The sequence below is a fragment of the Salminus brasiliensis genome, chromosome 15 (genome assembly GCF_030463535.1).
Source record: "Salminus brasiliensis chromosome 15, fSalBra1.hap2, whole genome shotgun sequence".
Lineage (NCBI taxonomy): Eukaryota > Metazoa > Chordata > Actinopteri > Characiformes > Bryconidae > Salminus > Salminus brasiliensis.
Genome location: NC_132892.1, coordinates 29,036,256 through 29,166,249, shown reverse-complemented (window position 1 = coordinate 29,166,249; position 129,994 = coordinate 29,036,256). Strand labels below are relative to the sequence as shown.

The window sequence follows — 129,994 nt, the reverse complement described above, 5'->3', positions numbered from 1 at the left end:
ACCTGAAAAACATTTTTCTTTTTTAATTTTGTCCATTTTTAAATACTCCTTTCTAGGAAATGGCAGAAGGGAACCAGGAGCAACCAGGAGGAGTTGCTCTATAACTAATAGCTAAGGACCAGCACTATCATACCAGAGCCTTCAAATCCACACACCTGAATCTAAGAAGCAGGGGACCAGGCAAACATACATTGTTGAGTGGGATTGTGAAAACATTGGTAGACCAACAGGATCAGGTCATGGTGGGAGGACCTGCATCTGGTCAAATCAATCAATCAATCAAGTGAGCAATACCTGACCAGATGCTTTTGGTAGCCATCAAACAAGCTTCTGTCAGAATACTGGTTGGATATTTAACCAGTCTACTTGGCAAAACTGGTGGAACTCAGTTAAATTTGGTGGTGTCCTGACACCCACATATTTTCAATAGGATTAAGGTCAAGACCTCAGGAAGTTCATTTCAACAACTTAATATTAACCTACTTTATTCATCCACTTTGTGCAATGTACTACCACCACCACCATGCTTAACAGCTGATACAGTGACCTTGGGGTTGAGTGCTTCATCTTTACTCCCCCAAACTTAGCTTTGGTCATGGTGGACAATCCAAACAGACATATGTGCATGAATTCAAAAAAGGGTTTTTGCTTTCATTTTTTTATGGCCATTCATGATGTGACCAGCCAGGCCTTAGTTAAACTGGTAAAGAATAACTCTAAACTTATCTAAGATGGGAGTGTTGGCTCTATATAAATAAACACAAATCAGTTTGACTTTGTGACCTTTTCATTTTATTGATGTATTTTTTACATGGGAATAAAAATAAAAAAACATGTAAAAATGATGAATTATGAAATCTTTTTTTGTTTTGCTTTTTACTGATTTTATTTCAAGACTCATAAGCTGGAATGAACGGAGAGGATTTAGCAATAGAGGCTATTTCTTAGTGTATGTAAATCAAAGCAAATGTTTATATATTTATAGCTGTATGATTTTAGAGATAATTAACATCTACAACACTGCCATGGTCCTACAACTTAGGCCTGGTGGAAGCCCCCCAGCCACAACATCCTAACCTATCCTAACGGGTGTCCCCAGTGTCCTCTTTTTTGAAAACTATAATAGTTACTGTGTAAATGAGACACCTCTGCTAGTTCAAACAGTGCATAAATAAACTACTCACAATCCAGAAAACATATTGTGAACATACAAAAGCATGTAAATAATTTAAAGCAACGGAACCCATCGACTCCATGGACTGTTATTTATCCCAATGTTCAGATCACAGCATCTATAGGAGACACAATAATGATTGTTAGCTGTGAAGCCATTTTGAACACATGGTGTACTTTCAAATACTGAATGTTATAATTCATAAGTACATTTTAAAGTAAAACATTATTCTTGGTGTTGTTTAGCCATTCTGTAAGTGCTTAAACCTAGTATTTAACATGTGATTTAATGGTTAACTTCTATGCAGCACAATATTGAAATGTGGCCAACTAAACCCTAAATTGAGCTGGTGTAGAATAAACCTGCTCATTAAAATATGGAACAATACAGATGTTTTACTGTGAAATACTGTTCACTAGGATGTCCTCTGAAATAAGCTTGGATTTGTAACAAATGTAATGATCAGAAATTGCATATATATATATATGCAATTATAAAATATATATGTATAAATCTCCACATCATTCTTTATAAGATTCTTCACAAGGTTCTTCTCAAACACAGGGATACAAATTTGGGTCTTTTATGCCCTTTTTTTTGTTGTTGTACTATAGTTGAGTTGCTTACCTCGAGTTCTGTACCACCACACTACAAGCCCAATTCCAGCAGCCAACAACCAAATACAGACAAGAGATATCCAGACAGCCATTCCTCCAGCTTTCCCTCCACCTGCAGAAGAAAGCAGGTCTGTTTTCACTGAGTTTTACACAAGTTTCACTGCTGTACAAAAAGTCTGTAGTCTGAAAACCTCTGTAGTGATGAACTGAATGAGGAACAGATCACATATTTAATGCTAGTTTTAGGCTGAAATGTCCTTTTACAGAACAATCAGTTTCAGGAGTTGGTGTGGCACAACAGATAAAACCACTAGCTGCCAGTGAGCCATACCATATTACACCATGTGGGAGACCAGGGTTCGATTCACAGTCTGGGTGACCGTATGCTGCGTCCCTGTATGTATGAGTCCCTGGGCAAGACTCCTAACACTACATTGGCCCACCTCTGTAATACGAGTTACCTTGTAAGTCGCTCTGGATAAGAGCGTCAGCTAAATGCTGTAAATTTAAATGTAGGAAGTTCAGGAGAAGAAGTGTTCAGTACTGATAGATTAAGAATTCATTAACTAAAACATTTAATGATGTGCAGAAGTCCTCATACCCCAGACTCTGGTGATGTTGTCCGGTACGCTGCTATGCAGCACTACACAGCTGTAGGTGTGTTCTCCTACATCCTCCTCTGGAACTATCACACTCTTTCTGGTCTGGTACGTGCCGTCCTCATTCGGCAGAACATCAGTGACCCCTTCATCCACAGGCTGAAGATCTGGGCCAAGCCAAACCATCTGAACCACCGGGGGGTAAAACCCAGTCACATGACACGTGACTGTAATGGAGCCGACCTTCTGCTGCTCAATGATCCTGACCTCTGGAACTGGGAAAAACGACAAGAGGAAAAATCCACCTTATAACCACCTAAATGACCTAGAAGTTCCTTGATATCTGTTCTAGATATTAGGAATACATGCTTGTAGTGTTAAGAACCGAAAATTGGTTCTAGAGTAAAATATGATGTTCTGTAACAAGTTTATCAAACAAAAGGTGAAATTAGTATGTAAAATTAACATTACTGCAAATATTTATGCAGTTGAACTTCATCATCGCTGCCTTACAAAAACATTCATATCTCCATAATTGCAACTTTACAAGAGAAGGAAAAACCCTTCTTAACTTTCAGTAGAAGTCAGTGTAAACAGATTGTATTTCAAGCATTTCTATTAGCCCATTCATCAAGAAAATTTTAAAAGTGGAAAATGCAAGGACATGGCCGTTTGTGTAAATGACTGTAATGTCATTTAAGGATGCAGTGAAGAAGGAAGAAGTCAAGAAGATATCTGACCTTTTCTGATGAGGACTCCTGGAGCTTGCTTTAATATATTCAGTCGATCCAGACATCTTGTCCTGTAATATGCTACTATCTCTTCTATAGTGGCTGAATCTCTCTCCCTCAGAGTCTTGTACAGGACAGCCTGAGGAACTGCAGCTACAAATGTCTTCCTTTTAAAGTCCAAACTTAAAAAGTCCTTTCCATTGAATGCGTGGGTCACAAATGCCCTGTAAGTCCCATCTGGATACAGAGAGCAGCATCCAGATGCTTGGTAAATGTTCTGGTCAGACAGTGAACCTGAATCAGAGACACAACAAATACTGTCTCATTCCAAACACTGTAAGACAGAGTGAATAAAATTACTGATAGGTAATTTGGTCCAAACTATCTGTAGTCAGGTCCATATTAACAGTGGTATATTTAAAGAGGAAGCTTTGCTAGTATTGGTGCATGATTTATCATTAAGTATATATGATGCAGGTTTTAATTCATTTATTTTTATTAACGGTTTACCTACCATTTTGCATTTTCAAAAGTTTTCAAAATCTCAGGCCATTTATTCAGTTACTTTCTACACTTTGAAAAGTAGAAACCTTTAATGCTGGTCGAGAAATGTGGTCAGAAACGCTGGTAATCAGGTGTTGAAAAGCAGATTACCTGTCAGGTTGAACTGTTTAGTTGCTGACTGAAACCCAAGGGCACTAACATATCTGCTGTGGACTGACCAGGCATGAATGCTACTCCACTCCTCTTTCCCTGCAGTGGTGTTGATCCAGTCAGGACAGGGCATTTTGGACCTTAAACTGCTGTCATGGTAGTAGACAGTGACATCATTCAGAACGATCCTTTCTGTAAATTCAGGCAGCCCAAATCCTTTAGAGTACGTCCAGTAACCACAGCTGTCATACTGAAGATCTGTAACAGTAAAGTTAGTGTTAAATGCAGTGGAAATGAGAATTGAGCCGACTTTTTCATTATTTCATTAAATAAAGTGAAGACTGACATGATACCATAAAAATGTTTAAAAATATCCTTGTTCCTTTTTTGAGCTTTTTTGATCTGTGAACAAATTCCATATATATTAAAAGTGAGGTCACCTCAAATAAGAACTGTCGGAGAACAGCCTCCAGAAAAGGCTGTGGAATTTTGTAAATGTTATGCTTAGGACCCAAAGTGAACTAAAAAGGAAATAAGGTCATGGAAGTCAGAACATGCTGCAATAAAACTTAACTGAACAATTAACATATATATAGACACACATATATATATATATATATATATATATATATATATATATATATATATATATATATATATATATATATATATATATGTATAGTTTAGTAATGTCTAAGATTAGAGGTATCTTTGAGCTATTAGTCTATTCTAACTAGCTGAGGTTTTCTTGAGTAAATAGCAATGCACTTTGCAAGTCGCTCTGGATAAGAGCGTCTGCTAAATGCCATAAATGTAAATGTATATATATATATATATATATACTGAACGATTCCTGAATCTGAAGAGATTTGAAACTGGTCTACAAAAGACCTAATGAAGATTACTCACCAGTCCTTACTTGCTGAAGATTTAAGAGCAGTAATAAAACACAAGCGATCTTCATGGCTGAAATGGTGAAAGTAAAAGCTGTGTTTGTCAGTAGACCACTTCCTAAAACTTGTTTCGTTCATCAGCATGATTTAACTAGTCAGCTGTCAGTGTGTCAGATGACCCATCAGAGAGTCCAAAATATGTTGTTTTTAATGTTTATTTATTATTTATTTATAAATACTCCTTTCTAGTAAATGTCAGAGGAGGAAAACCAGAACAAAATGTGAGGGGTTGCTCAATCTGGACCAAATCTAGACCAAAAGCATCTGGTCAACATCAATTAATCAAGTAAACTAAACTAAAAAGTAAACTTGTCTAGTCCCTGTACATAAGTACTGCCAATAGAATACGACTCTTTGGAGTAGATAAACATGAACCCATTAGCACCATGCTGCCTGAAGCTGCCAGTTGTGGGCTAGCGGGGTATAAGGCCCCCCAGCATTGGGCTGTGTAGCAATGGAACTATTGTGTTCTCTGGAATGATGGATAGTGCTCCATCCAATATGGGATACGTTGGGGAGTTGGGGATGAGATAAGATGGGGTGGTGATCATCCAACATCCTAACCTCACTATTTTGCAGAATGCAAGCAAATCCTCACAGCAATGCTTCTCCAAAATCTAGTAGAAAGCCTTCTTCCCTGGACAGTAGAGACAGTCACTCCAACAAAAGCAGGATCAGCTCTTTTTTATACCGTTGATTTCAGAAGAAACAATAAATGAGCAGGCGTCCCAATACTTTTGTCCATATAGTGAATCTTTATTCAAAACAGGAAAGCAATACATTCACTCATCAGTAGATGTCAGTATTAAATCACTCAGCAGTACTCACACATGAACAATAATCAGGTTGAGTCTGATTTCACTGGAAGAACACTGTCCCCTGACACTGCTGAAACCACCCATACCCAGAATGCACAGGGAATTACTGCAGCTGTAACACAGCTCTACTAAACACACCGACTGTGTCCAAACAGCACAGTGCAGAGGTTTAGACAGCTAGACACAGGGTTCAAGAGACTTTACCTCTGTAGTAGAAGAACAAGAAACTAGGAGATCCTGGCTGGTTTGATAAGAAATGCAGTATAAAAGTGGTTCATCAGTTCAACCTTAAAAGCTTTAAATGGTTCAGTTTCACTGGTTTGATTCAACTGAAATAAAAAAACACAGAAAACTTTAAAAACATGTTAAATTCATCTTCTGCCTTGTTCTACATTTTTACATTGTGGAAATGGTGGACCTCTTTAACAGCCTCGCTACCCAGCAAAATCAGTTTGCTGAAGGAAAGGACAGGGCTTCCTTTAAACCTTTCTATTGTTGATAGATTTAAACATATGAACATTTGATCTTCAGTTAAACAACATTGAGAGATGGAGGTAAAACAACTAAACACATAAAACTGAAGAAATGTCTTTTAAAATAGCTTTGACCTTCATGGACTTGGTCTAGTGCAGTTTGTTGTAGATAAGTATTAATAAAGCAGTATACTTAACAAATCCATAATAAATAAATACATACATATAAAGAGTGCATGACAGGCAGGTTTACTAAGTGCTGTGCAAATGTTTAGAATGAGCTTATTACTCTCTTACTGATTATTCTTTTATCTCTTATTTTATTTTGGTCTATATCGCTACATCTATTGTAATGTTAGTTTCTTGTTTTTGTATTCTCACTGCTGAGTAGAAAATAAACTCCAGGAAGTGGTGGGAAAAAAAGGAGACACACAAAACAGTGCACTCAAACAAAGGGAGGCAATAAACATCAAACAGGGTTCAACAAAAGACACCTTCAGTCTTGGGGCTGAAAATAAGGCTGTAACTGAAATGTTTTTCACAGAAATTAATACATTTAAAGGCACATCTAAGGCCCCTGGATCAGCTCACACTTTAAACACAGGATTTCTTTCCTAAATCAAGAATCCACTTGACTTGACTTGTCTTGTCTTGTTTTTTCTTTCCTTTTTCTTTTCTTCTTTTTGTTTCTCGCGATCTCTTTACCAGTTTACCGTCTGCCCCTCTACAAAGGTGCAGCACTGAGCCACTATTTGGAAGAGCTTTTATTCAGAGCCCATCAGGCGCATCTGATCAGCAACAATCAGTGCTGGGGCTTCTGGGAAATTGAGTTTTTAGAGCTGTTCCCAGCTGCTTCCTTACTACACCACCATGACCCCCTGCTGGTGACTGGTGGTGTGGACTGAGCCCTTACAGTCTCATTCTTTCTAGTGTTTAATTGTTTGGTTTTGTAGGTATGAAAACTATAAACACTAAAATGTATACACATATTTTTCACTAATGACTATAACTGTGCAATAGAACCACCTCTGCTAGTTATAACAGTGCATAAATAAAATTACTGACAACGCAAAAACTTAATGTGAAAATAAAATAGACTCTATATCTCCATATTAGCAGTAGACTATTATTTATAGTATTCACACAGCGGGTTCAAATGACAGCATCTAAAGGAGAACACAAATGATTGTTACATGTGAAGCCATTTTCAACACAGGGTGTATTTTCATGTAGAGCATACTGATTTCAAAAATTCATAGTTCTGAATTTAAGTATATGATCTTTTGGAAAAACAAAGACTTGCATTTTAAAGAAAATTCCAGTATAAAAAACTGTTAAATTTTAGTGTTTAGTTTTTCTGCGAGTACTTAAACACAATATTTAACATGTTATGTATAATAATATGAAAAAAATAAGCTAGACCTTAGTTGATGTAGGACGATACAAATCAAAAACTGTTTTACTTTAAATAATGTTCACTAAGATTTATCCAGAAATAAACAATTGGATTTTTGATGTATTTAATGACCATTAATAGTGCAGTAATTGAGTTGCTTACCTCGAGTTCTGCAGCGCCACCACACTCCAAGCCCAATTCCAGCAGCCAACAACCAAATACAGACAAGAGATATCCAGACAGCCATTCCTCCAGCTTTCTCTCCACCTGCAGAAGAAAGCAGGTCTGTTTTCACTGAGTTTTACACAAGTTTCACTGCTGTACAAAAAGTCTGTAGTCTGAAAACCTCTGTAGTGATGAACTGAATGAGGGACAGATCACATATTTAATGCTAGTTTTAGGCTGAAATGTCCTTTAACAGGACAATCAGTTTCAGGAAGTTCAGGAGAAGAAGTGTTCAGTACTGATAGATTAAGAATTCATTAACTAAAACATTTAATGATGTGCAGAAGTCCTCATACCCCAGACTCTGGTGATGTTGTCCGGTACGCTGCTATGCAGCACTACACAGCTGTAGGTGTGTTCTCCTACATCCTCCTCTGGAACTATCACACTCTTTCTGGTCTGGTACGTGCCATCCTCATTGGGCAGCACATCAGTGACCCCTTCATCCACAGGCTGAAGATCTGGACCGAGCCAAACCACCTGAACCACCCGGGGATAAAACCCAGTCACATGACATGTGACTGTAATGGATCCGGCCTTCTGCTGCTCAAAGATCCTGACTTCTGGAACTGGGAAAACAATAAGAGGGTAGTTGGACTTCTAAATAACCAAGAAGGTTCATGACATCTGTTCTACACTGAAATTCAATGTTTGTAATGTCAGACCTAATACTGTAGTATGTAGTAACAGCTGACGCTGTAGGACATCGTAATGTGGGTAGTTGATCATTTTGGGATCTTTACCTGGTTTGAGTATCAAAATAAAATAAAGTTCTAAGAGAATTCCAAAATGCTTATAAAATCGCAGTAAAGCCATAAAAGATAAACAATCTAAAGATACACATCAACTCTCTATCCAACTTTCAACTGACAATTTCACTTCACAAGTTTCATCAATTTGAGAAATCAAATCTGCAATACTGTCAAAAGCATATCCATCTGATTCTGAAAAGGACAATGAATACAGCTCCTTACAATATGAATACAATAATCTAGCAATTAATATCTGGTCGATCGTGTGACAGTGTGGTGTTCATAGTTCTGAATTTGCTACTTTATGTGTAATAACACAGAGCTTTAATGGATGAGGTGAAGAAGGAAGAAGTCAAGAAGATATCTGACCTTTTCTAATGTGGACTCCTGGAGCTTGCTTTAATATATTCAGTCGTTCCAGACATCTTGTCCTGTAATATGCTACTATGTCTTCTATAGTGGCTGAATCTCTCTCCCTCAGAGTCTTGTACAGGACAGCCTGAGGAACTGCAGCTACAAATGTCTTGGTGTTAATGTCAAAACTTGTGAAGTCCTTGCCATTGAATGCGTGGGTCACCAATACCCTGTAAGTCCCATTCGGGTACAGAGAGCAGCAAGCAGATGCTTGGTAAATGTTCTGGTCAGAGAGTGAACCTGAATCAGAGAAAAAAAAGACACTGTAAGACTCAAGAGTGAACAGTGAACAGTTCAATAGTGAACAGTGTTAAGTGTGTTAAGATTACTGATGGGTGATTTGGCCCAACACTATCTGTAGTTAACTGTGACAGTATAGGAAGAGCTATATTTGAAGAAGCTCAGTAAGGTGAGCAGGGGGAGACCGTAAAGGTTTGAAGTTCACAGGTTTACACTTGTTCTAAACTGTTTGTGTCAGAAAGAGATGTTCTGTGTCTAGTTAGTGTATCTAACTGTATCTAGTTAACGGCCAAATAAGCTCATTCCCCCATGTGCGCTCAGTGATTGGTGTCACACTCTGAAAATAGCTGGATATCAAATGTACCTAAAATCAGCTGAAAACACTTCCGAGATCATTCCCTGGACTCTGTGCTCTCAGATATGAGGTTTAATCCTCTAAACAAGCTTAGATTTGAGCTTAAGTTAGCTGGAACACGGGGTGTGGTGTTTACTGTGCTGGCTAACTTCTATAAATAAAGCTAGATAGTGCTCACTGACTAAAATACAGCAGAACCGCTCTCTCAGTTTGTCTTTCTGTTACTCCCAACACCACTCGCTCTCAGACACGAGATGATATTCTCAGCGCTTGTGTCAGTAGCTCAGCAGATCTAATCAGCTAATCTGAGCTGTCTGATACTCGATGGAGCTTAACAGGTGAGCTACTGATCAAAAACCATGGAACAAATCTTGAGAGCTTTCTGTTCTTTCAGCAGCAGTCACTAGATCAGAGTCATTCTGTGGATACCACCCAACCCTAGATTGCTGCAGTGATTCAGGTGTTGTCTATTTTAAGTGTAAAAAGCAGATTACCTGTCAGGTTGAACTGTTCAGTAGCCGACTGCAATCCAAGGGTACTAACATATCTGTTGTGGTCTGTCCAGAAATGAATACTACTCCACACATCTCTTCCTGCAGTGGTGTTGATCCAGTCAGGACAGGGCATTTTGGACCTCATAGTGCTGTCATGGTAGTAGACAGTGACATCATTCAGAACCTTCCTTTCAGTAAATTCAGGCAGCCCAAATCCTTTAGAGGAAGCCCAGTAACCACAGCTGTCATACTGAAGATCTGTAAATGTAAAGTTAGTGTTAAATGCAGTGGAAATGCAAAGTGCTCCATCCAATACTTTTGGGATAAGTTGGAGATGAGGTGGGGTGGTGATCATCCAACATTCTGACCTCACAAACCAGCTAACGTTTAGCCACAAGTCGTGACTGTAGAATATTGCTTTCTTCAATTTGACCACAAAACTGGAATTACGATCCTGAATCTTCACCACAGTCAGATTGTTCATTATTGACAAATGTGAATTAGATCTAAACCAGGAAAGGCTGTAGAATATTATAAATGCTGCGTAGGATCAGTAGTACATAAACAAGTAAGTAAGGACATACATGACAATGTCATGGAGCTGCATTGACCTTTCACTAAGTCAAATCCTGGATGTAAAGGAATTGTATCTACAAGTAAGCTTGTCTACAAAAGACCTAATGAAGATTACTCACCAGTCCTCACTTGCTGAAGATTTAAGAGCAGTGATAAAACACAAGCGATCTTCATGGCTGAAATGGTGAAAGTAAAAGCTGTGTTTGTAAGTAGACCACTTCCTAAAACTTGTTTCTGTCACGCCCGCGCCGCCACGCCCGCCCCAGAGGCCGCGGCTCACAGGAAAGAATGAACTATTTGTTAATGTACCATGTCATGTTTATTCATGGAAGGACTTTTATGTTGCAATGGACTTTCGGGTTGTCGCCCCTCGTCGCCATTTTGGTTTCTGGTTTTGTTTGTCAGGTGACTATTCTTTGTTTGGTTAATGTGTTACACCTGTGGGCTGGTGTATTTGAGTAGGGCTAGTGTCAGCTGCTGGTTGCCGAGGATTACCCTTAGTGCACCACATGCACCCAGGTTATTCAGTTAACGGTATAGACTCAGTATTCACCGGTCTGGTCTGTAGAGTGCCTGCTTGTACAAGAGGACTCTCTCTCTCTACCTAGCTAGCTTAGCAGGGGAAGCTAACTAGCTAAGCAGCTCTCATCTCAGGGTCCATTAGGGAGCTACTGCAGGTCTGCGGCGATCTGCAAGCTGGGGTCCTGGAGCTCCAGGAGTGAGCGACTCTCCAGCTTGCTTCAGCAGTTAGCTCTCCTCACCGTCGGACCGGAACAGTCGTCTAGGTCTGGTGGCTGACTCCTCACGCTCTCAAGTCTAGTAAGTTCAATGCGCCTGACTAGCGCTACTCTATATGTCCTAGTTCATAGCTTTCCCAGGCTCGGCTTGGAGGTTTATGTTTCTGAGTAATGGTATTGGCTCAGCCCCGGCAGCTAGCACTGCCCTAGTGCCTCACCAGCCCCAGGTGTGTTCCTTTTGTTTGCCCAGTATGGTTTGTCACAGTTTTTAGTTCTTCCTTATCCCTAGTAATTGGTGCTGCATTTCTGTTTTGTTTATGGTTTATTGTTATTAATTAACTCCTCGCTTCGGTCCATCCCTGCGAGTGTTCTCCCGTCATTGTCAGACCGAGTGGATCATGACAGAATCCTCGGCCGGCCGCCTTTGAACAGCGGGGATGGGGGCCTTGGGTCCGGCTGTTTGCGCCCAGGGTCGATTCCTGGGGCAGCAGCAACACACGTTACAGAGTGTGTCAGAGACGGTTGGTCGCCTTGTGCCTGTGGCTGGACTGGGCCACAGCCACCTGGGAGGACCTCAGTGAGAAGCCCTTCTCGGACTATTTGAAGCAGTTCAAGGCGGTGTTCCAACACCCCCGAGAGGGGCTCACTAAGGGCGATCTCCTGCTGCGGATGGAGCAGGGCTCCAAGCCGGCAGCCCAGTATGCGCTGGAGTTCCGAACGCTAGCCGCTGGTAGCGGATGGAACCAGCCGGCCTTGGTGGCACTGTTCCGCAATGGACTTAATCCGCATCTGCAGCGGGAGATGGCATGCCGGGGTGAGTCGCTTGAGCTTGACGAGCTTATCGCGCTCGCTATTAGGTTAGACCAGCTTCTTGGTCGTCCTACTAACCCCAGGTTCCCGAAAGCTGGGGGTTCAGCGGCCAGGCCGGGAAGGCAGACCGGTCCAGCTGTCCAAAGTGGAGACCTACTCGCTGGTTTAGAGGGGCGAACTGCCCCGACGTCGTCGGCAGGAACGACCTGCGAGCTCAGGGAAGTGGGTTCCCGGGGCCTTACACAGGAAGAACGCAGTAGACGGAGCCGAGAGGGACTCTGCTACTACTGTGGGGCACGGAAGGAAGGCCTGTCCTTGACGACTCCCATTGAAATCCTGCCTATTCACCGAGGAGCGCGAGGAAAGGACCCCTCGCGCCAATGCGGTGAGTCTGCCCGCCCAGGGACTCGTTTCCCGGTCGATCACGTTGCCAGTCAGGGTTTCCTACCAGAGCCAGTCTCTTGTCGTTTTAGCACTGATCGACTGTGGAGCAGAGGGCAGCTTCCTGCGAGCTGACATCGCGCAGCGTCTGAGGATCCCGACCGTGCCGCTCCCGAAGCCCCTCTGCGTCACCGCCCTGGACGGACAGCCCATGGGTCTTCGGCCCATCACTCACCGTACTGAGGGATTTCGTCTCGCCGTGAGCTTCCTCGACCAGGAAGTGGCGTCCCTGCTGGTTCTACCTGTCTCCGAGCATGAGATGATACTAGGTCTGCCCTGGTTGAGCCAGCATAACCCTCATATCTCCTGGCCTGAACGGGAGATTGTATCCTGGTTCCCCTTATTGCCGTGACAAGTGCCTTACCCTAGCCCCCCTTAGGGTCATGTCTACCTCCATAGAGAGCCCCGAGCCCGAAAACACGGTAGTCCTGCCACCGGAGTATAACGATATGCGAGATGTGTTCAGTAAGTCCAGTGCCGCTAAACTTCCCCCCCCATCGCCCTTACGATTGCACCATAGATCTGGTTGAAGGGGCCCCTAAAGCCAGGATCTACCCCCTTACGGGGGAGGAAGAGAGGGCAATGGAGGACTACATTTCAGAGGCTTTAGATCAGGGATACATCACTCCGTCCAAGTCTCCGGTGGCTTCTGGGTTTTTTTTCATCAGGAAGAAGGGGGGTGAGTTAAGGCCATGTATCGATTATCGGGCACTCAAAGCAATCACCAATAGGTACCCGTTTCCTATGCCGTTGGTGCCTTCCGCTCTTGAGCAGCTGCGGGGAGCCCGGATATTCACGAAATTGGATCTCCGCAGTGCGTACAACCTGCTGCGTATCAGGGAGGGGGACGAATGGAAGACGGCATTCATGACCACCAGGGGGCATTTCCAGTACTGGGTTATGCCATATGGGTTAGCTAACGCCCCCTCCGTCTTCCAGGCTTTCATAAATGACGTCCTGAAAGACTACCTCGGACGCTTTGTGGTGGTCTTTCTGGACGACATTCTAGTGTACTCCCCTGACCTGTATACGCACATCCGTCAAGTTCGTCTGGTCCTGGCGAGGCTTAGGGCCCACCTGCTATTCGCTAAATTAGAGAAGTGCGTGTTCCATGTCCATGAGATCCCTTTTCTGGGGTACATTATCAGCGAGCGGGGGGTTCAGATGGATCAGACCAAAGTCCAGGCAGTCTTGGACTGGCCATCACCTGGCTCCGTGAAGGAGGTCCAGCGGTTCCTAGGTTTCGCTAATTTTTATCGGCAGTTTATCCGGGATTTTAGCAGGTTGGCAGCCCCGATAACGTCGTTACTCAAAGGAGCTCCCCGGCGCATCATGTGGACGTCGGCCGCGGAGGACATGTTGGCCCCGCTGTTGCGCCACCCCGATCCCCGTAAGCCGTTAATGGTCGAGGTGGATGCCTCCAACACCGGGGTAGGAACGGTTCTCTCCCAACGTCACGGGGAGAACGATAGACTCCATCCGGTGGCGTTCTACTCAAAGAAGCTCACTGGGGCCGAACGGAATTATGGGGTAGGGGATAGGGAGCTCCTGGCAGTCAAAATGGCGCTCGGAGAGTGGCGTCATTGGTTAGAGGGTGCTGCCTACCCCTTCCTGGTATTAACAGATCACAAGAATCTAGAGTTTTTGAGAAATGCCAAGTGTCTGAACCCCCGACAAGCCAGGTGGTCCCTGTTCTTCGCCAGGTTCAGATTTACGATCTCGTATCGTCCGGGCTCCTGCAACACCAAAGCGGACGCTCTCTCTCGTATTCACCAGTCTGTGGATGAGGGAGAGACCGCTCCAGCACCCATCCTGCCATCGGGTGTCACCGTCGCGGCAATTCAGTGGGACCTGGATACAGAGATAGACGAGGCCCTCAAACGCACCACCGTGCCCCCATCATGCCCTGTGGACAAGGTCTACGTCCCAGGGGCTTTCTGGGAGAAGCTCATCAGTTGGGCTCACGCTTGGGTTCAGGCATCGGGTCATCCAGGTGAGGCCCGCACGTACTATCTGCTCTCTCCCAAATATTGGTGGGAGGGGATGAGGGCACTCCCGTCGGGGAAGCTCATGCCGCTACCCGTTCCTGAACGTCCGTGGTCTCACCTGGCTATCGACTTCATTACTGACCTGCCTAAGTCTGAGGGGCACACGGTGGTGATGACGGTAGTGGACCGTTTCTCAAGAGGGGTTAGGTTCATTCCATTCTCTGCATTGCCCTCAGCAATGCAGACCGCTCAAGCCCTGGTAGACCACGTCTTCTGGATTTTGGGATTCCGGAGGACATAGTATCTGACGGGGGGCCCAGTTTACGTCTAAGGTATGGGGTGCCTTCTGTGAACACCTGGAGGTGAGTGTAAGCCTGTCCTCGGGTTATCACCCTCGACCACTGGCCTGACCCCATACCAGTGTTACCTAGGCTACCAGCCTCCGCTGGCCCCCTGGACTGCCACGGAGACCCAAGTCCCAGCAGTGGATGCTTGGATGCGTCGCAGCGAAGCGGTCTGGACCGGAGCCCACCAGCACATCCAGACGTTACAAGGCCCAAGCGGACCGGAAGAGAGGGGAGACTCCGACATACCAACCAGGTGACCGGGTCTGGTTGGCCACGAAGGACCTCCGAACTAGTCTCCCCCCACACAAACTAAAAGTTAAGTACTCTGGTCCTTATGTCATAGAAAAAAGAATCAATGAAGTTGCTTATCGTATCCGACTACCCCCACAGTCACGTGTTCACCCGGTTTTTCATGTGTCTCGGCTCAAGCCCGTGGTACTTGGACCCCTGGACGAGGCCACCCCGGCGGACATGCCGCCGGAACCAGTGGAGATTGAGGGGACCCCCACCTACACGGTTCGACGAGTGCTGGACTCTCGAAGGCGTGGGGGTCGTTTGCAGTACCTGCTCGACTGGGAGGGGTTCGGTCCAGAGGAACGCTCCTGAGAACCGGCCGATCACGTCCTGGACCCTGCGTTGGTCCGGGAATTCCACGAAAGGTTCCCAAGTAAGCCGGCTCCCAGGCCTCGCGGACGTCCCAGGAAGTCGCAAGCCCCCGTCCGTGGGAGACCCTCGCGTCGGGAGAGGGGTCCGTCAGCCTCGTCGGACCGGCTGGGACCCTCCGCGGGAAGTTCGGAGACACTGGTTTCGGTTCGGCGCCCGCCTTGGGGAGGGTACTGTCACGCCCACGCTGCCACGCCCGCCCCAGAGGCCGCGGCTCACAGGAAAGAATGAACTATTTGTTAATGTACCGTGTCATGTTTATTCATGGAAGGACTTTTATGTTGCAATGGACTTTCGGGTTGTCGCCCCTCGTCGCCATTTTGGTTTCTGGTTTTGTTTGTCAGGTGACTATTCTTTGTTTGGTTAATGTGTTACACCTGTGGGCTGGTGTATTTGAGTAGGGCTAGTGTCAGCTGCTGGTTGCCGAGGATTACCCTTAGTGCACCACATGCACCCAGGTTATTCAGTTAACGGTATAGACTCAGTATTCACCGGTCTGGTCTGTAGAGTGCCTGCTTGTACAAGAGGACTCTCTCTCTCTACCTAGCTAGCTTAGCAGGGGAAGCTAACTAGCTAAGCAGCTCTCATCTCAGGGTCCATTAGGGAGCTACTGCAGGTCTGCGGCGATCTGCAAGCTGGGGTCCTGGAGCTCCAGGAGTGAGCGACTCTCCAGCTTGCTTCAGCAGTTAGCTCTCCTCACCGTCGGACCGGAACAGTCGTCTAGGTCTGGTGGCTGACTCCTCACGCTCTCAAGTCTAGTAAGTTCAATGCGCCTGACTAGCGCTACTCTATATGTCCTAGTTCATAGCTTTCCCAGGCTCGGCTTGGAGGTTTATGTTTCTGAGTAATGGTATTGGCTCAGCCCCGGCAGCTAGCACTGCCCTAGTGCCTCACCAGCCCCAGGTGTGTTCCTTTTGTTTGCCCAGTATGGTTTGTCACAGTTTTGTTTAGTTCTTCCTTATCCCTAGTAATTGGTGCTGCATTTCTGTTTTGTTTATGGTTTATTGTTATCAAACTCCTCGCTTCGGTCCATCCCCTGCGAGTGTTCTCCCGTCATTGTCAGACCGTGTGGATCATGACAGTTTCGTTCCTCAGCATGATTTAACTAGTCAGCTGTCAGTGTGTCAGATGACCCATCAAAGAGTCCAAAATATGTTGTTTTTAATGTTTATTTATTATTTATTTATAAATACTCCTTTCTAGTAAATGTCAGAGAACAAAATGTGAGGAGTTGCTCAGTCTGGACCAAATCTAGACTAAAAGCATCTGGTCAACATCAATTAATCAAGTAAACTAAACTAAAAAGTAAACTTGTCTAGTCCCTGTACATAAGTACTGCCAATAGAATACGACTCTTTGGAGTCGTATGAACCCATTGGCACCATGCTGCCTGAAGCTGCCAGGTGTGGGCTAGCGGGGTATAAAGCCCCCCAGCATTGGGCTGTGTAGCAGTGGAACTACTGTGTTCTCTGGAATGATGGATGGTGCTCCATCCAATATGGGATACGTTGGGGATGAGATAAGATGGGGTGGTGATCATCCAACATCCTAACCTCACTATTTTGCAGAATGCAAGCAAATCCTCACAGCAATGCTTCTCCAAAATCTAGTAGAAAGCCTTCTTCCCTGGACAGTAGAGACAGTCACTCCATCAAAAGCAGGACACACTCTTTTTTTATATCCTTGATTTCAGAAGAAACAATGAATGAGCAGGCGTCCCAATACTTTTGTCTATATAGTGAATCTTTATTCAAAACAGGAAAGCAATACATTTACTCATCAGTAGAGGTCAGTATTAAATCACTCAGCAGTACTCACACATGAACAATAATCAGGTTGAGTCTGATTTCACTGGAAGAACACTGTCCCCTGACACTGCTGAAACCACCCATGCCCAGAATACACAGGGAATTACTGCAGCTGTAACACAGCTCTACTAAACACACCGACTGTGTCCAAACAGCACAGTGCAGAGGTTTAGACAGCTAGACACAGGGTTCAAGAGACTTTACCTCTGTAGTAGAAGAACAAGAAACTAGAAGATCCTGGCTGGTTTGATAAGAAATGCAGTATAAAAGTGGTTCATCAGTTCAACCTTAAAAGCTTTAAATGGTTCAGTTTCATTGGTTTGATTCAACTGAAATAAAAAAACACAGAAAACTTTAAAAACATGTTAAATTCATCTTCTGCCTTGTTCTACATTTTTACATTATGGAAATGGTGGACCTCTTTAACAGCCTCGCTACCCACCAAAATCATGTTGCTGAAGGAAATGACAGGGCTTCCATTAAACCTTTATATTGTTGATAGATTTAAACATATGAACATTTGATCTTCAGTTAAACAATATTGAGAGATGGAGGTAAAACAACTAAACACATAAAACTGAAGAAATGTCTTTTAAAATAGCTTTGATCTTCATGGACTTGGTCTAGTGCAGTTTGTTGTAGATAATTATTAATAAAGCAGTATATTTCACAAATACATAATAAATAAATACATATAAAGAGTGCATGACAGGCAGGTTTACTAAGTGCTGTGCAAATGTTTAGAATGAGCTTATTACTCTCTTACTGATTATTCTTTTATCTCTTATTTTATTTTGGTCTATATCGCTGCATCTATTGCAATGTTTTTGTATTCTCACTGCTTCTGTGCTCTTGTAATGGAATTAGTGAAATCTCTGTACATCCATCCACTCACCCATCTCTGTAATGGGATGTGGGCTGGTGTACCCAAGAGCAGAGCACAGCTGGTTTATTTATTCATTTATTTATTTAAATAAACTGATATGGATAATCAGAAAGGTGAAGGGTGCTGATGATTGGGTGCATTTTGCTTAGACTGCGGGAGGCCGGGTTTGAACCAGCAACCCACTGCACCACAGGGGAGGGAGGTGTGAAAAGGAGTGGAAAATAAACTCAAGAAGTAGCGGGAAAAAAAGGAGACACACAAAACTGTGTTCTCAAACAAAGGGAGGCAATAAACATCAAACAGGGTTCAACAAAAGACACCTTCAGTCTTGGGGCTGAAAATAAGGCTGTAACTGAAATGTTTTTCACAGAAATTAATACATTTAAAGGCACATCTAAGGCCCCTGGATTAGCTCACACTTTAAACACAGGATTTCCTTCCTAAATTAAGAGTCGAGTCGTCTTGTCTTGACTTGACTTGTCTTGTCTTGTCTTTTGTTTTCTTTTCCTTTTGTTCTTTTTGTTTCTCGCGATCTCTTTACCAGTTTACCGTCCGCCCCTCTACAAAGGTGCAGCACTGAGCCACTATTTGGAAGAGCTTTTATTCAGAGCCCATCAGGTGCGTCTGATCAGCAACAATCAGTGCTGGGGCTTCTGGGAAATTGAGTTTTTAGAGCTGCTCCCAGCTGCTTCCTTACTACACCACCTTGACCTCCTGCTGGTGACTGGTGGTGTGGACTGAACCCTTACAGTCTCATTCTTTCTAGTGTTTAATTGTTTGTTTTTTTTTTAGGTATGAAAACTCTAAACACTAAAATGTATACACATATTTTTCACTAATGACTATAACTGTGCAATAGAACCACCTCTGCTAGCTATAACAGTGCATAAATAAAATTACTGACAACGCAAAAACTTAATGTGAAAATAAAATAGACTCTATATCTCCATATAAGCAGTAGACTATTATTTATAGTGTTCACACAGCGGGTTCAAATGACAGCATCTAAAGGAGAACACAAATGATTGTTAGATCTGAAGCCATTTTCAACACAGGGTGTATTTTCATGTAGAGCATACCGATTTCAAAAATTCATAGTTCTGAATTTAAGAATATGATATTTTGGAAAAACAAAGACTTGCATTTCAAAGCAAATTCCAGTATAAATCCAATACATTAGGATTTTTTAGAAATTGATAACAGAAGTATCTACATTTAAAGCAGTTTAATTTTCATGTCTAGTCTTTCTGCAAGTACTTAAACACAATATTTAACATGTTATGTATAATAATATGAAAAAATAAGCTAGACCTTAGTTGATGTAGGACAATACAAATCAAAAACTGTTTCACTTTAAATAATGTTCACTAAGATTTATCCAGAAATAAACAATTGGACTTTTGATGTATTTAATGACCATTAATAATGCAGTATTTGAGTTGCTTACCTCGAGTTCTGCAGCGCCACAACACTACAAGCCCAATTCCAGCAGCCAACAAGCAAATACAGGCGAGAGATATCCAGACAGCCATTCCACCAGCTTTCTCTCCACCTGCAGAAGAAAGCAGGTCTGTTTTACACAAGTTTCACTGCTGTACAAAAAGTCTGTAGCCTGAAAACCTCTGTAGTGATGAACTGAATGAGGGACAGATCACATATTTAATGCTAGTTTTAGGCTGAAATGTCCTTTAACAGGACAATCAGTTTCAGGAAGTTCAGGAGAAGAAGTGTTCAGTACTGATAGATTAGGAATTCATTAACTAAAACATTTAATGATGTGCAGAAGTCCTCATACCCCAGACTCTGGTGATGTTGTCCGGTACGCTGCAATGCAGCACTACACAGCTGTAGGTGTGTTCTCCTACATCCTCCTCTGGAACTATCACACTCTTTCTGGTCTGGTACGTGCCGTCCTCATTCGGCAGAACATCAGTGACCCCTTCATCCACAGGCTGAAGATCTGGACCGAGCCAAACCACCTGAACCACCCGGGGGTAAAACCCAGTCACATGACATGTGACTGTAATGGATCCGGCCTTCTGCTGCTCAATGATCCTGACTTCTGGAACTGGAAAACAATAAGAGGGTAGTTGGACTTCTAAATAACCAAGAAGGTTCATGACATCTGTTCTAGACACTGAAATTCAATGTTTGTAATGTCAGACCTAATACTGTAGTATGTAGTAACAGCTGACGCTGTAAGACATTGTAATGTGGGCAGTTGATCTTTTCATATTTCATATGGTTCTTGTGTCCATCGTAGCTCCACCTAGCCTTTAGTTTTCCCACCTGTGCCTTCTTTGTAGTCTTGCCATCTCCACATCCTACCAAATCACTGATCACCTTATAGTGAACTTCTAGTTTTTGGGGGTTGCCAGAAACATGAAAAGTAATTTAGTGACTTCAACTTTTGGGATTGTAAAAAAATGTTTGAGCATTTGCAGTGGATATAATTCATAGCAAAATCCAGCTCTTATTATTTTACTATGGAGATTTATAGTTTACTACGGTCCAAACAAACATGACCAATTAAAACTAGGGGAGGTAAGGAAACAGATACAGATGAACATTTTATTACATTACACACCAACTGAAATAAGAATGAGGGAATGTATTTTAGAAAAACAGCTAAAACAACATACTCAATACAAGTACCATTGATACAATGAAAATAAATGACACTGAGTCCACCATCTTTATAACTCTTAACCAATAATGCTGTTTTAACAGCAAGTGATCTGTTCTTCTAAATAAAATTAAAGTTTGTATGATTTATAGCTTTCATGCACTTTTTGGAATGACTAATGTAAAAGTGGGGTGATGCATTTTGCAAAGATGCCTTTTGCTAAGCTTTTTTTATTTTTCCAAATGAAACTTTCTAAACCACACAGAGTATCCAGACCAACAGCTTTGCTTCCTGATTTGAGGTGGTTTACATAAATATGAGCAAGCAATTTATAATCCATATTGAGTAGCATAACTGGGTGCAAATTGTCTATAATTTTGGGATCTTTACCTGTTTTGCGTATCAAAATAAAATAAAGTTCTAAGAGAATTCCAAAATGCCTATAAAATCGCCATAAAACCATAAAAGATAAACAATCTAAAGATACACATCAACTCTCTATCCAACTTTCAACTGACAATTTCACTTCACAAGTTTCATCAATTTGAGAAATCAAATCTGCAATACTGTCAAAAGCATATCCATCTGATTCTGAAAAGGACAATGAATACAGCTCCTTACAATATGAATACATTAATCTAGCAATTAATAGCTGGTCGATCATGTGACAGTGTGGTGTTCATAGTTCTGAATTTGCTACTTTATGCGTAAAAACAAAGAGCTTTAAAGGATGAGGTGAAGAAGGAAGAAGTCAAAATGATATCTGACCTTTTCTGATGAGAACTCCTGGAGCTTGCTTTAATATATTCAGTCGTTCCAGACATCTTGTCCTGTAATATACTACTATGTCTTCTATAGTGGCTGAATCGCTCTCCCTCTGAGTCTTGTACAGGACAGCCTGAGGAACTGCAGCTACAAATGTCTTGGTGTTCATGTCAAAACTTGTGAAGTCCTTGCCATTGAATGCGTGGGTCAGCAATGCCCTGTAAGTCCCATTTGGGTACAGAGAGCAGCATCCAGATACTTGGTAAATGTTCTGGCCAGACAGTGAACCTGAATCAGAGAAACAACAAATAATTTCCAAACACTGTAAGACACAAGAGTGAACAGTGAACAGTTCAATAGTGAACAGTGTTAAGTGTGTTAAGATTACTGATGGGTGATTTGGCCCAACACTATCTGTAGTTAACTGTGACAGTATAGGAAGAGCTACAGTGGGGAAAAAAGTATTTAGTCAGTCACCGATTGTGCAAGTTCTCCCACTTAAAAAGATGAGAGAGGCCTGTAATTGACATCATAGGTAGACCTCAACTATGAGAGACAAAATGAGAAAAAAAAATTCTGAAAATCACATTGTCTGTCTGAATTTTAAAGATTTTATTTGCAAATAATGGTGGAAATAAGTATTTGGTCACCTACAAACAAGCAAGATTTGGCTGGCTGTCACAGACCTGTAACTTCTTCTTTAAGAGGCTTCTCTGTCCTCCACTCATTACCTGTATTAATGGCACCTGTTTGAACTCGTTAACAGTATAAAAGACACCTGCCCACAACCTCAAACAGTCACACTCAAACCTCCACTATGATACCAGGCTGGGAAGACTGAATCTGCAATAGGCAAGCAGCTTGGTGTGAAGAAATCTACTGTGGGAGCAATTATCAGAAAATGGGAGACCTACGAGACCGCTGCTAATCTCCCTCGATCAGGGGCTCCATGCAAGATCTCAGCCCGTGGGGTCAAAATGATCACAAGAACGGTGAGCAAAAATCCCAGAACCACACGGGGGGACCTAGTGAATGACCTGCAGAAAGCTGGGACCAACGTTACAAAGGCTACCGTCAGTAACACACTACGCCGCCCGGAACTCAGATCTTGCAGTGCCAGACGTGTTCCCCTGCTTAAGCCAGTACATATCCGGCGCGTCTGAAGTTTGCTAGAGAGCATTTGGATGTTCCGGAAGAGTTTTGGGAGAATGTCTTATGTTTCAGATGAAACCAAAGTAGAACTGTTTGGTACAAACACAACTTTTTAACGTGTTTGGAGGAGAGTGAATGCTGAGTTGCATCCAAAGAACACCATACCAACTGTGAAGCATGGGGGTGGCAACATCATGCTTTGGGGCTGTTTCTCTGCAAAGGGACTAGGACGACTGGTCCGTGTACATGAAAGAATGAATGGGGCCATATATTGTGAGATTTTGAGTGCAAACCTCCTTCCATCAGCAAGGGCATTGAAGATGAAACGTGGCTGGGTCTTTCAGCATGACAATGATCCCAAGCACACTGCCAGGGCAACAAAGGAGTGGCTTCGTAAGAAGCATTTCAAGGTCCTGGAGTGGCCTAGAAAACCTTTGGAGGGAGTTGAAAGTCTGTGTTGCCGCCGACAGCCCCAAAACATCACTGCTCTAGAGGAGATCTGCATGGAGGAATGGGCCAACATACCAGCAACAGTGTGTGCCAACCTTGTGAAGACTTACAGAAAACGTTTGACCTCTGTCATTGCCAACAAAGAATTTATAACAAAGTACTGAGATGAACTTTTGTTATTGACCAAATACTTATTTTCCACCATTATTTGCAAATAAATTCTTTAAAAATCAGACAATGTGATTTTCAGATTTTTATTTTTCTCATTTTGTCTCTCATAGTTGAGGTCTACCTATGATGTCAATTACAGACCTCTCTCATCTTTTTAAGTGGGAGAACTTGCACAATTGGTGACTGACTAAATACTTTTTTCCCCCACTGTATATTTTAAGAAGCTCAGTAAGGTGAGCAGGGGGAGACCGTAAAGGTTTGAAGTTTTGTTTACGCTTGTTCTAAACTGTTTGTGTCAGAAAGAGATTGGTGTAGGGTCCGGTGGTATAACAGTAATACTGTGTACAGCTGTATTTTTAAATGTTGGCGGTATCTCAAAATTGGCATGTGCCTGATGTATGAAATTCCTGTTCTGTGTCTATCTAGTTAACGGCCAAATAAGCTCATTCCCCCATGTGCGCTCAGTGATTGGTGTCACACTCTGAAAATAGCTGGATATCAAATGTACCTAAAACCAGCTGAAAACACTTCCGAGATCATTCCCTCGACTATGAGTGTGATTTATGCACAAGTTAACTGGAACATGGGTTGTGCTGTGGTGTTTACCGTGCTGGCTAACTTGTGTAAATATAGCTGACTACAAGTCCAAATACTCTCAATTTGCCTTTCTGTTACTCCCAACACCACTCACTCTCAGACACAAGATTTTATTCTCATCGCTTGTGTCAGTAGCTCAGCAGATAGCCAACAGCAGCTAATCTGAGCTGTCTGATACTCGATGATCAAATGATGATCAAAAACCATGGAAAAAATCTTGAGAGCTTTCTGTTCTTTCAGCAGCAGTCACTAGATCAGAGTCATTTTGTGGATACCGCCCAACCCTAGATTGCTGCAGTGATTCAGGTGTTGTCTATTTTAAGTGTAATAAGGCAGATTACCTGTCAGGTTGAACTGTTCAGTAGCCGACTGCAATCCAAGGGAGAAAACCTTTATGTTGTGGTCTGCCCAGAAATGAATACTACTCCACACATCTCTTCCTGCAGTGGTGTTGATCCAGTCAGGACAGGGCATTTTGGACCTCATAGTGCTGTCATAGTAGTAGACAGTGACATCATTCAGAACGATCCTTTCTGTAAATTCAGGCAGGCTGAATCCTTTAGAGGAAGTCCAGTAACCACAGCTGTCATACTGAAGATCTGTAACAGTAAAGTTAGTGTTAAATGCAGTGGAAATGTGAATATATGATATAATCTGATACATTTCATTATTTCATTAAATAAAGTGAAGACACAGATGAAACCATAACAATATTTAAAAATGTCTTTTGTTCCCTGGATACGGTGCTGTTTCAATCTGTGGAGGAAATCCTTTCAAATATACAGTGAAATTTCATATTGTTTTCAAATTTAAAATTAAACAAATACACTGTGTCCAAATATTTGTGGACACCTTGCACCCATTGCTGACACAGATGTGCAAGTGCACACACAGCCTCTGTAGAGAAATACTGCCAATAGAAAAGGACATTCTGGAGCAAATATATATGAACCTATTGGCACCATGCTGCCTAATGCCAGGTGTGGTCTAGAGGGGTATAAAGCCCCCCAGCATTGAGCTGTGGAGCAGTGGAACTGTGTTCTCTGGAATGATGGATGGTGCTCCATTTTTGGAATAAGTTGGAGAGGAGGTGGGGTGGTGAAGTCAAGTCAAGTCAGATTTATTTGTATAGCTTTTTACAACTGTTGTTGTCACAAAGCAGCTTTACATAAATAGTGATTAATAAAAGACAGAGACAAAGAAGAAAATAATGTAAGACATGAGGGATCAAAGACCCCCAGTGATCAAGCCAACGGCGACAGTGGAAAGGAAAAACCCCCTTAAAGCTGGAGGAAGAAACCTTGGGAGGAACCAAGACTCACAAGGGGGACCTGACCCTAACTAAGTAAACATTAATGACAAAAATGACCAGATACAACAGATAGTTAATAATGTTGGTGTTTTTTTTTCCGAGTTAGTTCTGAGAAGATTTTATGGAGAGCAGAGAATGTTGAGCAGTATCAGAATGTGTCTGACGACTCCGGCAGGTGTGACTATAACAGCCTAATTAAAAGGAGAGAGCCAGAAGGTAACACAGACACGGGAGCTCCCTGAAACGCTAGCATCCATCTGCTCCACCATCCACAAACCTTAGTGAGACGACAGCTCCAGCATCTCAGTGTACTACAATTCCCTGTGTCCGCGAACCCCTGGACCAATAACCTTAATCTAAGTGGAAACATTAATTACCAAAAGCTAAACTAAACAGATGAGTTTTCAGCTTAGATTTAAAGATTGAAACTGTGTCTGAGTCTCGAACATTATCTTGAAGGTTATTCCAGAGTTGGGGGGCTTTATAAGAAAAGGCTCTTCCCCCTGCTGAGGTTTTCTGAATTTTGGGAACGAGTAAGAGTCCAGCACCCTGAGATCTAAGTAGTCTTCATGGTTCGTAATATGTAATAAGATCCCACGGGTACTCAGGAGCGAGGCCATGTAGGGCTTTATATGTTAATAGAAGAATTTTCTATTCAATACAGGATTTAACTGGGAGCCAATGAAGTGCTGATAGAACTGGACTGATATGGTCAAATTTTCTAGTTTTAGTAAGGACCCTGGCTGCAGCTGAAGTTTATTGAGGTTCCTGCTGGAACAACCTGACAGTAGTGCATTACAGTAATCTCGCCTTGAGGTAATAAAAGCATGTACTAGCTTTTCTGCGTCTTGTAGTGATAAGGAGTTTCTTAGTTTGGAAATGTTCCTAAGCTGCATAAAGGCTGTTCTACTAATATTGGCTATATGTTGCTCAAATGATAAATCTGAGTCGAATGTGACGCCAAGATTTTAAGCTGCTAAACCAGGAATGATGGAAGAATCAGCCAAGTCTAATATTAAGTTTATTTCTAGAGTCTTTTGGACCTAAAAGGAGAACTTCGGTTTTGTCACAGTCACATATGTGACATCCAGAGTTTTATATCCTTTACACAGGTTTGACTGATATATAGAGCTGTGTGTCATCTGCATAACAGTGGAAATTAACGCCATGTCTGCTTATAACTGAGCCCAGTGGTAACATGTATAATGTAAATAACAGCGGTCCTAAAATTGAGCCTTGCAGAACTCCATATCTAAAGGTAAAGGTGCACGTATTTGTCACTGTACAGTGAAATGTGTCCTCCGCATTTAACCCATCTGGTAGTGAACACACACTCACACACACACACATGTGTTAGGGGCAGTGAGTACACACACACACACACACCCAGAGCGCCCGGGGAGCAGAGAGGGTAAAGGGCCTTGCTCAAGGGCCCAACAGTGGCAGCTTGCCGAGCCCGGGAATCGAACCCACAACCTTGTTATCGATATCCCGGCGCTCTAACCGGTACTTCTGTGTAATTTGAAGATAAATCTTTTATCTTATCTAATCCAGGTTTCAGCGAGGCAGAAAACGTCTAGTTTCTGATCACATATCATTTCATTTACGGTCACTGCTTTCGAGGATAATGACCTAATATTAAGTAGACCGAGCTTTAGGTCTGAGGTGCTGCTGTTTTCTTTGAATCTGTGAATTTAACACTGATTAAATGATTAAAACGAGCTGATCTAGAGGTTCTCTGTTTGGCTTTAATTCAGGGCACAGACACAGTCTCAATACAGTGACACCTGGGTGACCCCTCAAAGCAGCTCTCAGACGGTGGGTTCAGCCGGTCTGTCTGCGGCCTGGTCCCGGCTACACTCCTCTGCAGACTAACCAGCAGACTATGGGCTATGCTGCACGAAAGTAAATCCTAAACCTACCTAAAAAAACCAGGCTTGCCCTCAAACTTGAACCAGTTATCTAGCTATGAAGCCCACATGATCGTCCGGACAGCACTTGGACATCCAGCGGTCCAGCGCTGTGAGCCGGCTGTGGGACTCGGCGCCGCGCCTCATTGGGACGGGTCCAGAGCAAATTACGGCATCGGACATCGTCTGGGCCAGTTTAACCACCTCTTTACTATTATCTTTAATAACTCCTGACTGCCGCAGACGAATATCACCGGCCCCTACATGAACCACCATCCTCGAATAGCTCCTGTTTGCTAGCCGCTTAAGGTTAAGGCGGCAAATGTCCGGCGCTCTGGCTCCTGGCTAAGGTTACAGCTGGAGCCCCTAAAGGACGAGCTATTTATGTCTCCTATGACCAGAGTACACCGTGAACAGGCCCCTCAGCGGGTGTTTCGCCGAGCGGGGCAAGCCTGGGGGTGGGCTAGCTTCAGCCTGAGCGCTAGCATTAGCCTTAGCTCTCCGGCTATGCCGCCGAGACGTCACCCGCTCTGACGCCGGAGTGTTTACACATCCGGGGCTGCTGCCAGGGAGTGCTGCTCTCGGTCCTGCAGTAAAGCCATGCTGTTCACCTCTGGCTGCTCCACTTTCTCCACCACAGAGCTCACTAACTAGCTCACATTCAGTACAAACACCATCACCAGCGGTGGGAAAAGGGTCTAGACTGAACACGCCACACTTCTCACACTGAAAAAGTCCAGAAACAGCCTTAATAAAGTAGAAACTTACCGCTTTCAGCTGATTTGGGCACGGAAATAAACGCTGTTGTAGGAGTACTCCGCTTTTGGGTTAGTCTTATTGTTAAACTGTGGACTGTGAACACAATCTAAAAGCAGTTACGACAAAGCAGGTGACTAAACAGATAAAAATAAGCGTTAGAAAGTGGTAGAAAGCAAAAAAAAAAAAACAAAAAAAAAAGCTAAACACGGAGACAGTGATTTCCTACAAGGGTTAGAGGCAAGACCTCATATAACATTCATATAACATCATATAACATACCCTGACCTCATATAACATTCATATAACATCATATAACATACCCTGACCTCATATAACATTCATATAACATCATATAACATACCCTGACCTCATATAACATTCATATAACATCATATAACATATCCTGAACTCATATAACATTCATATAACATTCATATAACATCATATAACATATCCTGACCTCATATAACATTCATATAACATCATATAACATCATATAACATATCCTGACCTCATATAACATTCATATAACATCATATAACATATCCTGACCTCATATAACATTCATATAACATCATATAACATATCCTGACCTCATATAACATCATATAACATATCCTGACCTCATATAACATTCATATCACATTCATATAACATCATATAACATATTCTGACCTCATGAACCTCTCCTCACTTTCTGACACTGATATCTGTCTTCTTCTATTATTTAAATACACAATGCCCTCTCCTTCTTAAGACCTACAATCTATTTTCATTAATCATGGCTTTGCCTGTTATGTACCTTTTTGCCTGTAATCTAAAGGCTTCCTATTTTAGCCACAGGTCATGACTGTAGTGACTGAATCTGAAAGGAAGTCCTCACCACAGTCAGGAAAGGCTGTAGAATATTATAAATGCTGCGTAGGATCAGTAGTACATAAACAAGTAAGTAAGGACATACAGGTCAATGTCAAGGAGCTGAAATGATCCTGGATGTAAAGGAATTGTGTCTACAAGTAAGCTTGTCTAGAAAAGACTTAGTGAAGATTACTCACCAGTCCTCACTTGCTGAAGATATATAAGGAGAAATAAAACACAAGCGATCTTCATGGCTGGTGGAGGAAGGGGCGTAGAGCCCATGCAGGGAAGGGTGGGGATCCCTGTAGTTGGGAGCCTTTGCATGTAATCCATGGCAGCTGGGATGTGCAAGGCTTGTGTTTCAAGTAAAGCAAGTGAGTGGATCCCTGCATGTAAAGGTGGAGATCCCTGTAACGGGCAGGGCTCTTCAGTTTGTGGAGGCAGCATGAGGAATGGAAGTTTGTTTTTGGGGTATGTGCCTCTTTTATTAAATACTATTTGGTTCTAATAAAAACAGTTGAATTGAAATGTAATCTTGGTGGTGTTGCTTCTTTTTAGTAGACCACACACAGGATTTAACATTTGAGCTTTTGTCTCTACATGCTGAGGTTTGTGTGTCAGCTGTCAATCAAAAGACTGCATATATATATATATATATATATATATATATATATATATATATATATATATATATATATATATATATGTGTGTGTGTGTGTGTGTGTGTGTGTGTGTGTGTGTGTAGGTCAAATAGGTCAAACTGCTAACCACCACAGCTGACTGACCTCAGCCCTAACACAAATGTAAATAAACACAAATTAGTTTGACTTTGTGACTTTATTTTATTGATGTATTTATTAATATTTTTTTACATGGTCATAAAAATAAAAACATGTAAAAGATTAAAAGGTAAAACTCAATATTTCTTTCTTTTGTTTTTTACTGATTTTATTTTAAGACTGATACATTCAAATAAAAGGAGGTGATTTAGCAATATAAGCTATTTATTAGTTTAGGTAAATCAGTAAATGTTTATGTATTAATGTTTATTAATTTAGCTGCATGATTTTAGAGATGATTAACTTCTATAACACTGCCACAATACTACAACTTAGGCCTACTTGATGCCCCCCAGACCACAATGGACGCCTGAGTATCCCCAGTGTCCTCTTTTTTTGAAAACCATAATAATTACTGTGCAAATGAGCCACTTCACTCCACTTCAAACTGTGGATAAATAAACTACTGACAAGCCACAAAACAATGTGACAATAAAACAGCATGCACTATCCACACCCAGATTTACTGCATATGACACTTAGCTTTTATGTCATTTCAGGGACTTCTATACATATACTTTATTCATACACTTTATAAAGTACATTGCTGCATCTGCCACTTTACTTCTGATGTCAATGCCAGGGACTTCTATCTATCTATTTATACCAACACTTAAACTCTTAAACTAAACTCATTCCTAAAACTAGTAGAATACTTATATTCTGGCTTTGTGTTATTTAATGTTTATGTAAATGTTTGATGTTTATTGCTGCACAGCGGGTCTGAGAGTAACGCAGTTTCAATCCTGTGTATGTCCGGTACATATTACAGTTTTGACAATAACATAACAATAAAGTCTTTGACTTGATTTTGAAATAATTTAAGGCAACAGACTCGTCGACTCCATGGACTGTTATTTATCCCAATGTTCAGATGACAGCATCTATAAGAGACACAATAATGATTGTTAGCTGGGAAGCCATTTTAAACACATGGAGAGATTCATAATTCATAAGTACATTTAAAAAATGTAATTATCTGATAAAAGAAAAGCATTATGCTTAGAGGTATTTAGCCATTTGGCACGTACTTAAACCCAGTATTTAAAACGTGATTTAAATAAGGCTGTTGAGGCCAATCTAATAAAAAAACTCTTTGGAGCACAATTCTGAAATATTGTGTGATTGGATGAATTCAATACATTAATACATTAAGCTAGTGTAGAATAATCCAGCCCATTAAAGATGTAAAACAATAAGACTGTTTTACTTTAAAATACTGTTCACTAGGATGTCTCCTGAAATAAGCTACTGGATTCCTAATATATGGAATGACCATTAATTGCATATATATATATATATTGGAAAATGGCATAATATAAATACTGATGATGCCAAAGATGGTTGTTTAGAGCACTTCTGTAAACAGGTAAATGTGAAAAACTAAACTAAACTAAAGAACCTCCACCTTCATTATTTAAAGATTGTAGGAATAGTTCATACATCAGTTTAGAGATCAGTAAGATTAAGTGAATGTTCTTTAATCCTTACTTTACAAGATTCTTCACAAGGTTCTTCTCAAACCAGAAACCAGAAGTGTTTTTTATACAACACTGCTTAAAGAATCCTCTGTAGCTCCTCTTTGTTGTACAGTAGTTGAGTTGCTTACCTTGAGTTCTGCAGCACCACCACACTACAAGCCCAATTTCAGCAGCCAACAAGCAAATACAGACAAGAGATATCCAGACAGCCATTCCTCCAGCTTTCTCTCCACCTGCAGAAGAAAGCAGGTCTGTTTTCACTGAGTTTTACACAAGTTTCACTGCTGTACAAAAAGTCTGTAGCCTGAAAACCTGTAGTGATGAACTGAATGAGGGACAGATCACATATTTAATGCTAGTTTTAGGCTGAAATGTCCTTTAACAGGACAATCAGTTTCAGGAAGTTCAGGAGAAGAAGTGTTCAGTACTGATAGATTAAGAATTCATTAACTAAAACATTTAATGATGTGCAGAAGTCCTCATACCCCAGACTCTGGTGATGTTGTCCGGTACGCTGCTATGCAGCACTACACAGCTGTAGGTGTGTTCTCCTACATCCTCCTCTGGAACTATCACACTCTTTCTGGTCTGGTACGTGCCGTCCTCATTCGGCAGAACATCAGTGACCCCTTCATCAACAGGCTGAAGATCTGGGCCGAGCCAAACCACCTGAACCACCCGGGGGTAAAACCCAGTCACATGACATGTGACTGTAATGGAGCCGACCTTCTGCTGCTGAAAGATCCTGACTTCTGGAACTGGAGAAACAACAAGAGGGTAGTTGGACTTCTAAATAACCAAGAAGGTTCATGACATCTGTTCTACACTGAAATTCAATGTTCAAATTCAACTAATACTGTAGTATGTAGTAACAGCTGATGCTGTAGGACATTGTAATGTGGGTAGTTGATCTTTTCATATTTCATATGGTTCTTGTGTACATCATAGCTCCGCCTAGCCTTTAGTGTTCCCATCTGTGCCTTCTTTGTAGTCCTGCCATCTCAACATCCTACCAAATCATTGATCACCTTATAGTGAACTTCTTTAGTTTTGGGGGTTGCCAGAAATGTAAAGTAACATGAAAGTAATTCAGCGACTTCAACTTTTAGAATTGTAAAAAAAGTATTTGCAGTGGATATCATTTATAGCAAAAGCTTCATTAGCTCTTATTAATTTACTATGGAGATGTATAGTTCCAACGAACTATTTATACCATCCAAACAAACATGACCAATTAAAGGTAGCGGATTTATAATCCATATTGAGTAGCATAACTGTCTAAAGTTCTGGGATCTTTACCTGGTTTGAGTATCAAAATAAAAAGTTCTAAGAGAATTCCAAAATGCTTATAAAATCGCCATAAAACCATAAAAGATAAACAATCTAAAGATACACATCAACTCTCTATCCAACCTTCAACTGACAATTTCACTTCACAAGTTTCATCAATTTGAGAAATCAAATCTGCAATACTGTCAAAAGCATATCCATCTGATTCTGAAAAGGACAATGAATACAGCTCCTTACAATATAAATACATTAATCTAGCAATTAATATCTGGTCGATCGTGTGACAGTGTGGTGTTCATAGTTCTGAATTTGCTACTTTATGTGTAATAACACAGAGCTTTAAAGGATGAGGTGAAGAAGGAAGAAGTCAAGAAGATATCTGACCTTTTCTGATGAGGACTCCTGGAGCTTGCTTTAATATATTCAGTCGTTCCAGACATATTATCTTGTAAAATACTGCTAACATATTAATACTGGCTGAATCTCTCTCCCTCAGAGTCTTGTACAGGACAGCCTGAGGAACTGCAGCTACAAATGTCTTGGTGTTCATGTCAAAACTTGTGAAGTCCTTTCCATTGAATGAGTGGGTCAGCAATACCCTGTACGTCCCATTTGGATACAGAGAACAGCATCCAGATCCTTGGTAAATGTTCTGGTCAGACAGTGAACCTGAATCAGAGAAACAACAAATCATTTCCAAACACTGTAAGACACAAGAGTGAACAGTGAACAGTTCAATAGTGAACAGTGTTAAGTGTGTTAAGATTACTGATGGGTGATTTAGCCCAACACTATCTGTAGTTAACTGTGACAGTATAGGAAGAGTTATATTTGAAGAAGCTCAGTAAGGTGAGCAGGGGGAGACCGTAAAGGTTTGAAGTTCACAGGTTTACGCTTGTTCTGTTTGTGTCAGAAAGAGATGTTCTGTGTCTAGTTAGTGTATCTAACTGTATCTAGTTAACGGCCAAATAAGCTCATTCCCCCATGTGTGCTCAGTGATTGGTGTCACACTCTGAAAATAGCTGGATATCAAATGTACCTAAAAACAGCTGAAAACACTTCCGAGATCATTCCCTCGACTCTGTGCTCAGAAGGGCAGCAAAGAAGAAGGAGCTCAGTGAGGTCAGCAGGGCAAGGCTATAAATGGTTAAAGTTAGCAGGAGAAGTTTGCCCTGGTTCTAAACTGTCTGTTACTGTATCTGATTGGTGCAGTGATTCAGGTGTTAGTTTTATAGCCGACTGAAGACCAAGGGTACTAACAAATCTGTTGTGGTCTGAAAATTCATGAATTATACTCCATTGTTTTCTTCCTGCAGTGGTGTTGATCCAGTCAGGACAGGGCATTTTGGACTTTGTTCTGCTGTCATGGTAGAAGACAGTGACATCATTCACCACTATCCTTTCTGTGTATTCAGGCAGCCCATATCCTTTAGAGGAAGTCCAGTAAACACAGCTTTCATACTGAAGATCTGTAAATGTAAAGTTGGTGTAAAATGCAGTGAAAATGTGAGTATATGACTTTCTTGGACTGTCAGGACTGTGATTTCACTTTTAAAGATCTTTCACCTTCCAATATTGAATGTTAATCCTGGTGCACGCTACAACATTTTAGCCTGATTTTAACCCCGATTTTGCCCTTCCAGCAAATGTTCCAATTGGAAACGATTTCTGGTCGGGAGCTGAATGGAAGCAATTGCCATACAGATAATCTGATAGTCAAAGAGTCAGTCCTAAACCAAGTATCTCAGCTGATTAGTGGCCATCCAATATTTTATGGAGCATGCTTGAATATGTTCATTTGCTCCAGACATGATATTATGTAGAAATTCCTTAAGACGTGCAGGTCGGCTTCATCTCGGTCTGTCACACGCTTGTAAACAAACCGCTGCCACAAAAGTCTTTCTGTCAAAGTCAAAACTTAAGAAAACCTTTGCATTACATAAATGAGCCAATTATAGTACATGTCATGAATAGCCAAAGAACCTAAAAGAAGAGCAGAAGAGGGAACATATATATATATATATATATTGGAGCAGATAAACATTGACCTATTGTCACCATGCCAAAAGTTTTTCATTTTTATTTCCTCTTTTTCATGCCCTTGATTTTGGAAGTGTCCCAATACATTTGTCCACACAGTGAATATTTTTATTATCCACATTTGAGCCACACTGTTGTTTAACCACTATTTGCAAACAAACCTAAAAAGAAAAGTCTGGAAAGTGGTCTACAAATGCAGACCTAGTTGGAGCAAATGGGGCCTTCAAAGACTTTTGTGCCACTGGAGTCCAAAAGAGAAGATATCAAATCACATTAATTCATCTATATCATAGTTTATTTGTCACATATAAAGTCACACACTAAACAACTACGAGTGAAATGCTTTGACAACTACCCGCTCACATTAAACAGTATGATATGATACCAAGATATAATATATAGAAATCAGGCAAAAGATGTAAAATATAGACAGAAATATTAAATAAGATATATGCATATATTAACATAACTAAAATATGTAAAGACTGGAAGAGCAATATACATACTAAATTTACAAAACAGAAATTAAGAATTTAACAGTGGTGTGCACTACAGAGATGACTGAAGCGTAAAGTACAAAATATGCAAAAGAGACTGTGCAGTATAATACTGTGCAGTAGAACAGAAGGTAATGCAATAATTAGAAAGAATAAATTTTTTTGTGAACATTAGTTACTTTTAATGATCAGTCCTATGTGTTTGTGGCATAGTCCTAGTTACAGTCCTGGTATAGAGCCCTAATAGCTTATGGGAAGAAGATCCTCCTCATCCCTTCTTCAGGGAGTGAAAGCTTTCCATTATGCATTGTTGGGATGGCTTTGCCTGGCCTTGGTCCAACACTGCTTGTTGTAGCTGGTCTGCTGGAAGCTCGGACAAAACCCGACATGACCATCGACTCCATGGTAGCAATAATATAGGCTGTTATTTATCACTGTGTTCAGACAGCAGGTTCAGATTGCACCATCTATAGGAGAAGTCAAAAAATTGTTAGCTATGACCATTTTTATATTTTGCTTACAGAACTCGGGATTTAAATGTATGATCTTTTAAAATTTACATTTTAAAGAAATTTCCTCTACAGATTCCAATAAATACTTGATTGTGGAAACTGATCATGAAAGTATCTGATTTGAAGCGTTTTAAAGTGAAACATTGTTCTTAGTGTTGTTAAGCCATTCTATAAGCACTTAAACCCAGTAGTGTTTAAGAGGTTAAACAGCTTATGCCCTCCTGGAGGGCCAAAAGTGTTACAAACATCTATTACCAAAGAATAACCTAAACACATAAGATCATTTTTACCTAAAGTAAAAGCCACCATTTTGGAGAGACATGTTTTTCACTGCAGTGACAATATACTCTTAATAAAGGTGCCAAAAGGGGTTCTTTGCACAATGCCTGGGATGAATGCAGTGTTGCCCAAGGATGGGTCTTTAGAGTATTTTTGTATACGAGAAGTATATGAGTACCATTTAAACCTTAAAGAACCTCCATATCATGTAAAGGTTCTAGGAACAGTGCTCACATCAGTTTAGAACCCACTGAGATAAGTGAAGTGGGTAAAGGGTAAAGTCTTTAAAAGTTCACAAATTCTTTCAAACACAGCGAATGAAAGATGGTTATTTCATGCCATTTCTTAAAGAATCCTCTGTAGCTCCTCTTTATTGTTCAGTAGTTGAGTTGCTTACCTCGAGTTCTGCAGCGCCACCACACTACAAGCCCAATTCCAGCAGCCAACAAGCAAATACAGACAAGAGATATCCAGACAGCCATTCCTCCAGCTTTCTCTCCACCTGCAGAAGAAAGCAGGTCTGTTTTCACTGAGTTTTACACAAGTTTCACTGCTGTACAAAAAGTCTGTAGCCTGAAAACCTCTGTAGTGATAAACTGAATGAGGGACAGATCACATATTTAATGCTAGTTTTAGGCTGAAATGTCCTTTAACAGGACAATCAGTTTCAGGAAGTTCAGGAGAAGAAGTGTTCAGTGCTGATAGATTAAGAATTCATTAACTAAAACATTTAATGATGTGCAGAAGTCCTCATACCCCAGACTCTGGTGATGTTGTCCGGTACGCTGCTATGCAGCACTACACAGCTGTAGGTGTGTTCTCCTACATCCTCCTCTGGAACTATCACACTCTTTCTGGTCTGGTACGTGCCGTCCTCATTCGGCAGAACATCAGTGACCCCTTCATCCACAGGCTGAAGATCTGGACCGAGCCAAACCACCTGAATCACCCGGGGAAAAAACCCTGTCACATGACATGTGACTGTGATGGAGCCGGCCTTCTGCTGCTGAAAGATCCTGACTTCTGGAACTGGAGAAACAATAAGAGGGTAGTTGGACTTCTAAATAACCAAGAAGGTCCATGACATCTGTTCTACACTGAAATTCAATGTTCAAATTCAACTAATACTGTAGTATGTAGTAACAGCTGATGCTGTAGGACATTGTAATGTGGGTAGTTGATCTTTTCATATTTCATATGGTTCTTGTGTACATCATAGCTCCGCCTAGCCTTTAGTGTTCCCATCTGTGCCTTCTTTGTAGTCCTGCCATCTCAACATCCTACCAAATCATTGATCACCTTATAGTGCATAGCAACTTCTTTAGTTTTGGGGGTTGCCAGAAATGTAAATTAACATGAAAGTAATTTAGCGACTTCAACTTTTAGAATTGTAAAAAAAGTATTTGCAGTGGATATAATTTATAGCAAAAGCTTCATTAGCTCTTATTAATTTACTATGGAGATGTATAGTTCCAACGAACTATTTATACCATCCAAACAAACATGACCAATTAAAGGTAGCGGATTTATAATCCATATTGAGTAGCATAACTGTCTAAAGTTCTGGGATCTTTACCTGGTTTGAGTATCAAAATAAAAAGTTCTAAGAGAATTCCAAAATGCTTATAAAATCGCAGTAAAGCCATAAAAGATAAACAATCTAAAGATACACATCAACTCTCTATCCAACTTTCAACTGACAATTTCACTTCACAAGTTTCATCAATTTGAGAAATCAAATCTGCAATACTGTCAAAAGCATATCCATCTGATTCTAAAAAAGGACAATGAATACAGCTCCTTACAATATGAATACATTAATCTAGCAATTAATATCTGGTCGATCATGTGACGGCGTGGTGTTCATAGTTCTGAATTTGCTACTTTATGTGTAATAACAAAGAGCTTTAAAGGATGAGGTGAAGAAGAAAGAAGTCAAGAAGATATCTGACCTTTTCTAATGTGGACTCCTGGAGCTTGCTTTAATATATTCAGTCGTTCCAGACATCTTGTCTTGTAATATACTACTAACATATTAATACTGGCTGAATCTCTCTCCCTCAGAGTCTTGTACAGGACAGCCTGAGGAACTGCAGCTACAAATGTCTTGGTGTTCATGTCAAAACTTGTGAAGTCCTTGCCATTGAATGCATGGGTCACAAATGCCCTGTACGTCCCATTTGGATACAGAGAGCAGCAAGCAGATGCTTGGTAAATGTTCTGGCCAGACAGTGAACCTGAATCAGAGAAACAACAAATCATTTTCAAACACTGTAAGACACAAAAGTGAACAGTGAACAGTTCAATAGTGAACAGTGTTAAGTGTGTTAAGATTACTGATGGGTGATTTAGCCCAACACTATCTGTAGTTAACTGCGACAGTATAGGACAGTAAGAGCTATATTTGAAGAAGCTCAGTAAGGTGAGCAGGGGGAGACCATAAAGGTTTGAAGTTCACAGGTTTACACTTGTTCTAAACTGTTTGTGTCAGAAAGAGATGTTCTGTGTCTAGTTAGTGTATCTAACTGTATCTAGTTAACGGCCAAATAAGCTCATTCCCCCATGTGCGCTCAGTGATTGGTGTCACACTCTGAAAATAGCTGGATATAAAATGTACCTAAAAACAGCAGAAAACACTTCCGAGATCATTCCCTCGACTCTGTGCTCTCAGATATGAGGCTTTATCCTCTAAACAAGCTTAGATTTGAGCTTAAGTTAGCTGGAACATGGGCTGTGGTGTTTACTGTGCTGGCTAACTTATATAAATAAAGCTAGATAGTGCTCACTGACTAAAATACAGCAGAACCGGTCTCTCAGTTTGTCTTTCTGTTACTCCCAACACCACTCGCTCTCAGACACGAGATTATGTTCTCAGCGCTTGTGTCAGTAGCTCAGCAGATCTAATCAGCTAATCTGAGCTGTCTGATACTCGATGGAGCTTAACAGGTGAGCTACTGATCAAAAACCATGGAAAAAATCTTGAGAGCTTTCTGTTCTTTCAGCAGCAGTCACTAGATCAGAGTCATTCTGTGGATACCACCCAACCCTAGATTGCTGCAGTGATTCAGGTGTTGTCTATTTTAAGTGTAAAAAGCAGATTACCTGTCAGGTTGAACTGTTGAGTAGCCGACTGCAATCCAAGGGAGAAAACATATATGTTGTGGTCTGTCCAGATATGAATGTTTCTCCATTCATCTCTTCCTGCAGTGGTTTTGATCCAGTCAGGACAGGGCATTTTGGACCTCATAGTGCTGTCATGGTAGTAGACAGTGACATCATTCAAAACCCTCCTTTCTGTAAATTCAGGCAGTCCGAATCCTTTAGAGGACGTCCAGTAAACACAGCTGTCATACTGAAGATCTGTAACAGTAAAGTTAGTGTTAAATGCAGTGGAAATGTGAATATATGATATAATCTGATACATTTCATTATTTCATTAAATAAAGTGAAGACACAGATGAAACCATAACAATTAAAAATGCCTTTTGTTCCCTGGATACGGTGCTGTTTCAATCTGTGGAGGAAATCCTTTCAAATATACAGTGAAATTTCATATTGCTTTCAAATTTAAATTAAACAAATACACTGTGTCCATATATTTGTGGACACCTTGCACCCATTGCTGACACAAATGTCCAAGGGCACACACAGCCTCTGTAGAGAAATACTGCCAATAGAAAAGGACATTCTGGAGCAAATAAATATGAACCTATTGGCACTATGCTGCCTAATGCCAGGTGTGGGCTAGAGGGGTATAAAGCCCCCCAGCATTGAGCTGTGGAGCAGTGGAAGAATTGTGTTCTCTGGAATGATGGATGGTGCCTAATCCAATACCTTTGGGATAAGTTGGAGATGAACCTCTCGTCACTTTCTGACACTGATATCTGTCTTCTTCTATTATTTAAATACACAATGCCCTCTCCTTCTTAAGACCTACAATCTATTTTCATTAATCGTGGCTTTGCCTATTATGTACCTTTTTGCCTGTAATCTAAAGGCTTCACATTTTAGCCACAGGTCGTGACTGTAGAATATTGCTTTCTTCAGTTTGAATCTTCACCACAGTCAGCTTGTTCATTATTGACAAACCTAAATTACATCTAAACCAGGAAAGGCTGTAGAATATTGCTTTCTTCAGTTTAACCACAAAACTGGAATTACGATGCTGAATCTGAAAGGCAGTCTTCACCACAATCAGCTTGGATCTAAACCAGGAAAGGCTGTAGAATATTATAAATGCTGCGTAGGATCAGTAGTACATAAACAAGTAAGTAAGGACATACATGACGATGTCAAGGAGCTGCATTTAACTTTCACTAAGTAAAATCCTGGATGTAAAGGAATTGTATCTACAAGTAATCCTGTCTACAAAAGACTTAGTGAAGATTACTCACCAGTCCTCACTTGCTGAAGATATATAAGGAGAAATAAAACACAAGCGATCTTCATGGCTGGTGGAAGAAGTTCAAAACAGTAACAGCAGTGAGGAGAGTGAAAGTGAAAGCTGGTTTAGATCATATGTGGCCAAATGAAATGGTGGCGTATGTGACTCTAGTGTGGGTGGAGCCTGCATAGAGCCCATGCAGGTAAGGGTGGGGATCCCTGTAGTTGGGAGCCTTTGCATGTAATCCATGGCAGCTGGGATGTGCAAGGCTTGTGTTTCAAGTAAAGCAAGTGAGTGGATCCCTGCATGTAAAGGTGGAGATCCCTGTAACGGGCAGGGCTCTTCAGTTTGTGGAGGCAGCATGAGGAATGGAAGTTTGTGTTTGGGGTATGTGCCTCTTTTATTAAATACTATTTGGTTCTAATAAAAACACTTGAATTGAAATGTAATCTTGGTGGTGTTGCTTCTTTTTATGGGCACATGAGGATACCTCTTTTAAGTAGACCACACACAGGATTTAACATTTGAGCTTTTGTCAATCAAAAGACTGCATATATATATATGTGTGTGTATATGTATGTGTGTGTGTGTGTGTGTGTGTGTGTGTGTGTGTGTAGGTCAAATAGGTCAAACTGCTAACCACCACAGCTGACTGACCTCAGCCCTAACACAAATGTAAATAAACACAAATTAGTTTGACTTTGTGACTTTATTTTATTGATGTATTTATTAATATTGTTTTACATGGTCATAAAAATAAAAACATGTAAAAGATTAAAACGTAAAACTCAATATTTCTTTCTTTTGTTTTTTACTGATTTTATTTTAAGACTGATACATTCAAATAAAAGGAGGTGATTTAGCAATATAAGCTATTTATACATTTAGGTAAATCAGTAAATGCTTATGTATTCATGTTTATTAATTTAGCTGCATGATTTTAGAGATGATTAACTTCTATAACACTGCCACAATACTACAACTTAGGCCTACTTGATGCCCCCCAGCCTAACCACAATGGACGCCTGAGTATCCCCAGTGTCCTCTTTTTTTTTTTTAAAAACCATAATATAATTACTGTGGAAATGAGCCACTTCACTCCACTTCAAACTGTGGATAAATAAACTACTGACAAGCCACAAAACAATGTGACAATAAAACAGCATGCACTATCCACACCCAGATTTACTGCATATGACACTTAGCTTTTATGTCATTTCAGGGACCTCTATACATATACTTTATTCATACACTTTATCAATACATTGCTGCATCTGCCACTTTACTTCTGATGTCAATGCCAGGGACTTCTATCTATCTATTTATACCAACACTTAAACTCTTAAACTTAAACTCATTCCTAAAACTAGTAGAATACTTATATTCTTGCTTTGTGTTATTTAATGTTTATGTAAATGTTTGATGTTTATTGCTGCACAGCGGATCTGAGAGTAACGCAATTTCAATCCTGTGTATGTCCGGTACATATTACAGTTTTGACAATAACATTACAATAAAGTCTTTGAATTGATTTTGAAATAATTTAAGGCAACAGACTCGTCGACTCCATGGACTGTTATTTATCCCAATGTTCAGATGACAGCATCTATAAGAGACACAATAATGATTGTTAGCTGTGAAGCCATTTTAAACACATGGAGAGATTCATAATTCATAAGTACATTTAAAAAATGTAATTATCTGATAAAAGAAAAGCATTATGCTTAGAGGTATTTAGCCATTTGGCACGTACTTAAACCCAGTATTTAACATGTGATTTAAATAAGGCTGTTGAGGCCAATCTAATAAAAAAACTCTTTGGAGCACAATTCTGAAATATTGTGTGATTGGATGAATTCAATACATTAATACATTAAGCTAGTGTAGAATAATCCAGCCCATTAAAGATGCAAAACAATAAGACTGTTTTACTTTAAAATACTGTTCACTAGGATGTCTCCTGAAATAAGCTACTGGATTCTATAATATATGGAATGACCATTAATTGCATATATATATATATATATATATATATATATATATTGGAAAATGGCATAATGTAAATACTGATGATGCCAAAGATGGTTGTTCAGAGCACTTCTGTAAACAGGTAAGTGTGAAAAACTAAACTAAACTAAAGAACCTCCACCTTCATTATTTAAAGATTGTAGGAATAGTTCATACATCAGTTTAGAGATCAGTAAGATTAAGTGAATGTTCTTTAATCCTTACTTTACAAGATTCTTCACAAGGTTCTTCTCAAACCAGAAACCAGAAGTGTTTTTTATGGCATTTCTTAAAGAATCCTCTGTAGCTCCTCTTTGTTGTACAGTAGTTGAGTTGCTTACCTCGAGTTCTGCAGCGCCACCACACTACAAGACCAATTCCAGCAGCCAACAAGCAAATACAGACAAGAGATATACAGACAGCCATTCCTCCAGCTTTCTCTCCACCTGCAGAAGAAAGCAGGTCTGTTTTCACTGAGTTTTACACAAGTTTCACTGCTGTACAAAAAGTCTGCAGCCTGAAAACCTCTGTAGTGATGAACTGAATGAGGGACAGATCACATATTTAATGCTAGTTTTAGGCTGAAATGTCCTTTAACAGGACAATCAGTTTCAGGAAGTTCAGGAGAAGAAGTGTTCAGTACTGATAGATTAAGAATTCATTAACTAAAACATTTAATGATGTGCAGAAGTCCTCATACCCCAGACTCTGGTGATGTTGTCCGGTACGCTGCTATGCAGCACTACACAGCTGTAGGTGTGTTCTCCTACATCCTCCTCTGGAACTATCACACTCTTTCTGGTCTGGTACGTGCCGTCCTCATTCGGCAGGACATCAGTGACCCCTTCATCAACAGGCTGAAGATCTGGGCCGAGCCAAACCACCTGAACCACCCGGGGGTAAAACCCAGTCACATGACATGTGACTGTAATGGAGCCGGCCTTCTGCTGCTCAATGATCCTGACTTCTGGAACTGGAGAAACAATAAGAGGGTAGTTGGACTTCTAAATAACCAAGAAGGTTCATGACATCTCTTCTACACTGAAATTCAATGTTCAAATTCAACTAATACTGTAGTATGTAGTAACAGCTGATGCTGTAGGACATTGTAATGTGGGTAGTTGATCTTTTCATATTTCATATGGTTCTTGTGTACATCATAGCTCCGCCTAGCCTTTAGTGTTCCCATCTGTGCCTTCTTTGTAGTCCTGCCATCTCAACATCCTACCAAATCACTGATCACCTTATAGTGAACTTCTTTAGTTTTGGGGGTTACCGGAAATGTAAAGTAACATGAAAGTAATTCAGCGACTTCAACTTTTAGAATTGTAAAAAAAGTATTTGCAGTGGATATAATTTATAGCAAAAGCTTCATTAGCTCGTATTAATTAACTATGGAGATGTATAGTTCCAACGAACTATTTATACCATCCAAACAAACATGACCAATTAAAGGTAGCGGATTTATAATCCATATTGAGTAGCATAACTGTCTAAAGTTCTGGGATCTTTACCTGGTTTGAGTATCAAAATAAAAAGTTCTAAGAGAATTCCAAAATGCTTATAAAATCGCCATAAAACCATAAAAGATAAACAATCTAAAGATACACATCAACTCTCTATCCAACTTTCAACTGACAATTTCACTTCACAAGTTTCATCAATTTGAGAAATCAAATCTGCAATACTGTCAAAAGCATATCCATCTGATTCTGAAAAGGACAATGAATACAGCTCCTTACAATATAAATACATTAATCTAGCAATTAATATCTGGTCGATCATGTGACAGTGTGGTGTTCATAGTTCTGAATTTGCTACTTTATGTGTAATAACAAAGAGCTATAAAGGATGAGGTGAAGAAGGAAGAAGTCAAGAAGATATCTGACCTTTTCTGATGTGGACTCCTGGAGCTTGCTTTAATATATTCAGTCGTTCCAGACATCTTGTCTTGTAATATACTACTAACATATTTATACTGGCTGAATCTCTCTCCCTCAGAGTCTTGTACAGGACAGCCTGAGGAACTGCAGCTACAAATGCCTTGGTGTTCATGTCAAAACTTGTGAAGTCCTTGCCATTGAATGAGTGGGTCAGCAATACCCTGTACATCCCATTTGGATACAGAGAACAGCATCCAGATCCTTGGTAAATGTTCTGGCCAGACAGTGAACCTGAATCAGAGAAACAACAAATAATTTCCAAACACTGTAAGACACAAGAGTGAACAGTGAACAGTTCAATAGTGAACAGTGTTAAGTGTGTTAAGATTACTGATGGGTGATTTAGCCCAACACTATCTGTAGTTAACTGTGACAGTATAGGAAGAGTTATATTTGAAGAAGCTCAGTAAGGTGAGCAGGGGGAGACCGTAAAGGTTTGAAGTTCACAGGTTTACACTTGTTCTAAACTGTTTGTGTCAGAAAGAGATGTTCTGTGTCTAGTTAGTGTATCTAACTGTATCTAGTTAACGGCCAAATAAGCTCATTCCCCCATGTGCGCTCAGTGATTGGTGTCACACTCTGAAAATAGCTGGATATAAAATGTACCTAAAAACAGCAGAAAACACTTCCGAGATCATTCCCTCGACTCTGTGCTCTCAGATATGAGGCTTTATCCTCTAAACAAGCTTAGATTTGAGCTTAAGTTAGCTGGAACATGGGCTGTGGTGTTTACTGTGCTGGCTAACTTATATAAATAAAGCTAGATAGTGCTCACTGACTAAAATACAGCAGAACCGGTCTCTCAGTTTGTCTTTCTGTTACTCCCAACACCACTCGCTCTCAGACACGAGATTATGTTCTCAGCGCTTGTGTCAGTAGCTCAGCAGATCTAATCAGCTAATCTGAGCTGTCTGATACTCGATGGAGCTTAACAGGTGAGCTACTGATCAAAAACCATGGAAAAAATCTTGAGAGCTTTCTGTTCTTTCAGCAGCAGTCACTAGATCAGAGTCATTCTGTGGATACCACCCAACCCTAGATTGCTGCAGTGATTCAGGTGTTGTCTATTTTAAGTGTAAAAAGCAGATTACCTGTCAGGTTGAACTGTTGAGTAGCCGACTGCAATCCAAGGGAGAAAACATATATGTTGTGGTCTGTCCAGATATGAATGTTTCTCCATTCATCTCTTCCTGCAGTGGTTTTGATCCAGTCAGGACAGGGCATTTTGGACCTCATAGTGCTGTCATGGTAGTAGACAGTGACATCATTCAAAACCCTCCTTTCTGTAAATTCAGGCAGTCCGAATCCTTTAGAGGACGTCCAGTAAACACAGCTGTCATACTGAAGATCTGTAACAGTAAAGTTAGTGTTAAATGCAGTGGAAATGTGAATATATGATATAATCTGATACATTTCATTATTTCATTAAATAAAGTGAAGACACAGATGAAACCATAACAATTAAAAATGCCTTTTGTTCCCTGGATACGGTGCTGTTTCAATCTGTGGAGGAAATCCTTTCAAATATACAGTGAAATTTCATATTGCTTTCAAATTTAAATTAAACAAATACACTGTGTCCATATATTTGTGGACACCTTGCACCCATTGCTGACACAAATGTCCAAGGGCACACACAGCCTCTGTAGAGAAATACTGCCAATAGAAAAGGACATTCTGGAGCAAATAAATATGAACCTATTGGCACTATGCTGCCTAATGCCAGGTGTGGGCTAGAGGGGTATAAAGCCCCCCAGCATTGAGCTGTGGAGCAGTGGAAGAATTGTGTTCTCTGGAATGATAGATGGTGCCTAATCCAATACCTTTGGGATAAGTTGGAGATGAACCTCTCGTCACTTTCTGACACTGATATCTGTCTTCTTCTATTATTTAAATACACAATGCCCTCTCCTTCTTAAGACCTACAATCTATTTTCATTAATCGTGGCTTTGCCTATTATGTACCTTTTTGCCTGTAATCTAAAGGCTTCACATTTTAGCCACAGGTCGTGACTGTAGAATATTGCTTTCTTCAGTTTGAATCTTCACCACAGTCAGCTTGTTCATTATTGACAAACCTAAATTACATCTAAACCAGGAAAGGCTGTAGAATATTGCTTTCTTCAGTTTAACCACAAAACTGGAATTACGATGCTGAATCTGAAAGGCAGTCTTCACCACAATCAGCTTGGATCTAAACCAGGAAAGGCTGTAGAATATTATAAATGCTGCGTAGGATCAGTAGTACATAAACAAGTAAGTAAGGACATACATGACGATGTCAAGGAGCTGCATTTAACTTTCACTAAGTAAAATCCTGGATGTAAAGGAATTGTATCTACAAGTAATCCTGTCTACAAAAGACTTAGTGAAGATTACTCACCAGTCCTCACTTGCTGAAGATATATAAGGAGAAATAAAACACAAGCGATCTTCATGGCTGGTGGAAGAAGTTCAAAACAGTAACAGCAGTGAGGAGAGTGAAAGTGAAAGCTGGTTTAGATCATATGTGGCCAAATGAAATGGTGGCGTATGTGACTCTAGTGTGGGTGGAGCCTGCATAGAGCCCATGCAGGTAAGGGTGGGGATCCCTGTAGTTGGGAGCCTTTGCATGTAATCCATGGCAGCTGGGATGTGCAAGGCTTGTGTTTCAAGTAAAGCAAGTGAGTGGATCCCTGCATGTAAAGGTGGAGATCCCTGTAACGGGCAGGGCTCTTCAGTTTGTGGAGGCAGCATGAGGAATGGAAGTTTGTGTTTGGGGTATGTGCCTCTTTTATTAAATACTATTTGGTTCTAATAAAAACACTTGAATTGAAATGTAATCTTGGTGGTGTTGCTTCTTTTTATGGGCACATGAGGATACCTCTTTTAAGTAGACCACACACAGGATTTAACATTTGAGCTTTTGTCAATCAAAAGACTGCATATATATATATGTGTGTGTATATGTATGTGTGTGTGTGTGTGTGTGTGTGTGTGTGTGTGTAGGTCAAATAGGTCAAACTGCTAACCACCACAGCTGACTGACCTCAGCCCTAACACAAATGTAAATAAACACAAATTAGTTTGACTTTGTGACTTTATTTTATTGATGTATTTATTAATATTGTTTTACATGGTCATAAAAATAAAAACATGTAAAAGATTAAAACGTAAAACTCAATATTTCTTTCTTTTGTTTTTTACTGATTTTATTTTAAGACTGATACATTCAAATAAAAGGAGGTGATTTAGCAATATAAGCTATTTATACATTTAGGTAAATCAGTAAATGCTTATGTATTCATGTTTATTAATTTAGCTGCATGATTTTAGAGATGATTAACTTCTATAACACTGCCACAATACTACAACTTAGGCCTACTTGATGCCCCCCAGCCTAACCACAATGGACGCCTGAGTATCCCCAGTGTCCTCTTTTTTTTTTTTAAAAACCATAATATAATTACTGTGGAAATGAGCCACTTCACTCCACTTCAAACTGTGGATAAATAAACTACTGACAAGCCACAAAACAATGTGACAATAAAACAGCATGCACTATCCACACCCAGATTTACTGCATATGACACTTAGCTTTTATGTCATTTCAGGGACCTCTATACATATACTTTATTCATACACTTTATCAATACATTGCTGCATCTGCCACTTTACTTCTGATGTCAATGCCAGGGACTTCTATCTATCTATTTATACCAACACTTAAACTCTTAAACTTAAACTCATTCCTAAAACTAGTAGAATACTTATATTCTTGCTTTGTGTTATTTAATGTTTATGTAAATGTTTGATGTTTATTGCTGCACAGCGGATCTGAGAGTAACGCAATTTCAATCCTGTGTATGTCCGGTACATATTACAGTTTTGACAATAACATTACAATAAAGTCTTTGAATTGATTTTGAAATAATTTAAGGCAACAGACTCGTCGACTCCATGGACTGTTATTTATCCCAATGTTCAGATGACAGCATCTATAAGAGACACAATAATGATTGTTAGCTGTGAAGCCATTTTAAACACATGGAGAGATTCATAATTCATAAGTACATTTAAAAAATGTAATTATCTGATAAAAGAAAAGCATTATGCTTAGAGGTATTTAGCCATTTGGCACGTACTTAAACCCAGTATTTAACATGTGATTTAAATAAGGCTGTTGAGGCCAATCTAATAAAAAAACTCTTTGGAGCACAATTCTGAAATATTGTGTGATTGGATGAATTCAATACATTAATACATTAAGCTAGTGTAGAATAATCCAGCCCATTAAAGATGCAAAACAATAAGACTGTTTTACTTTAAAATACTGTTCACTAGGATGTCTCCTGAAATAAGCTACTGGATTCTATAATATATGGAATGACCATTAATTGCATATATATATATATATATATATATATATATATATATTGGAAAATGGCATAATGTAAATACTGATGATGCCAAAGATGGTTGTTCAGAGCACTTCTGTAAACAGGTAAGTGTGAAAAACTAAACTAAACTAAAGAACCTCCACCTTCATTATTTAAAGATTGTAGGAATAGTTCATACATCAGTTTAGAGATCAGTAAGATTAAGTGAATGTTCTTTAATCCTTACTTTACAAGATTCTTCACAAGGTTCTTCTCAAACCAGAAACCAGAAGTGTTTTTTATGGCATTTCTTAAAGAATCCTCTGTAGCTCCTCTTTGTTGTACAGTAGTTGAGTTGCTTACCTCGAGTTCTGCAGCGCCACCACACTACAAGACCAATTCCAGCAGCCAACAAGCAAATACAGACAAGAGATATACAGACAGCCATTCCTCCAGCTTTCTCTCCACCTGCAGAAGAAAGCAGGTCTGTTTTCACTGAGTTTTACACAAGTTTCACTGCTGTACAAAAAGTCTGCAGCCTGAAAACCTCTGTAGTGATGAACTGAATGAGGGACAGATCACATATTTAATGCTAGTTTTAGGCTGAAATGTCCTTTAACAGGACAATCAGTTTCAGGAAGTTCAGGAGAAGAAGTGTTCAGTACTGATAGATTAAGAATTCATTAACTAAAACATTTAATGATGTGCAGAAGTCCTCATACCCCAGACTCTGGTGATGTTGTCCGGTACGCTGCTATGCAGCACTACACAGCTGTAGGTGTGTTCTCCTACATCCTCCTCTGGAACTATCACACTCTTTCTGGTCTGGTACGTGCCGTCCTCATTCGGCAGGACATCAGTGACCCCTTCATCAACAGGCTGAAGATCTGGGCCGAGCCAAACCACCTGAACCACCCGGGGGTAAAACCCAGTCACATGACATGTGACTGTAATGGAGCCGGCCTTCTGCTGCTCAATGATCCTGACTTCTGGAACTGGAGAAACAATAAGAGGGTAGTTGGACTTCTAAATAACCAAGAAGGTTCATGACATCTCTTCTACACTGAAATTCAATGTTCAAATTCAACTAATACTGTAGTATGTAGTAACAGCTGATGCTGTAGGACATTGTAATGTGGGTAGTTGATCTTTTCATATTTCATATGGTTCTTGTGTACATCATAGCTCCGCCTAGCCTTTAGTGTTCCCATCTGTGCCTTCTTTGTAGTCCTGCCATCTCAACATCCTACCAAATCACTGATCACCTTATAGTGAACTTCTTTAGTTTTGGGGGTTACCGGAAATGTAAAGTAACATGAAAGTAATTCAGCGACTTCAACTTTTAGAATTGTAAAAAAAGTATTTGCAGTGGATATAATTTATAGCAAAAGCTTCATTAGCTCGTATTAATTAACTATGGAGATGTATAGTTCCAACGAACTATTTATACCATCCAAACAAACATGACCAATTAAAGGTAGCGGATTTATAATCCATATTGAGTAGCATAACTGTCTAAAGTTCTGGGATCTTTACCTGGTTTGAGTATCAAAATAAAAAGTTCTAAGAGAATTCCAAAATGCTTATAAAATCGCCATAAAACCATAAAAGATAAACAATCTAAAGATACACATCAACTCTCTATCCAACTTTCAACTGACAATTTCACTTCACAAGTTTCATCAATTTGAGAAATCAAATCTGCAATACTGTCAAAAGCATATCCATCTGATTCTGAAAAGGACAATGAATACAGCTCCTTACAATATAAATACATTAATCTAGCAATTAATATCTGGTCGATCATGTGACAGTGTGGTGTTCATAGTTCTGAATTTGCTACTTTATGTGTAATAACAAAGAGCTATAAAGGATGAGGTGAAGAAGGAAGAAGTCAAGAAGATATCTGACCTTTTCTGATGTGGACTCCTGGAGCTTGCTTTAATATATTCAGTCGTTCCAGACATCTTGTCTTGTAATATACTACTAACATATTTATACTGGCTGAATCTCTCTCCCTCAGAGTCTTGTACAGGACAGCCTGAGGAACTGCAGCTACAAATGCCTTGGTGTTCATGTCAAAACTTGTGAAGTCCTTGCCATTGAATGAGTGGGTCAGCAATACCCTGTACATCCCATTTGGATACAGAGAACAGCATCCAGATCCTTGGTAAATGTTCTGGCCAGACAGTGAACCTGAATCAGAGAAACAACAAATAATTTCCAAACACTGTAAGACACAAGAGTGAACAGTGAACAGTTCAATAGTGAACAGTGTTAAGTGTGTTAAGATTACTGATGGGTGATTTAGCCCAACACTATCTGTAGTTAACTGTGACAGTATAGGAAGAGTTATATTTGAAGAAGCTCAGTAAGGTGAGCAGGGGGAGACCGTAAAGGTTTGAAGTTCACAGGTTTATACTTGTTCTAAACTGTTTGTGTCAGAAAGAGATGTTCTGTGTCTAGTTAGTGTATCTAACTGTATCTAGTTAACGGCCAAATAAGCTCATTCCCCCATGTGCGCTCAGTGATTGGTGTCACACTCTGAAAATAGCTGGATATAAAATGTACCTAAAAACAGCTGAAAACACTTCCGAGATCATTCCCTCGACTCTGTGCTCTCAGATATGAGGCTTTATCCTCTAAACAAGCTTAGATTTGAGCTTAAGTTAGCTGGAACACGGGCTGTGGTGTTTACTATGCTGGCTAACTTCTATAAATAAAGCTAGATAGTGCTCACTGACTAAAATACAGCAGAACCGGTCTCTCAGTTTGTCTTTCTGTTACTCCCAACACCACTCGCTCTCAGACACGAGATTATATTCTCAGCGCTTGTGTCAGTAGCTCAGCAGATCTAATCAGCTAATCTGAGCTGTCTGATACTCGATGGAGCTTAACAGGTGAGCTACTGATCAAAAACCATGGAAAAAATCTTGAAAGTTTTCTGTTCTTTCAGCAGCAGTCACTAGATCAGAGTCATTTTGTGGATACGGCCCAACCCTAGATTGCTGCAGTGATTCAGGTGTTGTCTATTTTAAGTGTAAAAAGCAGATTACCTGTCAGGTTGAACTGTTCAGTAGCCGACTGCAATCCAAGGGAGAAAACAAATGTGTTGTGGTCTGTCCAGAAATGAATAATACTCCACACATCTCTTCCTGCAGTGCTGTTGATCCAGTCAGGACAGGGCATTTTGGACCTCATAGTGCTGTCATGGTAGTAGACAGTGACATCATTCAGAACGATCCTTTCTGTAAATTCAGGCAGCCCAAATCCTTTAGAGGACGTCCAGTAAACACAGCTGTCATACTGAAGATCTGTAACAGTAAAGTTAGTGTTAAATGCAGTGGAAATGTGAATATGTGATATAATCTGATACATTTCATTATTTCATTAAATAAAGAGACGACACAGATGAAACCATAACAATATTTAAAAATGTCTTTTGTTCCCTGGATACGGTGCTGTTTCAACCTGTGGAGGAAATCCTTTCAAATATACAGTGAAATTTCATATTGCTTTCAAATTTAAAATACAAATACACTGTGTCCAAATATTTGTGGACACCTTGCACCCATTGCTGACACAAATGTCCAAGGGCACACACAGCCTCTGTAGAGAAATACTGCCAATAGAAAAGGACATTCTGGAGCAAATAAATATGAACCTATTGGCACTATGCTGCCTAATGCCAGGTGTGGGCTAGAGGGGTATAAAGCCCCCCAGCATTGAGCTGTGGAGCAGTGGAATTGTGTTCTCTGGAATGATGGATGGTGCTCCATCCAATATCCAATGATATCTGTCTTCTTCTATTATTTAAATACACAATGCCCTCTCCTTCTTAAGACCTACAATATATTTTCATTAATCGTGGCTTTGCCTGTTATATACCTTTTTGCCTGTAATCTAAAGGCTTCACATTTTAGCCACAGGTCGTGACTGTAGAATATTGCTTTCTTCAGTTTGAATCTTCACCACAGTCAGCTTGTTCATTATTGACAAACCTAAATCACATCTAAACCAGGAAAGGCTGTAGAATATTGCTTTCTTCAGTTTGACCACAAAACTGGAATTACGATGCTGAATCTGAAAGGCAGTCTTCACCACAATCAGCTTGGATCTAAACCAGGAAAGGCTGTAGAATATTATAAATGCTGCGTAGGATCAGTAGTACATAAACAAGTAAGTAAGGACATACATGACGATGTCAAGGAGCTGCATTTAACTTTCACTAAGTAAAATCCTGGATGTAAAGGAATTGTGTCTACAAGTAATCCTGTCTACAAAAGACTTAGTGAAGATTACTCACCAGTCCTCACTTGCTGAAGATATATAAGGAGAAATAAAACACAAGCGATCTTCATGGCTGGTGGAAGAAGTTCAAAACAGTAACAGCAGTGAGGAGAGTGAAAGTGAAAGCTGGTTTAGATCATATGTGGCCAAATGAAATGGAGGCGTATGTGACTCTAGTGTGGGTGGAGCCTGCGTAGAGCCCATGCAGGGAAGGGTGGGGATCCCTGTAGTTGGGAGCCTTTGCATGTAATCCATGGCAGCTGGGATGTGCAAGGCTTGTGTTTCATGTAAAGCAAGTGAGTGGATCCCTGCATGTAAAGGTGGAGATCCCTGTAACGGGCAGGGCTCTTCAGTTTGTGGAGGCAGCATGAGGAATGGAAGTTTGTGTTTGGGGTATGTGCCTCTTTTATTAAATACTATTTGGTTCTAATAAAAACAGTTGAATTGAAATGTAATCTTGGTGGTGTTGCTTCTTTTTATGGGCACATGAGGATACCTCTTTTAAGTAGACCACACACAGGATTTAACATTTGAGCTTTTGTCTATAAATTCTGAGGTTTGTGTGTCAGCTGTCCATCAAAAGACTGCATATATATATATATATATGTGTGTGTATGTATGAGTGTGTGTGTGTGTGTGTGTGTGTGTGTGTGTAGGTCAAATAGGTCAAATAGGTCAAACTGCTAACCACCACAGCTGACTGACCTCAGCCCTAACAGAAATGTAAATAAACACAAATTAGTTTGACTTTGTGACTTTATTTTATTGATGTATTTATTAATATTTTTTTACATGGTCATGAAAATAAAAACATGTACAAGATTAAAAGATAAAACTCAATATTTCTTTCTTTTGTTTTTTACTGATTTTATTTTAAGACTGATACATTCAAATAAAAGGAGGTGATTTAGCAATATAAGCTATTTATTAGTTTAGGTAAATCAGTAAATGCTCATGTATTCATGTTTATTAATTTAGCTGCATGATTTTAGAGATGATTAACTTCTATAACACTGCCACAATACTACAACTTAGGCCTACTTGATGCCCCCCAGCCTAACCACAATGGACGCCTGAGTATCCCCAGTGTCCTCTTTTTTTTTTGAAAACCATAATAATTACTGTGCAAATGAGCCACTTCACTCCACTTCAAACTGTGGATAAATAAACTTCTGACAAGCCACAAAACAATGTGACAATAAAACAGCATGCACTATCCACACCCAGATTTACTGCATATGACACTTAGCTTTTATGTCATTTCAGGGACCTCTATACATATACTTTATTCATACACTTTATAAAGTACATTGCTGCATCTGCCACTTTACTTCTGATGTCAATGCCAGGGACTTCTATCTATCTATTTATACCAACACTTAAACTCTTAAACTAAACTCATTCCTAAAACTAGTAGAATACTTATATTCTTGCTTTGTGTTATTTAATGTTTATGTAAATGTTTGATGTTTATTGCTGCACAGCGGGTCTGAGAGTAACGCAGTTTCAATCCTGTGTATGTCCGGTACAAATTACAGTTTTGACAATAACATTACAATAAAGTCTTTGACTCGATTTTGAAATAATTTAAGGCAACAGACTCGTCGACTCCATGGACTGTTATTTATCCCAATGTTCAAATGACAGCATCTATAAGAGACAAAATAATGATTGTTAGCTGTGAAGCCATTTTAAACACATGGAGAGATTCATAATTCATAAGTACATTTAAAAAATTTAATTATCTGATAAAAGAAAAGCATTATGCTTAGAGTTGTTTAGACATTTGGCATGTACTTAAACCCAGTATATTAAAACCAATGTGATTTAAATAAGGCTGTTGAGGCCAATCTAATAAAAAAAACTCTTTGGAGCACAATTCTGAAATATTGTGTGATTGGATGAATTCAATACATTAATACATTAAGCTAGTGTAGAATAATCCAGCCCATTAAAGATGCAAAACAATAAGACTGTTTAACTTTAAAATACTGTTCACTAGGATGTCTCCTGAAATAAGCTACTGGATTCTATAATATATGGAATGACCATTAATTGCATATATATATATATATATATATATATATTGGAAAATGGCATAATATAAATACTGATGATGCCAAAGATAGTTGTTCAGAGCACTTCTGTAAACAGGTAAATGTGAAAAACTAAACTAAACTAAAGAACCTCCACCTTCATTATTTAAAGATTGTAGGAATAGTTCATACATCAGTTTAGAGATCAGTAAGATTAAGTGAATGTTCTTTAATCCTTACTTTACAAGATTCTTCACAAGGTTCTTCTCAAACCAGAAACCAGAAGTGTTTTTTATACAACACTGCTTAAAGAATCCTCTGTAGCTCCTCTTTGTTGTACAGTAGCTGAGTTGCTTACCTCGAGTTCTGCAGCACCACCACACTACAAGCCCAATTCCAGCAGCCAACAAGCAAATACAGACAAGAGATATCCAGACAGCCATTCCTCCAGCTTTCTCTCCACCTGCAGAAGAAAGCAGGTCTGTTTTCACTGAGTTTGACACAAGTTTCACTGCTGTACAAAAAGTCTGTAGCCTGAAAACCTCTGTAGTGATGAACTGAATGAGGGACAGATCACATATTTAATGCTAGTTTTAGGCTGAAATGTCCTTTAACAGGACAATCAGTTTCAGGAAGTTCAGGAGAAGAAGTGTTCAGTACTGATAGATTAAGAATTCATTAACTAAAACATTTAATGATGTGCAGAAGTCCTCATACCCCAGACTCTGGTGATGTTGTCCGGTACGCTGCTATGCAGCACTACACAGCTGTAGGTGTGTTCTCCTACATCCTCCTCTGGAACTATCACACTCTTTCTGGTCTGGTACGTGCCGTCCTCATTCGGCAGCACATCAGTGACCCCTTCATCCACAGGCTGAAGATCTGGACCGAGCCAAACCACCTGAATCACCCGGGGGTAAAACCCAGTCACATGACATGTGACTGTAATGGAGTCGGCCTTCTGCTGCTCAAAGAGCCTGACATCCGGAACTGGGAAAACAATAAACACAGTTAAACAGGACTGGAATTATTGTTGATGGGTCAGTTTTTATTTTGCTGGTTTAAAATGACTTATAGAGTATATATAGAATTATGATACCAAAGAAATACTAAAACAATATGTGATTAAATTTGTTCAAATTAATGTGTAAGAAAAATATACAGAAACAGGCTATTAGTGTTAATCACCTGTTCAGGGAATCAAAGCTGATTAAAACTGCATTAGTTTTAGTTTTGCTGTGACAATAACAGATGAAAATGTTGTATATGACTTTGCAGATGATGCTGCAGTTCCATTATTTAAACTCTTTAGGAACCATCAGTGGCTCCTAGCTCTTTCTCCCACTGTTATAAATTAGGAACAACAGCTGAGCCAGATTGCATTGCCTTGCATGCAGTTACCAATTAGTATTCCTTAGGGTGTAACAGAAGTCATGGAGCATGAGGGGTTAAAAAAAAAAGAAATCACAAACATATCTGACCTTTTCTGATGAGGAGTCCCGGAGCCTGCTTTAATATATTCAGTCTTCCCAGACAGGTTTTCTGGTAGTATGCTGCTAGCTCATCCATGTCACGATGGTTTCTCTCCCTCAAATTCTTGAACAGGACAGCCTGAGAAACTGCAGCTACAAATGTCTTGGTGTTCAGGTCAAAACTTGTGAAGTCCTTGCCATTGAATGAGTGGGTCATAAATGCCCTGTAAGTCCCATTTGGATATAGAGAGCAGCATCCAGATCCTTGGTAAATGTTCTGGTCAGACAGTGAACCTGAATCAGAGAAACAACAAATGATCTTGAAGTGTGTGCTACAATTATTGATGGGTCATTTGGTCCAACACTGTATGTAGTTAAGTGCATATTAACTGTAGTATATTAAATAACTGTGGTATATTTACAGAAGCAGCTATGCTAGTACTGATTAAAGATTTATTGAGGTATATGATGAGGGTTTTAAATGTATTTCTTTTTATTAAAGCTATTTTATATAACTTTCTTTTCCCAGCAGTTTAGATGAATAAGAATATGAAGAAATCTCTGGATATTTATTCAGTTACTGTGTAACTTTTTAAAGAAGGAAACTCAGAATGTCAAGTTGACTGGGGCAGGAAAATAAAAGTAGTAAATAAAAGTAATAATAATAAATATATGTAGAGCTTTTCACATACCCAAGTACAATTTACAAAAGTACACTGGGAAGAGAAGGGGAGAGAAAAGAAAAACTCAACACAATAGAACTTGAAAAAGGAAGGTTAAAGTGCGGGAAAGAGATTTAGAGAAACTTAGGATGCTTCAGCACCACAGATCCATTAACTGCCAGAAGTTCAGTACCAGAGGATCAGAGGGCGCAAGAAAGACAGTAAAGATGAAGGAGCTCAATGAGGTAAGCAGGACAAGACCATAAGGGGTTAAAGTTAGCAGGAGTTTGCACTTGTTCTAAACTGTCTGTGCCAAAAACTGATTGGTGCAGTGATTCAGGTGTTGTAGTTTCATTAATTTTTCATTTCAAGTCTGGAAAGCAGATTACCTGTCAGGTTAAACTGTTTAGTAGCCGACTGAAACCCAAGGGAGAAAACATATATGTTGTGGTCCGACCAGAAATGAATGCTCCTCCACTCCTGTCTTCCTGCAGTGGTGTTGATCCAGTCAGGACAGGGCATTTTGGACCTTAAACTGCTGTCATGGTAGTAGACAGTGACATCATTCAGAACGATCCTTTCTGTAAATTCAGGCAGCCCATATCCTTTAGAGTAAGTCCAGTAACCACAGTTGTCAAACGGAAGATCTGTAAATGTAAAGTTAGTGTAAAGTTAGTGTTAGTGGAAATTTGAATATATGACTTTCATTATTTCATCAAATAAAGAGAAGACATAGATGAAACTATAACAATATTTTTTAAAAATGACATTTGTTCCTTGAAGCTATTTATGGACAATCCTTTTAAATATACAGTAGTTTTATATTGTTTTCAAGTGTTTAGCTTTTCTTTGAACAGTAAAAATATGATATGATAAACTCCAATAGAAACTTATGCCTGTGTCCAATTGAATACACAATATGTCCAAATGTTTGTGGATGCCCCTTCTATAGAATGCATTTGACTACTTTAAGTTGCACCCATTGCTCACACCGATGTGCACACACAGCTTGTCTAGTCCCTATAGACAAGTATTGCCAACAGAATAGGACTCAGAATAGGAGAAAAAAGTGTCCCAATACTTTTGTCCACATTGCATCTAAGACTATTTTGTTTTAATAACACTGCATGTGTGTTTTCCCAATGATATAAATACATAACATCATTCTTCTTCTCAAGATCTAGAATCTATTGTTCATTATTTTTTGTTTGCTCATTATTGACATTTCTGCCTGTTCACATTGACACATGTCCTCTAAACTGCCACATTTTAGGCAAATGTCGTGACTGGTAGCAGTATTCCTCAGTTTGACCACAAAACTGGAATTATGAGCCTTGGAAAGCATCAATTCTAAATCTGAAAGGCAGTCTTCTTCACAGTCAGCTTGTTTATTGATTTAGTTAGTCACTGACCAATGTAGACTGGATCTAAACCAGGGAAGACTGTTATAATAATATATTGTAACCAGTAGCAAAGTAAACAAGGAAGTAAGGACACACAGGACAGTGTCAAACAGCTGCAATGAACTTTAACGAGGGACAGTCCTGAACGTAAAGACATTGGAAACTGATTTACAAAAGACCTAGCCAGGATTACTCACCAGTCCTCACTTGCTGAAGATATAAGAGGAGAAATAAAATACAAACGATCTTCATGGCCGTTGGAGGAAGTTAAAATATTAACAGCACTGAGAAGAGTGGAAGTGAAAGCTGGTTTTGTCAGTACGCCACACTCTAAGTCTAAGTCTAAGAGAGTCTAAGACTCTGACTGTATTTGAAACTGTGTACTGTAAAATTTTATGGAAAATAATTCATATATTTTAAGTAGTGTTTTTTCATTGTATACCAATCCTTGTAAAACAAACATTATCTGTAAATTAACAATTCAACTGACTGTTATTTTAAGTATTATGGCAGTAACGACAAATTGTATTAATTTTATTTACAGACACTGTAACATTGATACTTTTTTATTTCTTAAATATCAGATTTATATAAGAAAAAACAATAATTATCTGTAATTGAATGAGCAGCTAATTATATGAAGGTTTATGTCCATACTAATCTTTAAAGTTTTCTTCTTTATAATTTTTGCAAATCAGTTTCATATGCATGTTTGTTTTTATATTCAAACTCTGTCATTTTGTCTCCACCTTCTTTCATGAAATCATACATAATACAAAAAAAATATATTTTAATATATAGTCTGTTAAGAGGAGCTTGCACGCTACAGTGCTGAAACAACAGTGTGTGGAAAAAGCAAAGGTCGGTTGTTTAAAGTGTTTTTAGCTGTTTATTTTTTTTTACTTTTAATGCCTTTATATTTAAGGCATTTAGCAGATGCTCTTCTCCAGAGCGACTTACAAAAGTGCTTTACTGTTTACTCAAGAATAACCTCAGCTAGTTTGAATAGACTAAAAATTCAAAGATCCTCTAAGTTTTGACTCTACTAAACACAAGTCAGTAAGGTGACCATAGTACTCTACTATTCACGCAAGTACTCTCAGAAGAGGAGGGTCTTCAGTCTGGGTTTGAAGACAGCGAGTGTTGGACTCTGCTGTTCGGACACCCAGGAGAAGTTCCTTCCACCACTTCGGTGCAGGACAGAAAAAAGTCTGAAGCTTGTCTTCTGTGGGTTTTGAGGGATGGCGGGTCAAGCCGAGCCGTACTTGAAGCTGGAAGGGCTCTTGGTTGCGGACCGGCCTTGATTCATTCAGTCTCTTTGTCTTTCCGAGAGACAGAGACCACCCATATAAACCAATCTATTCTATTTAGAGCATATTTACTCTGACACTGTGATGAAATTAATACTACCAAGTACAAAAAATGCTCTAAACATTTATACCTGAAAATACCATAGCGGTCATTTTGCCAGTATACATTATGAACTCTCCCCAAACCATCTCGTTTGACCGCTGTTCCAGCGCGTTGGTACTTTACAAGAATGCTTCTGTTTACCTCAGAAAAGAACCCAAAGACTTAGACTAAAATAGACATAGACTAAAAACAGCAACAGGATAAGACATCAGCAACAAACAGCATAGCAAAGATACGAAAAAATGACTGCCGCTGATTTTACCCTGATAATTCAGAGACTGGATGAAGGAACTCTGGCGGTGCAGTTGGAGCCCCAGATTCAGATAGAGATGCCTCCTGGCTTCATGTCAGCTCTTCACCTACTACTCAAATCAATCCCGATCACGTTTATTGTCACATCACATTACACATGGGTAAAGGTAAGTGAAAAACTAGATCTTTGCTCCCAGGACATAGCTAGGATTGTTGTAATATTGGCCAACTGACCACTTTGAACTTGAAGACCCTAGATTACCTCGGATCAGATGTAGTGATCCTTTTAGCCCCTAGACATCTGACTTTTACAACTCTTTAATAGCCCTCAACAAAGTCAGTGGGATCTACCTCTATCCTTGTGCGGTTTTCCCTTTTATATGTTGTGGTCTTCTATGGGGCGACAGTAAGATGATTTACACATGACTTACAGTAAAAAAATCTAATGTTTTAAATTCTAATGGTAAGTTGATTCAGTTGGCCAAATATGCAGGCAAATTAGGAACAACAATAACAGGAAATATGAAGAAGCATTAGACATAAAATGCTATGTGTAATAATTATATAGCTATATCATTTTTATATGTTTTAAAATCTGCACCATAATAAATAACAATAATCACTGGCTGTGTCGAGACACTTTCACTACTGCTCTTATCCTCTGACTGAGAGTCTTTTAGAAACCTTGCTAAAGACACAGAGATAAATATATCTTCTTTTCTGGGTACGTGTGAACAGTCTCATAAAGACTTCCTGGGTTGAATGCACTCCAGCACTTCGTTCTCCTGCTTCTGAGTTTTGGCACAATTGTACACGTTGGTGGGTGGGTCTTAGCACAAGGCGTTCATCTTGGTCAACTGTCATCTGTACTTGTGTTCCTCTGGACTTGTGAAACGTCACCAGTCACAGCCCAAGTACTGCTCCAATCAAAAGCTCACATCCAGTGGTTCCTAATATTTCTTCTTTCTTCTCAGTTCCTCTCAGTGGTTCTTCTTAATGCTCTAAAAGTTTTCTTCTTTGGAGCCTCAGTTCCTCTCAGTGGTTCTTCTTAATGCTCTTAGAGAGTTTGTGCTTTTACCCATGGCTTGTATATGAAAGCTTCACAGATTTATGTAAAGCCGCTGTGTTGTAATGTCTGTACAAATACAATTTTATTTATTGTTGTGATAAATAACAAAATCCTTGCATAATACATTACCTTTACATTTTTACATTACTGGAAAATGCATGTAAACAGAGGTTGATTAAAGCAGAGTCCAGCAGAATAAGTGCACTGCAGTGAATATTCAGTCATCTTCAGTAATATTCAGTAATGACGTTATATGTCTCAGCAGTAGATGGCAGTATTATATCAGCTGACAGTGCAGACATTACACACAGACCACATAAACACTGAAGCTGTTAAGTAAATCTCCTGAAAACGGCCTGTAGTAACAGGAACACCGCTGACAACAGTTACTCCAGTGTCCATCTTCTATTTTGCGGTTTCTTCTATGTGACCTCAGGCCGGACCATCAGGTCTACTTCACATGTGCCCATAATGCCCACAAATCACATCATACAGGAGAGTTGATACAGAATTCATATCACCACAGACATCATACATAACGCCTGCTGCATCACAGCACACATGATCACTAAACCTCCTCTGTTATTTATGTAAGACCAGATACAGCAGAAAGATGGCAGAGGAGGTTGTAGTGACGTGTTCCTAAAGATGATCGGTTCAGCTCACAGCATCTACAGAAAGAACACAGTAGAAAAGACCCAAGATACAAATAATAAAGCTGACTGAACATGGCATATTAAAATGCAGAACTCATCTGAAAACTACATCTGAAAGCTTTGTGGTTCTGGAAGATGTATTTAATATATGGGGTCTTCTCAAAGCAAAGTACTGAGTTTTTACATCAACACTTCAGAAGTCTGCTGATTTGCTTACCATCGGCTCTACAGCGGGTCCAGAAACCCAATCCAATCACCAACAAGCAAACACAGGTAAGAGACGTCCAAACAGCAATCCTGCTGCGTTTCTCCACAACTACACAAAACACAATCCTGAGATCAGTCCAGACTTTCCTCCTAACAGTAATTACACATCATCAATAGACCAACTCATTTCATTTCATCTTTAATAGATCAATCAGAAAAGCCTCAGTACTGATACTGATTAAGTAGAAGATCTAACAACGTGCAGAAGTCCTCATACCCCAGACTCTGGTGATGTTGTCCGGTACGCTGCTATGCAGCACTACACAGCTGTAGGTGTGTTCTCCTACATCCTCCTCTGGAACTATCACACTCTTTCTGGTCTGGTACGTGCCGTCCTCATTGGGCAGCACATCAGTGACCCCTTCATCCACAGGCTGAAGATCTGGACCGAGCCAAAACACCTGAACCACCCGGGGGTAAAACCCAGTCACATGACATGTGACTGTAATGGATCCGGCCTTCTGCTGCTCAAAGATCCTGACTTCTGGAACTGGGAAAATGGCATAGGACTAAATAGACCTCCATAATAACAACAAAGATCTATGACATCTGTTCTGTAGTGCATACATATCTACACTGTCATATCAGAATATTATGACCATATGTAACTGTAATGTAATTAAATGATTACTATATTAAAGTAATGTAATCTGATTACTTTACAGTAACTTTTTAAAGCTACATATTCAAGTAAAGGAATTTACATATCAATTCACATAAAATGCTCAGGACCTCACAGCAGTAAGTAGTATTTAGGTGGTGGGTCATTCTCAACACTGCAGTGATACTGGTGGTGGCAAGTGTGTTAGTGTGTGTTGCGCTATGAGTGGATCAGACACAGCAGTGCTGCTGGAGTGTTTAAACACTGTGTTCACTCACTGTCCACTCTATTACCTAGCTGGTCTACCTTGTTGATGTAAAGTCAGAGACAGAAGCTCATTTGTTGCTGCATGCTGGGGAATTCCCCAGAAGATCTGCCTGATGTCGTCTCGAACATCTCTATTTGCTTATTTTCAAAGTGGCTCAGGTGCTTGCCCATTTTGGAGCATTTCTATTGGCCCATTCATCAGAAAATAGTGACACAAAAATGTGAAAACTTCAAGAAGACGTCAAGAACATATCTGACCTTTTCTGATAAGGAGTCCTGGAGCTCTTTTGAATAAATTCAGTCGTTCCCAACAGGTTTTCTTGTAGAATGCTGCTGTCATTTCTAAAGAAAAGGAATCTCTCTCCCTCAGATTCTTGTACAGGACAGCTTGAGGAACTGCAGCTACAAATGTCTTGCTGTTCATGTCAAAACTTGTGAAGTCCTTGCCATTGAATGCGTGGGTCAGCAATGCCCCTTGACTCCCATTTGGATACAGAGAGCAGCATCCAGATGCTTGGTATATGTTCTGGTCAGACAGCGAACCTGAATCAGAGAAAAGTAAGTTTGCATCTATATATTATGTATGATTATATTATATATATATATAAAGCTACCTGTCAGGTTGAACTGTTGAGTAGCCGACTTAAAACCAAGGCTGAAAATATATTTGTTGTTGTCGGAAAACTCATAAATACTACGCCAGTGTTCTCTTCCTGCAGTGGTGTTGATCCAGTCAGGACAGGGCATTTTGGACTTTGTACTGCTGTCATAGTAGTAGATGGTAACGTCATTCAGAATTATCCTTTCAGTAAATTCAGGCAGGCCGAACCCTTTAGAGGATGTCCAGTGAGCACAGGCCTCATAGTAAAGATCTATAAAATAAATAAATAAATAAAGAGAATTTTCCCCCTCATCAAACACAACTATCACACATAACACAGACAGATGTATTAACGCCATTCATGACCAAACACAGTCCAAAGGTCAGAGATGAGGTAGATTAGATATCAGAGGCAACACTGCAAAACAAGAAAAGGGCGGGACCAGAGTGCTCACAACTACATTGACATTGACATTACAGCTTTTATTACAGTCACAGCTTTTGATCTCCCACCTGTAGTTCAACAGTGAAAATAAGTAAATGTGGACCTCACAAAAATGAAAAAGGGCACGTCCAGAAAATCCTTGATGTTAATATTCTAATGTGAGGCTCTCGGGAAGAGAGCATTTGTCAGCTCATAAAAAAGAGAGATTTCTGTTGACCATCAAATCTGTATAGTTGTGCTTTACTGCTGGCAAACAACCAAAAACTACTGAGTGAGGAGGACTGCCACAGTGAAGCTGACACAGGTGTGTACCTGCGCACACACAGCTTGTCTAGTCCCTGCAGAGAAGTATTAACAATGGAATGGGACTCTCTGGAGCAGCTAGAGGGGTATAAAGACCCCCCAGCATTGAGCTGTGGAGCATTGGAAGAACTGTGTCTGGAATGATGGATGGCGCTCCGTCTAATACTTCTGGGATGAGTTGGGAAGTTTAGGATGAGGTGGGGTGGTGATCATTCACCAAGCACCCTGACCTCAATAATGCTTTTTAATGCCTTCTTTCCTGGACAGTAGAGACAGTTACTCCAACAAAAGCAGCATACACTCTTTTTTAAATCCCTGATTTCAGAAGAAACATTTAATGAGCAGGTGTCCCAATACTTTAGTCAAAATAGTGTATCTATCTAATATAAGATCTATAAGAAGGTCTACCAAATACACAGAGAAGATTACTCACCAGTTCTTACTTGCTGAAGATGTAGGAGAACTAAAAGACCAATGTTCTTCATGGCTACGGGAGAAAGAGTCAACAGTAATGGCTCTGAGAGTGAAAGTAAAGGCTGTGTTTGTCTGAGAGTCATAAAGCAAGCCCTGGGCCACACCCTAAACCAATAGTCCATCAGATTTTTGACAGATTTTAATGTCGGTCACTGGACTGTGTTGATCATCTCTGGGATCCAGCGCTTCTGTTCAATCTTTTTTCTAAACCTGTCCTTGAGTCTTAACTGCACTACATAACTGTTGAGTCTTGGTTCAGTGTTTCTTCCTGCTCCTTCATGACAATGCCTGTACAAATAAATATGGGTAAGTTTTAAATAATGAAACATTTAATGGTTATCTTACTAAAAACTTCAAGATTACCAGTTATTGATTAGTTTAATGTTTATATATATATATATATATATATATATATATATATATATATATATATATATATATAGCAAGAGAGAGAGATATAGATATTTTATGTCAGCAGAAATCCAAAAAAAATGTTATGTGTACATATACTGTGGGCATAGTTTGAACATGACCAAATGCATTGGGTTGAACTTGTCTTCAGGGTTCAGGGGATTGCTTTGTCTCTGGAAATCATTCATTAATTAATCAAGTTACACCAGTGCGAAAAAATCAGTAGTCATAACTTTCAGCACTAGTTCTAGTTAGCTAGGTCTTAAACTTGCTAGTCACCAAAACTGAATGTATACCTAAATAATAAGCAGTACTTGTATCAATACTATTTTTCTGTTCAATATGTTGTGATGTACAGTAGTTTTACACTATTAATCAGAATTACAATAAAATAAAATAAAAAAATGTTTATTTAAGTTTTGTAGAACAAGTAGACATGGAATTTGTAGGATGTTAGATTTGGGAGGAGGAGCTTCAGGCATGTTTCTCCTCCCACAATTTAGTTACCTCCACGTATACCATTATTTTGGAACATTTCTATTGGTCCATTCAGCATGAATTTTTGACAGTGGAAATAAGAAGTGACAGATTCACATTATGAACGGAGAAATGGAGATACAATGGTTTTACATACAATATATAATAACAAATAATAAATATCAACTCATCATATATATATACTATATATATATATATATATATATATATATATATATATATATATATATAGTAAAGTCTTATTGTTCCATGGTTTAATTTTACACTTGGCTTGTTTTCAAGGGCTTCCAAGATTTCAGTGGAACTGCTTTCTGGTAACGTCTGTAATCCAGTTTAATTAAGGGTATGTAACATCACTAAACACAAGTTTATAAAAAAATGCTTAAGATTGTACGTGTGTTTTAAGTTACAGGAAATGAGTCCAGCATCCAGCAGAATAAGTTGAACTGCAGTGAATATTATCTGATATTAATATTATATTAATATTCAATAATGATATCATATTTCTCACCAGTAGATGGCAGTATTATATCATAAACTTCATAAACACTGAATCTGCTGATAAACAGCCTGGAGTGACCGCAGCCAGTGTCTCCTGTCTAGTTTCTACATGCACCTTATGTAAGATCATCTCTGTGGATCATGACACTGCTGAGCCTGAATGTAGCAGCACGGCTCCACAGCAGAGGTTATCGTCTGTTCTGTGTGACCTCAGTCTTGACCTTCAGGTCACTGGAGCTGCTTCTTATTTGTCTGACTTTTTCCTAAATTGCTGTGTAAGAACATCACACCTACACACTGTATCATACAGGTCCTTACATCACAATGAAAAAGCTGATTTTCCTTCTAACTTGGCTCTTTTTTGGCTAGTTTACAGGATTATATTGTAGATGTAACACTTCTAACACGAATACACTGTAATTATTATATACCTTATCAGAGAGTGCTGCTTTCCTCTCATTATGTCCTCTCGATGCCATGTTCTGTTAGCATGCTGAGTACATTGTAAGCAGTTAGCTTTTCGTTTTTAGCCTTGCGCCTACTTGTTTCTTTGTGTTCAGTCTTCTCAGGCCTAACCAGTGAAAAAATATGCCTCTCTTTTCTTTCTGATGAGTGTTTAGCTCCAATTCGGTTCAGCTGAGGCAGTCCAGTTTGTTTCTGAGCCAATTATTCTTATTATTCCTACTTCTACTACTACAGTTTTGCTGGAGTAGAAGGGGCGTCCAAAAACTTTTGTGCCACTGGTCTAAAGCATAAAAGAACAGAACTGAAATCAAATCAAATCACAGTTTAATTGTCACAGTCATACACGGTACAACTATCAGTGAAATGCTTTAATAACTGCTCACATAAAACTGTACAATATACAAACTGGATTCCAAAAAAGTTGGGACACTAAACAAATTGTGAATACAAACTGAATGCAATGATGTGGAGATGGCAAATGTCAATATTTTATTCGTAATAGAACATAGATGACAGATCAAAAGTTTAATCTGAGTAAATGTAACATTTTAAAGGAGAAATATGTTGATTCAAAATTTCACAGTGTCAACAAATCCCAAAAAAGTTGGGACAAGGCCATTTTTACCACTGTGTGGCCTCCCCCCTTCTTATTACAACACTCAACAGACGCCTGGGTACAGAGGATACCAGTTTCTCAAGTTTAGAAATAGGAATGCTCTCCCATTCATGTGTAATACAGGCCTCTAACTGTTCAGTCGTCTTGGGCCTTCTTTGTCGCACCTTCCTCTTTATGATGTGCCAAATGTTCTCTATAGGTGAAAGATCTGGACTGCAGGCTGGCCATTTCAGTACCCGGATCCTTCTCCTACGTAGCCATGATGTTGTGATTGCTGCAGAATGTGGTCTGGCATTATCTTGTTGAAAAATGCAGGGTCTTCCCTGAAAGAGATGACGTCTGGATGAGAGCATATGTTGTTCTAGAACCTGAACATAGTTCTCTGCATTAATGGTGCCTTTCCAGACATGCAAGCTGCCCATGCCACAAGCACTCATGCAACCCCATACCATCAGTGATGCAGGCTTCAGAACGGAGCGTTGATAACAACTTGGGTTATCCTTGTCCTCTCTGGTCCGGATGACATGGCGCCCCAGTGTTCCCTAAAGAACTTCAAATCGTGACTCATCTGACCACAGAACAGTCTTCCATTTTGCCACACTCCATTTTAAAAGACCCCTGGCTCAGTGCAAACATCTGAGCTTGTGGAGCTTGCTTAGAAATGGCTTCCTCTTTGCACTGTAGAGTTTCAGCTGGCAACGGCGGATGCCACGGTGGATTGTGTTCACTGACAATGATTTCTGGAAGTATTCCTGAGCCCATTCTGTTATTTCCTTGACAGTGGCATTCCTGTTTGAGGTGCAGTGATGTTTAAGGGCCCGGAGATCACGAGCATCCAGTAGAGTTTTACGGCCTTGACCCTTACGCACAACGATTGTTTCAGATTCTCTGAATCTTTTGACGATGTTATGCACGGTTGATGATGATAACTTAAAAGTCTTTGCTATTTTACGCTGGGGGACACCATTCTGGTATTGCTGCACTATCTTTCTGCGCAACAATGGTGGAATTGGTGATCCTCTTACCATCTTGACTTCAGAGAGACACTGACACTCTGAGAAGCTCTTTTTATATTCAATTGACCTAATTAGTGTTAATTGGTCTTCCAGCTGTTCATTATATGCTCAATTTCCTTTTTCCAGCCACTTATTGCTATTTGTTGACACTGTGAAATTGTGAATCAACATATTTCTCTTTTAAAATGTTACATTTACTCTTTTTAAACTTTTGATCTGTCATCTATGTTCTATTATGAATAAAATATTGACATTTGCCATCTCCACATCATTGCATTCAGTTTTTATTCACAATGTGTCCCAACTTTTTTGGAATCCGGGTTGTAATATCAAGATATATAAAGCGAAATATATTAATGAAAAAACAATGTAAATACTGGAAGAGCAATATACACTATATTGCCAAAATTATTTGCTCGCCTGCCTTCACACGCATATGAACTTGAACATCCCATTCTTAATCCATAGGGTTTAATATGATGTTGGGCCACCTTTTGCAGCTATAACAGCTTCAGCTCTTCTGGGAAGGCTTTCCACAAGGTTTTTTGACCATTATTCCAGAAGCATATTTGTGAGGTCAGACAATGATGTTGGATGAGATGGTCTGGCTTCCAGTTTCTGCTCTAATTCACCCCAAAGGTGTTCTATCAGTGTGAGGTCTGACTCCACTCAGTCATTTTACATGGCACTACCACTTTCTGGCTGGGTTGCTGTCATTCCCAACCACTTCCACTTTGTTATAATACCACTGACAGCTGACTGTGGAATATTTAGTAGCGAGGAAATTTCACGACTGGACTTGTTGCACAGGTGGCATCCTATCACAGTACCATGCTGGAATTCACTGAGCTTCTAAGAGCGACCCATTCTTTCACACATTTTGTAGAAGCATTCTGCATGCCTAGGTGCAATTTGCAATGAATGTTTAATTTAATGATTTGGATGGGTGAGTGAATACTTTTGGCAATATAGTGTATAAACCATATATACACACAATACAGAAATGAAGAATTTAACAGTGGTGTGCAATGTAAAGATGGCATTCTGTGGCATGTGTGTTTATGGGGTAGTCTAGTTACAATCCTGGTTCAGAGCCTGAATAGTCTGTGGGAAGGAGCTCCTCCTCATTCTCTCTATGTGGCCTTCAGGAAGTGAAAGCTTTTCCATCACTGCAGCAGAGGGCAGAGTCCATTGTTGGGATGGCTGAGGTCCTGAACAATCTTTCTGGCCTTGGTCTAGCACTTGCTGTAGATGGTCTGCATCTAAGCTGAACACACCACCCTCTGGAGAGCTCTCCTGTCCTACTTGATGCTGTTACCCAACCAGGCTGTGATGTTTCCTGTAAGGATGCTGGTGTACATGTGCAGGTGAAGCTCACTGGAGGCCAGACTGAAGTCCATTAACTGGCCTTGGTCTCTCTAGGTGGGTAAGATGACCCCTTTCATGCCTCCTTAGCATCTTCAACTACTTAGCATGATGATAGTTAGTGCAGGGGTCTATTAGCTGAAGTACCTGAACTGGCAGTTCGTGTTCTCCTCCAAAAGTGTTCATCTGTTCAGTGATGTGCTGGAATGGGAAACAGTTTAACACAACACTATTTAGAGGACAATTGTACATTTTTGCAGGGTTGCATAAATGTCTTCATGGGTTCATGTTTGTCTGCTCCAGTGAGTCCTATTCTGTTGCCAGAGCTTCTCTACATGGACTAGACAAGCTCTCTGTGTTTGCATTTGTACATCTGTGTCAGCAAGGGGTGCTACTTAAAGTAGCTGAATACATTCATTACATGTGGTGTCCATAAATATTTGGACATATAGTGTACATTACCTTATTTGCAAAGCTAGAATTTAAGTTTCCTTACAAATGTATAATTAGTCTGGGCTTATCTGACTCAATCAACTGACCCACACAAGTCTAGTGAATCTAAATGAATTCAATATAGTGAAACTGTAGAGGAAAGAACAATGTTAAATATCTGACAACTTTCAGCCTTTTAAGAAACTATTACCACTCTGCGAATTAGAGTTAACATGCAAGACAATATTTAATTTTTGAGCACTGCTGAGTTCAGTGAACATTGAGTTCAGCAGGTAATTTGTCCTGTAATTTTGTCTCTGGGACAACAGAAAAAAGATCATTCATGAAAGAGAGAATTTCTCCAGGACCTACTAAGCCCCGTCTAAAGTGTAGGTTTTATGTTGTAAAGTCTATTCAAATGCAAAGATCTTGTTGACTTACTTACCATCCGATTGGCAGCGGATCCAAAAACCAAATCCAATCACCAACAAGCAGACGCAGGCCAGTAATGTCCAAACAGCAATCCTGCTGCGTTTCTCCAAACCTACACAAAACACACTCCTGTTACCATCCCAGACTTTGCTCTTAAACATAAATGCCATAACTTAATTATAATATTTTACTACTGATTGATTCAATAACAAATTTGAAGAGGTTGATCATACCCCAGACTCTGGTGATGTTGTCCGGTAGGCTGCTATGCAGCACTACACAGCTGTAGATGTGTTCTCCTACATCCCCCTCTGGAACTATCACACTCTTTTTGGTCTGGTACGTGCCGTCCTCATTCGGCAGAACATCAGTGATGCCTTCATCCACAGGCTGAAGATCTGGACCGAGCCAGTCCACCTGAACCACCCGGGGGTAGAACCCTGTCACATGACACGTGACTGTAATGGTGCCGGCCTTCTGCTGCTCGAAGATCCTGACTTCTGGAACTGGAAAACAATTAGACCCAAAAATAAACAAGAAGATCCATGACATCTGTATTAGACATTAGGAATACATGTTTGAAATGTAATTAGCAGATTATATTCCAGGTCATTTTGGAGCATTTCTAATTATCACATTACATCAAAAAGTGAAAAGCAGAAGAACAAAAATGGAGCAAGGCTTATTTGCAACAGATAAGAAACATTACATTACAAGTGCTTTTCAAAACTAATTGCTGTCACAAAGCAGCTTTATATCTAGATCTAGTCTTCTTTTAAGCAAAGCCAGTGGCGGCAGTAGCAAGGACCCCCTTAGATAGAGGACACATGTTCAGTGGTAATGTGAAAGTCCATGCAGCTTAAACCATCATATGCACACCTGTGGCATGTATGAAGCAATATGTGGATCCAGAGCAGTACAGAATTACAGCAGGCAGTAGGAGAGTGGAGAGCTGGGTTGGGCAGCACCAGGATAGAACAGTGGAAACAGGGCCTCTCAATGCAGGAAGATAACAGAGGAAGAAAAATGACAGCAGGAGAGCCTGATCCAGAGGGCAGGCAGGCAGTAGCACACAGCCACAAATGGGTTCTTAGCAGCACTGAGCAGGGGGCAGGTCAGGACATGGGCTGACGAATTGTATTATAACTCCCCATGTGCCTCATAGTTCTGAATTAGACTCTTTACGCGAAATGAGACAATGTTTTAAAGGACGCAGTGAAGAAGGAAGAAGTCAAGAACATATCTGACCTTTTCTAATGAGCACTTCTGGAGCTTGCTTTAATATATTCAGCCGATCCAGACATTTCTTCTTGTAGTATGCTGCTGTCTCAGCTATAGAAACTGGATCACTCTCTCTTCGATTCTTGTATATGGCAGCCTGAGGAACAGCAGCTACAATTGCATTGCTGTTAATGTCCAAACTTAAGAAGTCCTTGCCATTGAATGCATGGGTCAGCAATGCCCTGTAGGTCCCATTTGGATACAGAGAACAACAACCAGATCCTTGGTAAATGTTCTGGTCAGACAGTGAACCTGAATAGGATTAAAAAAATGTTGAGTTTCAATCTATTCGTCCTCTATGTTATTATCTGGCAAGAACATATTAGGTGCAGGACATTTTTAGAATATGTAATGCAGCATTTAAATTAGATTTGTATAAGCACATTTAAACATATTGGATATTTGATCTTCTAGTGATCAATACTGAGAGGTAATCTAACTAAACTCACAGAACTGAAGATTTAAACATGATTTATAAAAGGTAATTATTTAAAATGCAATTCTCCTGTAAGGAAAAAGTTAGAACACCCCACATTTATTACTACTTAAAATGTGTAGAATTAGAAACAGGTGCAGAACATCGGCTGATCAGAACACGGTTAGAGAGGATACTGGAGGAGCCTGTCTTATTTAAACCTTAGACATTTAGACTGGTTTGCGCTTGATTGTTGATGAAGTGAGTGGTGAAGGTCAGATCACCATGGCCAGATCCGAAGAGCTCGCTGAGGCCTTCAGAAAAAAGATGCAGATGAGTCTGGGAAAGGGGTTTAGAAAGAAATAAGAAATCAGCCATTTCACTGTCCGCTAAATCATGTACATGGCCAGATCAGGAAGGCCTAGCAAGTTCAGTCCAAGGGCAGACCGCAAGATGAATAGAAGTCTCCAACAATCCTAAAATGTAATCACAGTAGCCGGTAGCTCTTACCACAGCTGATGTCAAAGTACAGCATCTACCATCAGACAAAGAAACTGAACAAGTTGATTTTTACAGGAGATGAGCAAGAAGGAAACCATTGCTGCCAAAAAAACAAAAAACAAACACACACACACACACACACACACACACACACACACCAAAAAAAACGACATTTGACACCTAGATAAAGTTAAATAAATGTATTCAATGGGCAGAGTAGCAGAAGACTGAATACCTCAACCAAAACAGCACTGGAGCTCAAGAACCCCTATCAAATATGAAGCATGGAGGTGGAAATGTCAATGTGGGCCACAGCAGGGCCTGGCGACCTCTCAGTAATAGAATACACTATGAATTCTTCGTAACACTTTACTTGAATGGTCCAATATAGATCACTCGTAAATGCTCACTTGACATTCAACTAACATTCAGCTGAACTGAACTGAAGATGAATATAACCGACTGGCTATTGAGTATAACCCAGCACCTAAACCTAACCCTAGCTTTACCCATGATTACCCTTGTATGAACCCTAAATCCTAATCCTAACCTTAAAGTCAGGGTTAGGTTTAGGGTTACATTTAATAGCCAATCATTTACATTCAACTTCAGTTGTTCAGATGCGTTTAATAAATGTTCAGTTCAATGTTAGTTTAATATCAGGTGAGCATCTATGAGGCATCTGCAATGGACCATCCAAGTAAAGTGATACCAAATTCTGTATTGTATCAGAGAGTGCTTAAGAAAAATATGAAACCATCTGTCTAAAATCTTAAGCTAAAAGAAATATCACCTGTTTTTTTCCAGTAGGAACTGGCATTATTTTCCATTTGAATGTATTATCTTAATTATTATTTAAATGAAGTTAAACTATGCAGCTATATCACTTTGATCTATGAATATTATTTAAAAGAAAACCAAATACTGATATTTCTGAACTATTTCATGGAGTGTCCTATTTTTTATTTGACAGTATGGTGGTACCATGGAAGGTGAGCACCAGGGATATCACACAGATTACATCTTAAACATAGAGATACATTGTAATAATAGAACAAATAGAGAAGCAGATTACCTGTGATGTTGAACTGGTGAATAGCTGACTGAAAAGCAAGGGTAATAAAATATCTGTTGTGGTCTGTCCACTCATGTATAATACTCCATTCATGTCTTCCAGCAGTGGTGTTGATCCAGTCAGGACAGGGCATTTTGGACCTTAAACTGCTGTCATGGTAGAAGATGGTGACATCATTCAGAACGATCCTTTCTGTATATTCAGGCAGGCCGAATCCTTTAGAGGAAGTCCAGTAAGCACAGTTGTCATACTGAAGATCTGTAAATGTAAAGATATTGTAAAGGAGTGGGCAGGTGACCTTCTGTCTTCAATTTTTTATTGAATAAGGAGAAGACGCTGCAGACGTTGTAGGCACCTAATCACATTATTCAAATTCTTTCTCTCAGCAATAAGAGAATTTTTACTGTAGGAGCTCCAGATCTCATCAGAACAACAGGTGAACATAAATCCAGTAAAAGGGAGAAACAAGAGCTTCTCATTCTGAAGAAAGAAAGTAGTGAGATCTTGTTGGTGAGCTAGTCTGAAGAACAGAGCTCGGTTCCTCCAGGTTTCTCCTGGAGGATGTGTTCAACTCCATCAGCAGCAGTAGCAGCTCACCTGATTTACCATCATTAAGCCCTGATTTACCACCAAACCAGGTGTTGATCTGAGGAAAACTCTAAATAATACTAGACTCCATGAGGAGAACTTTGGAGATGTTCTGAGGAAATAGTCACTTACTGCCCAGATAGATGTACGGGTGTTTTCAGATTTGACCCTCAGCTGGTCTAAACAGTTCAGCCACTTCTAGGATCTAAAGTAAACAAACATCTCGCACATTTAGTACAACTCACCAGTCCTCACTTTCTGGAGGTGTAAGAGAAGGAACACACCAAAAGCGTTCTTCATGGCTGCTGGGACAGTCAAAACGAGTGAAAGTGAAAGCTGTTTTGTCAGGATGTCCCACAGCGGTCCACATCCTGAAGTGCATTCCAATCACATTAGTCATTTCCGGTGAAGTGGACCACATAGAGAAGTCAGACTTCTAAGTGAGGTTGCAAACATCAGGGAGTGAAGGAGCTCAGTGCGAAGGGCTGTGAACTTCAGTCTGTGAAGGGTGTAGTGAGTAACGGTTCATCTCTCAAAGGCCGTTATATTTGATTTATTTTTTACAACCCCTTTATTTAACCCTGAGGGGCTTTTACAATAAATCTGATCAAAATAATAGCTACACTTTATATACATAAGATACATTTTGCCAGAACAACACCTTCATCTATAACCTTCGTATGCACAGATCTGTGTAACTACATGAATGCATTCTAAATCCCAATGGTATTCTTGGTTTCCTAGTTCTTTTCCTTGGGTATATGAATATTAAGACTGTATATCCCACTCTTATTTGTATTTGACTTTGCTTGACAAATTTAATTTAATCCATAGTAAAAACAATAATGGTTTGTCAGTGAAGTTGGAAGCTGACTGTAAAGTTTACCTAACTCTTGTGGGGAAAAAAAAAACAAAAACATAGATATACATACATATGTAAATCTGTACATTATACATGTCTACATATTTACATATGTTTATCTATAGTTGAAACAGCTGGCGCTCACAGTGCTGGAAATTATAGGAAGTGGCCAAAGATCCTGTCAACAAAACAGGCAAAATTTACATGATGATATTGAAAGGTAGCTGATATCATTTGATTAGTGTGCATAGAGCACCCTGACACTAGTGATTTCAGCTCTTAAGGGGCTGCTTAGATTTTTTAAATGTTGCTTAAATCAGTTTATTACCAAATGATAAAATGAAAATTAAATAGTAAAATTAATCACAAATGTAAAAACATACATTATATCAAATGTTTATTATTTACATGGCTTTATATATATAAATAATAAAGATATTATATATAAATATATATAATAAGCATATATATATATATATATATATATATATATATATATATATATATATATATATATATATATATATGGCTGTGCAGGTTGTTTGTGGAGCCTGCTTGATATTTTAAAATGTAACTTTACTACATTTGGACACAACTCTCCCAAGAGAACTTTCCAAGAGACTCTCCTGAATGTGTCTGGAAACCCTCCCCTCCCCTCCTGCTCAGTGTAGACACACACAGACACAGCTGCCAAACATCTCGACCAATCATGTGTGGGTTTAACAGAAAAACAATTCAGCTCAGGATCACTTCAGGTCGTTCACTTCAAAGAGCCGACTCTTACAGCCGGATCTTTCACCACCGACCCATCACTGACTGGCACTGCTTATGAATACTGTGGAATGAAAGGCACGTACGTTCTAACTTAGTGCTCAGCCATAAGACCACCCCAGTATCAGAGGTGAGAGCAAGGGTGTGTCCTCTAGCACATCAGCAACCAGTATAAACAAACCGAGCTTGAGTGGCTTTATTTATCCACTAAATGTTCACAAACCTCACATAACCTTTATATATCATTTGTGTGAATCATTAAAGAGTGCTGTACACATACTTAATTATTAATGTACGGATTAAAACATGGTTTGCAATACAGTAGTTATAAGTGTGCCCTAATTGTCAGTGTAAATGTTTATGTACATCTTTTTGTTCCTCTCAGTTGCTCTTCCTCATCCTCAGGTTCATCTCAGTGTTTCTTCATCGTGCTCTTACTGAGCTTCTCCTTCTGAGTCTTCTCCTTCTGAATTGCTCTTAGTAGCCTATTTCTTCTTAATGCTCTTAGAGAGTTTTTGCTTTTACACTTATAAAAGACTTCTGTGAATCTGCTGTGTTGTAGTGTCTGTACAAACATTACAGTCTTTAGTGTTGTGATAAATAACAAAATCATAAAAGAATAAATGTGTATTCAGAAATAATAAATAAAATTATTAAATAAATAAAATTTTAGAATGCTATGTTGATTAAAGCAGAGTCCAGCAGAATAAGTGCATTGCAGTGAATATTAAGTTATCTTCAGTAATATTCAATAATAATATCATATTTCTTACCAGCAGATGGCAGTATTATATCAGATAACAGTGCAGACATGAGACACATACCACATAAACACTGAATCTGTTGATAAACAGCCTGGAGTGACCGCAGCCAGTGTCTCCTGTCTAGTTTCTACATATGCCTTATGTAAGATCATCTCTGTGGATCATGACACTGCTGAGCCTGAATGTAGCAGCACGGCTCCACAGCAGAGCTTATCGTCTGTTCTGTGTGACCTCAGTCTTGACCTTCAGGTCACTGGAGCTGCTTCTTATTTGCCTGATTTTCTCCTAAATTGCAGTGGAAGAACATCCGACAGGTCTTACGGGGTTAATAGCTCTACAGTCTCATAGAACACAATCACTAAACGTCTTCTCGTATTTATGTAGGACTAGGAAAGCTGAAAGATGGCATATATATATATATATATATATATATATATATATATATATATATATATATATATATATATATATATATAGATAGATAGATAGATATAGTTTAGTATGAAGTGTAGACACACACGATGGTCTCATGTGGATATTTACACACGTTTTTCTTTTGTCTTTATTTTGTATCTTTACACATGCAAGCAATCCAACATAACTGAAAGTAATTCGATTTTCTGTAATAACCCTTTGGATTACATTACCATTACATTTTCTATCTGTGATGTAAAGGAATACACTGTTAAAGTAACCGTCCCAATGTCCCATAGACATTATTCCACAGATGTTCCACAGATATGCAAATGCAAAAACACAGCTGGTCTATTCCCTATAGAGAAGTACTGCCAATAGAATAGGACTCTCTGGAGTTACCTTGATTTAACAGCGATGAGTTGGACCAGCTGGTTCTTACAAATAGCAATAGCAGTCCACATGATAAAATCTAACAGTCATTGTACTTTACAAACAACTCACCTTAATTATCATCTATCCACAACCTCAGGGATAAGGTCCTGTGGGATAAGTGTTGTTACACTGAACTGTTGCTGTGAACCTGAAATTCTCACTCTCATCATTACATGATTTTTCATTACAATGTTCTGTTCAGTATAAACGGGCATCTGTTCTGAATGCATACAAAGAGATTGTGTCACTGGGCGAAGGCACTGCCCTCTGAAGTGAGACTTCACTCCTTAACTCTGAACCAAAGGACAAATCAAGGTAAGCTTCATTTAACCTTGAGTCTAAATTGGTACCAAACAATTCTGTTAATAATGAATTGAACCAGTAGTAATTAATGAATAAAAAAATTAATAAAAATAATAAAAATGTACATGCAGAGATGTTAATATGTACATTATATGATGATGCTGGTGTAGTGTATATACATATATTGGGTTCACTCATGACTTGTAGTTCTTAATTATGGCATACTGTGCAGTTGAACCACCTCTGCTAGTTCAAACAGTGCATAAATAAATTACTGACAATACACAAAACATAAAAAAAGCACAGAGAGAAAATCCAAAGGTAACACCATCGACTCCATGATATAAATAATACAGACCATTATTTATCCCTAGTGTTAGTACAGTGGGTTCAGATGACAGCATCTATAGGAGAACACAAAAGATTAGTTGTGAAGCCATGTTTATATTTTGTTCACTGAATGAAATATGTATGTAATATGTATAGTAGTATGTGTCTTTTGCTTAGTCTTGGTGTTGTACTTAAGTACTTAAACCCAGTATTTAACATGTTATTTAAAGGCTGTTGAGGCAATCTTTAAAATATTAAAAATATATATTTTTTATGATGTGTCCAGCAAGCCCATGGATGAGTTGATGTAAAATAAACATGCTCATTAAAAATGTAAGACAATACAAATGAAGGATCTGAAGGACTGTTTTACTTCTGAAGTAAACTACTGGGTTTCTAATGTATGTAATGACCATAAATTGAATAGTAGCTGCTCTGTACACTGTGTCAATAATTCTGGGTGAATAGACCAATAGAAATGCTCTAAATTACTTGGAATAAACTATTATTGTACATTAGCTTAAATCCAAAGTTAAGCACATTGTTGCCTTTTCCTGTAAAGTCACCAGTTTCTTTGGAGTTTTTTTTGTAAACGAGATGTGTGAGTGAGAAGAACCAGGTCTAAAGAACCTCCACATGATTTACAGGTTCTAGGAACAGTCCTCTCATTGATTTAGGCTTTTTAAACCCTTTAAAAAGTTCTTCACAAGGTTCTTTCCAACGACAGGGAAACCAGAAGTGGTTATTTCATGGCATTGCTTAAAAAATCCTTCACAGTTCCTCTTTGTTGTACTGTAGTTGAGTTGCTTACCTCGAGTTCTGCAGCGCCACCACATTACAAGCCCAATTCCAGCAGCCAACAAGCAAATACAGACAAGAGATATCCAGACAGCCATTCCACCAGCTTTCTCTCCACCTGCAGAAGAAAGCAGGTCTGTTTTCACTGAGTTTTACACAAGTTTCACTGCTGTACAAAAAGTCTGTAGCCTGAAAACCTCTGTAGTGATGAACTGAATGAGGGACAGATCACATATTTAATGCTAGTTTTAGGCTGAAATGTCCTTTAACAGGACAATCAGTTTCAGGAAGTTCAGGAGAAGAAGTGTTCAGTACTGATAGATTAAGAATTCATTAACTAAAACATTTAATGATGTGCAGAAGTCCTCATACCCCAGACTCTGGTGATGTTGTCCGGTACGCTGCTATGCAGCACTACACAGCTGTAGGTGTGTTCTCCTACATCCTCCTCTGGAACTATCACACTCTTTCTGGTCTGGTACGTGCCGTCCTCATTCGGCAGAACATCAGTGACCCCTTCATCCACAGGCTGAAGATCTGGACCGAGCCAAACCACCTGAACCACCCGGGGGTAAAACCCTGTCACATGACATGTGACTGTAATGGAGCCGGCCTTCTGCTGCTCAATGATCCTGACTTCTGGAACTGGAAAATGACAAGATGGTAATTAAAGACTTCTTTTTGGTTCTTTGGACGACAAATCTTACCATATTGAGAATAATGGTTCTCAATTAGCTACTTCATGCTTAGTGAGACAGTGTTTTAGAGGGTGCAGTGAAGTAAAAAAAAAGGTAAGAACATATCTAACCTTTTCTGATGAGGACTTCTGGAGCTTGCTTTAATATATTCAGTCGTTCCAGACAGGTATTCTGGTAGTATATCGCTGCCTTATCCATGTCAAGTAGGTTTCCCTCTTTCAGATTCTTGAACAGGACGGCCTGAGGAACTGCAGCTACAATTGTCTTTCTGTTAATGTTAAAACTTAAGAAGTCCTTGCCATTAAATGCACTGTTCAGAAATGCCCTGTAAGTCCCATTTGGATACAGAGAACAGCATCCAGATGCTTGGTAAATGTTCTGGTCAGATAGTGAACCTAAATCAGAGAAACAAGAAATATTTACTCATTTCCAAATCCTGTAAGACAGTTTAAAAGTGCACAACTGTGATTAAGACAATGTAAAAGAAAAATAATAAATTATATGAAATGAAATAAAAAAAAAACAGTCAAAACAGTCTGCAACACTGAGACCAGACAGTCAACCATTACATAAAACACACAAGCCCCAAGGGAAGGTAGCCATGGGGAAATGACAACATACTGACGGTGAGCATCAGTGACCGGAGGTTTTTGTAAATAAACTTAGCACAAAAAGTATAAAAAAATTGTTTTTGGTAGATTATTTTATTTGTTGTAACAATGCTTCTTGGCAATAAATCTTATACCATTGGAAAGCCTGTTCATTTCACTTTTAAATGGTACCACATCTGTAAGGAACATGCATTTGTGGGATAAGCAGCAGAGCTGAGTATGATGGTTGCGCCCATTAAAAATTTGCCAAAACTTCGGCCAAAAAAAAAATAAACTACCAAACACAAATTTCCTTACTTTTTGTGCTATGTTTAGATGGTGCCAGGGGCCAATGAGAAAGGTGTGTACGTCTGCTGCAGAACTTGTAATGTTGTCACTTTATTGAAGGTGTTCAATTCTAATAATATATCAGGAATTTCAGGATTGTTTTTTTAATTCAGGAGTTCCTCTGCAGAGCCTTTCATGCCAATGTATTGTTTTTTCACTGAATGTCAATTAGGATATTTGACTTTAATGCTTTTTGTTTGGCAGCCGTTGCTGCCAGTCATTTGACCTTTTTTATTTTTTTTTTTTACAGTGTACACATACACATAAGATTAAAACATATAAACATTTGGTTGTAATTACCATTTTAATATAAATAAATATAAATATAAATTTATATAAAATGTTTTTTTATTATTTTAAAATGCTGTATGAATAATATAGTATTTGGAAAACAAATGGCATAAAAATAACAGTTGGGTTGTTAATTAAAAAGGATTTCTGAAATTGAACAAGGTTTTGTACACAATAAAATGTATTAATATTTTTTTTATATTTTAAAACTTTAAACTAATTGTTAAAATGAATCGTTATACTGACCACACTAGAGCATAATAACTGTACTACATTTATAATGGCGCTATACTGATCCATTAATTATTCTTAAATATAGAGTGTGTGATGCAGTGTTTTAATTCTTCTGGAAATAAATGCACATGTGGATCCAGGGATACCACAGCCATTTCTTTGAATGGCGAATGGTAATATTTTGCTATTGATATTGATATTATGATATCACAGTTTCACAGATAAATGAACCTTTGTGAAAACCATTAAACTATTTAATTTAGGGCCGCTGAAGAGTGGGTTTGCCCAGGAGAGCATACAAGCCGGAACCAAAGAAACCTCCTGCTTTTTTACACAGTTACACAATTTTTCTTTACCTGTTTAAAATACATAATGTTCCTTTTAAATCCACTATATAGAGTGAATAGGTGTTGGCACAGTGAAAGCAATTTTAACTTTTGATTAATCGTTTTAACCCTAAAGCCAAGAAAAGTTAATGACTCTCTTCAAAGGACAACAAATAGTTTGGATGTTTAGAGAAAAGAAGAACACCATTTCCGCTGCAGGCATCTGGTCTTATAAAGTCAATTATGGCCTCTTTAAGACTTACTGTTTCATAGTTTTTACATTTGTGATCTTAATATTAGTTTATTAAAGTGATGATATTATGGCCGTAATAAAGCAAACAAAAAAGCACGTTACCTGTCAGGTTGAACTGTTGAGTAGCCGACTGAAAAGCAAGGTTACCAAGTAGTTTGTTGTTGTCTGACCAGAAATGAATACTACTCCAATGTTCTTTCCCTGCGGTGCTGTTAAGCCAGTCAGGACAGGGCATTTTGGACCTTAAACTGCTGTCATGGTAGAAGATGGTGACATCATTCAGAACCCTCCTCTCTGTAAATTCAGGCAGCCCAAATCCTTTAGAGTAAATCCAGTGAATACAGTGGTCATACTGAAAATCTGCAAAAGAAATTACAGATGAAACCATAACAATATATTAAATCCTTTTAATAATTCAATGTAGTTTCATATTGCTTTCAATATAAAACAATGTAAAATGTAATTGTTTTTTACTTTTTTGACACTGCATGTTTTTTTTATATTAATATTATATATATTAATTTATATATATGAATTTATATATTTTTTTTAAATAGTAACACTATTTTTTTTTAAATAACACTATTTTCTTTCTGAAGACCTAGAATTTAATTTTTTTAATTTATTTTTTTTTAGAATTTTTCATGAATCTTTTTGCCTGTTATACACATTTGTTCACATTTTTGCCTGTCATCTAAATGGTACATGTTAGATAAAAACTGTGACTATAGCATATTGCAATTCCTCAAATTGACCCCAAAACTGGAATAATGATCAATTCTGAGGAAAAACAGAATTCTGAATCTGAAATCAACGGTAAACGTCACCACAGTCAGCTTGTTTATTCATTAAGTTCATTACTGTCAAACACAGACTGGATCTAAACCAGGGAAGACTACTGAATATTGTAAATGCTGTGTTCAGGACCAGTAGCACGTGACCAAGGAAGCACGAGGGACCTGCAGGACAAAGTCAGCGTCAGACAGCTGTTGCAAGTGAGTTTAACTTGCTGCTGTTCGGCCACTCTAAGATCGCCAAGAGTAAATGTAAGTAAGATCCTGAATGTGAAGAGATTTCAAACTGCTCTACAAAAGACCTTGTGAAGATTACTCACCACTTCTCACTTTCTGAAGATAGAAGAACAGAAATAGAACACAAGCGTTCTTCATGGCTTCAACGCTGAGAGTGAAAGTAGAAGCTGTTTTAGCCTGAAAGTCACAAAGCAAATTCTAGGCCACACCCTAAAACAGTCCATCAGCAAGACTGAACTACTCTCGCTCTCAGGATGGCAAACCACCCATCAGAGAATCCATGAATTCATTCTGATAAGTCATCCTACCCACCTAGTCTTACCTAGTCGTACCTAGTCCTACCTAGTCATCCAGTGCTTCAACAAATCAATAGGGGGTGAAATCCCACCACTGATACTGTGCATCACTTTCTAAAAAGGCTGAAGTTTGGTTTTTAAAAAAATGATTGATCCTGATCCTGATTCAAGACTTTTACTCTGTACTGACTGTTCTTAATGAAATTATGTGAAAACGAAATGCTTTGATATGACTTTGATATTCACAGTACTGGTTCACCGTTGTTCAGAGAATTCGGATCACTGAATGTATATTTGATAAAGAAAGCTGAGGAAGTTAGGATATTTGCAAAGAGGCTAAAACTCTTAAAGAACAATGACTTCTGATAAAATCCATTACATGTGTTGACAAAATCTACGATGACCATAAAAAGCAGTAAAGCCACAGAACATAGAACATATGAGCGAAATGTACAATGGGGCCAAAAAAATATTTAGTCAGCCACTGATTGTGCAGGTTCTCTTCATTAGAAAAATGAGAGAGGTCTGTAATTTCCATCATAGGTACACTTCAACTATGAGAGACAAAATGAGAAAAAACATCCAGGGAATCACATCGTATGATTTTTAAAGAATTTATTTGTAATTTATGGTGGAAAATAAGTATTTGGTCACCCACAAAAAAGCAAGATTTCTGGCTCTCACAGACCTTTAATGACTTCTTTAAGAAGCTCTTCTGTTCTCCACTCGTTACCTTTATTAATGGCACCTGTTGACCTCGTTATCTGTATAAAAGACACCTGCCCACAAACTCAAACAGTCACACTCCAAACTGAACCATGGTCAAGACCAGAGAGCTGTCGAAGGACACCAGGAAGACAATTATAGACCTGCACCAGGCTGGGAAGAGTGAATCTACAACAGGAAAGCAGGTTGGTGTGAACCTGCTACTCTTTCTAAGTAGCAGAACTTGCACAATCAGTGACTGGCTAAATACTTTCTGGCCCCACTGTATGCTGGGTGCTCTTATACTTACTACAAGGACCCTTTGCAGTATCAAATGTCAAATTATTGACGAGATGGCAGCACACAATGTGGACATCAGTTCTGCAGGCAAGATGTATCCAATAATTACATGCAAATTTGAAGACCTACAACATCAGTGCACTCATCATGGACGTGAAAGTAACGGCAATATTAGGGGTTCAGTCATTTGTTTTTCTTACTTTCTGGGGCAGATTGAGCGACACCACACACATCTTCAATAGGAAAAAATGAATTTTGTGCACACATGCACAATGTTGGGGGTTTCTGAATTCAACATGGTCAAAATGATTTATAAAGCACACCTAATTTAGAATCAGAACAAACTCTGATTGGATATTTGAGCGCTCTTGGCAGAATTGGTAGTTTAATTAAAGTAGTTGGTTCCCTGCTGTCATTCAATATCTGTAAATGTACAGTTAGTTTTAAATGCAGTAGAAATGTGAATATGATTTGAATAAATAGAGAGAAGACAGATGAAGTCTTAACACTATTTACAAATTTAGTGCCAATGCTTTTGAAAACTGCTCTTCTAATAAATGCATTCAGCTACTTTAAGTTGCATGTACTGTTGGGTAGTAAGAGATTAAACAATAACTAGTTCCGGCTCTGTAAGATGATTGATTTATATGGCGAAATAATAGCACGGTAATTCACAAATACTGTATCACTTCGTTGAACCAATAAGTAAGGTAAATGCCCTGAGCACAAGAAAGCAAGATTACGGACAAGAATACATGAACCAAACCAGAAAAAACCCTGTGAAACAGCCTCATGTGTTGACTTTGTTAGGCGTTGGGGAAGGAACTGCAGGCTGTTACTGTGACGCAGCAACAAAATGCTTGTAAAGAAACTATAATCTGGTGGAAGGAAATGCAAACATTAAATCCATTAAATGCTATGTTCACAACTCAATTAATTAATTTCTTGCTTTTTTTATTTTGCAAACTGTTGTATTGAAGCAATAGAACAGACATGGTCAGGAAATGACAGCATGGCTATGATGACGCAAACAAGCTAAAAGTGAGGAGTATTGGGGTAGTCCTAGTTATAGGTGTGAATTAGAGCCTGAATAGTTTGTGGGAAGAAGCTCCTCCTCATCCTTGGCCTTCAGGGAGTGAAAGCTTTTCCATCACCACAGCAGTGAGAGGAGTCCATTGTTATGAGGTCTGAGGTCCTTCACAATTTCCCTGGAACTGGTTCAGCAATGCTGGTTGTAGATCAGGACTGCTCAATTCTGGTCTTGAGATCTACCACCCTGAAGAGTTCAGATCCAACACAGTTGACTAATGTTCAGTTGCTCCTGATGGCCTTCATTATCTGGATCAGATCTGGTTAGATTCGGGGTGGAGCTAAACTCTGCAGGGTGGTAGATCTCCAGGACCAGGATTGAGCAGCTCTGTTGTAGATGGTCTGCAGGAAGCTTGGTCTGGATTATGTTCTCGGCATAATCTCGTACGCACTTCCCTCTGGAGAGCCTGCCTGTCCTGACCCATCACACCAGGTTGTGATATTCTGTGTAAGGATCTCATTCATTCACAGATAAACGTAAAAGGTAACAGAACCATCGACTCCATGGTAGCAATAATATCTACCATCATTTTCCCTAGCGTTCAGACCGTGGGTTCAGATGACCGCATCTATAGAAGAACACAAAGGATTGTTAGCCATGACCATTTTCATATTTTGCTAATAGCTATGAATTCAAATATGATCTCTTGCCAAAACAAAGAATTGCATTTTGAAGAGAATTCCTATATTTCCAATAAGTTACTACATTATGTAAATGACAGCATCTAACATGACAGCATTTAATAAGTAGCTCATTCTTGGTGCTGTTTAGCCATTCTGTAAGTACTTAGATCCAGTGTTTAACATGTGATTTAAAAGCTGTTTGGCCAACAAATAAATACTTATAAAGAACTGTATAACTGAGCAAGAATTTTCAGTAGGACGCCTCCTGAAAAACTATTGGATTTAAAATGTATGTAATGACAATTAATTGAGTGAACTCTTACAAATAAAGGTGCCAATCAAGGTTTCTTTGCACAATTCCATAGATAAATGTGTCTATTGTGTCTCCCAAGAATGGTTAAATAGGACTTTATTAGGTATTTTTGTAAACAAGATGTGTGAGTGTGAAGAAACATTTCAAGTTCAAAGAACCTTCATAGTATTTAAAGGTTGATAAAAGTTGATAGATTATGTAAAGGTTCCTTAAACTTTAAAAGAGTTCTTTACAAGGTTCTTTCCAAACACAGGGAAACCAGAAGTGGTTATTTCATGGCTTTTCTTAAAAATCTTTCACGGTTCCTCTTTGTTGTACAGTAGTTGGGTTGCTTACCTCGAGTTCTGCAGCGCCACCACACTACAAGCCCAATTCCAGCAGCCAACAAGCAAATACAGACAAGAGATATCCAGACAGCCATTCCTCCAGCTTTCTCTCCACCTGCAGAAGAAAGCAGGTCTGTTTTCACTGAGTTTTACACAAGTTTCACTGCTGTACAAAAAGTCTGTAGCCTGAAAACCTCTGTAGTGATGAACTGAATGAGGGACAGATCACATATTTAATGCTAGTTTTAGGCTGAAATGTCCTTTAACAGGACAATCAGTTTCAGGAAGTTCAGGAGAAGAAGTGTTCAGTACTGATAGATTAAGAATTCATTAACTAAAACATTTAATGATGTGCAGAAGTCCTCATACCCCAGACTCTGGTGATGTTGTCCGGTACGCTGCTATGCAGCACTACACAGCTGTAGGTGTGTTCTCCTACATCCTCCTCTGGAACTATCACACTCTTTCTGGTCTGGTACGTGCCGTCCTCATTCGGCAGCACATCAGTGACCCCTTCATCCACAGGCTGAAGATCTGGACCGAGCCAAACCACCTGAATCACCCGGGGGTAAAACCCTGTCACATGACATGTGACTGTAATGGAGTCGGCCTTCTGCTGCTCAAAGATCCTGACTTCTGGAGCTGGAGAAACGACAAGAGACAAATTAGACACCAAGATAACCAGGAAGATCCATGACTTCTGTTCTAGACATTAGGAATACATGTTTGTACTGTCAGCACTTGAACTGTTCCACAGTAACTTAAGATCCATTGACCACTATATTTTACTATATTAGAACTTTTTGGGGCAAGGATTTTGCCAGGCCAGTCAGAGACTGAGGTAAAATCACGCAAGGACACTTTTTGGCTTGAGCACCATAAGCCCTAGACCCCAGACCCAGTCATCTAGCAATCACAGTTAGGCTCTGATCAAAGGGTCTCAGATTCTTCCACAGTTTTCCAGGGAATTAGCCACTTAATGATTTGTGAGTCAGAGCTTTAAAGGAGGCAGTGAAGAAGGAAGAAGTCAAGAAGATATCTGACCTTTTCTGATGAGAACCTCTGGAGCTTGCTTAAATATATTCAGGCGATCCAGACATCTAGTCTTGTAGAAAGCTGCCAACACATTTATAGTGGCCGGATCTCGCTCCTTCAGATTCTTGTACACGACAGCCTGAGGAACCGCAGCTACAAACATCCTGCTGCTGATGTCTAAGCTTAAGAAGTCCTTGCCATTGAAAGCACTGGTCAGAAACCCCCTGTAAGTCCCATTTGGATACAGAGAGCAGCATCCAGATCCTTGGTATATGTTCTGGTCAGACAGTGAACCTGTTTGGGAAAGCGAGAAGGGCAGTAAAGATCAGGCTCAGTGAGGTGAGCAGTTGTTGAGAAGTTGAGAAGCTTGCATTCATTCTAAACTGTTTGTACCAGAAACCGATTATATTACCTGTCTGGTTGAACTGCTTACTGGCCGACTGAAAACCAAGGGTGAAAAAATCTTTGTTGTAGTCTGACCAATGATGAATAATGCCCCATTCATCTTTCCCTGCAGTGGTGTTGATCCAGTCAGGACAGGGCGTTTTGGACCTTGTTCTGCTGTCATAGTAGTAGACAGTGACATCATTCAGAACCCTCCTTTCCGTAAATTCGGGCAGCCCATATCCTTTAGAGGAAGTCCAGTAAGAACAGCTGTCATACTGAAGATCTGTAAATGTAAAGTTAGTGTTAAATGCAGTGGAAATGGAAATATATAACCATGCCAACAGAACACATGAACCTATTGCCCCACCTGCCGAATGCTAGGCATGGGCTAGAGGAGTATAAAGCCCCCCAGCACTGAGCTGTGAAGCAGTGGATCTACGGTGTTCTCTGGAATGATGGTTGGTGGTCAATCCAATCCTTTTGGGATATTGGAGCTGGGGATGAAGTGAGGTGGGGATGAACCTCACTAACACTCTTGTCTATAAGCCTGATCAGTTCTATTGGATGAGCCATGTGATGCAATTAGCAAAATTCAGGCGTCCCCACTCAAGTGTCTCAACTGAATGAGCAGAGAACACAGGAGAAGCAGCAAGAGTAAATTATTTTATTAAAATACACACACACAAAATAACAATTCAAATTAATAAAACAAAAATAACCACCTTAACCAAAATCAGCAAAGCCACACAAAACAGTCACATGACCCAATTCAGTTCTATTGGTAACAATAGAGGATCTTACTATGGTAGAGTCACCCTAATCAATCAGTTGGTTTCTCTCCTTAGCACATCCTTTCAACCAGAACAATGCTACAGCTCAAAACTACTGTTCAAAGAAAAAAGAAGATGAAATATAAAGTAAGAACACCTCAAAATAAACCCACTACCAATCAATCAGTCAATCATTCTCCACCAACACCCACTTCACTACAACTTCATCTAGATAGCTCACTCCAGCCACTGGACTGAACTGATGGGTGTACTACTGATGATAATACTGGGACATTTTTATATAAATTAAATATCTGTGAGTGTAAAAATACTGTTCACTTTTGTACTTGCCCAATGCACTTTACACATACAACTATTCTGAACTGTATACTTTAATTTTCTTTACTTTGTGTGTATATATACACACACACCAAGAAGATGCATGCATGCATCCATCTATAAATAAATAAAAACTAAACCCAAAGGCATCTATCCAACGTATTATCCAATCTACAAACATACTCTACATAGATACCTCCATCCTAAAACAAACAAACAAACAAACACACACACACTACCAACAGAGAAAGCTCAAGAAAGCTAAGATGTGCACATCCTACAAAACATGTGAGGTTGCAGCTTCCCCCCTCTATTGATTTAGTGCAAACAAAATTAATCTCAATCCAAACCAAAAAAAAAAAAAAAACACAAAACAGGAAAGATTAACAGTGATAAACTTTTTTTTTGCACAGATAAAAAAAGGTTAGTGGCCAAAACAGCCCCCAGACGACCTGAAATACAACCATTACAAAAAGTATCCAGGGACAAACCTGCACACGCGCGCACACCTTTACCTGCAGGTCACCTTTTGGTACAAAGGACCTGCACACACTTCAATAACAAGCTAATCAATCCCAATTAAAACATCCCATAATAACTACCAGCCCCCCACCACAAACCTTACAGCTTAAACACCAACCAAACCAATTAAAGCGACTTGTACTAAAGGTAAAGGTGCACGTATTTCACTGTACAGCGAAATGTGTCCTCCGCATTTAACCCATCTGGTAGTGAACACACACACACATACACATACACACACATACACATACACACACATACACATACACACACATACACACACACGTGTGTTAAAGGTGAAGGTAAAGGTAAAGGTGCACGTATTTGTCACTGTACAGTGTACACAATGTGTCCTCCGCATTTAACCCATCTGGTAGTGAACACTCACACACACACGTGTTAGGGGCAGTGAGTACACACACACACCCAGAACGGTGGGCAGCCAACTCCAGCGCCCGGGGAGCAGAGAGGGTAAAGGGCCTTGCTCAAGGGCCCAACAGTGGCAGCTTGCCGAGCCCGGGAATTGAACCCACAACCCTGTTATCTAACCGCTGAGCACCACTGCCCCTACTACATGCGTCCACCACGCCAAACAGATGCTATTCCTCAGGTCTGGATTAATATAGGCGCCATTTTTCAACAAGTGCTGAATATTAGGCAAAAAACGCATCAGCCAGGACCTGTTAGAACTTATTACGCATCAGCCAGGACCTGATAGAACTTATTATGCATCAGCCAGGACCTGTGGAGGGTCTCCCTCCCGCGTGACGCCCAATCAACGCCGCCAGCTCAGCCGTGGGCGCTGCCCAATGCAGGAGAACCCTCCACAGGTCCTGGCTGATGCGTAATAAGTTTTAACAGGTACTTCACAGGTCCTGGCTGATACATAATAATTTGTATAAATGTTGTTGTTTATTAATGGCATCAGGATTCGCCTGTTTTTGGAAATTTAGTACATTTAAACTTTTTTTTGCCTAATATTCAGCGCAGAACAGAACAAAACTGTCCTGTTAATAATATTAACAGTATTGAATTATCTTGTATTTATTAATATAATTTTTTTCTTTACAATGTTTATATAAAAATAACAATTTCTTTTTTTGTTTTTGGCAAAAAATAAACATCCAGAGTCTTTGAATTGTACTAATCGCAATGCAGAGGGTATTTATCATAGTAATTATTACTGCACTACTGATTGCTCATATTTATAATCAAAAAAGATTGAAAAAACAGTGAATATAGTGCAGACATTACATATCTACCACATAAACACTGAATCTGTTGAAAACCAGCCTGTAGGAACAATGCAGACAGTGTCTACATACGCCCTTATGTAAGATAAGCCCTGTCTATCATGAATGCAGCAGCATGGCCCCATAGCAGACCCCATAGTCTGTTGTCTGTCAGATCACTGTAGCTGCTTCTTATTTGCCTGAATTTCTCCCAACTTGTATCATGCAGGTCTTACAGAGTTAACATCTCTACAGCCTCATAACATGCATTCACTAAACCACCTCCTCTTATTTATGTAAGACCATTTAATGGAGGATCAGGGATAACGGAGGGTTGCTCAATCCGGGTGCTGGAGATCTACCGTTACAGAGAGCTTAGATCCAACACCCTCAGGAAGTAAGAAGAAGCAGAAGCGCCTAACTGGCTTAAATGCTGTTCACTCATCTCTAAGTTTAAATGTTACTTTACTCACCAGTCCTCACGTGCTGAAGATTTATAAGGAGTAATAAAACACAAGAGATCTTCATGGCTGGTGGAAGAAGTTCAAAACAGAAACAGCAGTGAGGAGAGAAGTGAAAGTGAAAGCTGATGGTGTCAGTTACCCACACCCTAGAGCTATATTCACAGTGTAGCATGATGTTTATGTGGCAGATCATCCATCAGAGAAGGTTGGATTCTGTTTAAACTAATATATATATATAGTATATATGACCCCCCCCCACTGACTTTAAAAGTTTGAATTCAAAAAAATAAATGAAACGTCTCATAATTTTATGCCAGCTTAATTTTAACAGTGACACATAGAATATCAAGAGAAAAACAGAGAAAATGACATGAAATGAGAAATAAAAATTCACTTGAATTTCATTGAAGGAAATAAGTATTTGACCCCCTTCAGTAAAACATCATTTAATACTTGGTGGCAAAACCCTTGTTGGCAAGTACAGCAGTCAGACGTTTCTTGTAGTTTTGTAGGTTTGCACACACTTCAGGAGTAATTTTGGCCCACTCCTCTCTGCAGATCATCTCTAGATCCTTAGGGTTTTAGGCGTGCATTTGGAAACGCGAAGCTTCAGCTCTCTCCATAGATTTTCTATGGGATTGAGGTCAGGAGACTGGCTAGGCCATTCCATGACCTTGACATGCTTCTAATGGAGCCAGTCCTTTGTTTCCTTGGCTCCTTTGTTTCCAGTCCTTGTTTACACGACCCATTTTCAGAGGTTGTCATCCAGGATTTTGCGATACATGGCCCCGTTCATCTTCCCATCGATGCGGTGAAGTTGGCCTGTGCCCTTAAAAGAAAAACACCCCCAAAACATAATACTTCCACCACCATGCTTGACGGTGGGGATGGTGTTCTTAGGGCCATTTTCTGTAATTTTCTTTCTCCAAAGGCCAAAGAGCTCAATTTTGGTCTCATCTGACCATGGCACCTTCTCCCAGTCTCTCTCAGAGTCATTAATATGTTCATTGGCGAACAGTGGACATGAGCCTTCTTGGGCAGAGGAACCTTGCGTGCACTGCAGGATTTTAAACCATTACATCTCAGTGTATTACCAATGTTTTTTTGGAGACTGTGGTCCCAGCTGCCTTGAGATGATTAACCAGCTCCTCCCGTGTAGTTCTTGGCTGATTTTTAACCTTTCTCATGATCAATGAGACTCCACGAGGTGATTTTTTGCATGGAGCTCCAGGACTAGGTTTATTAACAGTAATATTGTACTTTTTCCACTACTGACTAATTGCACAAACAGTTGCCACCTTCTCATCCAGTTTCTTACTTTGTAGCCCATTCCAGCCTTGTGTAGGTCAACAGTTTTGTCCCTGACCTCTTTAGACAGCTCTTTAGTCTTGCCCATGGTGGAGATGTTGGAGTGTCACTGAGTCTCTTGGCAGGTGGCCTTTTACACAGGTGACAGTGTGGGACAGTTGTCTCTCATGCACGTAACGACTTTACTGGTGTGTCAGTGGTCTGTGGCAGGGGGATGAAATACTTATTTTCTCCACTATATATATATATATATATATATATATATATATATATATATATATATAATGTGTGTGTGTGTGTGTGTGTGTATATATGTATATATGTATATATATGTATATAAGTATGCTTATATGTATATATGTATATATATGTATATAAGTATGTATATATGTAATATATATATATATATATATATATATATATATATATATATATATATATATATATATATATATATTTGTGGTGACAGATTTAAAACTGGTCTACCAAGGACCTGGAGATAACTACTCACCAGTTGTCACTCGCTGAAGATGCTAAAGGAGAAATGGAAGTAGGAAGTAACTGCACTGAGAAGAGTAAATGTTATAGCTTGAATACAGTCAAGTTTAATTTGATAGAGAAGATCTGGGTATGCTGCCCTCGTCAGCAAGCCAGTTAATCATTAAGGACCTAAATAACCAAATCTGAAGACCCTTTTAGTGAGCAACAGAATAAATTACATTTTAAAATGACATAAAAAATAAAGTCTTCTTCAAGCAGCACTTTTGGTTTCATAAAAAAAGTTTGTAATAATCTGAGTGTTGTTGTATTGCTGTGTAGTTTAATTCGTCTGTGCAGGAGCTCTTAGTTCACAGTCCGTTCTGCAGGCAGCTCAACCCTCAAGTCAAGTTCCACCAAGTTACCCCCCAAGTTACCCAATATTGTGTCTCAGCACACAGCTTTATAGTTGGTTAGCAGCTTTGAGGAGAGGCAACAATGTGAACTATTTAAATAGACAGTAAATTTTTAGGACCAGGCAGTTGCAACAGGATATATCCGAATAACTAAAGCTTCTTCAAATTCCAATATTGGCACGCTGTTAAAGGACTAAGGACTTGAGGCAATGGCAGATCGCAACAGTTGACAGAGCTTTCGGCTGTTCAGTTGTTCTATAACTTGCACATTCAGAAGGAGGAGAGCAATAATTGATTAGCCATAATAAAACTACCACAAACAAAAGGTCTAAAGATATTACATCATAGTCAGCCTAAGCATACCAGTGGGCATGCACCTGTCCTGAAGACCCTTATTAGCTGGATCAGGTGTGTTTGGTGGGTTGGTGCTAAACTCTGCAGGGTGTTATCATCATCACTTCTGTAGATCCATATTTGCCCACATTGCCCAAATTTGCTGCATAAGAATGTACAGTGTTGATGTCAGTACAGGCATCTAACATAATAGCATCCTTAAACCACACCGTGTATCAACAATATAGGCCGCTTGTTTGTTCAGGCAGAAGGTTCATATCACAGCATCTATAAGAGAACATAAAAATGACTGTTAGCTGTGAAGCCATTTTCAACATATGGTGTAGCTTTATATGCTGCACACTGAATTCATAGTTATGACCTTAAATGTCTTGCAAATATACAGTTACATTTGAAAGACGTCCAATGAATTACTATATGTCACAGAGATGAATAATTAAAGTATCTTTGTGATAAAGTATTTTTGTGATTGGATGAATTCAACAAAGTTGAACAAAGTTTTTGCTTTTTTTGTTGCTTTCATTTTAATCCATGATGTGGTTAGCTAGGCCCTAGGTGAGCTGGTGTAGAATAACCCTGCTCATTGAAGATGCAGGACAATTAATAAATACAAATTAAATTAAATACAAACAAATAATTCTGAGGTATCTGAGGGATTGCTTTACTTTTTAATAAGGCAACTAGGACGCCTCCTGAAATTAGCTACTAGATTTCTAAAGTACACACGTGGACAAAATTGTTGGTACCCCTCGGTTAATGAAAGAAAAACCCACAATGGTCACAGAAATAATTTAAATCTGACATAATAAATAATCTGTAATAATAAATAAAAATTCTATGCAAATGACCAAATGAAAATCTGACATTGATTTTGACCCATGCTTCAACAGAATTATTTAAAATAAAAAATTTAAAAAATAAACTCATTAAACAGGCCTGGACAAAAATGATGGTACTCCTGAAAATGATGTGACCAAAGGGACATGTTAAATCAAGGTGTGTCCACTAATTAGCATCACAGGTGTCTAGAATCTTGTAATCAGTCAGAGGGCCTATATAGGGCTACAGGTAGTCACTGTGCTGTTTGGTGACATGGTGTGTACCACACTCAACATGGACCAGAGAAAGTGAAGGAAAGAGTTGTCTCGGGAGATTAGAAAGAAAATTATAGACCAGCATGTTAAAGATAAAGGAGCTTGGTGTTCCTGTGACTACAGTTGCACATATTATTCAGAAATTTAAGATCCTTGGGACTGTAGCCAACCTCCCTTGATGTGGTTGAAAAATTGATGACAAATCAAAGAGACAGCTAATAAGAATGGTAACAAAAGAGCCCAGAAAACCTAAAGAGATTAAAGGTGAACTTCAAGCTCAAGGAACATCAGTGTCAGATCGCACCATCCGTCATTGTTTGAGTCAAAGTTGATCTCATGGGAGACGACCAAGGAGGAAACCATTGTTAAACGAATCATAAAAAAGCCAGACTGGAATTTGCCAAACTACATGATGACAAGCCCCAAAGCTTCTAGGAGAATGTCCTATGGACAGATGAGACAAAAATGGAACTTTTTACCAAGACACAAAAAAATGAAGCATATCAAGAAAAGAACACTGTCCCTACTGTGAAACATGGAGGAGGCTCTGTTATGTTCTGGGGCTGCTTTGCTGCATCTGGCACAGGGTGTCTTGAATCTGTGCAGGGTACAATAAAATCTCAAGACTCAAGGGATCCTAGAGAGAAATGTGCTGCCCAGTGTTAGAAAGCTTGGTCTCAGTCGCCGGTCATGGGTCTTGCAACAGGATAATGGCCCCAAACACACAGCTAAAAACACCCAAGAATGGCTAGGAGGAAAACATTGGACTATTCTGAAGTGGCCTTCTACTGGCCCTTGACCTAAATTCTATTGAGCATCTTTGGAAGGAGCTGAAACATGCCACCTGGAAAAGGCACCCTTCAAACCTGAGACAACAAGAGCAGTTTGCTCATGAGGAGTTGGCCAAAATACCTGCTAAGAGGTGCAGAAGTCTCATTGACAGTTACAAGAATGATTTGATTGCAGTGATTGCCTCAAAAGGTTGTGCAACAAAATACTAAGTTAAGGGTACCATCATTTCTGTCCAGGCCTGTCTCATGAGTTTATTTTTTTAAATAATTCTGTTGAAGCATGGTAGAAAAGCAATGTCTGACTTTCACTGGTTAATTTTCATAGCATTTTTATTAATTATTTCTTTTGTCAGATTGAAGTTATTTCTGTGACCATTGTGTTTTTTTTTTCATTAACCGAGGGGTACCAACAATTTTGTCCAGGTGTGTATGTATTGATCACTAATTGACTAAAAACAGGGGAAAAAAGGGTTCTGTACACAATGCCTCTATTGTGTCACCCAAAATGTTTTTTGAGAGCATGGTTTTAAGTGTAAATAACATTTTAAGGTTCTAGGGACCATCCACTAATATGATGTTAGGGTTCCTCAAACCTTTGAAAGGTACTTAATTCTCACTACTCTCTTCTCAAACATAGGGAAACAAAAACTGGTTATTCTATGCCATTTCTTAAAGAATCCTCTGTAGCTCCTCTTTGTTGTACAGTAGTTTACCTCGAGTTCTGCAGCACCACCACACTACAAGCCCAATTCCAGCAGCCAACAAGCAAATACAGACAAGAGATATCCAGACAGCCATTCCTCCAGCTTTCTCTCCACCTGCAGAAGAAAGCAGGTCTGTTTTCACTGAGTTTTACACAAGTTTCACTGCTGTACAAAAAGTCTGTAGTCTGAAAACCTCTGTAGTGATGAACTGAATGAAGGACAGATCACATATTTAATGCTAGTTTTAGGCTGAAATGTCCTTTAACAGGACAATCAGTTTCAGGAAGTTCAGGAGAAGAAGTGTTCAGTACTGATAGATTAAGAATTCATTAACTAAAACATTTATTGATGTGCAGAAGTCCTCATACCCCAGACTCTGGTGATGTTGTCCGGTACGCTGCTATGCAGCACTACACAGCTATAGGTGTGTTCTCCTACATCCTCCACTGGAACTATCACACTCTTTCTGGTCTGGTACGTGCCGTCCTCATTCGGCAGGACATCAGTGACCCCTTCATCCACAGACTGAAGATCTGGACCGAGCCAAACCACCTGAACCACCCGGGGGTAAAACCCTGTCACGTGACACGTGACTGTAATGGAGCCGGCCTTCTGCTTCTCAACGATCCTGACCTCTGGAACTGGAAAACAAGAAGAGACAATTAGACTCCAAGATAAGCAAGAAGATCCATGTCTTCTGTTCTAGACATTAGGGTTCCTCATCTGCATTAGTACTGTAGTATACAGTAACACCTGATGTTCTGTAACCAGATATTGTGATGATTGATAGGTGGTTTATTTCATGTTTAGTCCTTGCCTGCCCCTGTTCGCATTGTTTTCATTTTGGTTCTCGCTCTGTGGCAGAACTAGACATTTGAAACATCTGGGGAAATCCCACAGGCCTGGGCTTGCCTGGGAAGTTATAATTACATATATAGCTAATGAAATATTCACATTCACACAAAAAACACATGTTTATGAACCAGCAGGGTTGTGCAGAGTTGCAGTGCTACACTTAGTATAAACCAAGTTAACAGAAATCGATCAGAATACCACTATTGGGTTGCGACGGCAGAGCCAGAGACACATCTCACAAGCCCTAATAATAGAGGAGAAGTACACTGTAAAACCTAACTAAGCTTAACCAGAGCTCTATCTCAAGGATTCTGGCGTAAGACAGCGAGCTAACTCCAGCCACTTCCCCAGTTTTTCTGCTTTCCTGCAGTTTTCATGTTTTTCACTTCATGTGTCAGTGGTGAGTTTAGCAGTCATTTTGGAGCATTTCTAATTTCTAGTCAATTTTAACACATGGTAAAGGGCAGTTGGTGGATTCAAATCATGTCATGCTCAAAATGTGCGACTCATGTGCCCCATAGTTCTGTATTAGCCACCTAATACGCAGTGAAGAAGTAAGTGGTCAAGAAGATAGCTGACCTTTTCTGATGAGGACTCCTGGAGCTTGCTTTAATATCTTCAGTCGATCCAGACATCTTGTCCTGTACAATACTGCTAACTCATTAATGTCAGAATCTCTCTCCTTCAAAGTTTTGAACAGGGCAGCCTGAGGAACCGCAGCTACAAATGTCCCGCTGTAAATGTCTAAACTTAAGAAGTCCTTGCCATTAAATGCACTGTTCAGAAATGCCCTGTAAGTCCCATTTGGAGACAGAGAGCAGCATCCAGATCCTTGGTATATGTTCTGTTCAGACAGTGAACCTGAATCAGAGAAACAAGAAATATATCAGTCTTTCCAGTGCTATAAAATCACTGGTCCAACATTCTTTAATCTTTAGATAAGTGGATATTACCTGTGATATATTTAAAGAAGGAGCTTTACTAGTATTAATGCAGGATTTAGTCTGATGGTTCCCATATATAAGAAAACATAACTGCACATGTGTTTTATGGGCCCTGTATGTAGCATATCTGAAAGTTAAGTATATACATTTAACATAGCAAAACACGTTTCATGGGTACAGAGACACAATAAAGATTCAGTTGGATCATTAGATTTGATGTAAAGTCAAGTCAAATTTATTTGTATAGCTTTTTACAACTGTTGTCGTCACAAAGCAGCTTTACATAATGCGTAATTAGTAAAACACAGAGACAAAAAAGAAATAACATAAGAAGACATGAAGGATCAAAGACCCCCAGTGAGCAGCCAACGGCGGCAGTGGCAAGGAAAAACTCCCTCAAAGCTGGAGAAAGAGACCTTGGGAGGAACCAAGACTCACAAGGGGGACCCGACCCGTCCTGTTCTGGTCAGATCTATTTAAACATTATTAATAAAAATGACCAAACCAGATACAACAGATAGTTAATAGTGGTGATATTAATAGTGGCAGATAGTTACGAGTCCATTTAGGTTTTAACATGGTCATTAAACATGTAGCAGTGGTAGGAGGGTGTGCTGCTGGTCTGCTATGGGTCTGCTGGTCTGCTATATACAGTGCATCCGGAAAGTATTCACAGCGCTTCACTTTTTCCACATTTTGTTAGGTTACAGCCTTATTCCAAATTGTATTAAATTAATCTCTTTCCTCAAAATTCTACACAAAATACCCCATTATGACCATGTGAAAAAAGTTTTCTTGAGAGTTCTGAAAATTTATTAAAAATAAAAAACTAAGAAATCACATTTACGTAAGTATTCACAGCCTTCGCCATGAAGCTCAAAATTGAGCTCAGGTGCATCCTGTTTCCACTGATCATCCTTGAGATGTTTCTACAGCTTAAATGGAGTCCCCCTGTGGTAAATCCAGTTGATTGGACATGATTTGGAAAGGCACACACCTGTCTATATAAGGTCCCACAGTTGACTGCATGTCAGAGCGCAAACACCAAGCATGAAGTCAAAGGAATTGTCTGTAGACCTCCGAGACAAAATAGTCTCGAGGCACAAATCTGGGGAAGGATACAGAAAAATTTCTGCTGCTTTGAAGGTCCCAATGAGCACAGTGGCCTCCATCATCCGTAAATGGAAGAAGTTTGGAACCACCAGGACTCTTCCTAGAGCTGGCCGGCCATCTAAATTGAGCGATCGGGGGAGAAGGGCCTTGGTCAGGGAGGTGACCAAGAACCCGATGGTCACTCTGTCAGAGCTCCAGCGTTCCTCCGTGGAGAGAGGAGAACCTTGCAGAAGGACAACCATCTCTGCAGCAATCCACCAATCAGGCCTGTATGGCAGAGTGGCCAGGCGAAAGCCACTCCTTAGTAAAAGGCACAAGGCAGCCCGTCTGGAATTTGCCAAAAGGCACCTGAAGGACTCTCAGACCATGAGAAACAAAATTCTCTGGTCTGATGAGACAAAGATTGAACTCTTTGGTGTGAATGCCAGGCGTCATGTTTGGAGGAAACCAGGCACTGCTCATCACGAGGCCAATACCATCCCTACAGTCAAGCATGGTGGTGGCAGCATCATGCTATGGGGATGTTTTTCAGCAGCAGGAACTGCCAGACTAGTCAGGATAGAGGGAAAGATGAATGCAGCAATGTACAGAGACATCCTGGATGAAAACCTACTCCATAGCGCTCTTGACCTCAGACTGGGGCGACGGTTCATTTTTCAGCAGGACAACGATCCGAAGCACACAGCCAAGATCTCAAAGGAGTGGCTTCAGGACCACTCTGTGAATGTCCTGGAGTGGCCCAGCCAGAGCCCAGACTTGAATCCGATTGAACATCTCTGGAGAGATCTAAAAATGGCTGTGCACAGACGTCTCCCATCCAACCTGATGGAGCTTCAGAGGTACTGCAAAGAAGAATGGGCAAAACTGCCTAAAGAGAGGTGTGCCAAGCTTGTGGCATCATATTCAAAAAGACTTGAGGCTGTAGTTGCTGCCAAGGGTGGTTCTACAAAGTATTAAGCAAAGGCTGTGAATACTTATGTAAATATGATTTCTTAGTTTTTTATTTTTAATAAATTTTCAGAACTCTCAAGAAAACTTTTTTCACATGGTCATAATGGGGTATTTTGTGTAGAATTTTGAGGAAAGAGATTAATTTAATACAATTTGGAATAAGGCTGTAACCTAACAAAATGTGGAAAAAGTGAAGCGCTGTGAATACTTTCCGGATGCACTGTATATATATAATTTTTTTTTTTTTTTTACATTTGTTTGTGTTTATTCATATTTTTATATTCAACTTATCACCAGTAGTTTAAAAGAAATGCAGTGGAACCCTTTTTTCTTGTTTAAAAAGTGGAATAAAATGGATATCAAGACTATCAAAATACTCTGGGCATTTATTCAGATACTGTGAATTGAGCTGTGAAGTAAGCCATTCAATGCTGGTTGTCAGGAATGACCGAGCTGGCTGGGAAAAGTGAATAATAGTATTAATAATAATAAAGTTTGGTTTATGTGGAGTTTTTCACAAACCCAAATACACTTTACTAAGAGAAGAGGGAGGAGAAGGAGGAGAGAAAAGAAACAACCCCCTCACCAGGACTTTGGTAGGAAGGCTAATGTGCAGGAAAAAGGTAGGTAGGTCAGTTTAGGAGGCTGCAGCTCCATAGGTTCAGCTGCTAGCTAGCAAGAGTGTTGTGTGTGGGACCGCAAGAGGTACCAGGTACCAGATGATCTGAGGGAGCGAAAGGGGCAGTAAAGATGAAGCTCAGTGAGGTAAGGACAAGGTAGGACAAGACCATGAAGGGTTAAAGTTAGCAGGAGAGGTTTGCACTTGTTCTAAACTGTCTGTCAGTACCTGATTGGTGCAGTGATTCAGGTGTTGTACTTTTATCATCTGAAGTCTAGAAAAGCAGATTACCTGTCAGGTTGAACTGTTGAGTAGCCGACTGAAGACCAACGGTAAAAAAATCTTTGTTGTAGTCTGACCAGTCCAGAATAATACTCCACTCCTCTCTTCCTGCTGTGGTGTTGATCCAGTCAGGACGGGGAATTTTGGACCTCATAGTGCTGTCGTGGTAGTAGACAGTGACATCATTCAGAACCCTCCTTTCCGTAAATTCAGGCAGCCCATATCCTTTAGAGGACGTCCAGTACGAACAGCTGTCATACTGAAGATCTGCAAATGTTCTTTGTGTTAAATGTAGTGGAAATGTAAATATGACTATGCCAGTAGAATAGGACTCTCTGGAGTAGATGTACATGACCCTATTGGTGCCATTCCTAATGCCAAGCATGGGCTAGAGGGGTATAAAGCCCCCCTATCATTGAGTTGTGGAGTTCTCTATAATGATGGATGGCACTCCATCCGAAAGTATGGGATAAGTTGGGAAGTTAGGGATGAAGCAGGGCGGTGGCCATCTCATACTCTTGCCGCTGCAGTCAGTGCAGTCAAATCCTCACAGCAATGATTCATAATTTACTTAAAGGCCTTCTTTCCTAGAGAGTAGAGACATTTACTCCAGCAGAAACAGAGTAAACTTTTTTTTTTTTTTTTAAATAATCTTGATTTCAGAAGAAACAATGAACAAACAGGTGTCCTAATACTTTTGTCCATATAGTGGACCTTTATTTAAAAAGGTAAAACAATACATTTACTCATCAGTAGGTGGCAGTATTAAATCACTCAACAGTACACACACATGAACAGTGACCAGATGGAAATGCTGAGTCGGATTTTACTGTAAACTTAGTTACTTTATGATGACACTACATATCGTCTGTGTCATGCAAAAATCTTCAATCTTCAAAACAGCAAAGATCCTTAACTTTCAGTAGGTGATTTTATTCCAGGTCATTTGGGGCATTTTTATTAATCTATTCATTATAAACTTGCAAAAAAACAGCTTGTTCTGCTTTTTTTTTTAGCCTGTGAGAGGAATAACGTTTCACTTTTGTTTTAAATGACATTCAAATAACATTCATCTTCATTTTCAGTCTCATATAATTGTCTAATTTTCAGTTTTACTTCAATTTTCTGGAGCAGGAATCTTTTAAAAGGCATATATGATCTATACCTCTAAGACAGAAACTATTATGCCAAAGTCATTGTTTTTAGAAGAGGAGGGCTGTGAGGACCTTCATCAGTGAATCATTTTTTAATCAAATATTTCTGTTTTAGATGTAGCCTAATTTAAATGATTTTACATCTTAATTTAAATTCCCATATGCAAACATGTAAAAAGGATTTTAAAATATATTATGAAATATATAAAAATATATCAAAATGGCTAAAATACATTTTCCTTAATGTACTGCAACTGTTTGAAATGTTGAAATAAAACAGAATATTTAATGTTTTTCACACATTTATTTAGTTTTTGAATAGGTTGAAGGTTAAATAAAGAGCAGTGTTATTAGCTTATCTAGAACAGACAAAACATCTGTAACTATTTTAAACAATATTTTGAGACTCTTTTTAGTGATTTTTATTGCTGACATATCGATGTATCTGCATTAGACTGTCTGGGCTTCTTAAATAATGGCCAGCCGGCGGGATAAAAGTTTTATGACACAATTCTATCACCAAGAAATAGAGGTTAACTGCTACTCACAGCTGTTGAGCTCAGAGGGTATATTACACTTTTTTATGCTGAAATATGGATTAAATCTCATAACTAACTCTCATTCTCTTACCCCTTCCATATCGTCCTCTCTTCACTCACACACACACACACACACACACACACACACACGAACAGACAGAATCAGAAGAACCTAACTGGCTTAAATGTTGTTCAGCCATTCTAAGATCTCTCATTGTAAATGTAAGTAAGATCTTTGAAACTGGTCTACAAAAGATCTTGTGAAGATCACTCACCAGTCTTCACTTTCTGAAGATATATGAGGAGAAATAAAGCACTAGAGATCTTCATGGCTGCCGAAAGACGTTTAAAGCAGTATCAGCAGTGGGGAGAGTGGAAGTGAAAGCTGCCACCAGACCCAGCCCCTAGAACAATAATCACAGTGTAGCACGATGTTGGTACATCAGCTAGATTGAACTACTGTAGCTCTCAGTATGGCAGATCATCCATCAGAGAATCTGCAGAGAAAAGCTGCAGTGGAGTGTTCTTGAAGATGATCCGCTCAGCTCAGCTCAGCTCACAGTGTCTACAGAAAGAACAGCAGAAAAATAAGAGAGGTGATCCAGTATAGTGTTTTAAAGGTACAAAGAATGCTTGCACTGAGTATTTTGGGTTGGTTTTGGAGTATAGATGTAAGTGTATGACTTTGGTCAAGGCAAAAAATGCTCAGATGCGGTATTACAGGCCTGTTTACCATCAATCTATACATAACAGCATAGCTTTCACACAGCGGCAAAAACACTGTAATTAGTCATATGGATTAGGGGATGGTGCTGCTGTCCTTAGTTGTGGAGGCTAGTGTTAGCTTCTAACTTAGCTCAGATCCATGCTTGCTCCTCCAATTTTCACTTTATCGTGTGTCCAGTTGGAGCACCCCTTCAGCAGAAACTGGCACAGGAAAAGCCGTGGTCACTGGTTCTGGTTCCTGTAGCAACCCGTATACTCAAAACTAGCAGAGTTTTGAGGTGATGAGCTGCTCTCCAGTATCAGCAACACCGTATTCTCCTGAATATGGTCACTCTTGCATTTTACTGCATCAGCAGCTTTCTGTATTGGGTGGGGTTTATGTAAATTTTTGGGGTGTAAAGTTAACAAGTCAAGACTGTGAAGTAACAGTTTTGGGGTTTCGGAATTGGCTAGTTTTCCAGCTGTTTTGGAGGAACAGCAGTGTTTGAGGTTCATGGTTAGTCTCTCTCCCCTCCGTCATGGACATTAACACTGCCCGCTGCATCCGCAAAGCAACCAGCATTGTGGAAGACTCCACCCACCCTTCACACAGACTGTTCTCCCTCCTGCCATCAGGAAGAAGGTACCGCAGCATCCGGTCCAACACGACCAGACTCTGCAATAGCTTCTTCCCCCAAGCCATCAGACTTCTGTCTCTGTCTCTCTCTTTCTTTCTTTCTCTCTCTCTCTGTCTCTGTCTCTGTCTCTGTCTCTCTCACCATTTACCCCAGACAATATGAAAAGCATTTTGCACAAATAACCTTACTACACTGGACTCAATATTTATATTTATTCAATACTTATTAGTCTCTGTCTGTACTGTGTTGTGTTGTCTGTCTGCACTTGTTTGTGTTGCACTTGTGTTCTGTATGCACTGTGTCTGTGTTGCACCATGGTCCTGGAGGAACGTTGTTTTGTTTCACTGTGTACTCTGTATGTAGTTGAAATGACAATAAAACCCACTTGACTTGACTTGACTTGGCTTAAACTCTCATTATTTTCAGTACTGTAGGGGCCAGATTCCTGCACAGTTCTGTGCTTTTCCTGCTCAAGCACACCTGATTCAACTCACCTGTCAATTGCCAGGTTTAGGAGGTCTGTAAGGGCAGGGAAATCAGCTCTGGACTGTGCTGGACAGTGGCCCCTGTTGCCCACCCGTGGTGTGGGGCATCTTTAAAACACAGAATTGGAATTGCAAGATCACTGGTTTCATAGGTCTGCTGATTTGCTTACCATTGGATCTACAGCAGCTCCAGAAACCAAATCCAATCACCAACAAGCAAACACAGGCAAGAGACGTCCAAACGGCAATCCTGCTGCGTTTCTCCACAACTACACAAAACACAATCCTGAGATCAGTCCAGACTTTCCTCCTAACAGTAATTACACATCATCAATAGACCAACTCATTTCATTTCATCTTTAATAGATCAATCAGAAAAGCCTCAGTACTGATACTGATTAAGTAGCAGATCTAACAACAAGCAGAAGTCCTCATACCCCAGACTCTGGTGATGTTGTCCGGTACGCTGCTATGCAGCACTACACAGCTGTAGGAACTATCACATCCTGGAACTATCACACTCTTTCTGGTCTGGTACGTGTCATCCCCATTCGGCAGCACCTCAGTAACCCCTTCATCCACAGGCTGAAGATCTGGACCGAGCCAGTCCACCTTAACTGCCCGGGGATAAAACCCAGTCACATGACATGTGACCGTAATGAAGCCGGCCTTCTGCTGCTCAAAGATCTTGACTTCTGGAACTGGGAAAATAATGCCACAAAAGGATCCCATGAGGATGTAGGTACTATTGGTCATACTTGGTTAAGTTAATGGTGATGTGCACTGTTGCGGAATTGAGGAACTTTGGGAGGAACGTCTTAATGTGCTTTGAGGAACCTTCAAAAAAGTTTTTTAGAAGAAAAAGGTTCCTTGAAGGTTCTCGAAGCACCTTAAGAGGTTCCTCCACAGTTTTAAAGTTCCTCATGGATCTTATACTTTTAACAGTGTACACTCACAATTAGTGTAAGTGAACAATGCTCAAGCAGGAGGTAATCATACCCTTCCTGATGCAAACTCGAGGATCTTGCTTGAAGATGTCAATGCGCTCCCGACACACTGTTTTATAGACATGCGTTAGCACATGCAGGTCAACTTCATCTCTGTCCCTCAGGTGCTTATAAACATCTGCCTGGCGAACGGCAGCAACAAACGTCTTTCTGTCAACATCTAGACTTATGAAGTCTTTTCCATTGAATGTGTGGGTCAGTGATGTCCTGTAGGTTCCATTAGGATAGAGGTAACAGCATCCACTGGCCTGGTACACATTATGGTCAGACAGAGAGCCTGAAACAGTGAAGTATGGTTACTTTCCCACAGTGTGTTTACTGTTACTTAAGCTCTGCCTTTAGCCTTTAACCTTTAGCCTTTAACCTTTAGCCTTTAGCAGGGACATTAGAAGCTTGTAAGGGTTTTAATAAACATATTCTTGAATTAGTGGAACAGTTCTCACCAAAATGACTCCTTAATAGCGCTGCAACTACAATGACTATAGATCTGTGGATAGGGATAAAGGTGCCACAGGAGGTCCAATAAAGAATTCTTTTTGTATTTTGTAGTTTTGTATTTATTTTTGAACCTATAAGATAATCCTTTATTAGTCCCACAGTGGGGAAATTCTCAAATTATATATGTGAGAAGATCCTTTTACAGGTTTGAAAAAGTGGATGTAAAGGTTCTTTACCAATTAAAAGGTCTTCACACACCAGTTGAAAAAATGGATCTTTATCAAACCAAACATCTTGCACGGCATCGCTCAAAGAACCCCTTGTAGCATCTTTTTAAAAAAGAGAAATATAGCATAACATTGAAAATCTTAAATATTAGAGACTGAATAACCAATGAATAACCCTCAGAACTTCAAATCTACCAAGTTAGATAATAAAGAAACAAAGAACAAACAAACAATCTACAGCTATTTATATAAAGTATAGCTAACAGGAATCTAACTTAGTCCAAGATACCCAAGTTGTGCCGAATGGCCTCATCCCACTTGCAATCCGTCTATAAATGCTAGGACTTTCCATTATAGTGGAAGTACAGTACAGCCTGATTATACACTGTTATAGAAAGTACAGCCTGATTATACACTCTGAAGCCTCAATAATTTCCCTAATCCTTTTAAAATTGAAATGCCTTATTACCCAATTGTGTTACAAACAAAGCAAACAGACAATAGATCGAGAAAAAGTCAATGCTTTGTTGGCCAAGAAAACTGGGGAAATATGTGGAAAGTGAAGGAAAACTGATGGAAACTGTGGGAAATAGATGGGAATGGAAGGAAAACGGAAGCTGCAGAAAAGGCTGGAAGTAGGAAAATGTGTGGAATTTGTAGGAAAACGAGTGGAAACAGTAGTAGGATATATGGAAACTATAGGAAAATATATAGAAACTATAGGAAAATGGTTGAATCTGTAGTAGAACATATGTAAAACCCTTTCTTGGAGCTGGAGGACGTTCTGCACATCTGATCCAGGTCAGCTGTAAGCTGAGACTTGCATATTCTTGCTCTTATCGCCAATAAAGTAAAGTCACTTTTAAAACAAGTTAATGTTCCTTGTGTTATTTTCATCCTGGTACTGGTTCCTTAAAGGGCAGCATGTATCCAAAAATCTTAACATTCACACCCTGGTTTACAATAAAATGAACAGCTTCTTTATACAACCAAACGTTTTGTCTATAGCAGCACTAAGAAGAGCCCTTACTGGCAGCTTATATTTCAGGAGTGCTTTATCATTCACATCATGAACAGAGCATAAACATACAACACCTGTCCTGTTAAACTGCTGGACAGCCGACTGAAAGCCCAGGGTAAGAAAATGCCTGTTTCGCTCCGTCCAGCGATCCATATGTTTCCAGTGCCACTGTCCTGCACTGTTGAGCCAGTCTGGACAGGGCATCTTAGAGTCCATATTACTGTCATAGTAGAAGATGGTCACATCATTCAGAGTGTTCCTCTCTGTATACTCAGGGAGCATAAAGCCATGGGATACACTCCCGTGGGAGCATATGTTTGTATACTCTGAATCTGCAGGAGAAAAACAAAACAAACAGGCATGAATTTAGATTTACAACAATTTGCAAATATTCCAATTATGTGTTATAAAAATTAATTAAATCAATTAAATATTGAAAATTCTGTTTATATGCTGAATTTAACTGAATTTAAAAAATAAAACATATAATTAAATGTCTCACAACCTTTGGAAATGTCAAATTGTATGCTTTATTGTTTTTATTGTTTTTCTAATTATTACATTTAAATGAAATGTAGCGAAATGTAGCAGGATCTGTACTAATTTTCATCTCAAAAATCAACAATACATGTAATTTAACCAAGGTTTGACTAAATTACCATATTGTATTATTGTTATGTAAATAATCTACTGGTATTAAAACAATTTGAGACTAAAAGGAAAACTAGAAGCTAGACTTGGACTTAATTACAGTGCAATCCTAATTCACGTGTGCAGCGACTAAGCCAGTAGCTACAGTTGTCATTTACTACCATTGACTTAACATGAGCTGTTACTGTTTGTCTGTGAGATTTGAAAATACTGAAAGTGAAAAGACTGAAGTCCAGTGCTTACCCAGGTAGGACCCTGCATGCACCTCATGAAGAAACTGAAAGAGTAAGAAGAACATCAAACTGCTCCTCATACTTTAACATGCTAGTAACTCTGGGGTTGGTGTCTGTGGATTTCGCCCGCTGTTGTACAGAGTTCTGCCCCTCTGCCTTTGGGGAGCGTGCACAATTACATCACTTCTCTGAGGGCGGAGTCAGTCTGCCTTTTAGTTACAGAGACCAGAAGATCAGCAAAAGTCAGTCAGGAGTCTTTTTAAGACAGTGTCCTAAAAGTGTGATGCACCCCTGGGTAGGTTCTTCTAGTTTACCCATGTCTGACACGGAATAACCCTCAGAACTGCAGATCTACCAAGTTAGATGATAAAGAAACAAAGAATAAACAATCTACAGCTATTTATATAAAGACTAGCTAACAGGAATCTAACTTAGTCATTTAGGGCCTCCAAGATGCCCAAATTTTGCCCAATGGCCTAATCCCACTTGCAATCCGTCTATAAATGCTAGGACTTTCCATTATAGTGGAAGTACAGTACAGCCTGATTATACACTGTTATAGAAAGTACAGCCTGATTATACACTCTGAAGCCTCAATAATTTCCCTCAATAATTTCTTAATAATTGAAATGCTTTATTACCCAATTGTGTTACATTTAACAGACATGTTGGTTGAAGCAAACAGACACTAGATCGAGAAAAAGTCAATGCTTTGGTGGCCAAGAAAACGGTTGGAAACTGTGGGAAAATGTGTGGAAAGTGAAGGAAAACTGATTGAAACTGTAGGGAAACTGCAGGAAGTGGAAAAGGGTGAAAAAGGGTGGAAACAGTAGTAGGATATATGGAAACTAACTATAGGATAATATATGGAAACAATAGGAACATGGGTGGAACCAGTAGTAGTACACCAATATATGGACCAGTGTGTAGTACCTGTACAGCTGAACACTGCAGGTAGAGTCTCCCAAGGCCTGAGATGAAGATAATGGCATGTCACATGTTCCAAAACACCTTCATGGAAAAGAGTATGAGAAGATCAAGCACCCTACCTGGAAGGTGTTGCCCACTACCCATGAGTTCCAGAGTGAGTGTGTGGTGCCATGGCCATCTAGCAATAGGAAAGGGGGTAGGAGGCCTTGGCGTTATGGGCCTTGGTGATGGCAGCTGGATCTCGGTATGAGGATGTTAAGAGGGCTGCCTACCACCCACAAGGTAGACTCAGGTCAAGGGTTTTAAAGGTGGTGCTTCAATCACCAAGCTCAGAAGCTGAACGGATTCTAAGGTAAACTAACCAGCAGCACAATGGTTCCCCTCCGGCATCACCAGTTATGTTAGACGTCCACCTCAGCGCTCAGCCTCTAAGTAACATATATGCCGTTCATTTGTGGTGCTGCTGATTAATTTATCTTGCTTGGTTTAAGCCTGGAGTCTTCGGTTCATACAGTCCCAAACTCCCAATGTCTTGGGACATCCTGAGGTTTCCAGTGCATCAAGTGGCCATGGCAACTCTGCGCAACAGAGGCCTATCATCCTAAAGCTCCAGACACACTCTAGGGGAGTATTTCGCACATTGATGATACTCCCGAGTCTTATAGTTGGTTGGAAGATCTATGGCCTGTTTACAACCAGTTACACCTGATTTAAAGGAACGTCCAGCTGTGCAACATCTGCTGGAGGGGTGTAAAGCCTGCAGCATTGAGCTGTGGAGCAGTGTTTTCTGGAATGACGGTGATGATGGTGCCCCATCCAATATTTTTGGTATGAGTTGGGGAAGTGGGGACGAGGTGGGTGGTGATCATCCAAAACCATGACCTCAATAACAGTCTTGTCACTGATTACAATCAATTCAAATTCTCTCAGCATTGCTCTAAAATCTAGTAGAAAGCCCTTCTTCCCTGGACAATCCAGACAGTTAAACATTTTATCTTTTTTTTAATAGCCTTGATTTCAGAAGAAACAATGAATGAGATAATGAGGAGTCCCAATACTTTAGTCAATATAGTGTATGAGACACAAACACACAGACAGATTTCTGGAAGAGTTTGGCATTTATTTATTAACTTTTTTTAATATTGGTGTCTGTGATAGTCCTAAAAGTTGTGCCTTTCGTTGCACACGTCCAAAACGCAGGCAAATTTATACCCATTAACGACACTCCAATGAATGCCATCTTCGGCACTGTACATAACAGCAGCAGACTGACCACTGGTGGACGGCAGCAATCAAACCACGTCAATATTCAGATGAAAGGAAAAACACAAAGTGACGAAGGATGATGATTGTACTTCACAGGAGTTCATTGAATCACTATTTTGTCATTTTGCTTTGAGGAAAAAAAAATAGGAAAAAACACAAAGTCTGTACTCGAGCTACATCTCTAAACATACTCAACTTCATACGACTGTCAATCAAAAGTAATTTACACATCCTACAAATGATCAGGCTACGTCTAGACAGACTGAATCCACATCTGTTCGTTCCTGCTGTCTAAATGTAGCCTCATCTAAATCCAGCATTCTGATCAAATCCACACTCTTAGCAATAAAGCTGCTACACAGGGTTCTATGAGCAATGGCACAGAAGAACCACTTTCGGGTCCAGAAAGAACCATGTTTGCAAGAGATGTACGAGTGTGAAGAACCTTTCTATCAAGTGATGGTTCTTTAAAAGCTTTAACAGGTTCTTCACAGTCTTCAACCTAAAGTGGTTCACTCAAATAAACCCTTTGTGCCACCTTTATTTTCAAGAGTGCAGGCTCTGTATTCGCAAACACACAACACAAGGGGGCGCTGTTTGTGCATCAGGTTTGCAATTCTCACAACATTGCGCTACAGCAATACATGCAGGGAAAAAAAACTGACCCTAGGTCAGCACTAAGAGAGTGTTTATGAATACAGGCCTTCACATTCTCAGCTTCTGTACATTAGTGCTTAGTTCTCACAATGGTTCAGTAAGATTAACCTGATTAATTCAGCCCTATATTTAAACAACAGAACAAAGTCACAATTCTTTTGCTTTCAGCATAGATGTCTGCGACAGAAATGGGATTTGTACTTCTTTTTTGTTTTGTCATCACAGACAGAAAAGACATTACAACAAGCAGTATCAAAAACTCAATAAGGAAACTACAGCGCCGGTCAGGACGCCGGTCAGGACACCGGTCAGGCTCAAACATTACAAAAAGGAAGGAGAATTACCTTAAAGCTTCAACTGTCCACGTCTGCTTTTGGTTGGCTGAGAAAATTCGGGAAAAAAAAGGTGCACAAAGACAACCGGGTCATCATAACATGTTTCTTTTGAAGGTAAAATAACCCCACATAGGATAACAAGAACAATAGGAAAAAACATAGGAAAACAAAAATACGACACCCCAAAGTTCATTTTAACAGCGCACAAGGTCAAGGCAAAGCGGATTGGATAGAGAGACGTACAGTACGGCGTTATGTAAAGGCAAAAACACATAAGAAAACAGTTCTGCAGGAAGAAATGCTCTCATACGCTGATCTGAGATCTGTTTAAGCTGTGCTACAAAAGGTTCTTTGAGCGATTCCACAAAAAAAAAGCCAAAAACAAAAGTGTTGTTAAGAGTTGTTAAAGAGATTTTACATCGAGTGAAAAGTTCTGAAAGTCTTTAGACCCTTCGCAAGTGTGAGTTTATGTAAACATAACGCAACAACCAGCTTTATTTCCACCGATTCATCCAATATATTCACTGGTTAATCTTTCCACAACATACAGCACATCCTTAAAATGTGGGAATTTTCCAATTCACCATAAACTCTTTAAGAAATTAAGGTTCTATCAAGGGTTCTTTGAGCAAGGACACAGAAAAAGCATTCTTGTTTCCATAAACAAAACATTTTTGTAAAAGATAATGAGAGTATGAAAAACCTTCAAGTTAATAAAGAACCTTTAAATCCACTTCTTTACACCTTTAACAGGTTCTTCAAGCACATATATTTAGCAAAAATGATTTTTAAGCAGACATTTTTTTAAGAAATTGCAAAAAGAACCATTTGTGGAACCTTTATTTTTAGGAGTTTAAATGGTGCAGAAGTTACAAAACAGGTAGCCGGAAACTCCTTGCAAAAAGGCTGAAGGTTCCTCTTCACCAGTCCCTATTACAAACGTGGTTCTTTATGAAACCAAAGGGCATCAAAGAAAGATCCATTTGTAGCACCTTTATTTTTGAGAGGGTATACTCCAGTTTTCTAGACTAATCTCTTTCTGCTGCAGCTGTAGTGTACTGCATACCACAGGCAGTTTCCTGATATTCTATAATATTGTATTTATGTAGAATATTGAATATAGAGGTCAATGGGTACATTTTCATTGCAAGCTACTGATCACTTCTGCAGTTGAAGGAAATCGTAAGGCCAAAAATAGAGAGAGTTGGCACTAGTTTTTCAGAGGGACAAATCTGTGGTCATTCATTTCCAGCGCAGAGGAGTAGGAGGAGAGGTTTTGACAGGGTGTGTCATGGATACCAGGGTGGAGTTTGCTGGTATAACAGATGTTGGATTTGCTGTTTATAACCACATATTCCAAACATGTAGCCACAGAATTCACCGACTGCCCATTGACTTATTACATATATTATAAATGAGTTTTGAGCCAACAGGTGTTTAAATCTGTGCTCTTTGCACTAAAGTGCACGGAAATGTCAGAATTACTGTCTATGAAAACACATGGCTGATAGAGATTAGGTTGAAAACGCTAGAATAGATCAGCATAAAAGAGCCTTTTCCACCCCGAGAGCCCAGAAAAACAGCAGCACAGGAATCCATTTCCACAAACAGAAAAGATTAAGGACCAGACTTGTTCATGTCTGGTTCAAAGTACACATCAGTGTTCTCCAGAGAAGCACTTCTACAGCAGGGGTGAGCTAATTCCGCACAATTTAGTGTTTCTATTCAGTAACAACTCATTCGAAATCCGAATCACAGAGGCTGTGACAATGGGTCGAGTGCAGGGCTATGTAATGTATCCTACCCTAAATGGAAATCCCACCACCACCACAACATTCTGCATGATTAAATGGTTAAGATGAAAGATTATTTCAGAGAGGTCTGTGAATTTGGTGTGAATTTGAAACATTGATCATCTTCATCTACAGTGGCATCTGTCAAAGGGTGGATCTACACATCAGGCAGCGAGTGAACAGTCAGTTCTTGAAGGTGATGTTGGTGTTAAAGTCAGGACAAATGGGCGAACCTAAAAACCTGAGCCACTCTGACAAGGACCAAACTATGACGGCTAGCCGACTGGGTCAGAACATCTCCGAAACATCAGGCATCATGTCATGCAGTGGCTACCAAATGTGCTCCATGAAAGAACAACCGATAAACCGCCAGCGGGGTCAAGATTGCCCAAGGCTCACTTAAGTGATCCATGGAGGCCCCAACTCACAATTTACAGGACTTCTTAAAGAATCTGCTGCTAACACCTCTGCTAATGCCAGATACCACAGAACACCTTCAGAGGTCTTGTGGAATCCATGCCTTAAATGGTCAAAACTGGTAGTGGCTTAAGGGGGACCTACTCAATTTAGACAGATGTGTAGATAAAACATGGTGGTGGTAGGTTCAGTGGTTCAGCATAGTAAATGTAATGGATTTCCATTTCAGGTTTGCATCCCCACCACTGTAAGGAAATCAGGGTTGGTAGGTTTCACACCAAATCCGCTCTGAATGACGGCTTCAACCATTGAATAATGCAGAAATCTGAAGAAATTGGTGGATTCTATTTTTACGTCAACATCGGCCTTCGCAAAGACATCTCAGAAGGCCTGAATATGCAAATGTCCCTGTGAACAAATGACTGACCTTCTTCTGGAAGATATATTGCAATAGGCAATATATACGGTACTTTACCCACATAACCAGAATATTGACTTATTGCCTTGATTCTCATGTAAACACACCCTTTCCATTGCTAGAGTGACCATTAGATTCATTTGTTAATAGTTTATCTGGCTAAATTCATAATCTATGTTCATGGTCATCTTTAAAATAATAAACAATACAGTTCAGTCCTGGTACAAAACCCAAGAAAACAGCAAACTGTGCAGTTCTGGAGCCATCCACACCCCCACTCTTAAAAATAAAGGTGGTTCTTTGAGCGACGCCATAGAAGATCCAGTTTTGGTTCCATAAAGAACCATGTTTGCATGAGACATGCGAGTGTGAGGAACCTTAAATCAAGTAAAGGTTCTGTAGAACTTGCTCACACTCATTTTTAATACAAACATGGTTCTGCATGAAAGAACCATTTGAAGCACCTTCACTTTTAAGAGTACAGTCAAGAAATACGATGCAGCAGACCCAGCTATGTATGTATATGTAAATCGTCTCACATTTTGCATTTTGTCCCAAACTAAACAGCTCTAATTATTCTCTTCATCAAAAACCTACACCTACCTACACCCACCAAACCCCATTAAAGCCCAATTAAAAACGGACGGCTTCTTCTTCTTCTTCTTCTGTGTATTGCACATGTGGGAGACAAAAAGTGGGGTGAAAACAGTTGCCCCATCTACATTTAGTTGTAATTGTCTTAAACGAGACCTACCTTCATCTAACTATCCTTCAAACAGTTCTTCTATCTTCTTTAAAGCCACATCTGAGCTACATCAGCGTCATGCTCATGTGTCAAAATCGCCAACAGAGGGCACATTTCCCTGCATCCTACACCACACCTTCAGACGTCCAATCAAACTCAGCATCTTGTCTCTGGACTGGTCTAACCCGCACCCATAGGAAAATGGAATATACTGCAATATTTCATCCATATACTCCAAAAGACAGACCGACTACACTGGAATATATTTTCAATATATTACATTTCTGCAAGGGCACTCACACACACAAACACACACACAAACACACTGCTGCCACTCTGCAAATCCCCCCCATGTAACCACTGGCTGACTGGATTGGCATGTTGGATCAGATGGATTTCCCTGTATAGGTGGGCATAGCTCTCAGTTGGTCTCGTAGGTGGACAGCAGTGCAGCGTCCACGGGCTCCATGCAGGACGGGCAGGTGAAGGAGCGCATGAGCCACGCGTCGATGCAGTCCACGTGGTAGATGTGCATGCAGGGCAGGAACCGGATGGGGTCGCCGTACTCAAAGTCCAGCATGCAGATCACACACCTGTGAGAAGATGTGGCAAACGGTCACCAATACTGACACTAAACCTGAAAAGGTGCTCCCTGTGGTTTTTTGTGAGGGATGCCTTAGAAGAAACACCTCTGTGAAGAGGAATGGGCCTTGCTCACCAGTATCTAGGACAAATTCTAAGAAAATTCTTACAGACAGATATTGGTGAATGAGGTCCAATGTTTGTAATAGGGATGTGTGAGTGTGAAGGACCAGAATATTTGATCTAAAGGATCTTAAGCAATATAAAAGGTTCTTCACGCTCACATCTCGATTACATATATGGTTCTTCATGGAAGTAAAGGTGCTTCTTCTATGGCATCGCTCAAACACCCCTTTAAAGTGGCACAGTGTCAGAAACCTGAACATCTCATCACAGTCTGAGGCAAATTTGTGGTGATTTAGGCATGAGTTACGAACATGACAATAATGCTAATAAAAATAAGCTTCCATCATCTCTTAGCTATTATATGAGCCTCGCAGCTCCTTCCAGCTAACTTCATACCCCACATATGACTAAGCTAACTGACTACATTTCAACTAAAAAGGGGCAATCGGGTAAATTGTAAACTGCTTTGCCCTACTAATCACTTTAATTTTACCAGTTAAGCTGTGCCTTTAATCAGTGGTTCCCGACCCTGGTCCCAGAGAACCCACTGTCCTACACATTACAGTGGTTTTCTGCTCTAACACCTTACCATCAACTCAGAAGGGGCTTGTTAATGAGCTGATTAGCTGGATCAGGGGCGTTGCAGGGTAAACACTAAAATATGCAGGACAGGAGGATCTCCAGGACCAGAATTGGGAACCATTGCCTTGTATCTAATGTATCTATATATACATGGAATTTCACGTGGAAAGTCTTCTCATCACTCACTCTTTGATCTTCTTGTCGGAGGGTTCGGAGCCAGGGTCGAAGATTCCACGGGGGAGGTGTTGGATGAGGCCGATGCGCTGAGCGATCCGGACCTGCTCCTCCTCTGTCAGCTGGGTGGCCAGCCGTGGCTGACTGGGCGTTGGGTGGTAAACGGGTACCTGTACACGCTCCTGCAGAAGACACGGATACACACACTCTGGCTTTTTATCACTGTGCTGGTGCACAAACTCTAATTCCAATGTTTTTTTCAGCTGTGCCCTGAAAGAACCGGTTCTTCACACTCACACATCTCCATGCATTACAGCCATTGGTTCTTCAATGGCACCCCTCAAAGAACCACTTGAAGCTCCTTTATTTTTATAAGTGGACTGTACCGATATAACCTCAAACTACAGCTACTGTAGTTTGAGGTGTATGAGGCGGGGAAAGTCATATCTGTGTAAAATCTTGTAACGTCACTCTACCTCCTCAGTCCACATGCTTCTTTACCTTGAATGACTGTTCTGTATCTCTCAAAAGTTCAGAAATACATGTAAGGGTGTTTTGCATTAGTGGTGGCTCAAAGCACTCAGAAATTTCACTCCCCAACTGTAGGGGGAGCCCAGGAGCAAGAAGTACCAACTGTTGCATACTGCTGCTTTAATGTTTCTTTATATTCCACCAGCATACTTTGCAGCATATTCAGTTTTGAACCTATTTTATAAAGTTATCAGTTTGGAGATCTGATATTTTTATTCAAATTTCCACAATTGTCTCTATAATATTTCTGATGCACCAAAACATGGCCTGCAAAATGAACCTAGCCAGTATGACCACCATAACGATGCCTGGATATGGTACAAATTCATTACAGAATCAATGGAGTGGAAATGGAGTCTCAGAAAGTGACAGAAGAAAGCCAAAAAGGAGTAGTGCAATAGTAAATAAATACACCCTAGATATTTAAACCATGCTCTGTCTAGAGATGCACCGATCCAATATTAGGATTAGATATTGGTCCCGATTTTAACAAAACTTGCTAGATCTGGTATCGGATAATTAGGTCGATCCTTGGAACCTATCCTTTCACTTTAATTTGTTGGTGTATGACTGCACTAAATGAGCAAATAAATGTTAATAATTTGTTTTATTATATAAAGTAATGATTAAGTCAATCCTGATGCCTTACATCTCTCCCACATGGTGAGGTATACTGTTTATTAATACAGCAATGGTATCGCACTGGTATCGGGTATCGACCGATATACAAAGTTTATGTATCGCTATCGGTATTGGAACTGAAAATGCCGGATCGGCGCATCCCTGGCTCTGTCTACCTCACTTTGCACTGCAGTGTTAAGTCCTGACCGGGTGTCATAGTTGCCTGGTGATAGCAGCTAAAAAACATTTACATAAATTGGCTGGATTAAAGGTTTCTCACAGAGCATGCCCAGTTTCAGTCTTAGCAAATTCCAACCTGTGCAGAGTTGCTGGATTCAAAGGATTTACACTAAGTGGAACTGAGCAGAGAAAGTCCCCCACATGCTGAGTAAACTCACATGTTTAGAAAGTGAGGAGAGTCTTAGAATTTAGATGATTAGTAAAATTAGAGGCAGGTCACTCATCGCTGAAGTATCCAGTAGTGCAGAACTGCATGAAGAACATTTTCCAGAGCCCCGTTCAGTTCAACACATATGAAGTGATTCAGCAGGGGTTTCCTCCCCTCAGTACAGGTACACACTTGCCACTGGTTTCATGAGAACTGCACAACGGCACTATTTGAACTAATGTACCTGTCAGGATTTGAGTTGTGCAGTTTACATAAAGCCTGGGGTCAGTGTGTTTACACCCTGCAAGATTAAAAGTTTCCAAACACAAGCTAAGCCCAGAGCTGGCTGAGCTGAATTGCAATGAGCTTCTCAGGCTGTTTGAGCCATTAGGCGTGTTTCTTAGTGCTGCAGTTTGTTCTGAATACATTCCAAAGTAACAGTTTTCACAGGAAATCTGCCGTCACTGACCCGTTACCACGAAAGGGAGTTCTTGCACAGTAAAACGTGAATATTAGAGTAAATACTAATAACAGTCATGCAAAAAATGACTGTTATTGTTCCATAAAACATCTCCAATGATGGTAAATCATCATTGGTGAGCTGCTGCTGCTGCTGATGATGGAGTTGAACACATCCTCCACGCTGTGCTGGCTGGACTGGTGGGGGGGCGTCCAGGAGAAACCTGGAGGAACTGAGCTCTGTTCTTCAGACTAGCTCACCGACAAGATCTCACTACTTTCTTTCTTCAGAATGAGAAGCTCTTGTTTCTCCTGTTTACTGGATTTATGTTCAGCTGCATCTGTTCTGATGGGCTCTTACGTAAACTTTTCCAGAGGAGCTGCATGTCTGAATCAGCTGTACTGGACATTATCTGGACCTTTACCCTTCCAGCTCTCTAGTTAAAGTCTGGGTAATGTCCAGGTGCGTCCCAATTGCATCCTTCACACTAATAAAGTATAGACTAGAGCTGGGTGATATGGAACAATCTGATATCATGATATTTAAAGATATTTTTTTTATGGTATCCAATATTTTTCGCAATATTTGGTCATGTAGGCATAATGCACCAACAATGTAAAAAAAAAAAATGCTATCCAAATACCGTAATTTTTACTCAAAATATGCTGCACTCCGTTTAATTAAATAACATTTTAGCACTTTAGGCACTGATGATATTCACAATATACATATAACAGCATTTTGTCTACCACCATAAAAACATTTATCACAATGCGATATAATATTGTCAAATATTTTATATCTATATTGTCTAGTAAAGACATAGGGCTGGGTACTGTTCAGAAAATTAATCGACACCCAGAACCTCTAATCGACATAATCCTGTCCAGCCCAGATTGTTGTGGGGGAAACAACACTTTTTAATCATCACTTGGTGTCGAGGTTCTTCACCAATTTAACCAAAGGTTTTTCACATCTCCTTCATAACCCCCAAAAGTGGCTCTTCTATGGCTTTGCTCAAAGAACCCTCTGAAATATCCATCACCCTGCTTTCGAAGCAGGACACACAACGCACTCTGAATTTTCTTCCAAATATGTCATTAACGCAGGGTCATGAGATAAAGCCTACAGACAAATAGTTAGAAAAGTTGCCAAATGCAGTCGACTCCACCAACAAGGACACACAATACAATACTTCTCTCTCTCTCTCTCTCTCATATATATATATCTCACTCTTACACACACTTGTGGAATAAGAGGCCAGTGTGTTTGAGCTGTAGGAAACACAGGTTATCTGTGAAGCTCATAAAAAAAAAGTCTGAGGGGAAATGGAAATATCACTCTTTGCACTACAGGTGAGGTAATATTGATTTAAATACACCAACACAGCAGCCGAAACCACCACCAGTAGCTCTATTCACCTGCACTGTAATCCGAGTCAGGTCAAATACAGCTGCTTCTGAAGCCTACCGCACACAAAGAGCTGGCCTTCCTGAATGAAATCTGCTTTTCTGGTCACATTAATGAGTGAGGAACTGCTTCCTTGGGTGCTTGGCCTAAGCATGTTGGTCTCTTGTTTTATAGAAATGATGACATGGATTATTTATGAATCCAATGCATCACAATCACAATCTGGATAGCCAATGCCTTCCTCCAGAATGTGATATATTTACAGAAGCTGGTTAACGTAAACATTGGTGGCTTAAGCGCAGTTAATCTGTGTTGGTGTGTTTCTGTGGTTGCTGACATTCAGGACCTTCCACAGCTTTATTATGCATCCTTCTGACTGGCACAGCAGGGTCTACAGGCAGCCTGAAGAGATTTGAGAGAATAAGGAATGAAGAAACCACCTCAACTTTCACACCATGGAAGCATTTGTTGGTCACCGTTTTTTTAAAAGCACAACAGATGACTTTCACAGCTTTACTGGTCAATAATACTACGTGTATCCTTTGTTATGATGGCTCAAAACTTCCCAAAGGCAAAATGCTTTTTCCTATCATCGCCTGAGAAGCTGATCTCAATAATGTTTCACATATACATGCATATACATATACAATTTTATTTTGGACTGTAAAACTTATATTTTTGGACTGTAAAACTTGTATATATAGTTTTTTTTGGACTGTAAATTTGTACATATAGTTTTTTTGGACTGTAAAACTTGTATATATAATTTTATTTTAGACTGTAAAACTTGTATATATAGTTTTTTTTGGACTGTAAAACTTATATTTTTGGACTGTAAAACTTGTATATATTTTTTTTTTTTGGACTGTAAAACTTGTATATATAATTTTATTTTGGACTGTAAAACTTATATTTTTGGACTGTAAAACTTGTATATATTTTTTTTTTTTTGGACTGTAAAACTTGTATATATAATTTTATTTTGGACTGTAAAACTTGTATATATAATTTTATTTTGGACTGTAAAACTTATATTTTTAGACTGTAAAACTTGTATATATAATTTTTTTTGGACTGTAAAACTTGTATATATAATTTTATTTTGGACTGTAAAACTTGCTCTAGTGTTCCTCCAGGAAGTGACTTGATTTTGACATTGTTTTATTTATTTTGTTAGATTATTAATTGTTAAGTGTTGCGCTTTATTTCTTTTACTTGAATTATTTATTTATTTTGAATTATTTACTGTAAAGCTGTTAACACCAAGTTAAGTATTTGTTGTTACAGAACAGTGCCCTTAAGTGTATTCTATGTGTTTAGGACATGGTGATTTAAGAAAATATTGCAATATTAAAGTTTTTTTTTTCATTATTTATGGAGAAATTATTTTATTATTTTAAATTATTTATTTTACACACTCTTATTGGAGTAATCTAAAAATGAGTTGTTGTTAATCATCTAATCGGAAAAAACAAATTCCCTAGCGCTAGCTGAGACTGAGGTGAGGTCAGTCTGACCAAAGAGAGATTAAACCTGGGTTGTTTGTCAGGATCTGAATTTCAGAACCAGCAGAAAACTGCTTAACTAGAACTTAACTTATCTAGAACTGACGGAGACTAAGAGGAGATCTTAATCCGAATAAAAAAAGTGGTGTAAAGCCACTTCAGTCAGAGTAAATATACTATGGATGAACATCTAACAGTAAACATCTGATCAGGTTGGATTAAACGTAGCAGTCCCATTTTGTGGAGTACCAGGTGACTAAAATACAAGATATAAATGATTTAAGCTCAATTTTTATTTATTTTTTTAATTTAATTTATGGAACAATCCTTTTGTGCTCAGAGAACTTTAACATTAACGGTTAACATTAATGGGCCAAGACCCGAAGGAGGAAAGCAAAGCGTGGTTTTATCCACCTGACCATGGAAAACCATCATGAGCAGATGGCCTAGCTCAACAAATAGATGTGTGTGGACTTTATTTACAGCCAAAAAAGCTTGGGGTCCCATGTGAGTAAAAGTGCAGATCTGAGTGATCCTGAATCTGACTGCCTTCAGGAAGCATGTTCAGGTAGAGACAACAGTGGGTCAGCAATGACTGTCCCCACAGGGACACAGGAGGACAGTGGTCTTCCCTCCCTGACCATCTAAAGTTATCTTGAGGAGATGGTCTATCTGCTCAAACCGATGCTTGGAGTGTTTGTTTGTTAATTAATTAATTTTTAAACAGAAGACTAAAATAGTCTCCCTGCTGAAGAGCAGGACGTGGCTAGTGCTGCTGTATTTACCTGGTATGGTGGTGGAGGCTCCCCAGGAAGACTAGCCCCTTCAGACTCGTTCAGAAGGGACAAGTCATCGGCACCTTGGGAGGAGAGACAGTTCCCCATTTAAATTCACTTCCAAACTGAGACTTTTCCACTAAATAATTCAGGATCCACGACAGCTGGCCAAGCCAGAGTCCTCGGGTCACGCCGCTGCCGCTCTTCTCCGGAGCAGACTCCTGTTTATTCGGCCAGCGACTGAATTTCAACGTTAAAAAGCTGCTAACAAACACGTTACTATCCTTGTAATTAAGCTCCCGGAGGCTATTTTAAGCGCTGCAGATTAATATCCCAGGCCTGACATCCGCTGTCTGTGCGTTATGGCCTGGTTTTCCAGCTGGGCAATATTTTTAGGTGAGACCTCTTGACGACTCCATCTCTCCTTTCGCTGTGTTTACAAACTGCTGGAGCGGAAGTAGGGGCTCCGCGGCATTGTGGGAAATGTAGTCTACGAGCGTAAACGGCGCCGTTTAGTTTTTAAAATATTTTTTATTTGATTATTATTATTATTATTATTATTATTATTATTATTATTTGATTATTATTATTATTATTATTATTATTATTATTTAATATTTTGATCGTTATTCCGTACTATCTTAGACCGTAAACAGTCGAGTCCGGGGTTTTTAATATTTTTTTGTATTTATGGTATTATTATTATTATTATTATTATTATTATTATATTATCGTTATTCATTGTTGCTTTATTATTACTAATTTTACTGGTAAGAATTCATGGCTTCCCAAAAATTCCCCCAAAAAAGGACCAACACTTTTTCTAGACTTGATTCAATGAAAACTGCAATGGTTTAAAATGGCCAAACATGTAAATCACTCCAGTAAAGCTGATCATCTCGTTAAAACAAACCGAAACTTTACAGAAATCTGTTTCAGTTCATTAAAAAAATGTTGTTCATTTTAAATCTTCAGAAACTTTGGAATTAGGCTAAAACTGGTTGCCACATTTGAGCCCAGAAGGAAGACAAACAGTGAGTGTTTTAACGTCCCGGGCCAGCGGGGGGCAGCAGTGCGTCAGTCTGCCCTCACCGAACAGCGTGGAGCGCAGATCTGCGCCCTCTCCTGGTGGCGATCGGTACAGCGTGAACACACATGAAACACCCAAACATGTGAAAATGTGTTCATACAACATTTTCTGCCTGTTTTATTTACATTATTTAAGAAGTAATGTTCTTAATACGCTGTTACCTTTACACACATCATTCAGTGATTTTATTTGCTAAATTAAGTAAATAAACAGTAATTCTGATTTAATTAATTTCATAATTAATAAAAGTAACATGTAATTTGACCAGGGGTGCCCAGACGTTTATACCAGACTGTATAACTTCAGGCTTTAAAGGCACAGCCACTAACTAGAACAGGCTGTTAAATACAGAGACAGTTGGAAAGTTGTTCAATAATATTAATATTGATGTTTTTATCAATAATATTAATATTATTGATGTTCTTGTCACATAACGTCACTATTTGTAGTTATATGAAAAAGGTGCTAATTTAATGTTGCAATTCTTAAAAAAGCAAAGTTATTTTTCTTTAAATCTACAACACAAAAGGTGTGTTCATCCTCCACCATATTTCCCCTTAATGTAACAGGGATTAAATTTTACATACAGGGACACATAATCCTGAAAATAATAAAGGCTTTTTATTTATTTGGTGCTCTATTAGATGCAAATGGGGCGTGTGAAAATGTCCATGTACTCAATATAAATGAATATATTGTGGAATAAGAGGCCAATGAAAAACTGAATGTTTGTAAATATCATAATAACAAACACGGATAAATGAATGCATTAATAAATGAATAAATGAACAAATTAACAAATTAATGAATAAATAAATGAATAAATGTATAAATGAATGAATAAATAAATGAATCAATGAATGAATAAATGAATGAATAAATGAATAAATAAATTAATGAATAAATAAATAAATGAATGAATAAATGAATGAATGAATTAAATAATGAATGAATTAATAAATGAATGAATTAAATAATGAATTAATTAATAAATGAACGAATGAATAAATGAATGAATAAATAAATGAATCAATGAATGAATAAATAAATGAATCAATGAATGAATAAATGAATGAATTAATAGATGAATAAATAAATGAATAAATGAATGAATAAATAAATTAATGAATAAATTAATGAATAAATAAATAAATGAATGAATAAATGAATGAATTAATAAATGAATAAATAAATGAATAAATGAATGAATTAAATAATGAATTAATAAATTAATAAATTAATGAATAAATGAATGAATGAATAAATGAATTAATAAATTAATAAATGAATGAATTAAATAATTAATGGATGAATAAATGAATGAATTAACTAATGAATAAATAAATTAATAAATGAATTAATTAATAAATGAATAAATACATAAATTAATTAATGAATACATTAATGAATAAACGAATGAATTAAATAATGAATGGATGAATAAATGAATGAATTTGTGGCTTTAAGCTTTAAAGGTGTTGGATATGAGCCTCGTTTCCCCGCTGGAACAGCAGGGGGCGATGTGGCCACTTTCCCTCTCACCCGCCTGAGCTGGAGGACCCGCAGAGGAAGAGGAGGGAAGATGAAGGAGAGCACTTGACAGACGCGTGTTTAGCTTGTTAGCTATCTAACCGCACCGCTAAGCGCTGCTAATCTACCGCTCCCCTCTCCGAGAGGCACGTCCGCACCTCTGAGCGCTCCTAGGATCCGACCATCAGGACGCAGCGACGCTGAACGGCGTGTTTTTCAGCTTTCCAGCCATGCAGATCACCCTGAAGACCCTGCAACAACAAACCATTCATATCGACATCGACGATGATCAGACGGTGAGTGGGGCTTCCCCCAGCCCCCCGGGCTGAGCGCGTGTGCGCGCGCGCGCGCAGGATGAAAGGACTCGCAGGGGCGTTTTTACCCTTCAGATCTGCCTGTCCGGTGGTTTGCGGTTCGAGGCTCCAGGGGGTTTCCCTTCATATTTACCCCGTTAAAGTTACCGCCCACTGCTGAGCTCCCGGAGCTGCACCGATACACCGACTCAGCTCCGGTACGATCTCAGACCGTAAACCGCCCAGTCTCGGTTTCTACTTAAACTGCTTTGATTTTACAGTTTTTATATATTATAAATTTATTCTTCTACTAAATGGTTACGCTTATATACTTAATAACCTCAGGCATGACGTCCTTTATCCTTCATCAATAATAATAGTAATAATAATATTAATATTATTATTATTATTATTATTATTATTATTATTACAGCCATTATTACGTGGGGCAGTGGTGGCTCAGCGGTTAGAGCGCCAGGATATCGATAACAGGGTTGTGGGTTCGATTCCCGGGCTCGGCAAGCTGCCACTGTTGGGCCCTTGAGCAAGGCCCTTTACCCTCTCTGCTCCCCGGGCGCTGGAGTTGGCTGCCCACCGCTCTGGGTGTGTGTGTGTACTCACTGCCCCTAACACGTGTGTGTGTGAGTGTGTGTTCACTACCAGATGGGTTAAATGCGGAGGACACATTTCGCTGTACAGTGACCTTTACCTTTACTCAAAAAAAAAAATGTGACAGGGTGGTAAATTTAATCTTAAGATGATCACAAATCTTCATGTGGAAAAGTTCTTGACCTAGTACACATGACAGTCATGGGTTGAGCTTGACTGGCCCCGGCCCGGCTTTGGTACGATGTCAGACCGTAAACCGTCCAGTCTCGGTTTCTAGTTAAACTGCTTTGATTTTACAGTTTTTATGTTATAGATTTATTCTTCTACTAAATGGTTTAGCTTATATACTTAGTAACATCCTGATTTATGAAATCCATATTATTATTAAAATTATTATTAAAATTATTATTACATGGGGGCCATACTCACAATAAAATGTGACGGGGTGGTAAATTTCATCTTAAGATGATCACAAATCTTCATGGGATAAAGTTCTTGACATAGTACACATGACAATCATGGGTTAAGCTGGGACTGACCCGGTCTAACATGACCCTGGTTTCCAGAGCTGTACCGATACAGCGTCTCGGCTTCGATACGGTTTTAGACCGTAAAAAGTCGAGTCTCGGTTTCTAGTTAAAATACTTTGACATAAATACTTAGACTTTTCTACTAAATGGTAAAGCTTATATACTTAATAACCTCAAGCATAAATTATTATTATTATTATTATTATTATTATTATTATTACTAAAATGACCACAGTTCATGTGGAAAAGTTCTTGACCTAGTACACATGCAATCATGGGTGGACCCTGTCTGATGGACCCTTTCTTCCAGAGCTGTACCGATACCGTACTGTACCGGCTCGGCTTTGGTAGAATTTTAGACCCCAAAAATAAAAGTACAACAGTCTTCATGATTTGATGACTTTTTTTTAATCAATAATTTATAAATAGTTCTGATCAGAGGAGGATGGGTCGGGTCCCCCTTGTGAGGCTTGGTTCCTCCCAAGGTTTCTTCCTCCAGGTCTGAGGGAGTTTTTCAGTGCCACTATGGTCCTTGGCTGCTCACTGGGGGTCTTAGGTTTTCATGTCTTCTTATTTGGTTGATCTCGTGTTTTTACTGATTACTGATTAGGTAAAGCTGCTTTGGGACAAAATCAGTTGTAAAAAGATATACAAATTAATCTGATTCAAGTCTCGGTTTCTAGTTGAAATGCTTTGATTCAACAGTGTTTTATTTTTTAAATGAAGATTTATTCTTCTGCTAAATTGTTTAGCGTATATACTTAGTAAATCCAGGCATAAAATCCTTATTAATATTGTATATTAGTTTATTATTTACTCATGGGAGCCATACTCACTTTAAAATGTGACGGGTTATGTGTAAATGTGGTAAATGTCATCCTAAAAGGGCCAATATTCTCAATATTTTACCTGTTTAGACTCTGCAGAGCTTTAATTATTTATCATGCTTTATATCTTTGATACTGTATAGCTTTAATTATTCACAGTAAGCTTTATAGCTAGATGAGTTGTAGACTACCATAAATGATTTCTTATTGTAACATATCAAAGAAAATGTATATCTCACCGAAGTTTGTAGTGTACGTACATTACAAACTCATTTTAGGAACTGAAAGTGACCGAGGGTGTGTCTGTGTGTCTGGTTTTGAAGCGCTGCTGGCTGGTAATGAAAGCTGTTTTTATGTATGATCTCTGACTGACCGTCTGTCTGTCCCCATACTCTGATGGACAGCTTGCTTACAAGTTTCTTAAATGTGAAAATGTGCTTGTATGTATAAACTGGGGGTTTTTGAGTATTTTGGCTTGTGTGGTTTTAGTATGACCGCTCGCTGCACTCCAGTGTAGTTTTGTTCACATTTCCTAAAGAGACTCTGAAATTGTTTGCATTAAATTTGTGTTACTTGATAGTTTTTGCTAATTTAATATTTTCTATAAAATAGATAAATTAATAAAAATTGATTTTTTTCATGCTTTTCCTCCCCAATTTTAGATTAACCAATTACCCAACTCACTCATTCATACTCTTCCCCTATCACATGCAGCACTCTTGACACTGGGAGGTGGAGGACGGACCCACGCCTCCTCTGAAACATGCATAACCAGCCATCGCCTCTTTCCGAACTCTTTGCCAATCACCGATCAACCAAACCACTGAGTTTGGAGGAAAGTCCCGGGTACCCAGCTCTGATGCTTCGACAAGCCTCCGAGCTGGATACCCAGTGGGGAAAGGGAGCAATTGACACACCCGGAGAGAGCAAGGCCAGTTGTGCTCTTTCTGGCTCCAGCTGCTGATGGCAGGCAGCATGACCTAATTTTTCAAACCAGCGGTCCTCATGGTGGTCCGAGTGGCAGCATCCTAGACCACTCTTATAATAATAAAAAAAGAAAAGTCTTGCACCTGTTAACTGAAGCTAAATGTACATATTTACTTGTAGGAACGTGTGTTTTTCTGACCGTTGTGTCTGCTGTGCTGTGCTGTTTCCAGGTGAAGGCACTGAAAGAAAAGATAGAGGCAGAGAAAGGCAGGGACAGTTTCCCGGTTTCAGGACAGAAGCTGATCTATGCGGGCAAAATTCTGCAGGATGACACGCCAATCAAAGAGTACAAAATCGACGAGAAGAACTTCGTCGTCGTCATGGTATCAAAGGTTAGAGCATCTCCAGAGCTTCCGTTTTCTGCTTTGGGCCAAATGTGGTCAGTCAGCCAGGTCTTGGAGCTACGTGGCTAATGTGGCTAAAGTAAAGGAAGCTTATGTCCACCAAATTGCATTCCTAAGTCATCACCCTCACCCTCAGATTGTGCCTAAAACTGGTTCGAGTTATAGACTGTTGCCCTCAAGTTCCTCATGAAAGTTGCGTACCCCAGTGACATGTTTCAGAAACTCCCTGAACTAAACCTGCAGATGCCCTGACTGGGCACTGACACACCCCTTCCACATCCAACAGACAAAATCACATCAGAAGAAAACCCGATATGGGAGGACCTATGAGTTAAGGAGGGAAATATCGGCTCCTTTGATAACCTTAAATCGTTCTGCCCTGCAAAAAACGAATCTCCAGAGCTACAGTACTTCCCAGCGCAGGAGCCTAAACCATATGACTGGACCTGGGACCCCGACTTCAGCACTGCAGAGGAGGAACAGCTCATTGATGTCGCCTCGGGTTTAACAGTGAGGCTGGAGGTCTAGGTCTAAGTCTAGGAGGCTGGAGGTCTAGGTCTAAGTCTAGGACGCTGGCTGCCTCTGGATTGGAGTGGAGAAGGATTAGCCACGGCTAGGTGGGAGAGCTGGGATCATGTCTGTACCTATGTGAGATGTTTGGGTTTTTTTCCGCAGGGCCCTAAATCAAGATGAAATACAGATCTGGACTTTGAAGCTAAACTAAGAGGGGCAGGCTCTCTCAGCTGCCGACACTCCGAAGTTGCAGTTCTGTATGAATTGCAGTGTTTTATGAAGTTATGAGTTTCTTTTAGGAACCACTGGTGTAGACCTGCAGATAGGTGGACATACTTCCAGTAGCTACATCAGCCTCTTATCTCCAGTTCAAAACTAAAGAAGCAGTCCTGGCTGAAATTGTATAATTTGGTGTTTTTTGAACTGACCAATCATTTTTAGCGAAGGTCAGATTACATTGAATAAAATTCTCTCTCTTTCGCGCGCGCGCTCTCTCTCTCTCTCAACAGCCAAAGCCTCCACCTGCACCTGAGCCACCAAAGTCTGCTCCCACGGCGACACCGTCCTCCTCCTCTTCCTCGCCCCCTGCTCCCACTCCAGCAGCCATGCCTTTCTTCTCTGACGAGGACTCACCGTGTGACCCACCTGCTACAGTCTCCCCGACACACAGTCCAGAGCGGTAAGCCCCTCAGCACCACCACCACCATGTCAGTGTCACTGCAGTGTTGAGAATGACTCGCCACCCAAATACTACCTGCTCTGTGGTGTCCTGACCTTTGAAGAACAGGGTGAAAGGAGGCTAACTGGCAGAGTATGCTGAGAAACGGGTAGACTACAGTCTGCAATTATAGAACTGCAGAGTGCTCCTATATGGTCAGTGGAGCTGGAGACTGTAAAAGGAGGTGGTTGTAATGAAGTGGCTGGTCGGGGTTTGTCCACTCCACTTCAAATCTCATTGTTTTTAATACCTGTTTATTTTTGAAAGACGAATAAATAAATTGTTCTCACTGCCATGGGTTGCTATGGCATCACAGGGGGTTGAACTGGCAATCTCCTGATGATGGGACCAGTACTTGAATGAATACATTTAATTATTATTATTGAATGATGTGTAATTTAAAAAGGAAATAATTATCATATTACTGTTAAATTATATTAATAGGGATTTAATGAATGTTTACATTTTGTTTTGATGTATACGAATACACGCAAACACACACACTATGCAGTAAACCTGAGAATCTCTCTCTCTTGTTCCCTCAGTCCTGGCCTGGGTGAAGAAGAGGAGCACTCTTCCTCTGTATTAGGTAAGCTCATCTAATCTCATGTTAGAACATTGCTGTGAGGACTTGATTGCATTTTGCCATAAAAACATAAGCAAGAACTGTTGCTGAGGTTAGGTTGTTAGTTTCATCATTCTAGAGAACACAGATCCTGGGGGGGAGGGGTGTGGGAGGGTGTTATACCCCTATATATACCCCTCTAGCTGACAGTTGGCATTGGGCATGGT

The 129,994-nt window shown here is 39.6% G+C and overlaps 14 protein-coding genes across 14 annotated transcripts in view; 1 reads left to right on the top strand and 13 right to left on the bottom strand.

Annotated features, from left to right (window-relative positions):
* Positions 1 to 848: 848 nt before the first annotated feature.
* On the bottom strand, positions 849 to 4,739 carry LOC140536173 (major histocompatibility complex class I-related gene protein-like). Its single transcript, XM_072657857.1, has 6 exons — positions 4,685 to 4,739; positions 3,776 to 4,033; positions 3,131 to 3,415; positions 2,393 to 2,665; positions 1,802 to 1,903; positions 849 to 1,292 (listed from the first exon to the last, which is right to left on the bottom strand). Exons 1-6 carry the CDS (start codon positions 4,737 to 4,739, stop codon positions 1,279 to 1,281), a joined length of 987 nt encoding a protein of 328 aa, XP_072513958.1. The 3' UTR covers positions 849 to 1,278.
* Positions 4,740 to 5,472: 733 nt separating this feature from the next.
* On the bottom strand, positions 5,473 to 10,712 carry LOC140535749 (class I histocompatibility antigen, F10 alpha chain-like). Its single transcript, XM_072657214.1, has 6 exons — positions 10,591 to 10,712; positions 9,896 to 10,153; positions 8,762 to 9,046; positions 7,937 to 8,209; positions 7,578 to 7,682; positions 5,473 to 7,185 (listed from the first exon to the last, which is right to left on the bottom strand). The coding sequence occupies exons 1-6, from the start codon at positions 10,643 to 10,645 to the stop codon at positions 7,172 to 7,174; spliced, it is 990 nt and encodes a 329-aa protein (XP_072513315.1). The 5' UTR covers positions 10,646 to 10,712; the 3' UTR covers positions 5,473 to 7,171.
* A 6,470-nt stretch (positions 10,713 to 17,182) lies between these two features.
* On the bottom strand, positions 17,183 to 29,049 carry LOC140535450 (class I histocompatibility antigen, F10 alpha chain-like). The gene is made up of 6 exons (XM_072656833.1): positions 28,949 to 29,049; positions 24,254 to 24,511; positions 21,546 to 21,830; positions 19,947 to 20,219; positions 19,599 to 19,703; positions 17,183 to 19,156 (listed from the first exon to the last, which is right to left on the bottom strand). The coding sequence occupies exons 1-6, from the start codon at positions 29,031 to 29,033 to the stop codon at positions 19,143 to 19,145; spliced, it is 1,020 nt and encodes a 339-aa protein (XP_072512934.1). The 5' UTR covers positions 29,034 to 29,049; the 3' UTR covers positions 17,183 to 19,142.
* A 1,104-nt stretch (positions 29,050 to 30,153) lies between these two features.
* On the bottom strand, positions 30,154 to 33,125 carry LOC140535454 (class I histocompatibility antigen, F10 alpha chain-like). The gene is made up of 4 exons (XM_072656837.1): positions 32,747 to 33,125; positions 31,558 to 31,830; positions 31,201 to 31,305; positions 30,154 to 30,475 (listed from the first exon to the last, which is right to left on the bottom strand). Exons 1-4 carry the CDS (start codon positions 33,054 to 33,056, stop codon positions 30,462 to 30,464), a joined length of 702 nt encoding a protein of 233 aa, XP_072512938.1. The 5' UTR covers positions 33,057 to 33,125; the 3' UTR covers positions 30,154 to 30,461.
* A 1,554-nt stretch (positions 33,126 to 34,679) lies between these two features.
* Positions 34,680 to 40,200, bottom strand: LOC140535451 (class I histocompatibility antigen, F10 alpha chain-like). Its single transcript, XM_072656834.1, has 6 exons — positions 40,085 to 40,200; positions 38,793 to 39,050; positions 37,643 to 37,927; positions 36,447 to 36,719; positions 36,088 to 36,192; positions 34,680 to 35,366 (listed from the first exon to the last, which is right to left on the bottom strand). The coding sequence occupies exons 1-6, from the start codon at positions 40,137 to 40,139 to the stop codon at positions 35,353 to 35,355; spliced, it is 990 nt and encodes a 329-aa protein (XP_072512935.1). The 5' UTR covers positions 40,140 to 40,200; the 3' UTR covers positions 34,680 to 35,352.
* Positions 40,201 to 40,768: 568 nt separating this feature from the next.
* Positions 40,769 to 46,523, bottom strand: LOC140535452 (class I histocompatibility antigen, F10 alpha chain-like). Its single transcript, XM_072656835.1, has 6 exons — positions 46,408 to 46,523; positions 45,116 to 45,373; positions 43,971 to 44,255; positions 42,782 to 43,054; positions 42,423 to 42,527; positions 40,769 to 41,680 (listed from the first exon to the last, which is right to left on the bottom strand). The coding sequence occupies exons 1-6, from the start codon at positions 46,460 to 46,462 to the stop codon at positions 41,667 to 41,669; spliced, it is 990 nt and encodes a 329-aa protein (XP_072512936.1). The 5' UTR covers positions 46,463 to 46,523; the 3' UTR covers positions 40,769 to 41,666.
* A 566-nt stretch (positions 46,524 to 47,089) lies between these two features.
* On the bottom strand, positions 47,090 to 64,626 carry LOC140535516 (uncharacterized). Its single transcript, XM_072656915.1, has 17 exons — positions 64,553 to 64,626; positions 63,385 to 63,642; positions 63,029 to 63,313; positions 62,120 to 62,392; positions 61,853 to 61,951; positions 58,443 to 58,514; positions 57,232 to 57,489; positions 56,190 to 56,474; positions 55,426 to 55,698; positions 55,067 to 55,171; positions 53,378 to 53,384; positions 52,689 to 52,798; positions 51,439 to 51,696; positions 50,294 to 50,578; positions 49,105 to 49,377; positions 48,746 to 48,850; positions 47,090 to 48,001 (listed from the first exon to the last, which is right to left on the bottom strand). The coding sequence occupies exons 1-17, from the start codon at positions 64,602 to 64,604 to the stop codon at positions 47,988 to 47,990; spliced, it is 3,012 nt and encodes a 1,003-aa protein (XP_072513016.1). The 5' UTR covers positions 64,605 to 64,626; the 3' UTR covers positions 47,090 to 47,987.
* Positions 64,627 to 66,775: 2,149 nt separating this feature from the next.
* Positions 66,776 to 74,513, bottom strand: LOC140536081 (class I histocompatibility antigen, F10 alpha chain-like). Its single transcript, XM_072657720.1, has 6 exons — positions 74,435 to 74,513; positions 73,602 to 73,859; positions 71,578 to 71,862; positions 70,563 to 70,835; positions 70,343 to 70,441; positions 66,776 to 69,666 (listed from the first exon to the last, which is right to left on the bottom strand). Exons 1-6 carry the CDS (start codon positions 74,487 to 74,489, stop codon positions 69,656 to 69,658), a joined length of 981 nt encoding a protein of 326 aa, XP_072513821.1. The 5' UTR covers positions 74,490 to 74,513; the 3' UTR covers positions 66,776 to 69,655.
* Positions 74,514 to 77,139: 2,626 nt separating this feature from the next.
* On the bottom strand, positions 77,140 to 81,997 carry LOC140535841 (class I histocompatibility antigen, F10 alpha chain-like). Its single transcript, XM_072657368.1, has 5 exons — positions 81,709 to 81,997; positions 79,675 to 79,959; positions 79,239 to 79,511; positions 78,880 to 78,984; positions 77,140 to 78,142 (listed from the first exon to the last, which is right to left on the bottom strand). The coding sequence occupies exons 1-5, from the start codon at positions 81,992 to 81,994 to the stop codon at positions 78,129 to 78,131; spliced, it is 963 nt and encodes a 320-aa protein (XP_072513469.1). The 5' UTR covers positions 81,995 to 81,997; the 3' UTR covers positions 77,140 to 78,128.
* A 2,874-nt stretch (positions 81,998 to 84,871) lies between these two features.
* Positions 84,872 to 91,130, bottom strand: LOC140535770 (class I histocompatibility antigen, F10 alpha chain-like). The gene is made up of 6 exons (XM_072657256.1): positions 91,049 to 91,130; positions 87,738 to 87,995; positions 87,335 to 87,619; positions 86,660 to 86,932; positions 86,301 to 86,405; positions 84,872 to 85,596 (listed from the first exon to the last, which is right to left on the bottom strand). The coding sequence occupies exons 1-6, from the start codon at positions 91,101 to 91,103 to the stop codon at positions 85,583 to 85,585; spliced, it is 990 nt and encodes a 329-aa protein (XP_072513357.1). The 5' UTR covers positions 91,104 to 91,130; the 3' UTR covers positions 84,872 to 85,582.
* A 1,926-nt stretch (positions 91,131 to 93,056) lies between these two features.
* LOC140535453 (class I histocompatibility antigen, F10 alpha chain-like) lies at positions 93,057 to 103,196 on the bottom strand. The gene is made up of 6 exons (XM_072656836.1): positions 102,916 to 103,196; positions 100,957 to 101,214; positions 97,618 to 97,899; positions 96,552 to 96,824; positions 96,193 to 96,297; positions 93,057 to 93,861 (listed from the first exon to the last, which is right to left on the bottom strand). The coding sequence occupies exons 1-6, from the start codon at positions 102,968 to 102,970 to the stop codon at positions 93,848 to 93,850; spliced, it is 987 nt and encodes a 328-aa protein (XP_072512937.1). The 5' UTR covers positions 102,971 to 103,196; the 3' UTR covers positions 93,057 to 93,847.
* Positions 103,192 to 109,426, bottom strand: LOC140535515 (class I histocompatibility antigen, F10 alpha chain-like). The gene is made up of 6 exons (XM_072656913.1): positions 108,056 to 109,426; positions 107,236 to 107,493; positions 105,468 to 105,752; positions 104,906 to 105,169; positions 104,639 to 104,737; positions 103,192 to 103,205 (listed from the first exon to the last, which is right to left on the bottom strand). The coding sequence occupies exons 1-6, from the start codon at positions 108,123 to 108,125 to the stop codon at positions 103,192 to 103,194; spliced, it is 990 nt and encodes a 329-aa protein (XP_072513014.1). The 5' UTR covers positions 108,126 to 109,426.
* A 648-nt stretch (positions 109,427 to 110,074) lies between these two features.
* rnf11a (ring finger protein 11a) lies at positions 110,075 to 122,198 on the bottom strand. The gene is made up of 3 exons (XM_072656839.1): positions 121,771 to 122,198; positions 116,083 to 116,252; positions 110,075 to 115,199 (listed from the first exon to the last, which is right to left on the bottom strand). Exons 1-3 carry the CDS (start codon positions 121,867 to 121,869, stop codon positions 115,028 to 115,030), a joined length of 441 nt encoding a protein of 146 aa, XP_072512940.1. The 5' UTR covers positions 121,870 to 122,198; the 3' UTR covers positions 110,075 to 115,027.
* Positions 122,199 to 124,412: 2,214 nt separating this feature from the next.
* rad23aa (RAD23 homolog A, nucleotide excision repair protein a) overlaps positions 124,413 to 129,994 on the top strand; it is a 14,015-nt gene continuing 8,433 nt past the window's right edge. Inside the window, exons 1-4 of the mRNA XM_072657281.1 lie at positions 124,413 to 124,677; positions 127,798 to 127,959; positions 128,994 to 129,163; positions 129,748 to 129,791. Of these exons, the coding sequence (XP_072513382.1) occupies positions 124,612 to 124,677; positions 127,798 to 127,959; positions 128,994 to 129,163; positions 129,748 to 129,791 (442 nt within the window). The 5' untranslated portion in view covers positions 124,413 to 124,611. The remainder of the gene's footprint in view (positions 124,678 to 127,797; positions 127,960 to 128,993; positions 129,164 to 129,747; positions 129,792 to 129,994) is intronic.

What these genes read in the sequence shown, in the direction of transcription:
- LOC140536173 (XM_072657857.1), bottom strand. Translation starts at nt 4,739, where the DNA reads ATGAAGATCGCTTGTGTTTTATTACTGCTCTTAAATCTTCAGCAAGTA. An exon ending in TCTTCAGCAAGTAAGGACTG is followed by an intron (nt 4,034 to 4,684) that starts GTGAGTAATCTT and finishes TTACTGTTACAG; the next exon opens with ATCTTCAGTATGACAGCTGT. An exon ending in AGGAGTCCTCATCAGAAAAG is followed by an intron (nt 2,666 to 3,130) that starts GTCAGATATCTT and finishes CGTTTTTCCCAG; the next exon opens with TTCCAGAGGTCAGGATCATT.
- LOC140535749 (XM_072657214.1), bottom strand. Translation starts at nt 10,645, where the DNA reads ATGAAGATCGCTTGTGTTTTATCACTGCTCTTAAATCTTCAGCAAGTG. An exon ending in TCTTCAGCAAGTGAGGACTG is followed by an intron (nt 10,154 to 10,590) that starts GTGAGTAATCTT and finishes TTACATTTACAG; the next exon opens with ATCTTCAGTATGACAGCTGT. An exon ending in AGGAGTCCACATTAGAAAAG is followed by an intron (nt 8,210 to 8,761) that starts GTCAGATATCTT and finishes TTGTTTTCCCAG; the next exon opens with TTCCAGAAGTCAGGATCTTT.
- LOC140535450 (XM_072656833.1), bottom strand. Translation starts at nt 29,033, where the DNA reads ATGGGCTCTACGCCCCTTCCTCCACCAGCCATGAAGATCGCTTGTGTT. An exon ending in TGAACAGTTCAACCTGACAG is followed by an intron (nt 21,831 to 24,253) that starts GTAATCTGCCTT and finishes TCTCTGATTCAG; the next exon opens with GTTCACTGTCTGGCCAGAAC. An exon ending in AGGAGTTCTCATCAGAAAAG is followed by an intron (nt 20,220 to 21,545) that starts GTCAGATATCAT and finishes ATTGTTTTCCAG; the next exon opens with TTCCAGAAGTCAGGATCATT.
- LOC140535454 (XM_072656837.1), bottom strand. Translation starts at nt 33,056, where the DNA reads ATGATTTGTTGTTTCTCTGATTCAGGTTCACTGTCTGACCAGAACATT. An exon ending in AGGAGTCCTCATCAGAAAAG is followed by an intron (nt 31,831 to 32,746) that starts GTCAGATATCTT and finishes TTGTTTCTCCAG; the next exon opens with TTCCAGAAGTCAGGATCTTT. An exon ending in CAACATCACCAGAGTCTGGG is followed by an intron (nt 31,306 to 31,557) that starts GTATGAGGACTT and finishes TTTCTTCTGCAG; the next exon opens with GTGGAGAGAAAGCTGGAGGA.
- LOC140535451 (XM_072656834.1), bottom strand. Translation starts at nt 40,139, where the DNA reads ATGAAGATCGCTTGTGTTTTATTTCTCCTTATATATCTTCAGCAAGTG. An exon ending in TCAACAGTTCAACCTGACAG is followed by an intron (nt 37,928 to 38,792) that starts GTAATCTGCTTT and finishes TCTCTGATTCAG; the next exon opens with GTTCACTGTCTGGCCAGAAC. An exon ending in AGGAGTCCACATTAGAAAAG is followed by an intron (nt 36,720 to 37,642) that starts GTCAGATATCTT and finishes TTGTTTCTCCAG; the next exon opens with TTCCAGAAGTCAGGATCTTT.
- LOC140535452 (XM_072656835.1), bottom strand. Translation starts at nt 46,462, where the DNA reads ATGAAGATCGCTTGTGTTTTATTTCTCCTTATATATCTTCAGCAAGTG. An exon ending in AGGAGTCCACATCAGAAAAG is followed by an intron (nt 43,055 to 43,970) that starts GTCAGATATCTT and finishes TTGTTTCTCCAG; the next exon opens with TTCCAGAAGTCAGGATCATT. An exon ending in CAACATCACCAGAGTCTGGG is followed by an intron (nt 42,528 to 42,781) that starts GTATGAGGACTT and finishes TTTCTTCTGCAG; the next exon opens with GTGGAGAGAAAGCTGGAGGA.
- LOC140535516 (XM_072656915.1), bottom strand. Translation starts at nt 64,604, where the DNA reads ATGAAGAACATTGGTCTTTTAGTTCTCCTACATCTTCAGCAAGTAAGA. An exon ending in AGGACTCCTTATCAGAAAAG is followed by an intron (nt 62,393 to 63,028) that starts GTCAGATATGTT and finishes CCATTTTCCCAG; the next exon opens with TTCCAGAAGTCAGGATCTTT. An exon ending in CAACATCACCAGAGTCTGGG is followed by an intron (nt 55,172 to 55,425) that starts GTATGAGGACTT and finishes TTTCTTCTGCAG; the next exon opens with GTGGAGAGAAAGCTGGAGGA.
- LOC140536081 (XM_072657720.1), bottom strand. Translation starts at nt 74,489, where the DNA reads ATGAAGAACGCTTTTGGTGTGTTCCTTCTCTTACACCTCCAGAAAGTG. An exon ending in CCTCCAGAAAGTGAGGACTG is followed by an intron (nt 73,860 to 74,434) that starts GTGAGTTGTACT and finishes TTACATTTACAG; the next exon opens with ATCTTCAGTATGACAACTGT. An exon ending in CAACATCACCAGAGTCTGGG is followed by an intron (nt 70,442 to 70,562) that starts GTATGATCAACC and finishes TGTTTTGTGTAG; the next exon opens with GTTTGGAGAAACGCAGCAGG.
- LOC140535841 (XM_072657368.1), bottom strand. Translation starts at nt 81,994, where the DNA reads ATGGTTTCATCTGTAATTTCTTTTGCAGATTTTCAGTATGACCACTGT. An exon ending in TCAACAGTTCAACCTGACAG is followed by an intron (nt 79,960 to 81,708) that starts GTAACGTGCTTT and finishes TCTCTGATTTAG; the next exon opens with GTTCACTATCTGACCAGAAC. An exon ending in CAACATCACCAGAGTCTGGG is followed by an intron (nt 78,985 to 79,238) that starts GTATGAGGACTT and finishes TTTCTTCTGCAG; the next exon opens with GTGGAGAGAAAGCTGGTGGA.
- LOC140535770 (XM_072657256.1), bottom strand. Translation starts at nt 91,103, where the DNA reads ATGAAGATCTCTTGTGTTTTATTACTCCTTATAAATCTTCAGCACGTG. An exon ending in AGAGGTTCTCATCAGAAAAG is followed by an intron (nt 86,933 to 87,334) that starts GTCAGATATCTT and finishes TCGTTTCTCCAG; the next exon opens with CTCCAGAAGTCAGGATCTTT. An exon ending in CAACATCACCAGAGTCTGGG is followed by an intron (nt 86,406 to 86,659) that starts GTATGAGGACTT and finishes TTTCTTCTGCAG; the next exon opens with GTGGAGAGAAAGCTGGAGGA.
- LOC140535453 (XM_072656836.1), bottom strand. Translation starts at nt 102,970, where the DNA reads ATGAAGATCTCTAGTGCTTTATTTCTCCTCATATATCTTCAGAAAGTG. An exon ending in TCTTCAGAAAGTGAAGACTG is followed by an intron (nt 101,215 to 102,915) that starts GTGAGTGATCTT and finishes GAACATTTGCAG; the next exon opens with ATCTTCAGTATGACAGCTGT. An exon ending in TCAACAGTTCAACCTGACAG is followed by an intron (nt 97,900 to 100,956) that starts GTAATCTGCTTT and finishes TCTCTGATTCAG; the next exon opens with GTTCACTGTCTGAACAGAAC.
- LOC140535515 (XM_072656913.1), bottom strand. Translation starts at nt 108,125, where the DNA reads ATGAGGAGCAGTTTGATGTTCTTCTTACTCTTTCAGTTTCTTCATGAG. An exon ending in TCGAGTTTGCATCAGGAAGG is followed by an intron (nt 105,170 to 105,467) that starts GTATGATTACCT and finishes TTATTTTCCCAG; the next exon opens with TTCCAGAAGTCAAGATCTTT. An exon ending in CAACATCACCAGAGTCTGGG is followed by an intron (nt 104,738 to 104,905) that starts GTATGAGGACTT and finishes TGTTTTGTGTAG; the next exon opens with TTGTGGAGAAACGCAGCAGG.
- rnf11a (XM_072656839.1), bottom strand. Translation starts at nt 121,869, where the DNA reads ATGGGGAACTGTCTCTCCTCCCAAGGTGCCGATGACTTGTCCCTTCTG. An exon ending in AGCCTCCACCACCATACCAG is followed by an intron (nt 116,253 to 121,770) that starts GTAAATACAGCA and finishes TGTCTTCTGCAG; the next exon opens with GAGCGTGTACAGGTACCCGT. An exon ending in TCCGACAAGAAGATCAAAGA is followed by an intron (nt 115,200 to 116,082) that starts GTGAGTGATGAG and finishes ATCTTCTCACAG; the next exon opens with GTGTGTGATCTGCATGCTGG.